General features: G+C 50.7%; 2 protein-coding genes across 6 annotated transcripts; one reads left to right on the top strand and one right to left on the bottom strand.

Annotated features, from left to right (window-relative positions):
- Positions 1 to 18,380: 18,380 nt before the first annotated feature.
- On the top strand, positions 18,381 to 62,764 carry LOC133384058 (cGMP-dependent protein kinase 1-like). Of its 5 annotated transcripts, XM_061625946.1 has the most exons (23): positions 18,381 to 18,609; positions 19,420 to 19,601; positions 19,782 to 19,910; positions 21,610 to 21,735; positions 23,263 to 23,422; positions 23,548 to 23,714; positions 25,859 to 25,972; positions 27,488 to 27,593; positions 28,060 to 28,123; positions 29,093 to 29,170; positions 29,649 to 29,737; positions 30,780 to 30,845; positions 31,250 to 31,288; positions 32,446 to 32,490; positions 33,633 to 33,762; positions 34,268 to 34,410; positions 36,906 to 36,995; positions 37,525 to 37,666; positions 59,217 to 59,380; positions 60,845 to 60,961; positions 61,107 to 61,169; positions 62,033 to 62,108; positions 62,223 to 62,392. In XM_061625946.1, exons 2-23 carry the CDS (start codon positions 19,574 to 19,576, stop codon positions 62,307 to 62,309), a joined length of 2,223 nt encoding a protein of 740 aa, XP_061481930.1. In that variant the 5' UTR covers positions 18,381 to 18,609; positions 19,420 to 19,573; the 3' UTR covers positions 62,310 to 62,392. The 5 variants fall into 5 exon arrangements, with proteins under 5 accessions (XP_061481930.1, XP_061481927.1, XP_061481931.1 ...); XM_061625943.1 differs by lacking the exon at positions 62,033 to 62,108 and having other exon boundaries at positions 62,223 to 62,764; XM_061625945.1 differs by lacking the exons at positions 18,381 to 18,609; positions 62,033 to 62,108 and adding an exon at positions 18,702 to 18,898 and having other exon boundaries at positions 62,223 to 62,764.
- A 4,259-nt stretch (positions 62,765 to 67,023) lies between these two features.
- Positions 67,024 to 82,418, bottom strand: EMILIN1 (elastin microfibril interfacer 1). Its single transcript, XM_061625942.1, has 8 exons — positions 81,919 to 82,418; positions 77,954 to 78,079; positions 77,068 to 77,267; positions 73,604 to 75,580; positions 73,383 to 73,490; positions 72,762 to 72,779; positions 71,495 to 71,629; positions 67,024 to 68,205 (listed from the first exon to the last, which is right to left on the bottom strand). The coding sequence occupies exons 1-8, from the start codon at positions 82,095 to 82,097 to the stop codon at positions 67,871 to 67,873; spliced, it is 3,078 nt and encodes a 1,025-aa protein (XP_061481926.1). The 5' UTR covers positions 82,098 to 82,418; the 3' UTR covers positions 67,024 to 67,870.
- Positions 82,419 to 108,454: the final 26,036 nt, after the last annotated feature.

Raw genomic sequence — 108,454 nt, 5'->3', positions numbered from 1 at the left:
GGGCAACTTAGCATGAAACCTTTTTAGGGTTTCTGGGCACAAAAAAATAAGCCCAGCAGCCAGTAAAAGAAAACAGTCCAATTGCTTCCCACAATTAGTTTTCAATCACTTATTTATTTGTTTGTTTGTTTGTTTGTTTGTTTGTTTGTTTGTTATACTTGTATACCGCCCCATAGCCGAAGCTCTCTGGGTGGTTTACAGTAACTAAAAACAAATACGATTTAAAATACATCTTTTAAAAAACAATTTAAAACACAATTAAAAAATGTAAAACAATATAAAACACGCTAAAATGCCTGGGAGAAGAGGAAAGTCTTGACCTGGCGCTGAAGAGATAACAGTGTTGGCGCCAGGCACACCTCGTCAGACAGATCATTCCATAATTTGGGGGTCACCACTGAGAAGGCCCTCTCCCTTGTTGCCAATCTCCGAGCTTCCCTCGGAGTAGGCACCCAGAGGAGGGCCTTTGATCTTGAACGTAGTGTATGGGTGGGTTCATATCGGGAGAGGCGTTCCATCAGGTATTGTGGTCCCAAGCCATGGAAGGCTGTATAGGTCAAAACCAGCACCTTGAATCGAGCTCGGAAACATAAAGGCAACCAGTGCAAGCGGGCCAGAATCGGTTTTATATGTTCGGACTGTCTTGTCCCTGTTACCAATCTGGCCACTGCATTTTGCACAAGCTGCAGTTTCCAAACCATCTTCAAAGGCAGCCCCACGTAGAGTGCATTGCAGTAATTTAATTTAGAGGTTACCAGAGCATGGACAACTGAAGCCAGGTTATCCCTGTCCAGATAGGGATGTAGTTGGGCCACCAACCGAAGTTGGTAGAAGGCACTCCGTGCCACCGAGGCTACCTGAGCCTCAAGTGACAGAGATGATTCTAGGAGAACCCCCAAGCTACGAACCTACTCCTTCAGAGGGAGTGCAACCCCATCCAGAACAAGTTGGACATCCACCATCTGGTCAGAAGAACCACCCACTAGCAGCATCTCAGTCTTGTCCGGATTGAGCCTAAGTTTATTAGCCCTCATCCAGTCCATTGTTGCAACCAGGCACCGGTTCAGCACATTGACAGCCTCACCTGAAGAAGATGAAAAGGAGAAATAGAGCTGCGTGTCATCAGCATACTGATGGCAATGCACTCCAAAGCTCCGGATGACCGCACCCAATGGTTTCATGTAGATATGGAACAGCATGGGGGACAGAACTGACCCCTGTGGAACCCCATACTGGAGAGTCCAGAGTGCCGAGCAATATTCTCCAAGCACCACCTTCTGGACCTTGCCTAGGAATGGAACAATGTTAATCCTTTACATAGCAACCAGTTAAATAGTTTCCCCTTGATTGTCCATCAGAAAGGAAAATCTAAAGGTCAGGAACACAACTAGAAGAAGGGATCTTCAAGGAGGAATTGACACCTTTTGGTATCCTTGTTCACTGTATCCTTAACAACCTTTTTGCTTATGAAACAAAAAATATGCCAGTCATTTAATTCCTGCTTGGTGTTCATACTAAATTTCCTGTTAAGTAGACCTTTACATAGCTCATTATGTAAGTTAACACACTCTCTGCATTGAGGAGAAGTGAGGGGGAAGGGCACTGCTTTTCCCTTCCCTTGGCCTGACATCCTCTCCAGCAGTGGAGGGGGGGGACTGGGTGACGCTATGCACCTCCCCTACCTAACAAGTAAGGCTGGTTACAGGACTGCTTGGAAAGTCCCATCTCCTGGAGCTTTGATGCAACTTTCCAACTGTATGTGCCATTGCATCATCATGGCAGGGAGGTGCGGCGGGGGAGGGAGCTTGGATGACAAGGAAGGCCTCTCCCCCACCCTGACTCAAAACAGTGGGCACCCTTCTGCATCGCTCCTTCCTTCCTTGTATGTACATTAGAAGAACCAGGACCAGGAGGTGCTCCTAATTTCATGTGGCCCCAAACACTCTGGCACCAAGGAAGGTAGAGACAACCCCCCTCCCCCAAATGGTGCCCGTCATCTGGTAAGAATGATCATTCTGGGCACAAGAGCAACTAGGCTAGATACAGGATAGTAGCAAAGTTGGCAAATCCTGTCCCTCCATCCCTGCCACCCAGAGCATCCTGGACTCAGTTAGGACCCAGTTAGTTCCTGCAGTGGATCACTGTAACTCTCTACCCACCTCCAACAAGGTCCTATGATCCTGTAATATACGCCTTGACTAGATAAGGAAGGATCCACCCACACAAAGGGAACAATAACACTATCTCTCTCACACACAGAGAAGCGAACCACCAGCAACCAGCTTCATGGCCTGAAAAGATTGTGAGATCCAGTGGGGATGGCTTGGGATATGCAAAGTGGGGGGGTAAATTACTTGGAAAAGCCTGGGGGAGGGACTCAGCATGGATGATTGTCCTTCATGGCTAGCATCCTAGGAAACATCCACACCAGCCTTGAACCTGCCTCTGTGATTTCCAGCCAAGGACACACCTGGAACACTTGTATTTTTTACAGTTGCATTTAAATAAGTGCTAATGTGCAAATTAAATTATTATTATTATTATTATTATTAAATTTTATTTATACCCCGCCTTTCGGCCAAAGGCCCTCAAGGCGGCTTACAAGAAAAATAAACACAGATATAAAAATACAATAATACACAATATAAACAATACAATATACAAAAATTAAATTAAATAGAAGCAACATTATCATGGAAAGAAGGAGTTTTGGAGAGGACTATTTGGAGTGGAAAAATGGGGTCACCTCCACGGCATACACTTAAAGCATACGACTTCTCCCAAAGAATCCTGAACACTGTAGTTTGTTAAGGGTGCTAGGAATTGTAGCCCTGTGGGGGTAAACTACATTTCCCAGGATTCTTTGGGGAAAGCCACACGTCCAAAATATATGGTGTTCATGGGACTTTGCTCTCGGGCAGGGTTAAGCATCTTTTCCTTCTCTTCTCTAAAGTCATCCCTTTCTGAAATTGGTATTTTTTTAAAAGATCAGAAAAATATTTTTTAAATGGATGCTCATGTAAATTGTACTTTCCCCTCCCCACCAACAGGGCTATAGGCTTCTTCACACACTACACACTACACTGAACCCAGGTACAAACTGTCTCTATGTATGTACAAGTGTTTGTGTGAAAGAGTGTCTATACATTAATTGAACATTACTTATAAATAGTGTATAAGTTTACAGTTGAACTGCTGGCATATACAGGTGCCCAGATTGCACCCTCATAGAATGTAACATGTGCCATTCTCACTAGTGATGGAACAGTGAGATGTGTATGCAGAAAAAGTGTAACGCCCCTGACAGTGCAGGGAGTCAATTGCAAAACTTTGTAGCTTACAGCAGTAAAGCAACAGTTGGGTAGCTTAGGAGCTGTCCACCTGGAAGCACCCAGTTTCACACCTCTAGGAGCTGGCATAAGATGCCATTTAAAAAATATATAATAAATACTCAAGGTATAAACATAAAATTGTTAAATACAGCATTCTGAATATTCAGTATATAAATAACTTACATAACCTGCTTATTTACCTATTGTTCATTTATCACATATTTAAAGTTACACTATTCCCACGCATTCAAACGAACATATATATGTGAGCGTGCAGAAGATCTGCATGTATATTAACAATTTGTTATATACATACATGTATCACTATATATTGGTTTTATTGAGAGTATATATGGCATCTGTATTTGTTGTTATGTGCCTTCAAGTCGATTACTACTTATTTATTTATTTATTACATTTGTATACCACCCCATAGCCGAAGCTCTGTGGGTGGTTTGCATCAATTAAAACCTAAAAACAAATATACACATTTAAAAACACATATTTAAAAGCCAATTAAAACACATGCTAAAATGTCTGGGAGAAGAGGAGGAGAGTCTTATGGCGACCCTATGAATCAGCGACCCCTAAGAGCATCTGTTGTAAACCACCCTGTTCAGATCTTGTAAGTTCAGGTCTGTGGCTTCCTTTATGGAATCAATCCTCTCCTTTGGCCTTCCTCTTTTTCTACTCCCTTCTGTTTTTCCCATCATTATTGTCTTTTCTAATGAATCCTGTCTTCTCATGATGTGTCCGAAGTAGGATAACCTCAGTTTCATCATTTTAGCTTCTAGTAATAGTTCTGGTTTTATTTGTTCTGTTGTTGTTGTTATGTGCCTTCAAGTCGATTACGACTTATGGCGACCCTATGAATCAGCAACCTCCAAGAGCATCTGTCGTGAACCACCCTGTTCAGATCTTGTAAGTTCAGGTCTATGGCTTCCTTTATGGAAACAATCCATCTCTTGTTTGACCTTCCTCTTTTTCTACTCCCTTCTGTTTTTCACAGCATTATTGTCTTTTCTAGTGAATCATGTCTTCTCACGATGTGTCCAAAGCATGATAACCTCAGGTTCATCCTTATAGCTTCTGGTTTAATTTGTTCTAACTCCCAATTATTTGTCTTTTTCGCAGTCCATGGTATGTGCAAAACTCTCCTCCAACACCACATTTCAAATGAGTTGATTTTTCTCATATCCACTTTTTTCAACTGTCCAACTTTCACATCCATGCTTAGAGATCAGGAATACCATGGTCTGAATGATCCTGACTTTGGTGTTCAGTGATACATCTTTGCATTTGAGGACCTTTTCTAGTTCTCTCATAGCTGCCCTCCCCAGTCCTAGCCTTCTTCTGATTTCTTGACTATTGTCTCCATTTTGGTTAATGGCTGTGCCGAGGTATTGATAATCTTTGACAAGTTCAATGTCCTCATTGTCAACTGTAAAGTTACATAAATCTTCCGTTGTCATTACTTTAGTCTTCTTGACATTCAGCTGTAGTCCTGCTTTTGTGCTTTCCCTTTTAACTTTCATCAGCATTCATTTCAAATCAATACTAGTTTCTGCTAGTAGTATCGTATCGTCCGCATATCTTAAATTATTGATGTTTCTCCCTCCAGTTTTCACATCTCCTTCATCTTGGTCCAATCCCACTGTTTGATATGTTCTGCGTATAGATTAAATAAATAGGGTGATAAAATACACCCCTGTCTCACACCCTTTCCGATGGGGAACCAATCGGTTTCTCCATATTCTGTCCTAACAGTAGCCTCTTGTCCAGAGTATAGGTTGCGCATCAGGACAATCAGATGCTGTGGCACCCCCATTTCTTTTAAAGCATTCCATTGTTTTTCATGATCTACACAGTCAAAGGCTTTGCTGTAGTCTATAAAGCACAGGGTGATTTTCTTCTGAAATTCCTTGGTCCGTTCCATTGTCCAACGTATGTTTGCGATATGATCTCTGGTGCCTCTTCCCTTTCTAAATCCAGCTTGGATGTCTGGCATTTCTCACTCCATATATGGTAAGAGCCTTTGTTGTAGAATGTTGAGAATTACTTTACTTCCATGGGATATTAAGGCAATAGTTCGGTAATTACTGCATTCTCTGGGATCCCCTTTCTTTGGAAGTGGGATATATATTCCAGTCTGTGGGCCATTGTTTAGTTTTTCTTGACAGAGTTTGGTCAAAATTTGGACTGATTCAGTCCCAGTAGCTTGTAGCAACTCTATTGGTATGCTGTCTATTCCTGGTGATTTGTTTCTTCCAAGAATTTTAAGAGCAGCTTTCACCTCACATTCTAAAATTTCTGGTTCTTCATCATATGGTTCCTCCATGAATGAATCTGTCATCCTGTCATCTCCTTTACAGAGTTCTTCAGTGTGTTGCTTCCATCTTCCTTTTATTTCATCTCGGTCAGTCAGTGTGTTCCCCTGTTGATTATTCAACTTCCCTACTCTTGGTTTAAATTTCCCTTTCATTTCTCTAATCTTTTGGAATAGGGCTCTTGTTCTTCCCATTTTGTTATCCTTTTCTAGTTCTATACAATAACTATTGTAATAGTTTTCTTTGTCCCTACGTACTAGTCATTGTAGTTGCATTTAGGGTTCTGACCGTGTTTCTATCTCCTTTTGCTTTTGCTTTCCTTCTCTCTTTAACCATTTGAAGAGTTTCTTCAGTCATCCATTGAGGTCTTTCTCTCTTTTTAACAAGAGGTATCATCTTTTTGCATTCTTCCCTGATAATGTCCCTGACTTCAGTCCATAGTTCTTCTGGTTCTCTGTCAACTAAGTTCAAAGCCTCAAACCTGTTCCTTATTTGATCTTTATATTCTTCTGGGATATTATTTAAATTGTATTTTGGCATTATGATTGCTTTGTTGTTCTTCTTTAGCTTTACTCTGATTTTCGATACGATCAGTTCATAATCTGTACCGCAGTGTGCTCCTGGTCTTGTTTTTGCAGAAAGTATGGAACTTCTCCATCTTCTGTTTCCATGGGGCTTAGGTGACAGAAACGAAGCAGGAGAAAGACTTATTGAATTCTGTGAAGCCAATGATTTGTTTCTTGCCAACACATTTTTTGAGCAACCAAAAAGATGACTGTACACGTGGACATCACCAGATTGTCAATATAGGAATTATTTGTTCTAACACCCAATTATTTGTCTTTTTCGTGGTCCATGGTATCTGCAAAGCTCTCCTCCAACACCACATTTCAAAGGAGTTGATTTTTCTCTTATTCACTTTTTTCACTGTCCAACTTTCACATCCATACATAGAGATTGGGAATACCATGGTCTGAATGATCCTGACTTTGGTGTTCAGTGATACATCTTTGCATTTGAGGACCTTTTCTAGTTCTCTCACAGCTGCCCTCCCCAGTCCTAGACTCCTTCTGATTTCTTAACTATTGTCTCCATTTTGGTTAATGACTATGCCGAGGTATTGTTAATCCTTGCCAAGTTCAATGTCCTCGTTGTCAACTTTAAAGTTACATAAACCTTCTGTTGTCATTACTTTAGTCTTCTTGATGTTCAGCTGTAATCCTGCTTTTGTGCTTTCTATATATATAAAATCTATATCTATATCTGTAATGCCATTTCACCTGCTTTGCAACTGTTATCTTTTTGGGAACAGCAGCCATGATCCTTTGAACATTAGAAAAAGCAAATTCAGAATACTGGAAAAACCAACTGTTTCCTGTTATGGGCGACAACGACTTCAAGTGACCTTCTTGTCAGAAAAGTCCCTTGCAGATTCTTTTTGCCTCCATCCTCTTCTTCCTTTGAATTTCAGCAGCACTTCTTCACTGAGCCAATGAAGTGTCTCCAATTGGATTTCATTTGGGATCCAGTCTCTTCCCCACTTGGTTCCTGTCTCATCCATCATGTCCTTAAAAGTGTGGAGAGTTGAGGAGGTATCTATCTATCTATCTATCTATCTATCTATCTATCTATCTATCTATCTATCTATCTATCTATCTATCTATCTATCTATCTATCTATCTATCTATCAAATGTATATCTGGCCCTTCCTCCCAGGGCAACAAAATATCTTTAAAACAAAACATCTTAAAAACATATTTTAAAAAATAACTTTAAAATTTTTAAAAAAGCAATTCCAGCACAAATGCAGACTGGGATAAGGTATCTACGTAAAAGGCTTGTTGAAAGGGAAAGGTCTTCAGTGGGTTCCCAAACGTGGCTGCTCCACGAGCTAGAGGGAGCCCCAGCTGATGAAGCGTCAAGGCCCCAGCTGACAAAGCGTCAAGGCGAGTTAAGCAGCAGAGCGAGTTCGGCAGCAGGGCGAGGAGGCCAGGGCCCCCCACTCTGCCCGTGTGTTCCCTGACCTCAACTAAACCGCAGTCTCCAACCCATTGACGTAATAAACCTTAAACAAAACTATGCAGGTAAGAAGCCAGCAGGGGTGTGGGGGCTTTCCAGTGTTTTGCACCACCTGCAGCATGTACGACTATCTGCCTGTTGGACAGAAGTCGTGGGTGTGCTCTCGGTGCAATGAGCTCCTGGCTCTCCGGGAACGACTTCATTTCCTTGAGGCCAAGGTGGCGGACCTGGAAAAGCTGAGAGAGGCAGAGAGGTGTGTGGAGGAGGCCTTCAGGGACGTTATAGCTGTGTCCCACTCCAACGATGATAGCTCTCCTGCTATCATGGAGAACGATGGTCTCGGGGAAGGAGAGCATCCAGCTGAGGAAGTGGGAAACGATCCCTTAGAAGGGACCCATTCCTTGGGGGATGAGCAGCTATCCTCTCGTGCCGAGGATATATCTCCAGGGGCTGGAGGGATCCTTGTAGTGGGTGATTCGATCATTAGGAACATAGACAGTGGGGTGTGTGATGGGCGTGTAGACCGCAAGGTGTTTTGCCTGCCTGGTGCGAAGGTTGCGGATATCGCCCATCGTTTAGATAGTTTGGTAGACAGTGCTGGGAAGGAGTCAGTGGTCGTGGTGCACGTTGGCACCAACGACATGGGGAAATGCAGCCGTGAGGTCCTGGAAGCAAAATTTAGGTTGCTAGGTAGGATGCTGAAAGCCAGGACCTCCAAGGTGGCTTTCTCTGAAATGCTACCGGTTCCACGCGCAGGCCCAGCCAGACAGGCCCAGCTTTGCAGTCTCAATGCGTGGATGAGACGATGGTGTCGGGTGGAAGGGTTTGGATTTGTTAGGCACTGGGGAACATTTTGGGACAAGCCGGGCCTGTACAAAAGGGATGGGCTCCACTTGAACCAGAATGGAACCAGACTGCTGGCACTTAAAATTAAAAAGGTGGCAGAGTAGCTTTTAAACTGACTGAGGGGGGAAACCCGACAGGAGCTGAGAAAGGTCTGGTTCGGAATAAACCTCCCCCCTGGGATAAAAACCAAAGAAATGATGAAATTTTAAAAGGGGTAGGCCTAGAAGTAGGCATTGTGAGAGCAGGGGCACAGGATATAAATTCAGAAGAGCAAAATTCCCACAGGCCTAACCACAAGTGCCAAAGACACTTGAAGAGAGACACTGCTTACAAGTGCCTGTACGCTAATGCTAGGAGCCTCCGAACCAAGATGGGAGAACTGGAGTGCTTGGTCTTAGAGGAGAGCATTGATATAGTGAGCATAACGGAGACCTGGTGGAATGGAGAAAACCAGTGGGATACGGTTATCCCTGGATATAAACTATATCGGAAGGACAGGGAAGGACGTATTGGTGGCGGAGTCGCTCTATACGTGAAAGAAGGCATTGAATCCAGCAAGCTCGAAACCCAAAAAGAGGCAGACTCCTCCACAGAATCGTTGTGGGTGGTGATACCGTGCCCCAGGAGGGACTTAATACTGGGAATGATCTATCGTCCCCCTGATCAAAATGCTCAGGGAGACCTGGAGATGAGATATGAAATTGAGGAAGCATCCAAACTAGGAAATGTGGTAGTAATGGGTGACTTCAACTACCCGGACATAGACTGGCTGCATATGTGTTCCAGTCATGGCAAAGAAGCAAAGTTTCTAGATATTCTAAATGACTATTCCCTAGACCAGTTGGTCATGGAACCGACCAGAGGGACGGCAACCCTGGACTTAATCCTCAGTGGGGACCGGGACCTGGTGCGAGATGTAAGTGTTGTTGAACCGATTGGGAGCAGTGACCACAGTGCTATTAAATTAAACATACATGTAACTGGCCAATTGCCAAGAAAATCCAACACGGTCACATTTGACTTCAAAAGAGGAAACTTCACAAAAATGAGGGGATTGGTAAAAAGAAAGCTGAAAAACAAAGTCCAGAGGGTCACATCACTCAAAAATGCTTGGAAGTTGTTTAAAAACACTCTATTAGAAGCTCAACTGGAGTGCATACCGCAGATCAGAAAAGGTACCGCCAGGGCCAAGAAGATGCCAGCATGGTTAACGAGCAAAGTCAAGGAAGCTCTTAGAGGCAAAAAGTCTTCCTTCAAAAAATGGAAGTCTTGTCCAAATGAAGAAAATAAAAAAGAACACAAACTCTAGCAAAAGAAATGCAAGAAGACAATAAGGGATGCTAAAAAAGAATTTGAGGAGCACATTGCTAAGAACATAAAAACCAACAACAAAAAATTCTATAAATACATTCAAAGCAGGAGACCATCTAGGGAGACAATTGGACCCTTGGATGATAAGGGAGTCAAAGGTGTACTAAAGAACGATAAGGAGATTGCAGAGAAGCTAAATGAATTCTTTGCATCTGTCTCCACAGTGGTAGATATAGGGCAGATCCCTGAACCTGAAGTAACATTTGCAGGAAGGGATTCTGAGGAACTGAGACAAATAGTGGTAACGAGAGAGGAAGTTCTAAGCTTAATGGACAATATAAAAACTGACAAATCACCGGGCCCGGATGGCATCCACCCGAGAGTTCTCAAAGAACTCAAATGTGAAATTGCTGATCTGCTAACTAAAATATGTAACTTGTCCCTTGGGTCCTCCTCCGTGCCTGAGGACTGGAAAGTGGCAAATGTAACGCCAATCTTCAAAAAGGGATCCAGAGGGGATCCCGGAAATTACAGGCCAGTTAGCTTAACTTCTGTCCCTGGAAAACTGGTAGAAAGTATTATTAAAGCTAGATTAACGAAGCACATAGAAGAACAAGCCTTGCTGAAGCAGAGCCAGCATGGCTTCTGCAAGGGAAAGTCCTGTCTCAGTAACCTATTAGAATTCTTTGAGAGTGGCAACAAGCATATAGATAGAGGTGATCCAGTGGACATAGTGTACTTAGACTTTCAAAAAGCGTTTGACAAGGTACCTCACCAAAGACTTCTGAGGAAGCTTAGCAGTCATGGAATAAGAGGAGAGGTCCTCTTGTGGATAAGAAATTGGTTAAGAAGCAGAAAGCAGAGAGTAGGAATAAACGGACAGTTCTCCCAATGGAGGGCTGTAGAAAGTGGAGTCCCTCAAGGATCGGTATTGGGACCTGTACTTTTCAACTTGTTCATTAATGACCTAGAATTAGGAGTGAGCAGTGAAGTGGCCAAGTTTGCTGATGACACTAAATTGTTCAGGGTTGTTAAAACAAAAAGGGATTGCGAAGAGCTCCAAAAAGACCTCTCCAAACTGAGTGAATGGGCGGAAAAATGGCAAATGCAATTCAATATAAACAAGTGTAAAATTATGCATATTGGAGCAAAAAATCTTAATTTCACATGTACGCTCATGGGGTCTGAACTGGCGGTGACCGACCAGGAGAGAGACCTCGGGGTTGTAGTGGACAGCACGATGAAAATGTCGACCCAGTGTGCGGCAGCTGTGAAAAAGGCAAATTCCATGCTAGCGATAATTAGGAAAGGTATTGAAAATAAAACAGCCGATATCATAATGCCGTTGTATAAATCTATGGTGCGGCCGCATTTGGAATACTGTGTACAGTTCTGGTCGCCTCATCTCAAAAAGGATATTATAGAGTTGGAAAAGGTTCAGAAGAGGGCAACCAGAATGATCAAGGGGATGGAGCGACTCCCTTACGAGGAAAGGTTGCAGCATTTGGGGCTTTTTAGTTTAAAGAAAAGGCGGGTCAGAGGAGACATGATAGAAGTGTATAAAATTATGCATGGCATTGAGAAAGTGGATAGAGAAAAGTTCTTCTCCCTCTCTCATAATACTAGAACTCGTGGACATTCAAAGAAGCTGAATGTTGGAAGATTCAGGACAGACAAAAGGAAGTACTTCTTTACTCAGCGCATAGTTAAACTATGGAATTTGCTCCCACAAGATGCAGTAATGGCCACCAGCTTGGACGGCTTTAAAAGAAGATTAGACAAATTCATGGAGGACAGGGCTATCAATGGTTACTAGCCATGATGGCTGTGCTCTGCCACCCTAGTCAGAGGCAGCATGCTTCTGAAAACCAGTTGCCGGAAGCCTCAGGAGGGGAGAGTGTTCTTGCACTCGGGTCCTGCTTGCGGGCTTCCCCCAGGCACCTGGTTGGCCACTGTGAGAACAGGATGCTGGACTAGATGGGCCACTGGCCTGATCCAGCAGGCTCTTCTTATGTTCTTATATTCTTATGACAACAGAGATGGTGCCTGTCTAATATTTAAGGGGAAGGAATTCCAAAGTGTCGGTGCCACCACACTAAAGATCCCCTTCTTCCTATGTTGTGCAGAATGGACCTCTGTTGGGTTATATTTGATGTAGTGCTCAGTCAAACTACCCTTCTCCCAAAGACTCTCCTAGCTGCCCTGGTGGAGAGCTACTCTTGACCGTCCCGTGCAGTTCCTGACTGAAGCTCTAATTGTATTGTAGGTTGCTTTGAGCAATGGTTCTTAAAGAGCAGAGATGGCTGACCTGCAGCCTGTCGGATGTGTTTGGATTCAACTCACCTTGCTGGTGGATTTGCCTGGGGAAGGACACTAGAGAACCGCCCTGCTTCCTGGAATGTCTTTTTGACCTAGCCTGTGCTGGTGATAGATTGATATTTTTAGGGTTGCTAACCTCATTTTTTGATTTGTCCCTTCTTCTTTGACCCACCTTGGGAGAGGAGACATCTTTCCTTTAGTCTCTCTCTTCGGCAGAGAACAAAGCAAGCTTGGCTCCCTTGCATCTCCAACTGAGTTAGCTAGAACTAGGAACTCTTTTCTATCCAAGTATGTGTTTCCTATAATAAACTAAGCTTTCTTATTTTCTGTAAGAAAAGTCTCTGTGTGATTGCAACCAAAGGGAAGTCTGCTCATACAGCATTCAACATACAGCCACCTTCTAAACTGTGTGTTATCTTGTCATCCCCTTTGTGTTTGCTTGGGGGAGGGAGGCAGATGTTCTTTTATGATAAGGTCAGATAAGCAATAAAGTTTGACACAAGCTGTGCTACTTAATAAAGTTTTATTCAGCTAACAGATTACTTGAGCATTACAGATAATACCCTATCACACAGCTATGAGGGAGGCCCGCTTCCCCTACAATATTGCAGGGAAGGGGGCCTTCTGTTTGTCAGTTCAACAGCCCTCCCTAGGTCTCCACAGAGTCTGTACCATTGATGTTTGATGGTTGATGTCTGCTGTGCTGTGCTGTGCTCTGAGCTGCTCTTTATAGCAGGCAGAGAAATGACTTTCATGAGTGATTTCTAGTACTGTAAGTGGTCAATAGGTGTCAATGCCACCACAAAGAATACTCTCTAGTTGTTTACTATCCTGTTCCCATGGCTTCTCATGAGCTCACTGCTATAGCCAAAGCAGGTGATAAGGTACCTGTTGTTTTGTACTGTTACTTAGCTCATCCACTTCAAAGGAGTCAGCACAGATAGATGATTCATCTCCTGCTAGTCTGGTGTGAATGATCTAATACAGAAGGAATGTTTGACCTCCTGTTACTCTCTCCCAAGCTGTCAACTTCCATGAAAGCTCACAGCTCATGGTCTGAAGCTAACAAATACATTTCTACACAGCTGTGCTTAAACAAGTGCTTTAGGCTCAGATAAGGCATCAAAGGGACAATTGCTCCAGTCCAGACAACAACACATTACATGTATGCTAAGTTACTTAAACCTGCTCCTCCACAGCTTACTATCAGAGGCAGAATGCCTTTGAATGCCGGTTGCTGGGAATCACAGATAGGGAGAGGAGTGCTCTTGCACTCAGGTCCTGCTTGCAGGCTTCCCATAGATATCTGGTAGGCCACTTTGAGAACAGGATTCTGGACCGTGGGCCCCCTTTGGCCTGATCCAGCGGCTAGGCTCTTTTTCTTATATTCTCCAGATATTGGACTACAACTCCCATCACCCCTGACCATTGGCCATGCTGTCTGCGGCTGACAGGAGTCAAGAGTCCAGCAACATCTGGAGGGCCACAGATTAGCCACCCCTGCTATTGAGCTGTGCAGGTGAGTGACGGCTACGCACTCAGCCCCTGAACATCTCTTTGGAAAGGCATGCAAAGTAATCACTGTCTGCCTGCTGGAATCCAGATAATACAAAACTACACACAAGTGCAATTGGTGGGGACATGAGATAGGGCCTTCTCGGTGGCTGCCCGCAGGTTCTGGAACTCTCTTCCTAGGGAAGCACGAATGGCCCCTTCCTTGCTATCCTTCCGTCGGCAGGCAAAGACTTTTTTATTCCGACAGGCTTTTGGACTAGAAGCTGTTTAAGATAGGGCCTCATAAGGTCTGTTGTATTGTTCTATGGTCCTATTCTTAATGTTTTAAATTGTCTTAGTATCTTAAGTGTATGTTTCATGGTTTTAATGTCACGAATAGTTTAATTCTATTTTAACTGTATATTTTTGTATGTTTTTTACCTATGAGTAGTTTTTATTTGTAAGCCGCCCTGAGTTCCAGTTTTGGAAAAAGGGCGGGGTAAAAATAAAGATTCATTCATTCATTCATACACACCGTATGAAGAGTGATCCACTCAGAAGTGAGATTGTGGAGGCGTCCTGCCCTGCGGTTGCTGCAAGAGAGGAGCCGTGGAGCCTGCAAAGGCTGGTGCTGTTCTGTGACATTCAAACTGGGATCTGCTTGAAGAGCATCGTTCATCAAAGACAGAAGCTGCCTAGTCAGCTTCCTTCCAAAGGGTCTTTGGCCCTTTGGCATTTTTGTATTGTGTATTTATGATAGATTCTGCTCCATCAGTTCACAATGGGCCTTATAACAGGCAAAATAGGCAGGTCCCTGCCCCAAGGAGCTTGCAATACAGTGATGAAAAGAAGAGAGGGAAATGAGCAAATGCTGTTACTTAATCATTTGGTCCCAGCTGGGAATGAGGGTTAATGCATACACTGATCTTGTTGGGTATCAAATCTCACTTTGCTGTTTTCTTTTTCACTCCAGACAATGTCAAGAGGGGTCTGTATTTTAACTGGCTCTTCTGTAGTGGATCTTCTGCAAATCTGATGACCAGGCACCCTCCGCTCTGCCTTCATCCCTTCTGCAAGACTGAGGAGGACCTTGTTCCTATCCAAAGGGCACCCGGAATAATTTCTCTTCCTTCCCAGTCCGTTGCCAGGTCCGGCAGCCTGAGAGAGGAGGCTCAGGCAAGACATGAGTAAATTCTCTGCCTCTGTTCCCCATCTAAATCTAGAGCAGGAGTGGGGACCTTTGGCCCCCCAGATGGTGCTGAACTCCAACTCCCATCAGCCCCAGCAAGCATGGCCAGAGGCCAGAGATGATGGGAGTTGTAGTTCAGTGACCACTGGAGGGCCCCAGGTTCCCTACACCTGATCTCAAGGATAGCCCCTCCCTCATACAGAGCTGTCATAAGGGAAACAATAGAATAGAATTTTGTATTAAAATGTGCAGCTGTTTGGTATCAATGCTAATGATAGCTGTTTCCTGATCTTGCTAATCCTGGTGTCACCAAATTGTGTTTGACAGCAAAAGGGAACTTAGCAGAGCCCCTGATGCAGCATACAGGAAACAAAGCAAGACAAAATCCTAGCTGTGTGGACAAACCCTTGCAAAAAAAGTGGTTGTTAAGATGCAGGAATGAGTCTCTACTTCAGAATCAGCAACTCAGAAAGGATCAGAACTGAAATGGCTGCTAAAGCCAAAGACTAAATCAGCTTTATGATACTGGCAGCTCAACAGATCACAGTGAACAATGAGCAGACGACTGACTGCTTAACCCTGGGCTCATTGCTAACAGGAATTATGACTGAAAAAACTGGCACACAAGATTCATTTGGGCAAGAGAGATGTCTGTGCTGTATGGCATGACTTCACAACCTGCACAAATGAAAAGGCGAACTATTAAGCTCCCATTACAGTCCTGAAGAGCATCTGCCTGTCTGTGCACTGCAGACATGAACTGTATGGCGGTGATGGCAGAGATTCAGCTTGCTGAAGGAGGAACACACGACAATAGCGACCATAAAACTGTTGCTAAAGACATTACTGTGAAAGTTTGTAAGCAATTGCTTGTGCCTGTCTCTGTTTCGAGTTTATGTTAATTTTGATGTAGTGTTCATTATTTGATAATAAAAAATGATTTTTAAAAAAGAACTGTGCACCATTGGCCAAACACAGGAACAAATTCACCAGTCCCCCCACAGTCCCAGACCACATCATGCTAGGGCCCCCAAGATGTCCCCCTGCCCCAGTTTACACGGGGACCAATCCATAGGAAACAAGCAAGCCCTGTTCCAGTTAATCAGACGTGCAGGAGAGTCAGATGCCCAGAGTCTCATTCAGCAGCTGATGGGAAAGTTTACCTATCAAAAGTTGCTCCACATGTTACATCCCATTTTATGTGGTCTGAGGAACAGGCCCATCCCCTGTGTGAGTGAATGTGCATGCTTGCTTAGACACATAGATCGGCCACAGACATTTCTGTGCCTGAGGCAAAGCATCCAAATGCTTGCACAGCTGCCACTTGTTTCAAGGTACCTGTGCGCTTTAGAGGACGGAATGGATGACAAAAGTATCTCTGTCTTGTTACAACAACGGTCGACGTACCGGAGTGGCTTTACCCAACAGATAAGAGAGGGAAGGTTGGAAACGGAACAACTTGGGAGTTCAGCGTAGCCTTTTATGATTCATATGAAGCAGCAGAATCATCCATAATTTTTGTATGCTTTCTTGCACTGAGATGAATAACGCAAGAAACACAGACTTTTGAATGCTGGAATATTAGAAAATATACATGAAGATAAATGTAACAACAGAAATAATAATAATAGTTTGTATTATGATAAGTGATCAAAATTAATCGACTAGCTAGGATTTTTTGAGGATAATATATATTAATTTATATTTGACATGCAGATATATGTGTGTTTTATAGACTATATGCACTCTTTGTTTTGATAATTTCTATACTACCCTTGGCACAAGCCAAAAGATGGTGTGTAACAGCCAAATAAATAAATATAAAAACCATGAAATAGCAAATCCTTAAAAACACAAAAGTCACTGAAGAACAATTGATAATAGCAGCAGCAGCAATCAGGCCTCTCCTCCTCCAAATGCCTGCTGAAGCAGCTGCCTAAAACTGCAAAAGGATGAAGTCAGACGCACCTCATTAGGGAAAGAGTTCCACATTCGAGGTGCCATTACTGAAAAGGCCCTTTCCCAGGCCCCCACAACACATACCTAATACTGAGGAGGGACTCCCAGGGGAGCCTCACTTTGTAATAAAAAAAAGATAAAGGGACCTGCTGTGTAAGAGAACTTGCTGGAGGATTGTGGCGCTTAGGCTGGAGTTGCCTGCCTCTCTCTCTGCCTCTAAATGGCTGTGTGAGAAAGAGGGAGGCAGAGCTAGGCAGAGCCATTATCCCCACAAACACAGCTCTGTGCATTTCCAGTGTACAACATTTAAAAAAAATCAATGCAAAGAATCATTTTTAAGTGTGTGTTTTTGAGTGTCCAAAGTGCTTTTCAATTTTTTTGTTCTTTTGTCATAAGAACATAAGAACATAAGAAGAGCCTGCTGGATCAGGCCAGTGGCCCATCTAGTCCAGCATCCTGTTCTCACAGTGGCCAACCAGGTGCCTGGGGGAAGCCCGCAAGCAGGACCCGAGTGCAAGAACACTCTCCCCTCCTGAGGCTTCCGGCAACTGGTTTTCAGAAGCATGCTGCCTCTGACTAGGGTGGCAGAGCACAGCCATCATGGCTAGTAGCCATTGATAGCCCTGTCCTCCATGAATTTGTCTAATCTTCTTTTAAAGCCGTCCAAGCTGGTGGCCATTACTGCATCTTGTGGGAGCAAATTTCATAGTTTAACTATGCGCTGAGTAAAGAAGTACTTCCTTTTGTCTGTCCTGAATCTTCCAACATTCAGCTTCTTTGAATGTCCACAAGTTCTAGTATTATGAGAGAGGGAGAAGAACTTTTCTCTATCCACTTTCTCAATGCCATGCATAATTTTATACACTTCTATCACGTCTCCTCTGACCCGCCTTTTCTCTAAACTAAAAAGCCCGAAATGCTGCAACCTTTCCTCGTAAGGGAGTCGCTCCATCCCCTTGATCATTCTGGTTGCCCTCTTCTGAACCTTTTCCAACTCTATAATATCCTTTTTGAGATGAGGCGACCAGAACTGTACACAGTATTCCAAATGCGGCCGCACCATAGATTTATACAACGGCATTATGATATCGGCTGTTTTATTTTCAATACCTTTCCTAATTATCGCTAGCATGGAATTTGCCTTTTTCACAGCTGCCGCACACTGGGTCGACATTTTCATCGTGCTGTCCACTACAACCCCGAGGTCTCTCTCCTGGTCGGTCACCGCCAGTTCAGACCCCATGAGCGTATATGTGAAATTCAGATTTTTTGCTCCAATATGCATAATTTTACACTTGTTTATATTGAATTGCATTTGCCATTTTTCTGCCCATTCATGTCCGAACAGCAGCAAGAATATACTTATCCAAGAGCACCCAGCCAGGATTTGAACTTGGGCTATGTGTTTCCAAGTTTTATTTATTTGTTTATATATTATTTGATTTATATCCCCTCCTTCCTCCCAGCAGCTCAGGGCGGCTTGTTATTGAGGTAACTGTCAACAAGTGACTAGTTCGAACGTGACGGTCTTGTGATTCGCACATCTGCTGTCCTCTCCGTCTGTTGGCAGCGGAGGGAACTGCACTCTTCACAACTTCTATGGCAGGCGGTGGAGATGCAGAAGCTTTGGGCTTTGGAAGAGCAGGCCGTCCCTTGGGCGGGATCAGACCTTTCTCCAGGGTCCAAGCCCTGTTGTCCAGCCCATCCGATTCTGCCCCTGTCAGAGGCCTTTTCCCCTCTCTTCCCTCTCCCCTGTCCTGGAAGCTGTAAAGAACCCACTGTCATGCCTTGGACTTTACGGCACAGGGCAAAGGTGCTCTTGCGCTGGGTGGGTCGGTGAGGGGTGAGGGTGTAGCTTTGGGGCAGGCGCTCCAGTTGTACTTGATCTCCTTCCCACATCCCTGGAGTCAGGAGGGAGCGGGGATCCCTCCCTTCCCAGCTCGCGCCCCCACGGCTGTGCCTGGATTTCCGCATCCAGCCATGCAGCTCCTTTCTGGTTCCGGCAGGGGTCTGGCAGGAGGAGCTCTGAAGGGCCCCCGTTACGCCCAGGCTCTCCTTTCCTTGCTGTCAGTGGGGGCAGCTCCAGGCCCCTTACTGGAGAGGTGGGGGAAGAGAGCTCCCGGATTAATGTGTAACTCCCAGCAGGGTGTGGCTGGCCAGGAGGTTGAGGCCACTTGGAGGCTTCCAGAGCTGAAGGGAACCTTAGGAGGTTTGCTGAAGACAGGAACGGAGGGGGGTGGGTGGGTGGGATGAGAGGAGAATGGGATGAGGAGCAGGGCCTCTGGTGAGATGGGTGGGCATGGGGGGTGAAGGACCCATGCCAGTGCAGAGTGCCCTTGACTTCGGATGCAGGGATCAGGAGGGAGAGAGGCCCAGGCCGGCTGCTGTGAGAACAGGATGCTGGACCAAATGGGCCTCCTCGGCCCTGATCCAGCAGCTTCAGGGCTCTTCTCCATAGGCATGTCTGACCCAGGCGTTACACTAGGATTCAGGTGCATTTTGTTCCCCAGAAGTGGCTGAGGTTCCAAAACTCTTGGCGGGTGGGGCCACACAGGTTCGCCCTCCCCATCACAGACGAGCCTCTCCACAAAGGTACTGCTGTCTCTCCTGTGTTGCCTTGCAGCTGGGCGTCTGAAGCACTCGGAAGCCTTTTCGCATGCGTCCCCTGATGCATAGAAGTGCTGCATATCCATGGGTATGTGCACGGCGTGATTTGGGTGGAAAGTCTGCCAGGAACTTCCCTCTACAACTAAAACCAGGTCTTTGCTCTGGAATCCATGAACGTGGAGCAGCTTGGAGCAAGGGGTGAGTGCATTTCTGCAATCCCCACTGAGGAGTTGTAACCACACCTGGGAGGAGGGGCCAGTGACGCTTTCCCAGCAGAACTCTCTGGGCAGAGAGCGCACCTGGCAGCCTTTCAAAACGAGGAACTGGGCATCTCCTTCAATGCTGACGTGCTTTTACCCTTCCCTTCCTTGGGGTCAGGCTTGCTGCGTTTGTCCACAAGCATTCTGAGCAAGTGGGCAGGCCTGTCCCCCCAACCACGGTGTGGAAATCTCTGCTCAGTTCCAAGGCCCACAGAGGAGGCGACTCACTCATCAGCCCAGCAGGCAGGTAGTTTTGGCAGCAGCCCTGGCACAGCAGAAGCGGCGCCCTCACCACCACATTGCAAGGCACCCAGACACAGCCTGGCCATGGCATGCCCTCACTGGCAGAAAAGGGGCAGCCGGTTCCTCTGGAAGGACCCCCTGCTTGGCCGGAGAGGCCGGAGGGAGAGCTGAGCTTCTCGGGGATCCAGTTGGGCCTGATCAGGTTTTTAGGAGAGGTGCTGGGACTTGCTCAAACCCACTTGGAAAGCCACCCAGGCCCAGAAAGAGGTGCTTCTGACATGCTCAGAGGCACTCTCATCTTTTTGGCTACCTCAATAGGAAGCTGCCTTGCACTGAGCCAGATCCTTGGTCCATTGAGCTTGGGATTGTCTGCACTGACTGGCAGCAACGGCTCTGCAGGGTTCCAGGCTGGCTTCTCGCCCAGTCCTACTTGGAGGAGCCCTTGAGGATTGAACTCGGGACCTTCTGCATGCAAAGCACACACCCCCAGCCGGGGCTCCTCCTCTGGGTTGGGGGGTTGATGACCCCCCCTCAGAGCAGCATCTGCAACTATCTGGCGGTGTTATTTCCCCTCTGAATCTCTCGGAGAGTCGGAGAGTCGGCCGGCTGGGGCCATGGAGAGTGTCTGCCTCTCTGGCCTTGCCACAGCAGCCAGGTCGATGTCCTTTGCCTGGGAGGGGGGGCACCAAGCCATCAGCGGGATAGGGAGAGGCCCCCACCTGAGTGCCTCTTTCTGGGTGACGTCCGCCTGGCCTTTCTCTGTGCGCCTGTGGGTTTTAGGACAAGGGCAGAAGGGCTCAGAATTCAGGTTTGGCTTTGCTTGATCCCCGACCCCCCTCCCCACCACAAGGCTTATTTGAGAAACGCTCCTTGGAACAGGAAGATGGCGTTTCCCCTACCTGTTCCCCTTGGCTCTTCCCCCCCAGCAGTGCCCAGGGGCCAGGACAGATGTGCCCCCTCCTTCCTCCCACTCCCTCCCACTCTCCAAACACCCCCCTTTGCTTTGTAGCCCCCCCATGCATTGCTGATGCCTTCTGTGGGAAAATCCTGGAAGTGACTGAAGGGGCTGGTTGCCTGGTAACACGTTGGCATCATGCTTGGCGGAGGAGCTTGGAGGGCAGGCAGCTAGCAGCAGCCTTGCCCGAGCCTCAGCGAGGAGGTGGGCACGCCCACCTGCCCCCTCCCCCCACCCACAGAAACTGGGGTGACTCACTCCCCGGCAGCCCCTCACACCACAGCTGGAGCGGCAGCAGCGGCGGGCAGAGGGGAGCGGAGGCGCCACCGGAGACGAGGCACTTGGCAGCGCTTCAGAGCTGGGCTGCAGGTGCTGCTGCCTTGGTGAGGGTGGCATGGAGGGACTCCAGCGCAGTGGGGGATGCTCTGGGTGGAGGCATAGGGGGTGCTGTGCAAAGTCGCCGGAGGTGCACTGGGCACAGAATTCAGCTGCACCCCTAGGGAGCAGGTGCTCCCTTGCACCACACCAGGCTGGGGTGCCCTCCCCCCCCCCGCTCTTCTCTTGGCCCACGTCAAGATCTCCGGGGTGGATAACCTGCAGGGCATTGACAGTGCCACCCTGCTGGCGTCGATGCGATGGCAGTGGCAATGGTGGTGGTGATGGGCTCCCAGAACTACTGGGGACTTTTACACACACGCACACGCGTTCTCGCGCGCACACGCAAACACTCTCTCCTCTTTTCTGACAGCCCCAAGAAAAACTGATTTGCCACCTGCTGAACTGCTGAGGAAGGAAATGGACCTTCGGCTGCGTGATCTGCGCCTGCAGGAGGAAAAGGAGTTTCTGGAGAGCATGGCACTGCCCGAGGATGCAGGTAAGGGGCTGTCCTGGGGCTGTCTGTCTGTCTGTAGCTGCAGAAAAGACCCTTCCTCCTCTCTTCCCTGCAGAGGTCAGAGGAGAGATGGGTTGTTCCATTGCCTCCTGGCCCAGAAAAGGGGTCCCTCACACCCGCTGTCTGAGTTGCACTCGACCAGCAACAGGTTGAAGAGAAATCTCACCCATTGCACGTCTGTGAGATTCTCTTGGGATTCGAGGCTCGCTGGAGACATTCTGGCGCCCACGGCAGAATTCCCAGTGGCTCCTTGGCCCTTCCCGTTCATCAAAATGGGGCAGAATCCCCCAGGAAACTCTTCTGCCCAAGGGAGGGGACACAGACTCCCATTCATCTCAATGGGGCTTGAGCAAGCAGAGGGGGAGGTTGTTCCCTGTGGGTCAGATCTGTCTGTCACCCACCCTGCCAGGCTAACTGGTGTCCCAAATCTGCCACCTCCCCTTGCCTTGTGGCAAGACCGCTGCTGCCTCGATGCCCTCTGGGTACTTTGCCCAGGTGTTGATAGACTCTCGCCTGCTTTGGGCAGGGATCTTTCTGCCCTCTCTCTCAGAGGGGGCTGCTTCTCGGCACACCTGCTCATTTTTTTGCATAAGCAATAACTGACTGCCACCACCCCCCGGGGCAGTTGCTTGGGGGGGGGGAGAGACATGCTAGGGTTGCTCAGTAGCAGTGAGTTCAACAGGTATCTCACTACCCAAAGGTCTCTCAGCCACACAGCTGTCCAAGCCACAGGAGCCCCTGTGAAAAGGCGGCCAGGGCAGAACTCCTGCTAAGGGAGCGACAAGGAAAGGGCCTCGCCCTCCTGGGGCATCTTGTGGAGGGCAGATGCTCTCATCCCAGACGGGGGTCATGCACACAGGAATCTGCCTTACACTGAGTCAAACCCATCAGTCCACCTGGGTCAGTACTGTCTTCACTGACTGGCAGCAGCAGCTGCCCCCCAGGGCTTCAGGCCAGGGTGTTTCCCCAGCCCGACCAGGAGATGCCCTTGGGGTTTGAACCCGGGCCCTTCCACGTGCAAGGCAGGCGCTCTGCCACGGAGCTGCCATGGCCCTTCCAGCGCCGCCCTTCAAGGGCTCAGAGTGATGTACATAGCCATTGGCCAGATAGGCGGCCTATAAATTAAAGTTTATTATTATTGTTGTTTCCCCCCACACCAGTTTCATCAGCCCTGTGAGGTAGGTTAGGCTGAGAGACAGTGAATGGCCCAAGAGCACCTAGTGATCTTAATGACGGCACGGGGAGATTTGAACCTGGCTGTCCCCCCAGGCCTAGCTTGGCATGGCCAGCTCTGAAATTCTGCTTTTGGGGTGTGATGTTCTTAAAGGCAATCCTGGGGGGGGGCAGGGATGGGGGAGGTCTCTGACCACTATTGGGACATCTGGTTATAAAATGATGAGGGTTGGAAAGGACACTGGCATCTCCTTGTGGGTGAGCAAATGAGGGATCTGGGGTGGGGTGGGTGTTGTGGTGCCAAGCTAGTCTCCCTCCCTCCTTCTTTGGCTGCAGCTGAGACTCCAGAGCACGGCAGGGTCCCCGCAGGTGAGAATGCTCTGGAACAGTCCCCAGTGGAGGATGCCCGGAGGGGCAGCCGAGGCCAAGCCATAGTCCCTGAGCCCCTGAATGCTGATGGCAACTGGCAGATGCCTCTCGTCCCGAAGTCCCCCAGGTAACGGTGCCAGTGACTGGCCAGGTGGGGCACCTCTACCCCTGCTTGTGATCCTGGGATACCCGGGTGGGACGCAGGGGTGCAGCAGCTGTAACCAACTCTGGCCTCTTTGTTCCCTTGCCCAGGGATGCCAGCTTAATCCTAGAAGCGGTGAAACGCAATGAATTCCTGCGGTGCCTGGGCGATGGGCAGAGCCAGCCGCTGGTGGAGAGCTTCACCCCAGAGCAGCACCAACCTGGCGACACCGTTGTGGCGGAGGGGGCCGAGGGGCAGACCTTGTACATTGTGGCTGGTGAGGGGCAAGGGGCAAAGGGTCGCAAAGGACCGCAGCTCCTTGGCTTGGAGGCAGAGAATCAGGCTACCAACCACAGAGGCTCCAGACCCCCAGGCACCCCCCCAGCATGCACATGCACGCACTCTCTGTGTGGAAACATGTGCTGTCCCTCCCTCCCATCCAGGTCCAATGAGATTGTCCAGTCTGCCTCATGTCGGTCACAGTTGCCTTTCCCTTTGAAGGGCAGTTCCTGGCTGGCAGGAGATGCTTTTCTGGAGGTTCCTTGTGTTGGGAATCTCCTGATTCCTCCCCTGGGAAACTGAGGCAGCCACAGCGCAGCAGGCCTGATCCCTCGACCTTCTCTGACCCTTCTGCATGAGCTGGGGGATCATGGGACATAATGTCAAAGGAGAGAGTGCCACTGAGTGGAACTTTTAGTGGCCAAGGCCGAAAACGCCATCCCTTCTGTAGCTGCTGCTCAGTGCTCTGGGTCCTGAGCCATTTCCCACCCTGGTGATAAGAGGGAGGGGTCCCACAGCCACTTCCTGCATCAGGCAGCTTCATGTTTAGGAGCCACCCCCTCCCACCACATTCGAGGGTTTTGGCTGTTCACCACTCAGGTCTCCAGGGTCCTATATCTTTGCTGTGGCTTTTACACAGGGGAGCAAGACGATGGGGGGGGGCAGAGCCCTCTCTAAGGTTGGGCCAGGGCGAGGAAACACAACTGGGCAAAACCAAACTGTTATTTGACAGGACGGCTGAGAGCAGAGCTTAGAGGTGAGCTGAGCGCTGATGGATGAGGAGGGAGGCAGAGTGAAGAGGGATGAGAGTGAAGAGGCTTGTAGTTCTTTATTGTTCATTATTTTATTTCAGCCACAGTTCTGAAATACTTGTGACTCTCAAGGGCACTTGAGATCCTTCTTAAATTTAATTTGTAATTTAATACTGGACTGCCCTGAGCACACATAATATCCCCCTGCCGGTCGCTCAAAGCACTTCTGGGGTCCCTGCTCTTCCTAGACCTTGATGCATTTTTTCATCCCCCAATGTGGAATTCATTGCCACCCATCCAGGCAAGCCCAGAGCTTGTGAAACCAGCACCCATGGGCTTCTGCTTGCCCCTTCTGAGTGCCAGGACTCTTGACTCCATCTGTGTCAAGAGACAGGCAAGCTGTGGTCTGACCTTGGCCAGCCTGGCCTTTACTCCTGGGGGAGCACAACAGTGCTGGCCACAACCCAGGAGCCCATAGGACTATGGCTCCAGGCTATGGTCTGAAGGCTCATATGGCCAGCTCCCTCCTGAAGCTAAGCAGGGTCAGGTGTGGTCAGTGCCTGGATGGGAGACCGCCTGGGAACCATACGTAAGCCGCCTTGGGTTTCTATCACGGAAAGAAAGGCAGGGTATAAATGAAATAAATAAATAAATAGTAAATAGGACAGGAAGGCCACCTGCGTAGAGAGGGAGGGCCAGAGCCCCTCCCTGCAGAACACTTTCTGTCCTTGCCTAGTCAGAGTGCATCAAGGGCGTGGCTTGAGGGTCAGGGATGTGGGGCAAGAGATGCCTTGTGAAAGCCCAGAGAGTGTGCTTTGGCGCCTGCTGGCATGGTGCTGGGCTCTCCCCTCAGCACTAATGCTGCCTGGCTCAGGAGACTCCAGAGGTCAGGCACAGGGGTCTCCCCACCTGACCCGTGCTTTGGCGAACCCCTTCAGAGCTTTGCCCATCCTCCAGTGGGCTGCCCCGCCCAGGTCTGCCGGGCTCTGTGCGTGGCTCCAGGCTGTCAGGCTGGCCCAGCCCCATCTTTGCAGCTCAGGTCACTCCTGTGTGAGGCCCACAGCGTTAGGTGAAGCCCTGCACGCACGGCTCTTCTGAACAGGCCTTTGCTGCAAGACTCGGCCAACAGGCTGGCCGGCAGGTGCCTCACCAGCACCAGGGAGGCCAGGGTTAATAGCCTATCGCAGAGGGCCACCTCCTTCTTCAGGACTCCCTTCTCTGGCTCCCTTCCCAGCAGACATCTTATTTTTACTTTTAACATCATTCCTCCCCCTCCTTTTGGCCCTCCCAACCGTCTTGTGCCAGGGAGCTAATTCCACACGTGATGAGGTTTTGAGTGGCAAAATGGCAGGTGCGCATGTGTGAACCGGCCCTTATTCTCCTGTTGCAGAGGGGGAGCTGAACGTGACACAGAAAGGACGCCAACTGCGCCTCCTGCTCCCAGGGGATGTGTTTGGGGAGCTGGCTGTACTATACAACTGCCAGCGAACTGCCACGGTCACAGGTAAGGCACTGTGTGTAGACACGCACGTGTGGGTGTGTCCGTGGGACCCTCCCCAGTTCCTTCTGCTGCCAGGGCCAGCTCCGCCCCTGCTGTATGGAATGGGGCAGGCCATCCCTTGTGCTCTGCCTGCCCCCACCCTGAGCTCCCTCCAACTCCCCCCCCCGCCCATACCTACCCACACACCCTCCACATGCGATGCCTGCCCCCTCCAGCACAAGGTGTGGTTCTCTGAGTGGAGGCAGATGGGGTGGGGGAGCCAGCTGAAGGGGGGAGGAACAGAGGGGAGTAAGGGGCAGCTCTTCTTGCCTTCAAAGGTTTGTGTATGCCTAAGAAAATAATAACGAAAACACAACACAACAGGACAGTCCCGTGACACTTGAAATGAACAAATGAAACTAGCAGATATATTGAGGCAGAAGCTTTTATGCCCACAGTACTAGTCAAGTTGTTAATGTCTCTCGGAGGGTTTTGCTACAAAATGCTAACATGGAATTTTATGTCATAACTTGATTGTAGCTACTCATAAAATTGAATGGCTAGAGAAACACTTCCACCCATCTAAAATAATTACTCTGAGAACTGGCAGAGAATCTGGTGTTGCGTAAGGCTTGACCCACTTAGCCTCCCCCAAAAGGTGTATCTCCGCCCTGGGTCCTGAACACTGCCCACATGTGGCAGGGATGCATGTATGTCTCTTGGGCCCAGGAGGCTGGGAAGGTTGAGGCCTACACGGCAGCTGAGCCGCCTCGTTCCCCAGTGCGCCTGGCGTGCGGGCCGGGCCGTGGTGGGTCCTCCCTTTGCAAGCTGGGCTGGCTGGGGCATCCTTGGTTCTGTTGCTATGGCGATGGGACAATTGCATCCTCTCTGACTCGCTCTACCTATTGAATAGAGAGGCGGCAGCGTTTGCGTCTTCCTTTTGTTTCTTTTTCCCATTGTGTGTGAGGCCAGTTGCCGGGGTTGCATTGACTGGAGCATTTTGACTCCTCTAAGCTTTGGCTCTTTGCTTTCCTACCAGAACAATTACTTTGGCACCACATTTGTTGAGTCCTGAAATCCTGAAATGCTGCAGGATTTTGTGCTGTGGTGCGTCAGCCAAGATGTACATGAGTGTTTCAGAAAGTTGATGGTAACCAAGCTGCCCACGCTGCATGTTGGAAATTGCAGCTCCATTCTGAAACTCCCTCGTTTGCATTTATGACATTGAAATGTGACAGTTGGGCTTTGTGAGATGGAAGGGGAATGCACAGTTTGAAACAAACCTTTCCAGACAGCATTCTTGAGCAAGGGATGCCACCAGCGCCACGGCAGGCAGGCTGCCTCTTCCTCACAGGGGCTGCTGCTCGCTGAGGTGCCACAAATGCCTGTTCAGCTGGACATTTGTTTAAGGTGCTGCACGCCACATCCTCGCTATCAAATTCTGGAAGGCGCAGTTGCATGGCAGGACAGAGGTGGGGCTTAGGAGGGGGTGGGGTATGTCCCTGTCTCCTTGATTAAACCCAGCCCCCATCTCCCCAGCACTCACCCCGGTGCAGCTGTGGGCCATCGACCGGCAAACGTACCGGACCATCATCACTGAGAATGCCAAGCGGAAGCGGGCTGAGGTGCTCGCAGGCCTGCGAAGGTGAGAGTGGCAAACTGGGGGGGGGGGACAAGGAACCCTCCTCAGGAGTCTGGACATTTCCCTCCCCAACTCACACACCTTCTGTTTCATGTGGGAATCTGATGTTCCCTTCTCAGCCCACAACTCTGGGCAGAGGGGTAGGGGAGGAATGCCTGGGGACCTGTTGTGAAATTAAGACACCCTCCCATGACCTCCCTCTGCAATTCCCAGAATGGTGTCTGGCTGCTTGATCCCTGAGGGTGGGCAGGTTCCCTTTGGGGCTCGAGGTCAGGGCTTGGCAAAGTGAACTGGCTGTCAAGTGTAGAGAGGGCGTCTCTCAGCATATGGCAAGTGCATTTCCCCACCACTGTTGGGCAACTCCATCCGGAATCGGGGCGTCCACTCCAGATTACTTTGTGTGGCTTGGAGGCTGCTTTGGGCCAACGGCATGTCTCTGCCTGGGATCTTTCCTCTTCCCCCACCCCAGGGTGAAGCCTCTACAAGGCCTGTCAGATGCTGCCCTTTCACAGCTGCTGGACTCTGCAGAGGAGGTAACTGGGGCCAGCCCTGCCGCCAGGCAGAATGATGTGGTTGCTTCAGGCAGCGCAGTGGGTAGGGTGGTGGGTGCAGAACAGGCAGGGCCATGCGTGCTGTGCATGGCCTGGGCTAGCCTGCTGGCATCAAAGGCACTGAGCTGTGTCCAGTAAGATTCAGCTGCTGGTCCAGCTGGCTTCTGTACGTAAAATATAGCAAATCTTGGTCTTTGCCTTGGGCAGAAAAATATCTTGGGCCAGCCCAGCCCTGGGGATTGTTGCACTGTGTGTATTTGTGTGTGCTTAATTTCATTTAAAGCATCACCACAGCGGCAGAGTAACAGCAGATGTTGAAAAGCGAGTGTGCCAGCGTGTGCGTGCGTTTACCTAAGAAAGCAGGCTTTTAACCTGCATCAGCATCACTGAGACTGGAGACTTAGTAAAACAAGAAAAGCTACTTTATTTATAGAAATACATAGTAGACAGAAAAGGCATACCTAGTTCTAGCTAACTAAGTTGGAGGCCCAGGTGCGGAGTTAGCCCCATGCTTGGAGAGAGAGCAGAGACAAAGGGATGTCTCCTCTCTCCTGGACAGTCGGAGAAGGAAGAAGTGGAAAGGGCAGAAGGAGGAGGGGCAGGTAAGCTTCCCTAAAGTCGTCACAGTCTAGCGACAGAAGGAAGTCAGTCAGAGCATCACAGGTAAAGATAATCAAGCCTATCCATCTGGAGGACCCTAACTCTATCTCCCTTCTGGAGCATAGACAAAAGAACAAAACAGGAGTTGCCCTTGCCCCACTTCCAACAGGGATAAGCACATGCGCCCCTCCCCTCTGGCACAGAGCCGGTGTGGGAGACCAGTGCCCCCTGTGCAGCTTGCAAGCGTGGGGAGGGGGAGTCAGGTGTGGAGACAAGGCAGTTGTGGAGTGAACACAGGCTCTTCCCTGTGCGAGCATGTTTGAGCATCTGCTTCTCTGTGCATTCCTGCAGCGCACCTTCGCCAACAGTGAAGTCATCATCCAGGAAGGAGATGAGGGCAGAACCTTTTTCTTCATCCTCAGTGGGCAGGTAAGTCCCAGCTAGTCCCTTGCCCATCCCCAAATTTGTGAAGGGAAAGTGTAGAGTCTCTGAGAATGTGCAGAGTTTTAACGACACACACCCCCAGAGCCCTTTACAGGTGTGGGATCAGGGGTCTCCAGGTCGGAGGACATGGCTGCCAGCCAGGGTTCAGCAGCCCCAGCTCTTGTCCTCTGCACATGTGGTCTGGCAAGGCACAGAGTTCCTCTGTCAGCTGGGAGCTGTTGGCTGGAGAGCGCCTGCCTCCCTGCTTCTTGCAGCCGCTTCGGGTCACCAGCTGCCCCCTCCCGAGGTCCCAGGAGCCCCCTGCCCTCCTGCCCAGGCTCCCAAGGGCGGCAGCAGCAGGAGGCAACCCCTGAGGGCCTGGTGCAGGCGCCCAGGGGGCAGTTGGCTGAGGGCCTCTCTTGGGGGGGGGGAGGTCAGCCTCCCTGCCAGCCCCCCAGCTGTCACTTCCTCCTGGCCTCCGCAGGTGGAGGTGACCAGGAGTGTGGAGGGGCAGGAGGAGCACATCCGAGTGCTGAAGGCCGGGGACCACTTTGGGGAGCTCTCCCTCATCCGGTAAGTGTGGGGCTCCCTTAGTGGGTGCAGCCAAGCCGGGCTTTGAGGCCTTCCCTTTGGGTAAGATTGCATCTGGGCTGGACCCGCCCTTGGGAGGAAGCTGGCAAGGAAACCGCAAGCGGGGAGGGGAGGGCTGGGGTGCTGCGGATGGTGGTGCCTTATCTAGAATCAGCCCCGGAGGCCATGCCCCCCTCCCCCTGGGCTGGAAATGGGCCCTTTGCTCTGCCGCTGGGCACTCCTAAATGGAGTGGAAAGGACTCCTCCTGCCAAGTCCTGCCCGCCTTCAGGGCAGTCACTGGGCAGGGGCTCTCAGAGGCTCAGAGGGAGGCCCAACTGGAGATGGCTGGGACTGAATGGGGACTCCCCCCATACAGAACATCAGTGCCACCACTGACCCCCCATCCACACTAGACATTAGAGAAGTACGATTCTGCTGTAAACAGTCATGGTGTCTCCCAAAGAATCCTGGGAACTGTAGTTTGTGAGGGGGGCTGAGAGACCCCTTATTCCCCTCAAAGAGCTACAATTCTCAGTGGTTTAACATCCAGTCCCTCTTCGCAGGGAACGCTGGGACTTGCAGCTCTGGGAGGGGAAAAGGGGTCTCTTCAAAACTCTCAGGGTTCTCCCTCCTCCTTTTTCCCTCTTTTGCTGGGTTCAAGCTTTCTTTCTTTTTTCTTTAACGAAATTGCAATTAAAAAAATAAAATTAAAACGAAAAATCCTGGACATACACAGTGGCTTCTTCCAATTTCTCTGTGTCGACATGGAGCCCTCCTTTCGCCATCCCTTGCCATGGACTTCACGTATGCATCCCAGGGAGCCTCTGCCATGGACACTGGCCCAAGTCAGCACCCTCAGAGATGGGATTCATGTGCTGCTGGATTAGGCCGGCTGCTGGAGCATGCACAGGCACTCTCTGGGCCACTTCTCTGCTTTGGGGGCTGTGGCTGAGTTGCTCGGAGGGGACGGGGGTCCTGCGAAGCCTTAATCCTTCATTTCCCCCCTGCCTGCCCGCTCATCTCCCTGCTTCTCCACGCCTGCAGAAACATCCGCCGGACAGCCAGTTGCCGGGCCCTGGAAGAGGTCACCTGCGTTGCAGTAGCCAAGGAGTAAGTGAGGACCGGGGGGGGGGGATCTCCACCATCCAGTGTGGCAGGGGAGGGGTCCAGGGGAGCTGTCTCATGGGCATTTGCTCTGACATTCAAATATTGGGTCCCCATTTCATGAGGGTCCCCCAATCAGGCCAACCATGTCTCCCCCACACACTTTGTTTTGAACCCGAAATTCAGCTGTAGCATGGGCCGCAATGGCATGATGCCCAGGATTTGCATGAGTGTCTGAAACCCAGCGCCCTCAGAAAACTTTAAGGTCTTCAAGCTTCTGTGCAAACAAGGAACTGGGAACTGGGAGCCATCCACAGCATTGGCCTGAATGGTGGTAGGCATGAGATTGAGCCCAAGGGGTGCTCCATGCTGGATCTCACACTCTAAGGGCTTCTGACTTCCCCCCACAGAGACTTCCAGGAACTGAGCCCAATGTGTACCCACGAGCCGTAAGTATTTGCCTGCCTGTTTGGGGGGGAGGGTTATTGCAGAGTAGCAAAATTAGAGAGCATCTGAGTGAGCTCTGTGTGTTTGAATCTTTGCTAAAGATTACACCTTCCCTGGAATTAGACTGAGACTTTAAGCTTTAAAATAAGAAATAACTACTTTATTCTGGAAGTACATACTTGATAGGAAAGAGTTCTACATCTAGCTAACTAGCTAAGTTGGAGACGCAAACACTAAGCCTAGTGTTTCCCTCATGCTGTGAGGAGAGGGAGAGACAAAGAGAAGATGTCTGCTCTCCCTCTCGAGAGAAAGACGAAGAAGGGAGGAGATGTGGTTAACATCCTCTGCATATCAGTCTAGCAGGAAGGGAGAGTCAGCAGGAGATCAAAGGACAGGTATAGCCTAGCCATCAGGAGGTCTCTCTGGCTACCCTTTTAACCCCATGCAGCCTCAACCCACAAGTTGGAGTTGAACCACATATTCCAACAGGGCTTCCATGCCAGGATAATTGGGGCAGCACCAGCTGCATCCCTGTCCTCTCCCCCCCCCCGCACACCAGGCACACTCCTCACCGAAATCTGGGGCCCCAGCCCTGTGCGGAGAGAAGCCACTGTATGACACCCCCCCCAACCCGGGACTTGGCAAGACTTTGCAGGATGAGCTCTCTGGTGCAACATCATTTCTTGCCTGCATGCTCTTGCACACAAGGAGAAGTGGGGAAGGGGTGTTTCTGAACCCCTACCTGTCTCCTCTCCCCTCCCCTTCTGTCCTGTGGAGGGCCAGGGAGCAGGGAAGGGGGCATTGCCTGCCTGCCTGCCTGCAGGGTTGCACTGGGGACTTCCTTTTCCTTGATAAACCAAGGATACACCCAAAGCCCCAACCCAAGAGCCTTCCATTCCCCTTGGGCTGCTGGGGCATCCTGCAGCGGGTGAATCCTGAAGCTTTCTGTGAATGTTGGCAGTCTGAGGAATGTTGCAGGTACCTGAGAACCAACCTGGGAAGAGGCTGTGGGAATAGATTCACCAATATTTAGGAAATACGGTTTGGGTTCTTCTGGCAATGGGCTCCATTGGCCCTGGAGGTGGTTGGGTGTGTGTGTGTGTAGAGCCTGGGCAGAAGGGCTGTTCTGCTCATAGTGTCTCTCTTCCCCTCCCTGCAGGGAAGTGATGGCACAGGAGGCTTCCCCTCTCTCTGAGCCGAGACGGTCAGTGCTGAATCTCCTGCCAGTGGGGCATCGGTTGGGGCTCCCTGTGGTGGTCCTCCTGGCTGCCCATAGATGGGGGGTGTCTGGTGGCAGGGGCTACAGCTAGGTTCTATGCCCTCTGCCTAGGTCAGGAGCGCCAGGGCTGTCTTAATCCCGCCTGGCCAATTTCTGTGTGGGCACCTTAGCCTGGGTGGGCGCCAAGCCTTGCCTGGCTAGTGGCCCACACTTCATGGCTGCCTCTTTTGAAGTGAAAGGTGTCCCCCACACACCTCCTGGCCAGGAGAAGGGTGGTGAATGGCAGCGCAGTCAGGTTGGGCAGGTGAGGGGCCCTTCCAAGCCACTGGGGCCCTGGACTAGTGCTGGTGCCAGGCCTACCCTGACTGCCTTCAGGGATTTGTGGGTGCTCTGGAGGTTGCCCCAGGTGACTTATTTATAAGAAAGGGCTGAGCCAGCAGTGCCTTTAGGGTCCCACAGCTCAGCAGGGCCTTGGGGAGGTTTGAAGCCTAGCTGATGAGAAGGGGTACAGGCAGTTGAATGAATCTCATTGCCCCAAAGATTTCCCCAGATGGTTCCGGATGCTGTCCTGAGGGAGGCTCAGCTGCTCACCACAAATCATCCACAATCAGCCTGTGGGAAGGGCCAGAGTTCAGTGGCCGAGCACCTGCCTTCATGTAAAAGGTCCAAGTTCAGCCCCCAGCAGCATCTCTAGGTAGGGCTGGGAGACTCTCCCTGCCTGAAAGCCTGGAGAGGCGCTGCTGCCAGTCACTGGACACGACTGAGCTAGCTGGACCAAGGCTCTGACTCGGCATAAGGCAGCCTTTTACACCCCAGCTCAGACGGCAACAGGTGGCCAGCTAAGAGAAGCAGAGCCAGTGGTCAAGAGAGGCTTTCACAGCCCAGTCCCTCACCTGTGACCCATTCAGTCGCCCCACCCCAGCTAGCTTTAATAAGCCAGGGTGGCGAAGGCGCTAAGGAGCAGATGGCCTGAAGGGGGCAGCAGTTCCCCTTAGCCCTTTCCCACCTGTGAGGTTGGACCCCAGAGCTTTGCTGCCTGATTTAGCTCCAAGCGGAAAGGACTGCAGCAAGGTCTCCTGCCTGCTGGCCATTGACGTGCTCTCTGGCTCTTTCCTCTCTCTCCTCAGGGTGTTGTTCCTCGAGGGGGCCCCAACCCCACTGCAGCTCCAGGATCTTCTGCCTGTTTTCTATGAGGACGGGGAGCAGCGAGGGAAGCCAGTGGTTCTGGGCACTGGTGGCTTTGGCACTGTGGAGCTGGTAAGGACTGCGGGGGGGGGGGGAAGGGGGCACATGGCATGGGGTGAGGTGGAACTGGGGCACCTGACTGTGACCCCTCCAGACGCTCAGCTGCCAACTGAGCTGGGAAAGGCTGGCTTAAAGGGTTCACAAGCCCCCTGCCTGGGTCCTGCCTCCTTTTCTGTTCTTGATAGAGCCTCCCTTGGTTCTTTAGCCCAGCAGTGCCCAGAACCAGGGGCATGCTTCCCCCCGCCTTTGTTCCCTCTTTCTTTTCAACTTCCAATGCTGAGATCTCCCTGCACTGCTGGGAATGATGGGAACGGTGGTTTCCCCCTTACCAAGCAACAAATGCCTAGCACCCTTAAAAAACTATACTTCCCATGATTCTTTGGGGGAGGTCACATGCTTTAAATGTGTATTGGATGCGTTTTAAATGTATGGTGTGGTCTTGCTCTTCTCCACCTCTCTGGCTGGAGGAATGAGCCTCTTTGTGCCCACCTTCTCTCCCTCTTCCACCCCCCTACAGGTCCGCTGTGTGGACGAGGGCCAGGACCACTTCTTTGCCCTCAAGCGGCTGCGGAAGGACCACGTGGTGCAGAAGCGCCAGCAGGAACACGTCCTGATGGAGAAGAAGGTCCTCCGGCAGAGCCGCAGCCCCTTCATCGTCAGGTGGGTCAAGAGGAGTGGGGAGGAGGTCTTGTGTTTCCAGGTTGGGATGGGGTGGGGAGTGAACTGTGTCCCGGAGGCCACAGCAGTGGACAGAAGGAGAGCCCTGCAACTGGATGAGGCCAGAGGGGCCCATCCTGTCCTCACAGTGGCCAACCAGATGCCTGCATGAAAAGCAAGACCTGAGCGCTCTCCTCACTGGTGATCCCCCACAACTGGCATTCAGAGGCAAAGTGGCTAGTATTTATTTATTATTTATTTATTAACTTTATTTATACCCCACCGTTTTTCCAAATTGGAACTCACGGCGGCTTCCAGATAAAAAACAGATACAATTAAAACCTACCAAAGTTAAAAGCATATAATACATAAGTAAATAAATATAGACATATAATTAAAAAATGAACTCTGATTTAAAATAGCATTAAACTGTTTCTGATAATTAAAAACTATACTCATAAAATCAGAATAATTAAAAAATAAACAAGCAAGAGCAATACGACCTCCTTTGGGGCCTATCCTTAGCCGCCTTCGGAATCAAAGGCTTGCTGAAATAAGAAAGTTTTTACCTGTCGACGAAAGGACTGCAGGGAAGAGGCCATTAGGGAGGGAATTCCAAAGCCTAGGGGCAGCCACCAAGAAGGCCCTATCTCGTATCCTCACTAGTTGTACTAGTAGTAGCCATTCATACCCTTATCCTCCACCATAGATTTGTCTAAACCTCTTTTAAAACCGATGCAAGTTGGTGGTGAGGGCGGCCAGAGGTGCAAACAACTGACTTGAGCTCTTGGCGTGCTGCTACAACCCCAAAGGCTAATGCTATTATAAGCAGCAGTATGGTGAACTGCAGCCAGGAGCGAGCTTATCTAGTGTCTAGAGTTAGGGATGAGCAGTGAGGTGGCCAGAGTTCATAGACTCATAGATTAATGGAAGAGCCCTATAAGGCCATTTGAGTCCAACCCCCTGCTCCATGCAGGAATCCAACTTAAAGCATACCTGACAGGTGGCTGTCCAGCTGCCAGATTTTAACTGAACATCAGGAAAAACTTCCTAACTGTTAGAGTGGTATGAGAATGGAGCCAAAGACCTAGGGAGGTGGTGGGCTCTCCAACACTGGAAGCCTTCAAGTGGCAGCTGGACAGCCAAAGTTTGGGGATGCTTTAAGTTGGATTCTCTACTGAGCAGGGGGTTGGACTTTATGGCCTTATAGGCCACTTCCGACTCTACGATTCTATGATTCTATGATATCATAATGCAGTTATAAAAATATGGTGTGGCTACACTGGGAATACTGTGTACAGTTCTAGTTGCCTCACCTCAAAAAAGATATAGAGCTGGAAAAGGTCAGAAAAGGGCAACCAAAATTATCTAGGGGATGGAGCGACTCACTTATGAGAAAATGTTTCCGCATTTAGGGCTTTTTAGTTTAGAAAAAAGGCAAGTAAAAGGTGACATCACAGAAGTGTATAAAATTACGCATGGCATGGAGAAAGTGGACAGAGAAAAGCTTTTATTTATTTATTTATTCTTTGCTTTATATCTTGCCCTTCCTCCCAGCAGGAGCCCAGGGAGGCGGCTTTTCTCCCTCTCTCATGATGCTAGAGTTCCAGTGAAGCTGAATGTTGGGAGATTCAGGGCAGGGAAAATAAAGTCCTTCATGCAGCGCATAGTTAAATTGTGGCAGTGAGGGCTTTAAGAGAGGATTTAAAGGAGCCGAGGAGGGGACAGTGCTCTCCTGCTGAGGTCTTGCTTGCGGGCTTCCCATAATGAGCATTTTGTTGGCCACATGAGAACAGGATATGCGGGACATGACGGCCCTGTCCGCCTGATCCAGCAGGCTCTTTTTATACTCTTCAGTTGGGGAGGTGCTGCAGGGTGCCGCATCCAGATTTTGAAGGATGGCGATGCAAGCATGGAGGGGTGCATGAAGATGGGGAGTGGAGGGCATCTCCGATCTTCCCGGGAAATGAGAATTTGGGGCCAAGTGGAGCTGCCCTGGCTTCATAGGGAGGGGGCTGCCCTGGGTGCCTGCGGAGGAGAGTGGGGGAGGGTCTGGCTGGCCACACTGGAAACGAGGGGCAGCCACGTGGGGCCCCTGTGGTGTGATCCGGCTGCCTCAAGGCTTGCCTGATGCCCTTGCAAAGGCAGCTTGAGGAGTTCTGCAGGAGACCTGGTGGGCTTAAGGCGGAGGAAGAGGGGGGAGGTTGGGGGCTCCTTCTCCGCCTTCTCTTCCTCCCGTCCTCCCCATCATCACCATCATCACAGCGCTTCTAGCTTGCCCCCTTTAGGGCCTGGTTTCACCTCCACTCGCCAGGTGATAGACTGCCTAACCCCGAGCAATCATGTTGTGGGCAGCAGCAGAAGGAAGGAAGGAAAGTCCCTTTTGGGGGGCCTTGTAGAAGCAAGGAGTGCTGGTTGCTGGGCCCCACTTTGCTGGGGTTCACGAAAGCCCCCCTTCCCCCTTCCCAGACTCATCCCTTCCATCTCTTCCCCTGCAGGCTCTTTGCCACCTTCCGGGACAGCCGCCACGTCTACCTGCTGCTGGAGTTCTGCCAAGGGGGCGAGCTCTGGGCCAAGCTGCGCGAGGTGTAAGGAGAGACAGCCAGCTCTGAGGAGGGGAGAGCTGGAAATGTGGTTGTGTGTGGTTTGTCTGGGGGGAAGGGGGCTGGCATGGAGCACCTGGTTGAGCTTTGGGACAAACGTTGGTCCTGGGCACTAGCCCCGCCTCCTGGCCAGTGGAAGCTCTGCCCCAAAGTAGAAGACCACACCCCTCAAACTTTCCCAGTGTGCCTGGAGGTTGTGGAGATTAGATCTGGGATCTTCTCCTTGCCAAGGAAGCATTCTGCCGGTCCCCTAAACATAAAGCAAGGTTCTAGTCCTCCTGGTTTTGAGCAAAGGCACGATTTAAATACAGACATAGGAGGCTGCCCTATACTGAATGAGACTCTTGGTCCATCTGGCTCAGTATTGCCTACACTGACTGGCAGCAGCTCTGCAGGTTTTCAGGCAGGGGACATTCCCAGCCCTGCCAGAAGCTTCTGGGGACTGGCCTGGGCACCTCTGCCTGCCCAGCGGGTGCCCTGCGCTGAGCCTGGTCTGCTCCTGCTCCTCCTTCAGCCGCTGCTTCTCGGAGCCTGTGGCCATCTTCTGCTCCGCTTGTGTGGTCGAGGCCCTGGACTACCTGCACGCCCAGGGGATCGTCTACCGTGACCTGAAGCCTGAGAACCTGATGCTGGACGCCCAGGGCTACGTCAAGCTGGTAATGGGGAGGGGAGGGCGGGTGGGTTGCTGCCAATCCCTGGGCAGGGGTGGCGCTGAGCTTTCAGCCCACCTTGAACGCAGGTTGCCTGGATTCCAGGGTGGGGAGCCTTTGTCAGACTGAGGACCATGCTCCCTTCTGGACAGCCTGCTGAGGGCCACATGCCAGTGGTGGGCGGGGCCAGAAGCAGAAGTGGGTGGAGCAATTTATGCAATTTATCTTTGTACAGTAGGCTGGTTTCTGCACACGCTCCCACCCACCGCGCTGTACCTTCCACCCAGACAAGCAAGTGGCATGATTAGGGTTCAGGGACACAGCCAGCCAGGCAAAACCACGTGGGTGGGTGTGTGACACAGGGCCGGTGAGGGGTGTGGCCTGGGGAGATTTCTCAGGGCCAGACAGACACCTGGAGGAATGACCCCAAACCCTAATCCCAGTGTGGACAGATGGACTGTCGGCAGTGGCAAGTGTGAATGGATTCTGAACATGCTCAGAGGTGCTTTTCATTAGTCAAATGTCCCACACTTGAAGCCCTGTGGGAAGAAGAACCTAGAGACCACTCTGCTGGCATATAGGGGTGGGCCGGATCTGTTATGTCAATTTGTATGAATGAGCAGAGATCGTCAACCGTCTGAGCTGCGTGTGTGCCCGTGTGTGCGTTTACCCAGAGCTTGGAAAAGTTACTTTTTTGAACTACAACTCCCATCAGCCCCAGCCAGCACATGCTGGCTGGGGCTGATGGGAGTTGTAGTTCAAAAAAGTAACTTTTCCAAGCTCTGCGTTTACGTAAGTGGCAGGCGTTTACCCTGTATTGAGATCACTGAAGACTTAGTAAAATAAGAAAAGCTACTTTATTTATAGAAATACATAGTAGATAGGAAAGGCATACCTAGTTCTAAGTAAGTTGGAGGCGCAATGCCCAGGTTTGGGAGTTGCCCTCATGGCTCAGGAGGGAGAGAGCAGAGACAAAGTATCATCGGCAACCTTGGCCACGTGCTGCTCTCCCCCAACTCTCTAGCTCATTTATGAACAAGTTAAAAAGTGCAGGTCCCAATACCGATCCTTGGAGGACTCCACTTTCTACAGCTCTCCATTGGGAGGACTGCCCGTTTATTCCCAGGTCTGGTGGCTCCCCAGGATCACTGACAGCATGGAGATCAGCTGGAGGGTCCAGCTTCCCTTGTTCCTCCTCTGAGGAGGCCTTGGGTTCCAGGTCTGGGCAGAGCTGAATCCAGAGAGAGGGAAGAGCAGAGTGCAGGGAGGGAAAGAAATGTTGCTTTCCATACTCCTCGGCTTTTTTCCTAAGTGGGAGCTGCTGCCCTGGCAAAAGTGATAGGTGGGGGTGACTCTGGGCCTGCCCTGGAAAAGTGGTGGGTGGTCTACCCTGCAATTAACCCCCTGACTGCAGCCTGAAGATTGGAGGGGAGCAAGCTAGGGCCCAACCCACAGCCACACAGAGGCAGGGTGCTGGGGACAGAAAAGCAAAGCAAGCAAGCACTCCCCACACACACACCAGGAGCCAGTCATGTCAGAAGCCAAACTCTGCCAGGAAGGTGCCTCTGAGGGCAGAGCAGGACTGGGTCTGAGCCCAACACGGAAACAGACCCACAGCCTGCTCCCCCTGACCACTTTCCAAAAGGTTAGTCCTGTCCCCCTCCCCTGCAGCACACATCACCAGCAAAGGGTGGTGCTGACCGTATCCTATGAGGATTTCCAATTCACAACATGTGGAGACTTTATTAAGCATGTATGGGGGGGCAAAGGGGGCTCCTCTCTTTTTGCCTTTGGTAGAACCCAGCTGAGGTGCTGATGATGCAAATTAAAGGTGAGGATTGCTGCTGGTCCTTGTGAGTGAGGGGAGGACTCTTGGTTTTTCTCTCCATTCCTCCCCCCCCCCAAAAAATGTGTTTTTCAAAGAGGGATCATGTAAAAATATATGTGCTGCTTTTCAAAAGCATTGGAACGTCTTTACCCAAATGCACTTCCTTCGGTTCATTCTGTTGCCACGTGTGATCCACTTGACAGCTTTTATCAAAGCACATGATTTGCTTTGCAAATGAAAAGAGCTCCCTTGCAGTAAATGTGGCCCAGGAGAGGGAGGGGAGGGTGCCCCCCAAGTGCCATCCTGACAGCTTCCCCACCCCTTCTTCCTCCTTTAACAAGTGCCTTGTGTGGGATGGGGGGGAGTCCCAGCAGGCTGTGGCAGAGGCTGAAGATGCTAGGAAGGGCGATGAGGTGGGGGGGTGGCAGTCGCAGCCTAGGTAGGAGTTAGGGTGGGTCAGCTCTGGGGGTGTCTGCAGGGAGGTTGACCCCAAGTGAAAGGGCCATGGAGGGGAGCAATGGAAATCCTGCACACTGCCACTGTGAGGTATTGCTTGGATACCCCCCCGCCCCACGGCAAGAGGCCATGCTCCAGCTGGGGAAGGACACGGCTCGCTTGTGGGCTCCCCATTGCAGCCCCTGGCTGGCCACTGTGAAGAGCCGGAGGGTGACTGACGCTCCTCCTTGATCTGACTTGGCTGCAGGGCCAGCTCTTCCTGGGGAGGTTTGTCAAGAGGGCCCTGCCGGCACCTGCCAGCACCACCTGAGGCTGCCTGTTGTCACCATTCCAAGAATCTTCCCTGCCGAGGGAGGGAGGGAGGGGCCCCGGGGTTGACTGTCTGGCTCCGGGAATCCAGTCACTGGGGGAAGCACCTGGGGAACTGCCCTGCCTGTGTTGTGCATTGGGGAAAGGTTAGGGCAGACACACTCCCTTGTGCCTGCTGCCCTTTCACCTCCGCTTCCTTCCCTGGGAAGGGTGAGCCCTGTTATGTCAATTTGTATAAATGAGCAGAGATCGTCAACCATCTGAGATGCTTGTGTGCCAGTGTGTGCGTTTACCTAAGTGGCAGGTGTTTACTCTGCATTAGGATCACTGAGACTTAAAACTTAGTAAAATAAGAAAATGTACTTTATTTATAGGAATACATAGTAGATAGGAAAGGCATACCTAGTTCTAACTAAGTTGGAAGAGCAATGCCCAGACGTGGGTATTGCCCTCATGGCTCAGGAGAGAGAGCAAAGACAAAGGTCTCTTTCTCTCTCTCTCCCTCTCTCTCTGAGACAGTGGAAGAAGAGAAGAAGGTAAGGGTGGAAGGAGGAGGGGAGATAAGCTTCCCTGAGCATATCAGTTTACAAGAAAGGAAGTTAGTCAGAGCACAGCACAGGTAAAGGTAGGCAAGCCTAGCCATCTGGAGGACCCTCCCTCACTCTATCTCCCTTCTGGAACATAGACAAAAGAACAAAACAGGAGTTGCTCTTCCCCACTTCTAACACCCCTTCTCAACTAGTGTTTGGTTCAGCCCACGAGGTTCATCTTGTCTCGTAGCTTGCAATGTCTTGACTTTGCCCAACACCTTCATGAGAGTGTCTGCGGTCATGTCTTCTGTTGGACAATACTCCGTCTTGAGTAGTCCTCTGCGGTATGTATCTCTAATGAAATGGTGCTTCACGTCTATGGGCTTGGTGCGTGAACTCACCCCTTCTGACTCCAAGAGTCTGATGCATCCTTGGTTGTCCTCATGCATCACAACAGGCCCAGGAATAGAGATGCCTAAATCTTTGAACAGTTCAAGCAGCCACATCAATTGTCTGCTTGCTTCAGAAGCTGACACATACTCTGCTTCTGTGGAAGAGAGTGCTACAGTCTCTTGTTTCTTACTTGCCCAGCCTTCTTGGTTGGCGAGCTGGTTTTTCGGCACAGGTATCCCACTTCTACCGCCACATCTGGCCTGGTAACAGTGATGATATTCAGAAGTTTTCTGATGGCTTGCCCTGTATCTTGCAACTTTTCTTTCAGCGTCTGGCTTTTTCTTAAATTTCCTCTTGCAGCCTGCAGTTTTCCTTTCTTGAGGAAGCTTGGTCACTGTCCAAGTTTTACTTTGGTGTAGAGCTTCCAGCTCTTCCTTGGCTGCCTGCCTCCACCTCTCAGCTTCAGCTTTGAGTAAGGCTTCAATCTCTTTCCAGGTCTCTGGCTCTGGAAGTTCATCTCTCACAAGGTAAGCAAGTCTCTCTGGTGGTACACCTTTGTTGGTGCGTTCAGAGCTTCTGGGTGCTGGCGCTGCGGCTGCCCCTTCTGGCTCTGATGCCCCTTCTGGCTCAGACTCCTCACCTTCCTCTGCTTGTGTATCACTGTGATCCCTTCTGTGGTGGAAGAATAGCTCAGTTTCTTCTTCCATTTCGCTGTCACCTGTTTGGTGTGGCACCCCTTCTGGTCGGTGTGCACACTTTCCCTCATCAAGGTGGACAGCTTTGTACATTCCAACTTCGCCAGTCTTGGGATCTATTACTCTGTATCCCTTTTGTGTTGAAGAATATCCTATGAATATTACTTCCTTGGCAGTGTTGTCAAATTTTGACCTCTTTTGTTTTGGGATCTGTACAAAGGCCTTGCTCTCGAATACATGAAGGTGAGACACGCCTGGTGTCCTATCATGCCATAGTTCAAATGGCGTTTTGTTGGCCACAGGTGCAGGTAGTTGATTCTGCAGGTAGGTGGCAGTAATCGCTGCTTCTCCCCAGTACTTTTGTGGAAACTGTGCATTCGTTCCAACAAGGAACGAATCATCTGTCCGAGAGTCCAGTTCATGTGTCCTGTAACCCCATTTTGTTCTGGACTGTAAACAACTGTAGTCTGGTGCTCTATGCCTTCCTCACGGAGAAACTCTTCCATAGCTCTGGACACATATTCTCCTCCATTGTCAGATCGTATGATCTGTGGCTTTCTGCCAAATTTGTTGGACGCAATTCTGACATAGTCCTTCAATTTTTGAAGTACTTGACTTTTCTCTCTTAGCAGATACATTGTACTATACCAGCCTTTCCCAACCAGTGTGCCTCCAGATGTTGTTGACCCACAACTCCCATCAGCCTCAGCCAGCATTGCCAATGGTCAGGAAGATGGGAGTTGTGGTCCAGCAACATCTGGAGGCACACTGGTTGGGAAAGGCTGTATTATACATTGAGAAGTCATCTATAAAGTCAGCATGTATAAATTTCCACCTTGAGATGGCAATCGCATTGGCCCACAAAGGTCAGTGTGAATTAATTCTAGAGACCTTTTGGTTTTCCTCTCACTTTTCTTAGGAAATTTAGCTTGCACAATTTTTGTCTTTATGCAGCATTCACATGTTTTTGTGCATTTGTGTTTATTTATTTATTTATTATTGTTGTCCTATTTTAATGCCTCTAGCCAAATTCTCTTTCTTAGAGCAGTTACTCTGGCTAAGCTGGCATGTCCCGTTCTTCTATGCCAAAGATGCAAACATCCAGAATCACACCTTTCTTTGGCTATATTTGCATGCATAGCTTCACGGTATTCTAAATGTAAAAGTCCATTTTTCAATTTTGCAGTGCAACAGATTTCTCCTTCATCTAGAACAGGCAAAATTCTCCACTCATATAAAGTTCGCCCCCATGCCACATTATCCTAGCTGCATTTATTAAGTTATCTTTAAAATCTAGAACATATTGGCAGTCTTTAAGTTCTACCAGGGACATGGTAGAACCATGTGAGGCCCGCTGTAATGAATTTGCTAGGCACTTCCAGGATAAAATCTTTAGCATCCGCCAGGACTCACACTCCAGTGTTATAGCAGGTGAATCAAGCGAGGTATCCAGAGCACAGCCTTGTCCCGATTTCTTGGATGAGTTTCAGTTGGTGCAGCTTGAGGACGTTGACAAGGTGCTTGGACAGGTTTGTGCAACCACTTCTGGGCTGGATCCTTGCCCTTCTTGGCTAATAAAAGCTAGCAGGGATGGAACAGCCGGCTGGGCCAGGGAGGTGATTAATGCCTCTCTGCGAGAGGGGGTGGTCCCTGGCTGCCTGAAAGAGGCGGTAGTGAGACCACTCCTGAAGAAACCCTCCCTGGACCCAGAAAATCTTTTTTTTTTTTTTTACAATAATTTTTATTCAAATTTTCATAAAACATAGAAAACAAAATCATAAAACATTCAAAGACAAAAAACAAAACAAAACAAAAATGATTAAACAAAAAAATAAAATAAAATAAAATGTTGACTTCCCATTTGTCACATATCAAATCAGTTATAGGTCTACAATATATAACAATCCTGTCTCTTAAATCATATTATAAAATCACTTTCCTCCAGTAGTTATCTTAATTAATCATCAAATCTCATAAACATTACTTTATTCTTTCCACAAAAAGTCAAAGAGAGGTTTCAATTCTTTAAGAAATATATCTATCAATTTTTCTCCAAATAAACATGTCAATTAATCCATCTCGTTAATAATTATAATAATCTTATTGTCATAACCATAGTCCAAATAAACATTTCGATTAATCCATCTCATCAGAATCTGTTAGGTCCAATAATTTCAATAGCCATTATTCCATTATCCCTATTAGTTCCATCTTCCATCTTCAATAGTCCTGTTAAGTCCAGTAATTTCAGTGTCCAATCTTCCATTATCAGTATTCCATAATAATCTTGCTGTTGTAGCCATAGTCATATAATAAGAGTCTGATGGGAATTTCCTCTATCCCAAATATTTTCTTGCCATCCATTCTGAATAAGTTGCTGAAATACTGTTGTAAAGTCATATCTGTGTTCTTCTTTTTTACAAAATGCACTGGCTCATCTCTTAAGAGTTTTTCCATTGTCACATGGCTGCAGTTAATTCCATAGATTTTCTCTATATCAAGCTCCATCACATTATTCCAGTCCAGAAGATTATCCAAGCCATTGATAACTTTATCTCTAATATCTTCATTAATTTCTTCAGAGATAACGTTAAATTCCAAACAGTAGATTTTATTTCTAAAATCCATAAACTCCAGATCTTTTTCCAATTCCACATTTGTTCCAATCTCCAGGGCTTGTATCTTCCCTTTATTTTTTCTTTTCTCATCTCTGATCTCATTCTCCTCTCTCACAGGGTCCCCTATTTCTTTAAGCTCCTGCGTCATTTTGCTCAGTTCAATTTTCAGCTCCTTACTACCCTGTCGCAGGGTTTGTTTCGTTATCTCAATCTCATCCATTATTTTCTGAAACATAATTACTTCCAGATTCTCAGCCACTTTCTTGATTGCCATTTTTAAAACCACGAAAACAAAGCAAAACAAAAATAAAGAAGAACCACTTCTTATTTCAGCAACAATTGGGTTAATATTCCAGGCTTGATGACATCACAGTATAAACAGAGCAACCTGCCTTATCTCTCTTGTGCAAGAATGCAAAACAAATTTAGTTCCCAGCATCAAAACAGTTAGTGGCGTCGTGAAGAAGCAGATTCGTCAAAATAAAATAGACCAAAAAAAGAATAGTCCCAGACAATATAATATTCCTCGGAATAGAAATCAGGAATAGAAATCCCTCTTCTGTTTATTATCTTTAGAATGCACTTCCAGGACAGCTTTTTGTGACAGAAACAGAGATAAGCTGTTAATTTCGTGAATAACAGAGAAGAGCTATATCTCACCCAGAAGTTGTCCAAAGCCGATCAATCTGACAAATCTCCTTTTGCTGCAACAATCTAAACCAAGTAAAAAAAATAATAGAAAGAAGGGTGCTTGCCTGTTAGTCCGTTCTCTCTTTGAAGAAAAGATAAACGTATCGCTTAAGCAGATAGAGCTTGTTAGAAAGTCCGTCCGGCATTGTTGGCTGGACCTTATCTCATAAATTAATGAAATCAAGTCATCCAAACAAAAACAGGCTTTGAGGTTGATCTCTACGTTTCTCCCTGCCCGGGAGAAATTTCATCAGTCAAAAAAAAAAATGTTCTGACTGATTTATATCTGAATAAGCTTCTTTTGAGGCGGGAGCCCGTCCCAAAAGCAGGCACAAGCGAAGTCACCCTTCCCGGAAGTCCCTGGACCCAGAAAATCTTAATAACTATAGGCCGGTAGCAAATGTTCCATTCCTGGGCAAGGTCCTGGAACGAGTGGTTGCGGGCCAGCTCCAGACACTCTTGGATGAGACCAATTATCTGGATCCATTTCAGTCGGGTTTCAGGCCTGGTTTTGGCACAGAAACAGCCTTGGTCGCCCTGTATGATGACCTTTGTCGGGAGAGAGACAGGGGGAGTGTGACTCTGTTGATTCTCCTTGATCTCTCAGCGGCTTTCGATACCATCGACCATGGTATCCTTCTGGGAAGACTGGCTGAGTTGGGAGTGGGAGGGACTGCATGGCAGTGGTTCCGCTCCTACTTGGCGGGTCGCCTCCAGAAGGTGGTGCTTGGGGAGCATTGCTCGGCACTCTGGACTCTCCAGTATGGGGTTCCGCAGGGGTCAGTTCTGTCCCCCATGCTGTTCAACATCTACATGAAACCGTTGGGTGTGGTCATCCGGAGCTTTGGAGTGCGTTGCCATCAGTATGCTGATGACACGCAGCTCTATTTCTCCTTTTCATCTTCTTCAGGTGAGGCTGTCAATGTGCTGAACCGGTGCCTGACTGCGACAATGGACTGGATGAGGGCTAATAAACTTAGGCTCAATCCAGACAAGACTGAGATGCTGCTAGTGGGTGGTTCTTCTGACTGGATGGTGGATGTCCAACCTGTCCTGGATGGTGTTGCACTCCCCCTGAAGGAGCAGGTTCGTAGTTTGGGGGTTCTCCTAGAATAATCTCTGCCACTTGAGGTTCAGTGGCATGGAGTGCCTTCTACCAACTTTGGTTGGTGGCCCAACTACGTCCCTATCTGGACAGGGATAATCTGCCTTCGGTTGTCCATGCTCTGGTAACCTCTAAATTAGATTACTGCAATACACTCTATGTGGGGCTGCCTTTGAAGATGGTTCGGAAACTGCAGCTTGTGCAAAATGCAGTGGTCAGATTGGTAACAGGGACCAGACAGTCTGAACATATAAAACCGATTCTGGCCCGCTTGCACTGGCTCCCTTTATGTTTCTGAGCTTGATTCAAGGTGCTGGTTTTAACCTATAAAGCCTTCCACGGCTTGGGACCACAATACCTGACGGAACGCCTCTCCCGATACGAACCCACCTGTACACTACGTTCAAGATCAAAGGCCCTCCTCCGGGTGCCTACTCCAAGGGAAGCTCGGAGAATGGCAACAAAGGAGAGGGCCTTCTCAGTGGTGGCCCCGAAATTATGGAATGATCTCTGTGACAAGGTGTGCCTGACGCCAACACTGTTATCTTTTCAGCGCCAGGTCAAGACTTCCCTCTTCTCCCAGGCATTTTAGCATGTGTTTTATATTGTTTTTAATTTTTTCATTGTGTTTTAAATTGTTTTTTAAAAGATGTATTTTAAATCGTATTTAAGAACATAAGAACATAAGAAGAGCCTGCTGGATCAGGCCAGTGGCCCATCTAGTCCAGCATCCTGTTCTCACAGTGGCCTACCAGGTGCCTGGGGGAAGCCCGCAAGCAGGACCCGAGTGCAAGAACACTCTCCCCTCCTGAGGCTTCCGGCAACTGGTTTTCAGAAGCATGCTGCCTCTGACTAGGGTGGCAGAGCACAGCCATCATGGCTAGTAGCCATTGATAGCCCTGTCCTCCATGAATTTGTCTAATCTTCTTTTAAAGCCGTCCAAGCTGGTGGCCATTACTGCATCTTGTGGGAGCAAATTCCATAGTTTAACTATGCGCTGAGTAAAGAAGTACTTCCTTTTGTCTGTCCTGAATCTTCCAACATTCAGCTTCTTTGAATGTCCACGAGTTCTAGTATTATGAGAGAGGGAGAAGAACTTTTCTCTATCCACTTTCTCAATGCCATGCATAATTTTATACACTTCTATCATGTCTCCTCTGACCCGCCTTTTCTCTAAACTAAAAAGCCCCAAATGCTGCAACCTTTCCTCGTAAGGGAGTCGCTCCATCCCCTTGATCATTCTGGTTGCCCTCTTCTGAACCTTTTCCAACTCTATAATATCCTTTCTGAGATGAGGCGACCAGAACTGTACACAGTATTCCAAATGCGGCTGCACCATAGATTTATACAATGGCATTATGATATCGGCTGTTTTATTTTCAATACCTTTCCTAATTATCGCTAGCATGGAATTTGCCTTTTTCACAGCTGCCGCACACTGGGTCGACATTTTCATCGTGCTGTCCACTACAACCCCGAGGTCTCTCTCCTGGTCGGTCACCGCCAGTTCAGACCCCATGAGCGTATATGTGAAATTAAGATTTTTTGCTCCAATATGCATAATTTTACACTTGTTTATATTGAATTGCATTTGCCATTTTTCCGCCCATTCACTCAGTTTGGAGAGATCTTTTTGGAGCTCTTCGCAATCCCTTTTTGTTTTAACCTGAACAATTTAGTGTCGTCAGCAAACTTGGCCACTTCACTGCTCACTCCTAATTCTAGGTCATTAATGAACAAGTTGAAAAGTACAGGTCCCAATACCGATCCTTGAGGGACTCCACTTTCTACAGCCCTCCATTGGGAGAACTGTCCATTTATTCCTACTCTCTGCTTTCTGCTTCTTAACGAATTCCTTATCCACAAGAGGACCTCTCCTCTTATTCCATGACTGCTAAGCTTCCTCAGAAGCCTTTGGTGAGGTACCTTGTCAAACGCTTTTTGAAAGTCTAAGTACACTATGTCCACTGGATCACCTCTATCTATATGCTTGTTGACACTCTCAAAGAATTCTAATAGGTTACTGAGACAGGACTTTCCCTTGCAGAAGCCATGCTGGCTCTGCTTCAGCAAGGCTTGTTCTTCTATGTGCTTAGTTAATCTAGCTTTAATCATACTTTCTACCAGTTTTCCAGGGACAGAAGTTAAGCTAACTGGCCTGTAATTTCCGGGATCCCCTCTGGATCCCTTTTTGAAGATTGGCGTTACATTTGCCACTTTCCAGTCCTCAGGCACGGAGGAGGACCCGAGGGACAAGTTACATATTTTAGTTAGCAGATCAGCAATTTCACCTTTGAGTTCTTTGAGAACTCTCGGGTGGATGCCATCCGGGCCCGGTGATTTGTCAGTTTTTATATTCTCCATTAAGCTTAGAACTTCCTCTCTCGTTACCACTATTTGTCTTAGTTCCTCAGAATCCCTTCCTGCAAATGTTAGTTCAGGTTCAGGGATCTGCCCTATATCTTCCACTGTGAAGACAGATGCAAAGAATTCATTTAGCTTCTCTGCAATCTCCTTATCGTTCTTTAGTACACCTTTGACTCCCTTATCATCCAAGGGTCCAATTGTCTCCCTAGATGGTCTCCTGCTTTGAATGTATTTATAGAATTTTTTGTTGTTGGTTTTTATGTTCTTAGCAATGTGCTCCTCAAATTCTTTTTTAGCATCCCTTATTGTCTTCTTGCATTTCTTTTGCCAGAGTTTGTGTTCTTTTTTATTTTCTTCATTTGGACAAGACTTCCATTTTCTGAAGGAAGACTTTTTGCCTCTAAGAGCTTCCTTGACTTTGCTCGTTAACCATGCTGGCATCTTCTTGGCCCTGGCGGTACCTTTTCTGATCTGCGGTATGCACTCCAGTTGAGCTTCTAATATAGTGTTTTTAAACAACTTCCAAGCATTTTCGAGTGATGTGACCCTCTGGACTTTGTTTTTCAGCTTTCTTTTTACCAATCCCCTCATTTTTGTGAAGTTTCCTCTTTTGAAGTCAAATGTGACCGTGTTGGATTTTTGTGGCAATTGGCCAGTTACATGTATGTTTAATTTAATAGCACTGTGGTCACTGCTCCCAATCGGTTCAACAACACTTACATCTCGCACCAGGTCCCGGTCCCCACTGAGGATTAAGTCCAGGGTTGCCGTCCCTCTGGTCGGTTCCATGACCAACTGATCTAGGGCATAGTCATTTAGAATATCTAGAAACGTTGCTTCTTTGTCATGACTGGAACACATATGCAGCCAGTCTATGTCTGGGTAGTTGAAGTCACCCATTACTTCCACCTTTCCTAGTTTGGATGCTTCCTCAATTTCATATCTCATCTCAAGGTCTCCCTGAGCATTTTGATCAGGGGGACGATAGATCGTTCCCAGTATTAAGTCCCTCCTGGGGCACGGTATCACCACCCACAACGATTCTGTGGAGGAGTCTGCCTCTTTTGGGGTTTCGAGCTTGCTGGATTCAATGCCTTCTTTCACGTATAGAGCGACTCCGCCACCAATACGTCCTTCCCTGTCCTTCCGATATAGTTTATATCCAGGGATAACCGTATCCCACTGGTTTTCTCCATTCCACCAGGTCTCGGTTATGCTCACTATATCAATGCTCTTCTCTAAGACCAAGCACTCCAGTTCTCCCATCTTGGTTCGGAGGCTCCTAGCATTAGCGTACAGGCACTTGTAAGCAGTGTCTCTCTTCAAGTGTCTTTGGCACTTGTGGTTAGGCCTGTGGTAATTTTGCTCTTCTGAATTTATATCCTGTGCCCCTGCTCTCACAATGCCTACTTCTAGGCCTACCCCTTTTAAAATTTCATCATTTCTTTGGTTTTTATCCCAGGGGGGAGGTTTATTCCGAACCGGACCTTTCTCAGCTCCTGTCGGGTTTCCCCCCTCAGTCAGTTTAAAAGCTGCTCTGCTACCTTTTTAATTTTAAGTGCCAGCAGTCTGGTTCCATTCTGGTTCAAGTGGAGCCCGTCCCTTTTGTACAGGCCCGGCTTGTCCCAAAATGTTCCCCAGTGCCTAACAAATCCGAACCCTTCCACCCGACACCATCGTCTCATCCACGCATTGAGACTGCGAAGCTGGGCCTGTCTGGCTGGGCCTGCGCGTGGAACCGGTAGCATTTCAGAGAAAGCCACCTTGGAGGTCCTGGCTTTCAGCATCCTACCTAGCAACCTAAATTTTGCTTCCAGGACCTCACGGCTGCATTTCCCCATGTCGTTAGTGCCAACGTGCACCACGACCACTGACTCCTTCCCAGCACTGTCTACCAAACTATCTAAACGACGGGCGATATCCGCAACCTTTGCACCAGGCAGGCAAAACACCTTGCGGTCTACACGCCCATCACACACCCCACTGTCTATGTTCCTAATGATCGAATCACCCACTACAAGGATCCCTCCAGCCCCTGGAGATATATCCTCGGCACGAGAGGATAGCTGCTCATCCCCCAAGGAATGGGTCCCTTCTAAGGGATCGTTTCCCTCTTCCTCAGCTGGATGCTCTCCTTCCCCGAGACCATCGTTCTCCATGATAGCAGAGTTATCATCGTTGGAGTGGGACACAGCTATAACGTCCCTGAAGGCCTCCTCCACACACCTCTCTGCCTCTCTCAGCTTTTCCAGGTCCGCCACCTTGGCCTCAAGGAAATGAAGTCGTTCCCGGAGAGCCAGGAGCTCATTGCACCGAGAGCACACCCACGACTTCTGTCCAACAGGCAGATAGTCGTACATGCTGCAGGCGGTGCAAAACACTGGAAAGCCCCCACACCCCTGCTGGCTTCTTACCTGCATAGTTTTGTTTAAGGTTTATTACATCAATGGGTTGGAGACTGCGGTTTAGTTGAGGTCAGGGAACAGACGGGCAGAGTGGGGGGCCCTGGCCTCCTCGCCCTGCTGCCGAACTCGCTCTGCTGCTTAACTCGCCTTGACGCTTTGTCAGCTGGGGCCTTGACGCTTCATCAGCTGGGGCTCCCTCTAGCTCGTGGAGCAGGCTCCCTCGCTAGGGTGCTCTGACTTTATATGTGTGGCTGGTTCCTCCCAGCTACTGCTGCCAGCCAATGATGTGTTACTTGAGGCTGATGGCTATCAGCTGGGCTTAACTCTTTAGTATTCTCTCAGGCTTCCTTCCTTCCTGAGCGAGGGGCGGGGCTGTTTAAGCTTTTGGCTGCTTTTAATCTAATCAAGGGGCTGCGCCTTCCAGGCAAGTCTTTTGTGTTTGTTGTTTTCCCACCTAGAACAGCCTGACCTTTCTTTAACCTAGGGAAACAGAGCTTGTGGTTGTGTTTCAGGAAGGCTGAAGCTGCCCTTTTTAGCAAGGACTGAGCTGACTCTCTCCCTGTATGTGTCGGTGGAGTTTCCTTTTCCCCCTTCTCTCCGACTGGAATTTAGCCTTGTTTACAGTGTCCCCTGAAGCTTTCCTGCTAGGGTGGTGTTGAAAACTAGCTTTCTCTGGGCTTCCTTCTCCTAGGATCTGTCTCCTAAGATATAGGTTCTTTCAGGATTTGGCTCCTAGCTCAGGGTGACCTTGGGCTGCCCTTATTACTTATTGCTCTGCGCTGTTTTACTTCAATTAAATAATGGAATAAATGGGAGCTACTTACCCTCTTTTCGCTCTGCTGCTTAACTCGCCTTGACGCTTTGTCAGCTAGGGCCTTGATGCTTCATCAGCTGGGGCTCCCTCTAGCTCGTGGAGCTGTTTGTTTTTAGTTACTGTAAACCGCCCAGAGAGCTTCGGCTATAGGGTGGTATACAAGTATAATAAATAAATAAATAAATAAATAAATAAATTAAAGCCATCTCTCTCCTTCTGGCATTTTGCACAGCAGTTGCACCGTGCCTATTCCTTGAGAACTAAATGTGTCCCAGAGTCAATTAACACATTCTGTGTATGGCTTTTAAAACTTTTAAACAATTTTTTATCAGATATTAGGTGGGTGGTGCAGCCTCTATCAATTAAAAATCTGTTTTTATAATCATCATTCCTTTCATCAGACACATGGTAACTAGTATCCTTCATCTTTGTCTGGCTAGTGGTTTTTCTCCTTTCAGTTTGCCTTTGTTTAAAGTCAGTTTTTTCTCCTGTCTGCTTTTTATCACAATCTCTTTGAAGGTGATTAGGAGATTTGCATTTATAAGACAACTTCCCCTGTTTGTCTGTGCCCTCCTGTGGTTTGAGGTGATGAGTCATCTCTCTGTCCTTTCTTCATTTGTTGTTTCTGCCCACAGTGAAATTTGCTTTCTCAGACATAGTCTGTTCCTGTCTCTCTTTAAAATCCTGGTCCTTCAAATATGTCATAATCTGACTCATATCCTGGTCTGTCTGTTCTAGCACACAAGCAATTAATTTATGGTGTTCGTGGAGAGAGCTCAGGAGGAGAACTTTTTGCATAACATCTTCCAGCTCCCTCCCACATCTTTGTAATTCTTGGAGCAGACTTGTAAATTTCTCTAGATGTGTATTCAGATTGTCTGTCTCCCTCAGAGTAAACAACTCCTTGCAGAGGAACATTACATGATGTTTAGACTTTCTGTCTTATATTTCTTTTAGCTTCTGTCACATTTCCTTCACATTCTTACATCCTATGCAAACATTTAGTGCCTCATCTGATAATAAGAAGAAATAAGAAGGGATTTCACTTTTGCATTCTTACATTTCCAGGATGCCATAGCAGTTTCATCCTCTGCTGAGGGTTCAGGATCAGTCAGGATTTCATACAGATCCACTCCTTCCAGGAGTGCAGTCATTCAAAGACTCCAAACCGCATAATTGTTCTTCTCCAGCCTCGGGACGTTAGTCTTTAGTGTTGATTCTCCTGCCATGGCTTTCCTATCTTTTGTTCTGCTTTTCTTTCTCTAACCTAGTCTCCTTTTTCAATCTCTTTGTAAATCACACACAGTATTCAGCCTTTTTAGCTTTCAGGCACAACTTGCAATTCAACTTAGCTTACTCGGCCACCATAACCCTTTGTTATGCAATTTTTTTATAAATGAGCAGAGATCGTCAACGGTCTGAGATGCGTGTGTGCCAGTGTGTGTATTTACCTCAGAGCTTGGAAAAGTTACTTTTTTAAACTACAACTTCCATCAGCCCCAGCCAGCATGGCCACTGGATTGGGCTGATGGGAGTTGTAGTTCAAAAAAGTAACTTTTCCAAGCTCTGGTTTACCTAAGTAGCAGGCTTTTTCCCTGCATTGAGTTCACTGAGACTTAAGGCTTAGTAAAATAAGAAAAGCTACTTTACTTATAGAAATACATTGTTGTTGTTGTTATGTGCCTTCAAGTTGATTAAGACTTATGGCGACCCTATGAATCAGCGACCTCCAAGAGCATCTGTCATGAACCACCCTGTTCAGATCTTGTAAGTTCAGGTCTAAGATGCATCCAAACTCAGAGGAAGGCAATGGTAAACCACCTCTGAATACCTCTTACCACAAAAACCCGATGAACAGAGTATAGAAATACATAGTAGATAGGAAAGGCATACCTAGTTCTAACTAAGTTGGAGTCTCAATGCCCAGACATGGGAGTTGCCTTCATGGCTCAGGAGAGAGAGCAAAGACAAAGGGATGTCTCATCTCAGACAGTCAAAGAAGAGAGAAAGGAAAGGGCGGAAGGAGGAGGGGCAGATAAGCATCCCTGAGCATATCAGTCTGCGATGGAAGGAAGTCAGTCAGAGCATCACAGGTAAAGGTAGTTAAGACTAGCCAGCTGGAGGACCCTAACTCTATCTTCCTTCTGGAACATAAACCAAAGAACAAAACAAGAGTTGCTCTTGCCCCACTTCCAACAGGATCCACCTTAGCACAGGGGTTCTTAATCTGTGGCATGGACCCCTGGGGGGGGGTCCATGGATGGGCTTCAGGGGGTCTATGAACTGGGCACACACAGGCACAAATCAATTTCCAATGCAATAAAATTAATTGTATTTATTTATGTATTTCTTGGGGTCCATTGCTTTCATAGTTTCATGAAAATGAGGTTATCATACTTTGGACACATCATGAGAAGACAGGATTCACTAGAAAAGACAGTAATGCTGGGAAAAACAGAAGGGAGTAGAAAAAGAGGAAGGCCAAACAAGAGATGGATTGATTCCATAAAGGAAGCCACAGACCTGAACTTACAAGATCTGAACAGGGTGGTTCACGACAGATGCTCTTGGAGGTCGCTGATTCATAGGGTCGCCATAAGTCGTAAGAGACTTGAAGGCACATAACAACAACAATAGCTTTCATCAGCGTCTCAAAGGGTCTGTGACCCAAATAAGGTTAAGAACCACTGCATTAGCACTCTGATGGGCACAACAATGGTCTTTCTTTCTAGGTCAGGTGTGGGCAACCTTTGGCCCTCTAGATGTTGCTGAACTACAGCTCCTATCATCCCCAGTAAGCATGTCCAACGCCGGGAGTTGTAGTTCAGCAATAGCTGGAGGGCCAAAAGTTCCCCACCCCTGCTCTAGGCAGGAGGAAGAGAACATCAGAAGTGCCCTTCAGCAGCTGGATCAGACCAAGGGGGGCCCACCTAGCCCAGCAGCCTCTTCTGCGCAGTAGGCAATCAGATGCCCCAATGGGAAGCCTACACGCAGCCCACGATGGCAGGCGCCTTTTCCCATGCTTCCTGAGAGGCAATGCTGCTGCCTCTGATCCTTGGAGGTGGCACGTGGCCATCATGAGTAGCAACAGAGACCCAGGCAGCCACCCTGCAGGGAGTCAGGCCTTTGTTCATAAGAACATAAGAAGAGCCTGCTGGATCAGGCCAGTGGCCCATCTAGTCCAGCATCCTGTTCTCACAGTGGCCAACCAGGTGCCTGGGGGAAGCCCGCAAGCAGGACCCGAGTGCAAGAACACTCTCCCCTCCTGAGGCTTCCGGCAACTGGTTTTCAGAAGCATGCTGCCTCTGACTAGGGTGGCAGAGCACAGCCATCATGGCTAGTAGCCATTGATAGCCCTGTCCTCCATGAATTTGTCTAATCTTCTTTTAAAGCCGTCCAAGCTGGTGGCCATTACTGCATCTTGTGGGAGCAAATTCCATAGTTTAACTATGCGCTGAGTAAAGAAGTACTTCCTTTTGTCTGTCCTGAATCTTCCAACATTCAGCTTCTTTGAATGTCCACGAGTTCTAGTATTATGAGAGAGGGAGAAGAACTTTTCTCTATTCCTTTCTGAATGCCATGCATAATTTTATACACTTCTATCATGTCTCCTCTGACCCGCCTTTTCTCTAAACTAAAAAGCCCGAAATGCTGCAACCTTTCCTCGTAAGGGAGTCGCTCCATCCCCTTGATCATTCTGGTTGCACTCTTCTGAACCTTTTCCAACTCTATAATATCCTTTTTGAGATGAGGCGACCAGAACTGTACACAGTATTCCAAATGCGGCCGCACCATAGATTTATACAACGGCATTATGATATCGGCTGTTTTATTTTCAATACCTTTCCTAATTATCGCTAGCATGGAATTTGCCTTTTTCACAGCTGCCGCACACTGGGTCGACATTTTCATCGTGCTGTCCACTACAACCCCGAGGTCTCTCTCCTGGTCGGTCACCGCCAGTTCAGACCCCATGAGCGTATATGTGAAATTCAGATTTTTTGCTCCAATATGCATAATTTTACACTTGTTTATATTGAATTGCATTTGCCATTTTTCCGCCCATTCACTCAGTTTGGAGAGGTCTTTTTGGAGCTCTTCGCAATCCCTTTTTGTTTTAACAACCCTGAACAATTTAGTGTCATCAGCAAACTTGGCCACTTCACTGCTCACTCCTAATTCTAGGTCATTAATGAACAAGTTGAAAAGTACAGGTCCCAATACCGATCCTTGAGGGACACCACTTTCTACAGCCCTCCATTGGGAGAACTGTCCGTTTATTCCTACTCTCTGCTTTCTGCTTCTTAACCAATTTCTTATCCACAAGAGGACCTCTCCTCTTATTCCATGACTGCTAAGCTTCCTCAGAAGCCTTTGGTGAGGTACCTTGTCAAAAGCTTTTTGAAAGTCTAAGTACACTATGTCCACTGGATCACCTCTATCTATATGCTTGTTGCCACTCTCAAAGAATTCTAATAGGTTACTGAGACAGGACTTTCCCTTGCAGAAGCCATGCTGGCTCTGCTTCAGCAAGGTTTGTTCTTCTATGTGCTTAGTTAATCTAGCTTTAATAATACTTTCTACCAGTTTTCCAGGGACAGAAGTTAAGCTAACTGGCCTGTAATTTCTGGGATCCCCTCTGGATCCCTTTTTGAAGATTGGCGTTACATTTGCCACTTTCCAGTCCTCAGGCACGGAGGAGGACCCAAGGGACAAGTTACATATTTTAGTTAGCAGATCAGCAATTTCACATTTGAGTTCTTTGAGAACTCTCGGGTGGATGCCATCCGGGCCCGGTGATTTGTCAGTTTTTAAATTGTCCATTAAGTCTAGAACTTCCTCTCTCGTTACCACTATTTGTCTCAGTTCCTCAGAATCCCTTCCTGCAAATGTTAGTTCAGGTTCAGGGATCTGCCCTATATCTTCCACTGTGAAGACAGATGCAAAGAATTCATTTAGCTTCTCTGCAATCTCCTTATCGTTCTTTAGTACACCTTGGACTCCCTTATCATCCAAGGGTCCAATCGCCTCCCTAGATGGTCTCCTGCTTTGAATGTATTTATAGAATTTTTTGTTGTTGGTTTTTATGTTCTTAGCAATGTGCTCCTCAAATCCTTTTTTAGCATCCCTTATTGTCTTCTTGCATTTCTTTTGCCAGAGTTTGTGTTCTTTTTTATTTTCTTCATTCGGACAAGACTTCCATTTTTTGAAGGAAGACTTTTTGCCTCTAAGAGCTTCCTTGACTTTGCTCGTTAACCATGCTGGCATCTTCTTGGCCCTGGCGGTACCTTTTCTGATCTGCGGTATGCACTCCAGTTGAGCTAATATAGTGTTTTTAAACAACTTCCAAGCATTTTCGAGTGATGTGACCCTCTGGACTTTGTTTTTCAGCTTTCTTTTTACCAATCCCCTCATTTTTGTGAAGTTTCCTCTTTTGAAGTCAAATGTGACCGTGTTGGATTTTCTTGGCAATTGGCCAGTTACATGTATGTTTAATTTAATAGCACTGTGGTCACTGCTCCCAGTCGGTTCAACAACACTTACATCTCGCACCAGGTCCCAGTCCCCACTGAGGATTAAGTCCAGGGTTGCCATCCCTCTGGTTGGTTCCATGACCAACTGGTCTAGGGAATAGTCATTTAGAATATCTAGAAACTTTGCTTCTTTGTCATGACTGGAACACATATGCAGCCAGTCTATGTCCGGGTAGTTGAAGTCACCCATTACTACCACATTTCCTAGTTTGGATGCTTCCTCAATTTCATATCTCATCTCAAGGTCTCCCTGAGCATTTTGATCAGGGGGACGATAGATCGTTCCCAGTATTAAGTCCCTCCTGGGGCATGGTATCACCACCCACAAGGATTCTGTGGAGGAGTCTGCCTCTTTTGGGGTTTCGAGCTTGCTGGATTCAATGCCTTCTTTCACGTATAGAGCGACTCCGCCACCAATACGTCCTTCCCTGTCCTTCCGATATAGTTTATATCCAGGGATAACCGTATCCCACTGGTTTTCTCCATTCCACCAGGTCTCGGTTATGCTCACTATATCAATGCTCTTCTCTAAGACCAAGCACTCCAGTTCTCCCATCTTGGTTCGGAGGCTCCTAGCATTAGCGTACAGGCACTTGTAAGCAGTGTCTCTCTTCAAGTGTCTTTGGCACTTGCGGTTAGGCCTGTGGTAATTTTGCTCTTCTGAATTTATATCCTGTGCCCCTGCTCTCACAATGCCTACTTCTAGGCCTACCCCTTTTAAAATTTCATCATTTCTTTGGTTTTTATCCCAGGGGGGAGGTTTATTCCGAACCGGACCTTTCTCAGCTCCTGTCGGGTTTCCCCCCTCAGTCAGTTTAAAAGCTGCTCTGCTACCTTTTTAATTTTAAGTGCCAGCAGTCTGGTTCCATTCTGGTTCAAGTGGAGCCCATCCCTTTTGTACAGGCCCGGCTTGTCCCAAAATGTTCCCCAGTGCCTAACAAATCCGAACCCTTCCACCCGACACTATCGTCTCATCCACGCATTGAGACTGCGAAGCTGGGCCTGTCTGGCTGGGCCTGCGCGTGGAACCGGTAGCATTTCAGAGAAAGCCACCTTGGAGGTCCTGGCTTTCAGCATCCTACCTAGCAACCTAAATTTTGCTTCCAGGACCTCACGGCTGCATTTCCCCATGTCGTTAGTGCCAACGTGCACCACGACCACTGACTCCTTCCCAGCACTGTCTACCAAACTATCTAAACGACGGGCGATATCCGCAACCTTCGCACCAGGCAGGCAAAACACCTTGCGGTCTACACGCCCATCACACACCCCACTGTCTATGTTCCTAATGATCGAATCACCCACTACAAGGATCCCTCCACCCCCTGGAGATATATCCTCGGCACAAGAGGATGGCTGCTCATCCCCCAAGGAATGGGTCCCTTCTAAGGGATTGTTTCCCTCTTCCATCTAGCTCAGTATTGTCTGCACTGACTGGCAAGCACCTGTCCTTGGTTTCAGGCAGGGATCTCTCCCAGTCATACCTGGAGATGCTGCCATTGGGGATTGAACCGGGAACCTTTTTCAGGCAAAGCAGCGGCTCTGCTACTGAGCTTGCAGCCCTTTGTCACTGGTCGCCTTACCCCTGGATGCATCTAGCCCTCCTGTAAAGGCATCTGAGTTGGCGGCTCTTCCACTTATGACCTGGGTGCTGGGTGAAGAAGTAAAGGGTGCTGTGTCCTCCGGCCTCACGCCTGTGGGGTTTTGTGTTTGCTGGTGTGTGTGAGTGTGGCGGGGAGGTCTAAAGTGGGAGGCATCAAGTGTTCTCCTCTCCTCTCCCCGCTGCAACCCCCAACCGCTGCTTCCTTGCAGGTCGACTTTGGTTTTGCCAAGGCCTTGAGGCGTGGGGAGAAGACCTACTCCTTCTGTGGGACCCCCGAGTACTTGGCTCCCGAGATCCTGCGCCATGAAGGACACGACTTTGCTGTGGACTTTTGGACGCTTGGTGTGCTCGTCTTCGAGATGCTTGTAGGACGGTAAGGCCCTCTCCCACATCTCTTCCCTCCCCCTCCAGAAGCTCACAACGTGACAGTGGGGCAGGCTCTCCCCTGAGCTGCATGTTCCTCACTTCCAGCCACAGTTGCAGAGGAGTGGGGGAATTGGGGTGGGGAGACTCTGCAGGCACCAGAGAAGGGGGAGGGGAGAAAGCATGGGGCATGCCCCACAGCCCCCAACTGGGTCTGCCTGGAGCCTGGAAGTGGGCTACAGTAGCTGCTGCAGGGGGCACTCCTGATCACCCCAGGAGATGCTGTTGCACCCCTTTCTTCACCTACTGGCAAGAGCAGAGGGATACCTCATTCTGCAAAGAAGGAGGGGATCAGGTTGCATGGAAGAGGGATCCTGGGACTAAGGGGGGTGGCAAGGCTGTGCCTGCCCCCCCAAGTGATACTTACTCCTTGTATCCCCAGTCAATCACTGCGCTCTGCCAGTGAGGGCCTCCTGCAGATACTATCTTATCTGTTACGCACAACATAGGAAGCAGACCTTAGTGTAGTGGCACTGACCCTTTGGAACTCCCTCCCCTTAAATATTAGACAGGGGCCATCTCTGTTGTCTTTTCAGTGCCTGTTGAAGACCTTCCTCGTTCAACAAGCCCTTTAAGCAGAGACCTTATTCCCGTCTGCATCTGTGTTGGAATTGCTTTTAAAGATGTTTTTAAGATGCTTTGTTTTTAAGCAGTAGTCATCCAGGGCCTTGGGGGTGTCTTAGACCCTTTACTTTTTTGGAAGCAGGGTCCCAGCAGGGTTCCCGTGTCTCCAGCATCCTGTGAGCCAGTCTGCATGAAAGGGGAGTGTAATAGCCACTGAGTAGAGTCTTCTAACCTGCTACCTTGTCCTTTCCTGCAGATTGTAACCAGTCAGTGTGAAAGGAGGTGAATCGGCCACTGAGAAGGCTGTTTCCAGCAATTAACACTCTCCTCTTTCTTGCTGATTGGCTCTTAGGGATGTCTGTTGTTGTGGGAGAAGGCATTAACAAGGACCTCATTCTCAACTCAGCAGCAAAAAAGGGGGAGGTGTGACTGTGACTAACCCGAAGAGACCCTGCATTTCTGAACGGTTGCTAAAGTTGGGACTGCTGGGAACTGCACTACTAATGCCAAATTTTACTATTTTTAAATTGGTTTTGATTCCTTTTTATCTAGCAGTATGATTGGTTTTAATATTGGATGTAGTTTAATTTCATTTTAATGTAGATTCTGTATGCTTTAATTATATGTGCTTTTATCTGGAAGCCTCCGTGAGTTCCAGTATTGGAAGGATGGCGGGATATAAAGAAAGAATAACTAACTAACTTGCCACTACCCTACTGTTTTTAGGATGATTTACTGTATATATGTTTTTAGTGTTTTATCGCCTGTTTGCCTCCTTGGGCTCCTTTTGGGAGGAAGGGTGGGATAGACATTTAAGTAATAAATACTAAGACCTCCTCCCCATTCCCAGACCCCCGTTCCACAGTGCTGAACCTCAGAAGATTTACAGCAGGATTATGGACGGCGTCTTCTCTTTCCCGGTCTTTGTGAGCGAGGCGGCCTGCTCCCTTGTGGCCAAGCTTTGCAGGTATGTCTCTCCACCAGGCCGCCACGAGGGTAGGCAGGGCTGTGGTGTGCGCAGACTCTCCTCTTACCCCATGATAAGCGCATGTGCATTGTGAAACTGACCCTCTTTCTCCCCCCCCCCGTCCCTGGCCCCATCTTTGTGGCAGGCGCCGACCAGGGCAGCGACTGGGCAACACCAGCAGTGGTTTCCGTGGCATCCGGAAACACAGGTATGTCCACAGAGAGGAAGCCGCAGGGCGAAATGTACAGTGCCGGTCTCTGCCAGGAGGAGGCGCAGGAGTAGCAAACAGTGTCTCTTCCGTACAGTCTGGTGGCTTCCAGCTGTTTTAGACTAGAGTTACCCATCAGCCCCAGCCAGCACAGGGCGGGGCTAGATAGGAAGAGGTTCAAAGTGTGGTCTGTAAGTGGCCAGAGTGCTTCTTGCACTGCAAGGATTGCTCTGTGTGTGAGGCACCTCCTGCCTGGGGTTGTAGAGTCAACACAGTGGCGGAGAGTGCTTGTGTGTGTAAGATTGTGAGGATCTAAGAGCTGCCTTGCCGGATCAGACCTGAAAAGGCCACCGAGAGCAACAGCAGCGGCCACTGCCACCACCAGACAGCTGCTGCTGGGATCAAACAAGGATAACTTCAAAGCCACGTCCTCTCCCACCCCAGCAGCAGATGTTCCCAGACAGGCGGCCTCTGAACGTGGAGACCTTGTCCAGGCCCATCTCCCATTAACGGCCTTGGCCCTTTATAAAGTCATCTCAGCCAGTGGACATCCCTGCCTTTTCTAGGGCAGCCTCCTCCCTTGGAGACCGGCACTGGTAGAGCAGATGATCTCTTGTGGTCCCTCCAGCCCTGAGAGTGGAGGTTTGCTTATCACAGCCTTCTTTTGCATGGCACCAAAGGGCTCCTGCAGAGAAAAGGTGCCAGGGGAAAGTTCTTGGCTGGACATTTGAGCCGCCACATCCCACCCCCCTTCGCAACAGACCCCGAGGGCTTAAGCACGTGCATTATTAACAGTTGCAGCAGAGCTTAAGAGTTTGGGGTTCCGATGGGGGACCCCCTGATGCCCTCCCTCCTGCCCGCAGGTGGTTCAGCTCCCTGTCCTGGAAGAAGCTGGCACTCCGTCAGGTGGAGGCCCCCACCACAGAGCTGCTCAAGCAGGTACGGCTGATGCCACACGGAGGACTCTCCCTCCGCTCCCCACATGCTCCTGGCTTCCCAGGCGCTGCTGCTGCTGCCGCCCTGCCCATCTCCCGGTTGTTTCTCCCCCTGCAGGGCCCCCCCTACGTCAACTTCAGGCGGTTCTCTGTTTCATGGCTGCTGCCCGAGGAGGAGTTTTCCGGCTGGGATGAAGACTTCTGAACCCCTGGAACTTGGCAGGGTGGGGTGGGGAGGGGAGGGCAGGGTGGCCTGCCTGCGATCTGCTCCCAACCTACGCCAAGGACTGGAACCAGAACTGAGAGACCGCAGGAGCCCCGGCAGCCCCTCCCTTCCCCAACCAGAAGCTCCTTAGGAGGGGGGGTGCAGCCTGGTTGCTCCTCTGCCTCTCCCCTCCCCCTCCACTGCCCCCTCCTCTGCCCCACCCCGGCCGGCCTTCTCTGGGAGCTGACAGTCGCTGTGGGTAAATTCACTGTGAAAGGGGGAAGTCCCCCAGTCCTGTGTTGTGCTGCTCAATGTGGGGAATAAACTGACTTCAGGGGATGGCATGGGCCTCCTTCCTCTGTGGTTTGGCCATGGGGTGGTGGTGGCGGTGGCGGCTGGAGTTCCTGCTTCCCCCTGACTCTCCATCTAAGGCCCAGACCCTCTGGCCTTCCAGCTGTTGTTGGACTCCAACTCCCAGCAGCCTGCAAGCCCGGTAGTCAGGGAGGAGGATGGGAGTTGGAGTCCAGCAATGTCTGGGGAGCACCAGGTTGCCCATCCCTGGTTTGAGGTGTTCACTTAGGCTGTGGGCACACTAGTCCCTTCACAAGCAGCGGGAATGGTTTTTCTGGCTGCGTTTTGAAGCAACTCTGCCCTCGGCTGGACACACCGCCCTTCCCCACTGCTGACTTCAGGCCTTTCAGGACCATCCACAGCAAAGCATTGCACCAATCACTGCCTCTGCCTGGGCCTACAGCAAAGTGTTTCCATTGGCCACACCTGGAGCGGCAACAGGTTGATTTACCAGTCAGTGGAGAAATCTCTCTGAAGCTGAATTTTTTAAAAACCTGCACTGAAGCTGATCTGACCAGGATTTAGAGGGGAAAAGGGGCGGGGTTTGACTAGCGTTGTCTGCCCCCGCTTTCAGAAAAGAAAGGTGGAGGCACACTGGAATGGCACAACCACAAGTGTGTCTCTGCCCCAAGACTCAAAGGCCTTTCAGTGTGTCTCCAGGCTCTGTGTGGTCCATAAGTTCTTAAGAGAGCCCCCTCTTTTTTCTGGAACAATTAACCCTGATCCTCTTACAATAATCATCTTCATAAATAGCAACATGGCTTATGCTGCAAAAGAGGGGGGGACTGAAAGGGGACTGAAAGCTTCTCTCAAGTGCAACTTGACAGCTGAGCCCTTCCAGAACCCAGAAAAAATAGCTTTACTGAGGTGAAATTGCCACAGAGAACAAACAACGCATATTTCGCCTACTCTGAATGAGAGGACAAGTGTTTTGGTGCCGCTGAAAAGAGATTGTCTCTTGTCAGTCCTTGTTTCTAAGGTACACTGTGATTCATCTCTGCTTGGCCTGCAGGGCCCTCTGCACGCCTCTCAGGAAAGCCTTTCTGCAGCTCCCCAGGCCTGTGCCTCGCTGGCAGTCCCAAGACCACCTCACCACCACCACCACCTTTTCAGCTACTTGGTAAAGAGCCTCCATCAGGACCCCCTCCCCCCGCCATTGTTGCCCCTCCCTGCTCTGCCGTCCCGGCCCCCTCCCACCTCCATCCTGGCCCCTTGTGGCCAAGTGTGGACCCAGCAAGGCTCTTTGCCTCCCTCAGATGGAGGGTGTGCCCCACCATTCTGTAGATTTTTCTCCGGGGTGTGTGTGCTTCACACTGACATCCTCCGGGGGGGGGGGGGGCATTGCATTGCTTGCCAGTGGAAACCAACAACATGAGACATGGCAGCTGAAAATTAACTCTTTGTTGGGCATAAAGTACCTAAATCAGGTGGGGGGAGCCATTGGCCTGCCAGATGTTGCTGAATCACAACTCCCATCAGCCCCAGCAAGCCTGGCCAATGGCACGGGATGATGGGACTTATAGTTTAACATCATCTAGAGGTTGCCCACATCTGGGCCAAGTGCCAATGACCAATCTCTTCTGTGCTTTGGCCTTCCTTTTCCAGAAGATAGGAAAGGAAAGCCAGCTCTGGGTATTCAATGAGCAAAAATATTGAAATGCCCCTTCTTTTCCCATAGCCTGCATGCATGTTGATGGTGCCTGACAGACCCTGTCCTGGAACATAAAGCTAACATACTAAGGACCCTGTTTGCGTCTCCCCCCCAAACCCAGAGGGGGGTGAGCCATAAACATTTGCTTCCTCAACCTGTGAGGAGGGGCCAGTGAGCAACTGAGTGTGTCTACACTCATAATGCTGGTGAGGTGACCCACCCACTGGCCTGCCCAGTGGTGCCCAGAGGGGGGCGAGCCACAAGCCACTTGCTCCTACCATGAGAGGAAGGGGGGCTCAACATGCCCTAGGCTGCAGTGGGGGTGGAGAAGGGAATCAGAGCCAGCCCCATGTTGCTGGCAAGCCCAGTGAGGTTCCCCACTGATAGATGTCAAGCTGAGACATCCCACTCCCGAGTTAAGGAGTTGCTTTCCATGCTAATCCTACTCAGAACAAACCCACTGAAGTTTATAGACATGGCTAGCTTAATTTCAGTGGGTCCTTTCTGGGTAGGTCTTAGTTGCATACAACCAAAGGAGTCTGTACTAAATGCAACTCTTGCACCTGCCAACATGAAACCCAGGAAAAGAGAGATGCATGCCCGCTGCTTCCAATGCATGCTGCCCTACGAGTGTGCCATTCCCTTCTGTTTTTGTATTTTGGGAGCTGGTACACCCACAAGAACCCCACCGTGCCAGCCGTGAAACCAGCACACCAGTGACCACTCCAGTAAACACGATCCCCTGGACACTTCCTTTGAGGCCCCACAGCCAGAGGCTGTGATCAGTGGAGATGACAGAGCAACATCTTGGTCACCTGCTTCGTACCCAGAGGAGACGCAGCGGCCACTTTGGCTCCTATTGCAGCCTCCATCCAGTAGGTCCAGCAGGACACCTGTGGCTGGGACCTGATTGGCCAGAGAACAGTCCTAGGCTGAGCTCTCTTGTGAGCACAGCTGGATCCATGGACCTGCCGCTCCTCTGCTCTGGAAAGGAGTTGCATGCCCTCCTGTTGTTAATGTTGCCTTCCAAAAGGTAACATTAACTGGTGTCTGGACGGGGATAGCCCGATTTCTGTTATCTATGCCCCGGTAACCTCTAAGCCAGATTACTGCACTGTGTTATATGTGGGGCTGCCTTTGAAGACAGTTTGCAAACAGCAGCTGGTGCAGAATTCAGCAGCCAGATTGCTCACTGGGGCAAGACAGTCTGAGCACGGAACACCAATTCTGGTACAACTACACTGGCTACCAATTAGCTTCTAGGCTCAATTCAAACTGCTGGTTTTGACCTATAAAGCCTTATACGGCTCAGGATCCCAATACCCCATATGAAAGAGCCTGGATCCTGCATTTGGATTTGAGGGCCTTCTTCCTGTGCCACTTCCAAGGGAGGTGCAGAGGGTGGTGACACAAGAACAGGCCTTCCCAGTGGTGCCCCCCCGTTTATGGAACACTCTCCCCAGGGCGACACTCCTGGCCCCATCATTATATATATTTTAAGTAGCAGGCACAAACACTTCTCCCAGGCACTCGACTCTTAATTTTGGAGGGTTTGGGGATGGCATGTGATATCGTAGCCTCTTTTTAAGGCTACAATTCAATTTCAATTAATACAGTGTAGCTTTCTCCTCCCCTTTTAATCTGTTTTAGTTTTTTATATTGGTTTTAATCTTTTTATTGATTGTCACTGTGGGTTCACTGTTGTGAAGAAAAACGGTTAATAAATTTAATAAATAAAAAAATCTTACTCATGCAACTGGATCCACGTTCCTGCCTGCCTGCTGTCTGAGCTTCTATCTTCAAACACTGCCTAATGCAAAGATTGGTCTGCAAATAAAGAGACAACTAAGACAGAGTAAATAGAGATGGGAACTCAGAGATGGGTTAGGGTGACTAGCGAGTTCTGCTTTTGTCTTGAAATTCCAGACTGGTAAGCCTCTGGTAACTACCCTTAACCCAGAGGTTCCCTCCTCTGCTTACTCTGTCCTTACCTAATCCACCTGAACATTCGAAGAACGGCCTGTGCCACTGTGAGAACAGGTGGGCAGGCAGGCAGTGGCTTCAGTCCTACTTCCAATAGATGCTCATAACTTCTGCAACTGCACATTTTTGAGCTAATTTGGAGTTTTGAGACAAAAGTGGTGCATAGGGGAGAGTGGATGTTTATCTTGTCTTGAGGATTAGAAACATATTTTTCTTTCTTTCTTTGAAGCCATTAGGGTCAGGATGCTGAACTATGCCCCAGGATTCTGATCTGAGCTTCAAAGGGACAGGAGTTGGGAGGGGGGGGGTTCTTCATGTGCTCAAGAATCTTTTCTGTGACCTGCAGTGCCCAGAATTCCTGGCCTGCTCTACACCATTATTTATGACATAATCCTCTTTGCCTGACCCACCCACTGCAACAGGAAGAAGCACAACGCAGCCAAAGCTGCTTACACTATTTGACCATTTCCTCTTGCTGCTGGTCTGAGAGAGCAACATGAGGTGAAACTAAGGAGTATTTTCTGCATGCTTGCTGTGGAATCCATGTGGCTCATGGACGCAAGTTTTTCAAATCAGGGCAGGGACCTGATTTTTGCTGATGTTACTCCGTCAAACACACTGTGTGGCCCTGATGATAGAAGATGGGGGTGGCGGCTGAAGAAAGTGGGCCCCTTCTGAGGTGCAAGGGAGACACACCCCCATTTCCCAAACGGTGGAGCAAGGACAGGATTTTTTAAAAAAAGTCGTGTTTCTTTATTCAATCATTATATCGATAGCTGAGCGGGGCCTCTACACAGCATATACACAAGGGGTGCACCACACAGGAGATGGCGCTTGAAGAAAGCACCTTCCTCCTCCAGCCTCTATCACTTTCTCACTGCTTGCATCTCTGCCAACAGTGCTGCAAAGGAGCATCTCCCCCCCTCCTCTCACATAATCGGCGGTGTTGTCTCAAGGGGGGGCAGAATTCCTGTGACTGGCACATCCATGGTGAGCATGGCCTAGCATGGATTTTGAGCAGCTCTGCAGTGGAGATGGCTAGAAGAGGCAGCCCCAGCTGTGATAAGCTGTGATGAAGAGCAAGGCAGAAAGCCGGCTGGTGGTGCAGCGAGGCGGTTGCTGCTGCTGGTGGTGGCTGCACGAGGGAGGGAGGGAGGGGTCATTTCTCTGGGGAACGACAGACGCAGATAAATAACAAAAAGGGCTCTTCCGTTCCTACCAGCTCATGGATGGATGGTCTCTAGGTGGTGTTTAGTGCTGGTGGCAGCAGCAGCCCCCCCCCCAGGCCTGGAGGGTTGACAGGGTGGAGGGCAGGGCACCCCCTTGGGTGCACCCAGCTTGCAGTGCCTTGGGAAGAGAGAGTCTCTGCACACCTCCTGCCCAGCAGCTGGTGCCAGCAGGGGGCCATAGTAGGCGGTTGGAGAGTCTAGTGGCTGCAGGAACATCTTCCCTGAGGTGTTGGCCAACATGCTGGGGTGGCCCCAGAAGTGGGAGGAGGGGAGGCTTGGCTGGGACTGCAGGGGGGGCTCCTTGGCATGCTGCTTCAGCCTGTGCCCTTCCCTTGCCCACAATCAACCTAGACCCCAAGGTCCTCCTCATAGAGCAAGGCTGCGCTGAAGACGGTCAGTGGCTCATCCGGAGAGCTGGCCAGCCGGCCAGACACCAGGTCCACACAAAGAGTCTCCTCAGCCTCCATGGGCACAATGAGGGTGAAGACCGCTAAGGCACCGGCACTCGGCTGGTGCTCAGCCACGGGTTTGTTCTCCAAACCTTCTGGCTGGTATCCGGCCGAGTCGCTGCGGGCGATGGCCTGGTTGGAGCGCGAAAGCACTGCCTCAATCTTCTCCCCCCTGTGGCCAGTCAGGACGGCGCTGACCAGGTAGCGCCCAGAAACTGGAGCTGTGAAGATCCCTGTGGAGAGAAGAGTTATGGCAGTGAGTCCGCAAGGCGAGGAAGGTGTCCGCCTTGGGCCTTCTCCTCTGGCTTGCACACTCTTCCCCAGCACCATGCACACACGCACGCACGGCCTTGAAGCCCAGAGTCACTCAGCCTCCAAAGCAGAGCCTTCAAATGCTACCAGGGGAACACTCAGACCTGCTCAGAACCACACTCCAGCCTGTGTGCAAGAGAGCCTTCTGTGGTGCAAGGCTTATGGCCCAGCACCCTCTGCCATGTTGCCAAGGATCCTGAAGCATCTCCCAGGCTCGACAGAGCAATTCCTGCAGTGGAAAATTGCCCCCTCTGTCATAAGAAGAGCCTGGCTTTGGGGTCAGGGCAAAGGTGCCCATCATCTACCTTGCATATCCTGTTTTCACAATGGCCACCCAGATGTCCCAAGGCAGGGCGCAAGAGCAGCAGCACTTGCACCCCACTTGTGATTCCCAGCGGCTGCCATTCAGAGAGAAGGCACAGAATTTGTTGCCTTGGGTTGATGGTCACCAGCTGAAAAGACTTGAAAAAGAGGATTAGGACATTCATGGAGAACAAAGAGGAGAACGCTATCCAAGGGCTGCTACATGCGGAGGCTGTGGGGTCCTCCTTCTAAGTAGAGGTCACTGGGGAACAGTGAGAGAGGGAGAAAGGGGGGCTGTGGTGCCCAGGCCTTGCTTGGAGAATCCGCTTTGGGGCATCTAAGAACACCAGAAGAGCCCTGTGGCTGGATCCGGCCCATGGCCCATCTAGTCCAGCCTCCTGTGCTCACAGTGGCCAACCAGATGCCCATTGCGGGAAGCCCATAAACAAGCAGAACCTGAGTGCAAGAGCAGCAACTCTCCCCTCCTGCGGCAACTGGTTTTCAGAAGCATGCTGCCTCTGACTGGGGAGGCAAGGGCACGGCCATGATGGCTAGTAGCCACTGAGAGCCTTTTCCTCCATGAACTGGTCTAATCCTCTTTTAAAGCCATCCAAGCTGGTGGCCATTACTGCATCTTGTGGAAGCAAATTTCGTAGATTAACAATGCGACGTGTGAAGAAGGCCGTTCTTTTGTCTGTCCTGAATCTTCCAACATTCAGCTTAATTGGATGTCCACGAGTTCTAGTGTTATGAGAGAGGGAGCAAAGCTTTTCTCTCTCCACTTTTATGCACTTCTATCATGTCACCTCTGACTCTCCTTTTCTCTAAACTAAAAAGCCTACAATGCTGCAACTTTTCCTCATAGGGGAGTCACTCCACCCCCTTGATCTTTCTGGTTGCCCTTTCCTGAACCTTTTCCAACTCTACAATAGCCTTTTGGAAGTGAGGCTTTGTTGTTGTTATGTACCTCCAAGTTGACTACGACTTATGGCGACTCTATGAATCAGTGACCTCCAAGAGCATCTGTTGTGAACCACGCTGTTCAGAGCTTGTAAGTTCAGGTCTGTGGCTTCCTTGATGGAATCAATCCATCTCTTGTTTGGCCTTCCTCTTTTTCTACTCCCTTCTGTTTTTCCCATCATTATTGTCTTTTCTAATGAATCCTGTCTTCTCATGATGTGTCCGAAGTAGGATAACCTCAGTTTCATCATTTTAGCTTCTAGTGAGAGTTCTGGTTTAATTTGTTCTAACACCCAATCTTTGGTCTTTTTTTGCAGTCCATGGTATGCGCAAAGCTCTCCTCCAACACCACATTTCAAATGAGTTTATTTTTCTCTTATCTGCTTTTTTCACTGTCCAACTTTCACATTCATACATAGAGATAGGAAATACCATGGTCTGAATGATCCTGACTTTAGCGTTCAGTGATACATCTTTACATTTGAGGACCTTTTCTAGTTCTCTCACAGCTGCCCTCCCCAGTCCTAGCCTTCTTCTGATTTCTTGACTGTTGTCTCCATTTCGGTTAATGACTGTGCCAAGATATTGATAATCCTTGACAAGTTCAATGTCCTCATTGTCAACGGTAAAGTTGCATAAATCTTCTGTTGTCATTAGTCTTCTTGACGTTCAGCTGTAGTCCTGCTACCAGAACTGTATACTGTATTCCAAATGCGGCCGCACCATAGCTTTTTATAATGGCATTATGATATGCTAATGATCCCTATGATGGAATTTGCCTTTTTCAAAGCTGCTGCACACTGGGTCAGCATCTTCATCAAGCTATCCACTATGACCTCAAGGTCATGTTCCTGGTCAGTCACTGCCAGTTCAGACTCCATGAGCATATATGGGAAATGAAGATGTTTTACTCCAATATGCATAACTTTACACTGAATTTCATTTGCCATTTTACTGCCCATTTGCTTAGTTTGGAGAGGTCCATTTCAGTTCTTTGAGAACTCTTGAGTAGATGCCATGCAGACCTGGAGATTTGTCAGTTTTTATTTTGCCTATTAAGCCTAGAACTTATTTATTTTTTATTTATTTATTAGATTTATATCCCACCCATTCTCTCAGTAGGAGCCATCGGCAGCAGCTTCATTTCTCATCACCACTATTTGCCTCAGTTCCTCAGACTCCTTTGCTGCAAATGTTAGTTCTGGTTCACGGATCTGCCCTATATCTTCCACCATGAAGACAGATGCAAAAGATCAGTTTAGCTTCTCTGCAATCGCCTTATCCTGCTTCAGCACACCTTTGACTCCCTTGTCATCCAAGGGTCCAATTGCTTCCCTAGACAGTCTCCTGCTTTGAATGTATTTAAAGAATTTTTTGCTGTTAGTTTTTATGTTCAATGTGTTCCTCAAATTCTTTTTTAGCATCTTGCATTTGTTTTGCCAGAGTTTGTGTTCCTTTTTGTTCTCCTCATTTGGACAAGACTTCTGTTGTTTGAAGGAAGCCTTCTTGCCTCTAATAGCGTCTTTGACTCTGCTTGTTTTAACCATGCTGGCATCCTCTTTCCTGATCTCCAGTTGAGCTTCTATTAACAGCTCCCAACCATTTTGGAGTGATTTGACCCTCTGGACTCTGTATTTCAACTTTCTTTTTACCAATCCCCTCATTTCCTCTTTTGAAGTTCCCTCTTTTGAAGTCAAATGTGACCATGTTGGATATTCTTGGCAATTGGCCAGTGACAGTATGCTGAACTTAACAGCACTTTAGTAACTGCTTCCTGTAGCTGCAGCAACACATCTTGGTCCAGGTCCAGGGTGGTCATTGTGGGCAAAAGGCTGCTGAAGAGGCCTTTGGCCCAATCCAGCCACCAAGCTTATCTTATGTTGTTCTGTGGACCCCCCCCCCACAGCTCTGTCCTCCCCTCTACCCATTTCCCAGCCACTCACGGACCTGATTCTGGGTCATAGGAGTTGCCATCGTTCACTAGCACCTGGTCGAAGGCAATGGTCCCCGTCTGCACGTGCCGGGCGGTCAGTGCTGCTGTGAAGGAGACTTTCGGCATTGTCCCAGCTGGGCCAGGTAGGCCTGCAAGCAGAGGGGGTGGGTTAAGGGATGACTTTCGGGAACGGTCCCCCTTCCTCCTCTCTCTGCACTGGCCATTCCCGCTAGCCAGCCATGTGCTCTGTGGAACTTGTGATTCCCACCCTGGCACCTCAAACGACATAAGAGATCAAGCGTGTGCTTTGCCTGTAAAAAGTGGCCCGGCTGGAGTTCAGCGGCAGAGCACCAGCTTTGCATGCAGAAGGCACCGGGTTCAAGCCCCACTGGTGGCATCTGCAAGTAGGGCTGGGAGAGACTCCCTGCCTGTCACCCTGGAGAGCCACTGCTGTGGACAATGCTAGGCTTAGATGAACCAACGGCCTGACTGGGTATAAGTCAGTTTCCACCCCTCCCTCAGACTCTGCAAGGATGCTGGCAGTCTGTGCAGAGGAGCCTTCCCCAACCTGTGCGACTCCTCCCTCCAGCTCTCCTTTGCCCCAGACAGTGCAGCCAATAGCCAGGGACGACGGGAGCTCCCCCTGCTCTGAAGGGCCTGACCTTCACTTACGCTGACGCAGCCCATCCCTAGGGAAATCTGCAGAGGCCGCGGCAGAAAGAAGCGCCCTCAGAGGCGTCTGTTTATTATCATATTCCGTGTGCTGTGGGAGCAACACAGACTCTTCCGGGTGCTCTGAGTCTGAACATTGGTCCGCCTTGCTCAGCGTCACATACAAGAGCCTTCCCTGAGGCTGGGACCCCCCCAGGCTGGCTGGGGCTGCTGGGAGTTGCCATCCCAAGCACCTGGAGGGCGCCAGGTTGGGGAAGGCTGGCCTGTAGACAATGCTGAACCAGATGGAAGGACGGTTGGACGTGCTAAAAAGGCAGCTCCATCATGGTTCATTAGCAGCTTCGAGCGGAGGGACCCCATTTGGAGCTCAACATGAGGCACCTTCTGATGTTCTGAGGCTCTGGTCTCCCCTCCCAAGAGGCCGCTTTTCATACAGCTTCCCAAAGAGCAGGGAGGAGGGACTGGTGGCCCCCCCAGTCATTACTGGACTACTGGCCATGCTGGCTGGGGCTGATGGGCGTTGGAGCCCAACAGCACCCCTGGAGGGCACCAGGTTCTCCATCCCCATGACAGAGGACAGTAGTGACACCTCTCCCCCGCCCTCCTTACCTTGTTCTCCAGGGAGACCTGCAAGACCAAAGACAGTCTGATGAGCACAGGGATCACACACTACACATGGCAGTTATTGCATGCCCCTGCCCCCCCCCCGAGATGGGACTGGAATTGCCACGGTGGACAAAGGCTGCAGGCCAGGTCAGGTGTTTTCCAGAATGGAAGCTCCCCACTGGGAGATTATTGCGCGTCAACCTGGCAAGCATGCACACCTGAGGGGGTTGAGGAGGCCTCTGGTGGAGAGGGGGCTGGCAGCTGCCACTTGTGCAACTGCAATCTCACACAGGGCAGAGCAACCCACTATGTGTATGTAGGAGGGACACCGCAGTGTACGTCCACCTCCTTCCAGCAGAGGGCGCCTGTCGAGTGCAAGAGTTGGGCCTGATGCAGCTGATTATTCTCTGCACGTGGAGAGTTAATTATCGGGGGGGGGGGGGGTCTGGAGACCTTTCCAAGTCCCTTGTCCCTGGCACTCACTGGGTGGGGAAAGGGGGGGTGCTGGGACAAAACAGCTCTGAGCAGCAAAGCCCCTTCCAGGTGGGAAGGCGGCTACCCGGAAGAGCCAATTGGTGCTGAAGGATACAGGAAAACCCCAACAGAAGCTGGACAGCTCCTCACCTGGAGGCCCCACAGAGCCGGCCCTTCCGTCTTTGCCAGGGGGCCCCAGTGGGCCTGGGGGACCCCGCCCCCCCACGGGGCCTTCTGGTCCGGGGAGCCCTGGAGGCCCTGAAAATGTGGAAGAAAGTTAAAATCCTAGCCAGGACTGAAGGGTGAGGCCAAGACCCCTGCCTGCCCAGGTGCCTGCAGGTCCCACACCTCCCACTCCTTGCCAGGGGTACCTGTGAAGTCCTGCAAGGTGAGACCATGCAGCTGGCCCTGAAGCGTCTGCAGGGACCCGTTCAGGGTGCTGAGGCGGCGGTGGATGGTGCCCAGCTGGCTGCCGTGGATCTTGTCCAGCAGGGCCCCGTGGTCGCGCAGGGTCCCGTTCACCTCGTGGAGGCAGCCCCACAGGGCTGAGACGTGCCTGTCCAGGCCCTCCTTGATCTTGCGCAGGCTCCCAGAGACATCGTCCAGCCGTTCGCAGGCCCCCTCCAGCTTGGCCAGCCGCTCGGCCAGGCCCCCAGAGGCCCTCCGGCAGTCTGAAGCCTCCACCCGCAACAGGCTCCCGAAGTGGTGGATCTCACGGCCCAGGCCCTGGAAGCGCTCCTCGCTCTCGCCCACGTGCTCCGTCACCTCCTGCTGCACCCGGTTGATCTCGGCAATGATGTGGTCCTTGGTGGTGCCCAGTTCGTGGATGTCTGTCTGGTGCTTCTCCACCGTGGCCTGCAGCCCTGCTAGGCTCTCGTTGAGGGTGCTGAAGCCCAAGATCACCTCCGACAGCTCACCCTGCAGGGACTGGAGATGGATGCTGGAGCTGCCCCCAATCACACTGAAGCCATCCAGGGGCCGGGAGGCATCCACCACTGGCTCCTTGCCCAGATCCGGCTGCCTCCCCGTCGGCTGGCAGGCGGCTTGGCAGGTCTCCGCCTCTGCCCTGAGCTGCCCCACCTCCTCCCGCAGCTCCACGCACTCCCGGCTGCAGGGATGCTGCGCCAGCCCCTGGACCTCCCGCTCCAGCTTCTCCAAGCGCTGGTAGGTGCGGTTGGTGTGCAGCACCAGATCAGGCGGTCCGGCACTCACGGAGACCAGCAGCCTGTTCTCCAGCTCACCAATCTCTCCAGCGAGCCTGCTCAGGCCTTCGCTGTTGGATCCCACCAGGCCTTGCAGGTTCCGCAGCTTGCCAGAGACGTCCAGCTGGTGGAGGCTGGTGCCCAGCAGCCGCAACTGTCCCTCGTTGTCCAGCACCCGCCGCTCCAGGTCGCTCAGGATGGTGCTGATCTGGGAGTCCTGGTTACCTGGTGGGGTGCAGATCTGGGTGCAGGCGTACACGGCCCCACGCACCCGCTCCAGGGCACCCTGCTGTTGCAGGCCGCTGTCCTTCAGTGCCCCGACGTCCCGCGACAGGTTGGCCAGAGCCTGGTTGACGTGGCTCTGGAAGTCATTCAGGCGGGAGAAGACAAAGTCCAGCTGCCCCTCAGCCCTGCGCAGCCGCTCGTCCGCTCCTTCCAGCATGACCTGCAGGTCTGCAAAGTGCTCCTCCAGGCTGCGCTGGGTGGTATTGACGCGGCTCTCCATCTCAGACATCCGCCTGTCCACACTCCAGGGAGGAGGCGGAAGAGGCCTTTGCCTTCCCACATGCTCATTGAGCACGGCAAAGGCCTCCGAGATGGCCTCCAGGCGGCGCTCCAGCCCACCCACCCGGCCCTCCAGCTGGGGGCAGCAGTCCTTGGGCAGCTGGGCAGCCAGGCGGCCAACATGCTGCCGGACAGTGTCCACGGCTTCACGGTTCCGCTGGTCCACGGAGGTGACCAGCTTCTCCAGTGTCCGCATGCGGTCGTGGTCTTCTGCCTGCTGCCTCTGGAGCCCCTCCACACCAGTCAGGCAGGATGAGCACGACTCCTGCAAGCGCCGTTCTACCTCCCGTAGGACCTCACCACGGACATCCGTCTCCCCACCACCCGCCGTGCCCTGGCCATTCTCGTGGCTGGAGATGCGGTTGTCAAGGCGCTGCAGGTGGCGCTGGATCTCATTGAGGGTCTCCTTCATCTCCGGGTGTGCAGCTGCGTCTGCCGGCTGCTTACCATTCAAGGAGGTCTCGACTGCCCGGCGCACGTCTTCTGTGAGCTGGGTGTTGCTGGCTTGCAGATCCTGCAGTTGCTTGCTGAGAGTCTGCACTTTCTCTTCAAGCTGCTGAACCTTCTCTGAATCCCTTTGTTCTGGGACAGGAGAAAGAGATGGACAGACAAAGACAGAGAGAGGCCACATCAGGGCACTTCCTCTCAGACCTGACAGTTTGGCTAATGGCATGGACCTGGCCCCGTTGCAAGTGAACTATGATACACTGTGCTGAGCCTGATCTGCTGGAGAGCTCCAGTCTAAGGTCTTGCAAGGAGGCTTTGTAACCCCTTAGTTCATTTGCCTGAAAGTGAGTGGGAACACCTGGATTAGAGTAATGGAATGGAATGGACTGCCTTCAAGTCAATTCCGACTTATGGCAACCCTACAAATAGGGTTTTCATGGTCAGCGGTATTCAGAGGTGTTTTTACCATTGCCTTTCTCTGAGACTGAGAGGCAGTGACTGGCCCAAGGTCACCCAGTGAGCTTCATGGCTGGGTGGGGATTCAAACCCTGGTCTCCCAGGTCCTAGTCCAACACTCTAACCACTATACCGCACTGGCTCTCGGATTAGAATAAAACAGACTTAAAATGGGCTCAGCCTGTGGTGAACAGCAATGGATACCCCTCAGCTTCAGAATTCACCAAACCTCTTTTAAAACTATCATTCAATGTTGGGGTTATGGGCCTAAATCTCCCAAGAGTTGGTAGGTCCAGGTTCTACCCATGCATCAGCCTCTTCTGAGGATGGCTGGATGCAAGAGAGGCTGTGGGACAGGGAGGGGCTCTTGCACCTGTAATAGTTCTGCAGAAGAGGGAATTCTGGCAAGCGCAGCTTTTCATGCAGGGTGAGGAAAGCAGCCCCAGCCAACCCTCCCCACTTCTGTGCAGCTATAGAGGCTACAGGGTCCCCCCACCCGCCCACTCTCCTCCTTTGCCTCTCCTCACCCAGCTTCAGGCAGGCTCTGCAGGGCTGCAAAGCTATGGGACTCTGTTGCAGCCTGGCAGGTTTGGGGTGAGAGGAGGTGGGAGGCGGCTTGTGAGTGGCAAACTGGGCAGGCTGGGAATCAGCCGGTGACATGGCACTGTGCAGTGGGCTGCCCCCCCCCCGAGGGGGCACAGTAGCCACCAGAGACTTAAACTCCACAGAAGCAGAGCCCTGGCATCTCTGCTCCTCTGCCCAGTGGCCACTCTGCACTCAGCGCAGCCGCCCTGCCAGGAGCAGGAGGGCTCCTGATGTGCCTGCCTGGGCCACGAGGGGCTCTGCCGGGTCCCTCTGTGGCAGGAGGGGGAGGGGCAGAGCACAACAGGCCGTGGGGCCCAAGGGGGGGCTCCCCAGCCACTTTCAGCAAGCCATGCCCACCTGCCCTACCCCTCACGCCATATAAGGTGTCAGGTGTGGACAGGTAAGGGGGTTTGCAGGCACCACAGGCTTGCCCACGTGGCTGGGTTTAAACCACATGGCCACCCGATGTCACCTAACTGACAGGGTGGTGACCTCCTCCACCCTTCAGGCTTGGGCTGCAGGAGAGCAATCCTGAGTGGGGGCAGCGCATGGCTCCCTGACAACCCCCCTTTCCAGGGTACCTTCTCCTCCAAGGCCGCTGAGCGTGTTGCTGAAGCCGGAGAGGTTGGGCCGGCCGGGGGCAGGTCGTGGCCGGGGGGTGGTGAGGGGCGCCCCTCCTTCGGCACAGTCGTCGCCCGAGTAGCCCGGGCAGCAGCGCCACTCCATGTCCGAGACGGTCTTGTAGGCCACCTTGTAGCGGGGGCGCACAAAGCTCCGGTACCTGCCGGTTTGGAGAACGGGAAGCAGCGGGCATTGGGGCCGCCTGGGGGTGGATGGGGCGGGGGCCTTGGCACTAGCCTCTTGGTGCTGGCCAGGCAGGCAGGCGGGCGGGCGGGCGGGCGGGTGCGGGAGCCTTGGCTTGCACTTCATTTTGCCTGCCTGGCCCTAAGGGCGACGCAGGTCTCCTCGCTGTAGGGCAGCCCCTCCTCCGACTGCATCTGCCCCCCCACTGCACCTCCCCCCTTAATTTGGACCCGCCTAACTTTTGGGAAGGTCCCGCAACCCTGCCAGGCAGCTCAAGAAGAGCGGCTTCTCCAGCGCTAGGGCCGGCCGCAGTGAAGAGAAGTGGCGGGACCGGCGCAGCTTCAGCCGGCGGCGAAAGCCAGAAGCTCCGTCTCCAGCTGGCCCCGCCGCCCAGTGCAGTCCTGAGGATGCCCACCAGGGGGCAGTCCCTGCCGGCGCCTTTCTCCGACGTGCTGGGCACGCGCCAGGCAGCAGCCCCAGGCATCCGGCCGCTGCCCCGCTTCTGCCCGCGGAGGAGGCCGTGACCCGGCCACACCCCAGCCAGCCAGCCAGCCAGCCGCAGCCCCTCGCCTGGCAGCACCAGCTCCCTCCGCGGATCAATCCCTCCGCCTGGTGACTCCCAGCCGCGGCCCGCTGTGCCCTCCCCCCGCGTCCCACACTCACGTGATGACGCGGGGACATTGGAGCTGACCCCAGACGCAGGGCTGGTAATCTGGCTTCACGTAGGTGTCCACGCCGTCCTCCACCACGCAGCTCACGCTCCGCGACAGCACGTAGGCGCACCAGTTCCTGCGGCGGGGCAGAGGGTAGGCGTGGCTGGATCAGGCCCGCAGGGGGCGCAGGGTTGGAGTTGCACCCCTGTCCCGCCTGCACAAGCCTCCTCGCTCCAGAGAGGCCTGCACTCCAGGCGGAGGGCAGCAAACACTCCCGAGGCCGGGATGAAAAGAGCCTGGGCTCCAGAAGCTGTCGGTGTAGTGCCAAGGCTTTGACCTCAAAGAGGGCCTCTGAGCACGTGCAGAGTGTGCTCTACTGTCAGCCTCCGTCCACCCAAATAGCCACAGAGAAGGTAACCCTAACCCTCTGGGGCTCGAGAACTGGGGTGCTTCTGAGGAGGCCCCGCGGCAGGACGGAGAGCCACCAATTCTTGGAAAAGTGAGAGCCCCGCAGCTCCGTCGGGCGGTCAGCCTGGGGCAGATGCATCTGTGAGGCTATCCAGGACCACGCGGGGGCGATGCCGATACACGTCTGGCTCCTCCGCGTGCCTGCGCCCCGCTCACCCCCACATCTGTAGTTACCCGTCTGGCGGTGCCCTGACCGTGCAGACGGCCGGGAGGCGAGCTCGCCTGCGTCCCGTTCCCCGCCGTGGCCGGCCAGAGGCCCCGTGGGAGGCCGCCAAGCGGGGCCGCAGCGCAACAGCGGCAACTGGCCCCCAGCGCCGTCATACGCCGATCCCAGAGCGCATCCCGGTATGTGTAGCCCCCGGAGACGAGGGCCAGGCCAGGCGGGGCTGTGCACGGTGGGCGGCCCCACTGTGCTCCAGAACAGCCTGGTGGTCTCCTGGTCTCCGGCGCGGCTGGGCTCGACGGGTTGGAAGTGGGCCCCTTCCTGCCTTCCTCGCTCTCCAGGCATTTCGGGGCGTCTCAGCCTCGACACCAGACGCAGTGGCTTCCTCGGGGCCAATTAAGCTAATTGCTGTGGGTCTTCCTGCGGGGGGGGAGGAGGCCTTTCTGGGGAATTGTCACCCTCCCTTGAAGGAAAGATGACGTCACAGGGAATGGGGGGGCTGAAGTGACGAAAAAAGCCAAAGAAGGACGGGTCCTATAGAGGGGATGCGCGGAAGGGGCAAGGCAGGCTCTGGGGGCTCTGACAAATGGCTTCCACTCAGCCGCTCCGCGTCCCTTTACCGCCATCCGTCGCCCCAGTGGATGCGAGCCCTGTTTGCTTCACTGGCTGTTCAGCGCAAGCCGCGCAATGACTTCCAGTATATCAATTCACAGCGTTGGTGCGCAGAAGGTTGCCAACAGGGATTTTACAGAGAGCTTGAAAGGGGCGTGTTGCTTGTGGTGCGGAGCCGCGTCCCACTTTTATCTCTGGCCAAATAGCTCTGAAAGGTCCTTGTCTTGACCACATGCGACACGGAGGGGCAAAATAAATATGTGGCGCGTCTCAGAAGTGGGGACACCCCCACCCACCCCCTGCTTGTTGCAGCAAAACAGCAGAGAGTGAGTGTCCCGCACCTCCAGGACCGACAGATTTGCTGTGGCAGCTCTCAGGGGTCCCACTCCATGCCAGGCCAGCCACAATAGTCTGCTATAGTCTGCTAGCCCCGAATGTGCCGCGAGTCCCCTTTGAAAAGTGTCGTGCGCGGCAAGGGAAGTCGCTCGGCCTCTTGGCCGCCTCTTTCAGCTGCCTCCACTCAAGCCTGACCTGAAGACCTGGGAAGCCACCAGCTTTTGGGGGTAAAATGTGCATCTTGGCACCTTGGCAGCCCCTGTGAGCGTTTGTAGTAGCAGTGCACTCTACAAAGGGAGGGGATTCCTCCGCAGTCACCCCCTTGCCCCCAACCCCAAACGCAATAGCAGAAGCTGTTGGTGGCAGAAGGGGGCATTTCCTATCTGCCCCTCTTGGCCTCATGGGGTCCAGGGACCTTCGATAAAGGTGACCTGCTTGGGGGGGGGCACAGCTGGGAACAGGGCAACCCAAAGGCCAGCCGCCTTCAGAATGCCCCCAGCCATTCCTGGCTGATCTGAGCCAGCAGTAAAGTTCCCTGCAGCTGGTTAATCATTGCTGAGTTCACCTTCTCACCTTCCCCACAGAGTCACAGAGGAAGTCCCCCCCCCGCCGGGTTTCTCACGTGGGCGGGACTCTGAGCCAGAATGGTTGGCATGTGAAACGATAATAGCATGCCCCTCTGAGCATGTGCAGAGTGACATTCCTGCACCGAGATCACAAGGGGAAGGTTTTAATTTAGCGGATGGGACAGTTCTGTGGTTCGCCATGCGCTGAATTCGCGAGAGATCCAGAGGCCGGCCTCTGCTCCAGTGGGACTTTGGGGGGAGGGATGCTTAAAACTCATTGATTTTGAGAGCTGAGATGATGTTTTATTTCTGTCTAGCTGCTGATTTAGTTCGAAGTTTGTGCTCCGCTTCATCGCAGCGGCGGGATGATTTTAACTACTGTTTAAGGCGGCGCGGAGGGCTGGAGGGCGAATAGCTGCCTGCAGTTCTCATTAGGAATGAACAAATAATTTAGAAAACCCGAAAACCAGCCCATCAGGAGGGGCCTGGCGAGGACAAATCTGGGGCACCCCCACCCTGACTCCTATGTTGCTTTGGGGGAACTCCTGGAGTGCTAAGAGTGGGTGGGGAGTGGAGGGGTCATACATGGATGAGCCGAACTTTGGCGCGGCTAGCTATTTCTCCCCAGCGCCCCCCCCCGCGCCAAGGGCCACCCCATGTTGCTTTCTTCTCTGCCCCACTTCGCCCCACAGGCAAGACAGCTACCGCCTCCCACTCTGGCCTGATGCAGCTGGAGTCAGACTTGCAATGTGCCCCCCCCGGTTAATTGCCAGGCCGCCCCCCTTTCCCCAAGCCTGGTATCCATCCTAACCATGCTGCCTTCATTTACGGAAGAACCTCCATCTCCGCAGATCTGTGCCCAGCCCGACAGCCCCGCCCCACTCCACACAGGCACACCCAGCTCAGCACCCTCCCCCCGCCTGACAACCGTATGCCCTCAGCCGCCCAGCTAGACAAAGACACCCCCCCACAAAACCAGAAGGTGCTGACTGAAGGAAGGGCCGGCGGGCCGACCAAGGATTCTGGCTCAGGCGTGGCATGAGGGCAGGGGGCCGGCCTCCCCGCCCGCCCCAATCCTCCCAGGCTGAGACGGGGTGGGGGGCCCTTCCCACCATCTCTCCACAGGGAGGGGCCCGAAGCCCCTGCTGCGCCCCTGTGTCAAGAGGCAACGGCAGGCGGGGGCGGGGCAGGTGAGGCCAGCCCTCTGGTCCAAGGGCCGTGGCGGCAGCACCAAGCAACTTGTGGCTGGACGTCAGCGTGCAGAGGCCGCCCTGATCATCCGCGAAGGGCAGGAAAGCAACGGGCGAACCGGCCAAGGGGCCCGACTCGGTTCCTCCTCCTGCCCCAGCTGGTCGTTGGCTCCTGCCCCCCTCCGTTTCCGCCGGGCCCGAGGAATACAGGCAGCTGCGTCTCACCAGGGCAGCCCACGGCTCCACCCCCGCCCAGCCTTGCCAGAGAATCACTGAAGGGCCGAGGCTGGAGGGGCCTCGAAGGCCATCGAGTCCAGCCTCCTGCTCCGTGAGACCGAAGGGCCTGTCAGCCTCCCCGGCGGAACCCCCTCCCCAACTCCTGGCCTACACCCTCCCCATGGTCCCGCTTCCCCGGGAGCCCGTGACCCGGCGGCAGAGCCTGCTTGGCTTGGTCACGCCCCAACAGCATCTCCAGGTAGGGCCTGGAAAGACCCCGGCCTGAAATCCCGGGGAGCTGCTGCCGGCCAGAGTGGACAATGCTGAGCCTCTGCTGCTCCTCCGGTTCCAGGTCAAGCCCCGACATCGCCCGCCTGCTTTCCCGGCCGTGATGCGCGCCCGCTCCTGCGCCGCTGGCACTTACCTGTGGCGGCTGGCCACCCGTGCGCCTTGAGGCGCCTGCAGCGTGCCTTGGAGCTGTGCGAGCGGCAGGCCGGCCCCCGTATACAGGCTGTACCTGGGCGGGTAGTTCATGGCCCAGGCCTGCCTGGCCAGCAGGCCCCACCAGAGACAGAGCCAAGCGGTGGTCCTGGGGCCGGCCATCCCGGCGCCTCCTCGTCTGCTGTCCGGGCCTGGTCAGATGCGCATGGCGTGGGCCCCGTGCCCGGCGGCGGGGCGAGCTGCCCCCGCCCCGCTTCTCGCCCTGCTCTTGGCCCGCTCCCCAAAGAGGTACGGAGGGCGACGCTCAGCCGCGGGCCGCTCGCTCCTCCTCGCGCACTGACAGCTTTGCAAACTTCCCAGCGCTGGCTCGCCCGCTCACTCCCCCCCGACTTCCTGCCCGGCAGCTCTGGGCCCCAGCGCCCTGCTCCGTCCTCCCGCCTGCGGCCCCCATCCTGGGCTGCCCGCCGCTGGCTCCCGCGCTCGCCCCTGGCCGGCCTTGGCCCTCTCCACGCCCCCCCTCCAGCTGGCCACGACAAGACGGGGATTTTCTGCAGCTTCAGTCCCTGCCTTGCCGCCCCCCTCCCTTCCGCCCCCCTCGCCGGGCTTGGGCTGTGGACATCTGGTTCTCGTTAGAGTCGGGACGGGAACAGCCAAGGGGGGAGGAATGGGAAAGAGGGAGGAGGGGCTGGGCCCACGGGAGTCCGCACGACGCGGCTACTGGGCGAGGCCCTGCCCGGGCAGCGGGACACATACCCACCGGGCGTGGACCCCAGGTCTTGCCATGCCAGGGTGGGGTTGTCCCAGGGCTGGGGGAGCAGTCTTCTGCCCCGCAAGCGGGGGATTCCTGGGCCGCAGTTGCTGCCCCCCCCCGCTCCATTTTCCCACGTCACTACCCAGGAGAGTTGCCAGCCAGCGGTCTGTCTGGCCGGTCCCGGGAGGGGGAAGTGTGTGTGCCTGTGGGACGCGTCTCCGACAGGGCAGCCTTTGTTTCGGAGACGGGGAGGGGGCGCCTTCGCCTCCTTGTTTCTGGAGGCCAAGATCTCTTTCGTGATCTCTTTCATCCAAGTGGATGCCCCGCGTTAGTCTCGCCCCTGTACTTCTGAGCACAGTTTGGCATCCCACGCCTGTTCAGCTCAGCCTATCTCCCCAAGGACCCCGGGCCGGCCAGGCCTCCGTGCGAAGACCACGCGGAGAAGGCGATGGGAAGCAGGGCAGGCATCATCCCTGCAGGGGACCTCAGAGGACTGGGCGGGGGAGGACCCTGGTCTACTGGGAGCCTCTCCGTGCGGCTGCTACTGCCTCCCGCCCGCCGGTCTTCGGCTGATTCTGGGGACGGGCCAGGGTCACTAATGGCTCCATACTCCTGCGAGGGACAGAGCGCGTCTCTTCCGACTGCGCTGTACTGATCCTCCGACTGTGAGCAGACGAGTTGCCTCCATTGGCCACACCTGGAAGGGGAACGGGTTGATCTGCCAATCAGCTGCAAAATCTCTTTGAAGCTGAAGTTTTAGAAACAGCACTGGCGCCGCTCCCGCCCGGTTTCACAATGAAAAGGGGCCGGGTTGGCCATGTGCCCCCGTTTTCAGAAGAGAGAGTTGGAGACGCACTGGAACCGACACAAGAGTGCGGAGGAGTGGTTAGCTGTGATTACTCAGTGGCCGCAGGCCCTCCACACATACTCTGATGCATTGTGATCTATTTTCACTTCATATGCACCAGGGTTGAAAATCAGGTTTGTGTCCCATAACTGGGGCACAATAATACTTTCACTCCCGCTGCCGCCATCGCTGGTCTGCTGGTTTTTGTTCCTTGGCTCTGCCCCAGACCTGCTCTAGGCTCTGCCCCCAAGTCCCAGCCAGGAGGGAGAGTGTTTTCGTCAGCCCCTCTAGCGGGAGTAGATCAAGAACCCATTGGCTGGAGGGAGGGACAGTCAAGGGGTAACTTGGGGGGGGCATTCTGTGCCGTTCTGTAGGGGTATCCACGCCGTTGGTAGCCAGGGCCAATCTTGGGGGGTTATTTTGAGCGGAGACCCGCAGGGGCTGACTGATTCAGCCTTCCCTCTCTCTGGCTCGGGGATGGGGGGGCTCTTTTCCTCGCCTGCGACAGCCCCCGCCTTGCTCTTTTGCTCATCCCTTTTCCCAGCCGGCCTCTTTCGCTGCAAAAGCCGTCAGCGGCATAGGGAGAGCCAGGCAAAGCCAGCGGCCCCCCTTCCTCCGGCCTCTGGAGCTGGAGGGAAGTGGGGGGGGAGGCCCTGCAGGCCAGAGGCGCCCCACACGCTCTGCTCCGCCAGCTGGGATTTGCCAGGGGACGCAGCTGACTCCTTTCACTTTTATCGTGGTGGCGAAATGATGTTGGGCCTGAAGGGGGAATGTGGGGGAGAGCGAGCCCCCGCCGGCACTCGGGTTATTAGTGCATGTGGAGCAGGCCTTATAGTACGGGTGGGGCAGGGGGGGTTAACACAAGCTACCTTGCTATATGATTTGAGACAGGCCCATTATTATTATTGTTGTTGTTGTTGATGTTAGTATTTAGCTACTGTCTTTAGAAGATGGGGCGGGAGGGGTGATCTGAAATGAAGAGGAGCTGAGGGTGAGGCTTGTGGAATTCATTAATAGCCCCCCTACCTCCCATAATTTGGGCATTGTGCTTGAATTGCGGGGGGGGTTATTTCCGAAATGAAAAGTGGGTGGGGTTAAAGCCTACCTCATCAAGCTCCACACTCTGTCTGGGAACACAGCCCTGCCTCTTTCCCCCGGGGGGGGGGGTCTCCAGCGTCAACATATGAATGCCAGCAGGATGTTCAGAAGGGTTGCTTTTCCATCAACGCGTCTCCATGTCAGGGAGCTGCACCTTTTGAATTTCCACCCTGTCATGCAGCTAATAACGGACAAGAGGCTTGCAATACTGTCCAAAGAGGCACGCCTCTGATTTCCCCTTAATCTCAGATGAATGAGAGAGAGGATGGAGAAATAATACTCTTTACATTAATATTTACTCTCAGATAGGAACCAGCGGGTGACAGTTAATGTGGCAAGATTCTGTGCTTCAGCTGTTACCTGTAGGAGAGTGATGACGCCAAATAACAATAATAGATAATCTGGGGGGGGGGGGCTATTGCCTATTGATGTATTTATTCAGCACCATTAGTGCCATATTATCTCAGGCTGCTGCTGTTTGTTTCCTTCTCTGTATAATATTGATATGTTTTATCGTTTTAATATTTCATAGTGCTGGTCATCGACCGTAATAATAAATGATTGATTGATTGATACTCTTTACATGCTCAGATGCATCATTTCAGTACGTGGCATCGAGCACAGTGGCGTTCTGGAAGCCAGCCCTACCATCCCTCGTGCTCTGGAGCAGAGCCAGCCCTGAGCTCAGAGGATCCGGGTCTCCTGACGCCAAGCAAGGAGAGACACCCCCCCACACACCCAGACCTTCTTCCTGCACTACCGCCAAGAGTGGGGCTGGGGGGGCTCCCTTTGAAGCCCCTTCGGTCACCTGCTTTACATTATCTCCAAAACTCACAGTGCCCCCCTCCTCCCCACGTCTCCCCTGGGCTCCCGTCAGGGAGCTCATTTGTTTGCATGATATGCGGGGGGGGGGGAGAGAGAAATCAGAGTTCCCTGAGAGGGAAAGGAAGGGAGGCAAGCGGGGCGTAGTGACTTTGCGGGGGTGTGGCGTGGGAAAGGGCAGTGGGCACCCTCCGGCCTGGGTCAGGCAACAGTCTCTCCACCCCAGGAACTTCACGGGCCAACTCTGGCCCCAGATCGCCCCTCCCCTCCCTCCGTGGAGAAGGGTCACTTCGTGTGGGCCTGATCGTTCCCAGTCCCCACGCTGGGGAACAAAGAATACGCTGCGTAGCGCACGCGCACGCCCCCTGCGCCTGATGACCCCCGGCTGTCTTACATGGACTCCGTGGCTGGGGCTGAGCGGGTAAGCCCCCCCTCCTGCCCACCCCAGAGGGCCGTCTCCTTCACTCCAGCCTGTGCCTGCTAGTGATGCCCTCCTACCCCCCCAGGGGGAGAAGATAGAAGATAGCCTCATCATATAGGATTCTGGGCGCGGGGAACAGGCGTCATCAACGGCTCCTTGGTGACGTCACTTGTGCCTCAACTCACGCCTGCAGATGATGATGTCCTCATCGAGCAAAGAAGAATGATGTCACTGAATGGATGTTCAGCCAGCCTCATGACTCTTTATCAGGGACTCTGCTGAATGCCACAATTTGGGATGACATCATGGGAGGGGCGGAGGGGGCCACTGGGGACCTTCCTCGATACCGTTGCCATTTGGACTACTTGCTAGGCAGGGTGTGCGTGTGTGGGTGTGTTGCGACCCATCCAACATTTCCATAAAGAAAAACAGAACCGTTTTGAATAGGCCACGATGGAGCCGGAGGAAGCAAAGCCCGGAGGGGTGCGCAGATCACCTTGTTGACTGTGATCAGGCATTAGTTGTTTGTGTATTGCAACAGTTTCACTCTCCTTTCTAAGCGGAGTCCAGCAAGGTGACAAAAGGGAGACAGCGAAGATAAAGCCAGTTATAACTGACCATAACAGCAAAAAGCTTCCTTAAAATGCCTGGTGTGGTTTTTCGTTAAAGTCTTCCCTAGTGCCGAAGTTCGGGGCGGGGCTGTCTCGGACCTCAGTCCAGAGGGAATTCCACAGGGATGGGCCCATAGGACTCGGCTCCGGTCTGCGGGGGAGGGTGCGTGAGCTATGGGGAAGAGACCCAGGCCGCAGGGCGGAGGGGGGCAGGGGACCTTGGAATAGCGATTTATTTATAAAAGTAGTTCTATATTGCCATACCATAAAATATCACAGTGTTACAACATTTACAAAATAAAAACGAAGCAATGGAACAATTCATCCCCCCCCCCGTGGTTTCCTGAAACAAGGCCTTTCGGACAGCCTTCGCCAGCCTGGTGCCCTGCAGACGGTTCGGACTACAACTCCCATCAGCCCCAGCCAGCATTGGGCACCAGATTGACGAATGCAGAGCGAAGGCGCCATCGCAAAAGGACGGGGGCCACCTCGCCCCCTTGGAAAAATGGACTGCCTTCAAGTCGATTCCGACTTATGGGCGACGCTATGAATAGGGTTTTCATGGTAAGCGGCATTCAGAGGGGGTTTCCCATTGCCTCCCTCTAAGGCTGAGAGGCAGTGACTGGCCCGAGGTCACCCAGGGATCTTCATAGCTGGGTGGGGATTCAAACCCTGGACTGCCAGGTCCTAGTCCAACACCTGAACCAGGGCTATCTAGGCCAGCACTTCCTTCTCAGACTGGCAGCAGCTTTGCAGGGGCTGGGGAGGCTTCCCAGGCGCCTGGTGCCTGACACACACGTGAGGGGCTTGGGACTGACCCCACACACAAGGCCCCACTGACGGACCCACAGGCGTTTTTCCATAGCAGCTGCGAGGCTTTCCCAGAGCTCGGTCGACCCCCTCCCCTCCCCCCGCCGCTCTGCATTTTGTCTGCCGCCTCTTGACAGAGCAGCCCTCCGGGGGGGGGGCGCCTGGCCTTGCTCGCAGCCTGAGCCCTATATTGGATGTGGCGGGGGGAGGGCTCACAGTGGGGGGCAGTGCAAGGCCCTGGCAACAGTCCGCTGCTGTTGACAGGAGATGGGGGGGACGGCTCATCTTCTGCCCTTTGGGGGCATGGAGGCGTTGGCAGCCGGGGAAAAAACCCCTCCGCGCTGACTTTGGATGTCAAGAAAGCTCGAGTTGCCCCCGCCAGGACGTTGCGCCCCCCGTCCCCCCCCCACTTTCCTAAAGGCAAAGGCGCTGCTGAAACAAGCCGTGGGATCCAGCGAGCTGGAGAGGGGACACTGCCAGGTAGACCAGCCCAGAGACGGAAAGAGAACCCCGCCTGTCCCCTCCCCCCCCGCTATTTTTAGCTGCCTCCAAATAACTTGTTTTGGGCCTGGAAATGGACGCACCCAGATGCCCCCCCACCAAGAATGGGGGATGCCCGCGGCACCCATAGGGGAATCTGCTCTGTGGGGGAGGAGCGTTTTCTTGGCGGGCGGGGGAGGCGCGGCCCCGGTGGACCGAAGCTAGAGAGAAACGGGGCATTTCTCGCCCGGGGCAGAGGAGACGGCGGGGGGTGGGGTCCGGCAGCATTTATTCTGGCAGCCCTGGCGTCCCCCGCCCGTGGCTCCCTTAACGCGCCGTGCGCCGGCACAGACCGCGGGGCCTCGAACGGAGGGTCCCCCAAGGGGGCACCGCCTGAAGCCCCCGATGCTGAGCCTGCCGCCCCGGCCCGCCGCGTTCCAGCGCTGCCCCCCGGGCTTGCACGCCCCACCCTTGCACACACGCTCGCACTTCAGGCAGCCCGCGGCATCGGGGAGCTGGAGCTCAAGGGGGGAGGGGGAGAGAGGGTCAGGCAGGCTCCTGGCTCTGATCCGGGAGCAACGCACCCCCAAAGGCACGAAGCCCCCCCGTTTGCCGTCCTCCCCGCGCCGCCTGGTGGTCCCAGGCAGGAAGGGCAGGCTCCTCCGGAGGCGGCTTTCCACATTGGGGCCTCTGTGCTCCCAGATTCCTTGCTCGCTGCACCCCAAGAATGTCAGGCCGGGATGCCTCTTAGCTCCCGCTCCGGGCCGGGTAGGCGGCTGCCGGTTTGTGTCCGGCAGCCCAAGCCTGGCCGGGACTGGCGGGGAAGGCAGAGGCGCGGGGCACGCCTACCGAGGGCGCCCGTCCTCTTCTCTGGGACCCACAGTTAGGGCCTCCCGCCAGGTGGCCGGGGACGGTTCAGGGGAGGTATGGGGGGGCTTGGGTGCTGCCCGTTAACGCCCCCCCGCCTGTGACGTTGCCTTTTTTCCCCTATTGGGCCCCCCCTGCCGGTCCTTGCAAGCGTAGGCTCCCGGTTCGCGCGTGTCCCCGCCCCGACTGGCGGCTCCTTCCCCATCAAGACACTTTCCCTTTTATGGGAAAAGCATCTGGAAGGCGGTTGTGGAGGGAGGGGGGAGCGGCCACTTCCCGCCACAATGCAGCCCAGTGGCGCTTTCCTGGCAGAGCCCCCGAGAGAGGCCTGGGCAGGGGGGCGGGCGGAGGCCTCTTCCTGCAGGACAGCCCCACCCCACCTCGCAAGCCCAGGTGTGCGCGCCCTCCCCGAAAAAGACATCGTCGTGGCTTGGTCTCACAGTCCTGCCTTGGCAAACCCTCCCCTGCCCGAAGCCCCTCTGCCCTCCGCCCCCCCACCTGGCCCAAGAGACCCACTCAGGCGTTGGGCCTGGGGGAGTCCTAATCCCCCCTTCCCCAAAAGCTCCTCTTGTTGCATGCAATGGTGGAGGGGCTGTTTCTCTCCCCTCCTTTCCTCCCAAAGGTGCTTCCCCTTAGTGCCTGTGGTTCGCCCCTTTGAGGGCCGGGAGGCTGGACTAGAGGCAGGCCTTCGGGGCAGAAGTTGAGGCCCCCCACTCAGCAGGATGAGTCGGAGGGCCCCCAAACACAGGCAGTGTACATACCATAAATTTAAAGCACCCCCTTGCAAAATATACTGTGAACTGTAAGCTGTTTAAGGGATTTGTAGCTGTAACTGGTAAACTACAGTTCCCAGGATTCTTTGGGGGAAGCCATGAGCTTTAAATGTGCGTCACATGTACCACATGTATGTAGCCACAGTGGGGTTGCCTGGCCCCTTTTGAAGGAAGTGAAGTGACATACATCAGCACCACCATCCAGAGCCTAAAATTATCTGCGTGCATCAGCTCTCATTGCTGAGGCACTCTGGATGTGCTCAGCTACCCGAAGGCCTCTTGCCCTCCTGAAGGCCTCTGCCCAGCTGTTCTTGGCTGTGTAAGGAGGTGTGTCTTCAGCATTCGCTCCAGGGTGCCAGATGCATCTCTGCAGGGGCCGCTGTCACAGAGAACGGTGTCTCCCGGGCACCATCCCCGGAGCTCAGCTGAATATGGGGTGCAGAGCTGTTCAGTGTTCAGCTTATTCCAGCTGCATCTACTCACCTGAAGTGCCTGGCCGCAGCAATTCTGAGGAGGAGCCTTGCAGCACCTGGATCATCTCATCCAGGGGCCAACCAGATGCCTCTTCTGGGAAGCCCACAAGCAAGACCCGAGTGCAACCGCTGTGCTCTTCCCACCTGTGATTCCCGTGACTGGTATTCTGAGGCATAACACCTCAAACAGTGGAGGCAGAGCATAACCATTGTGGCCAGTAGCCATTGATCCCTGGTCTGATAACATCCAGGTTAGACTACTCTCAAGCATGATACGTGGGGCTGCCTTCAAAAGACAGCTCAGAAACCGCAAGAAGTTCCTTCAGACACAGGGGCTGTAAACTGGGGCCTGACCGTTTAATCACTTCTCACCCATTTATCTATTTATTTATTTATTATACTTGTGAACGATGAAATTCACTCCCTGATGAGGTACGCCTGGCGCCAACGTTACTATCCTTTTGGCGTCAGGTAAAAACCTTCCTCTTCTCCCAGGCATTTTAACATTTTAACATCTTAACATGCTAACAGTTTAATATTTTACATTTAATATACAACATTTTAACATCTTAATATATTAATCAGTTTAATACTTTTTTAACAGTTTATATTTTAGTATGAAGTTTTGTATTTGTTTATGTATTTAATTATGTCTTGGTTTTTGGTATTTCATTTCATTTTTAGTTGTTTAATAATGTTTTAATTGTATTGGATGTTTATATGTTGTGCACCGCCCAGAGAGCTTCGGCTATGGGGCGGTATAATGAATAAATAATAATAAATATTGTATACCGCCCTATAGTCGAAGCTCTCTGGGCGGTTTACAGTAACTAAAAAAAAAAAAAACCGATTTAAAATACATCTTTTAAAAAACAATTTAAAACACAATGAAAAAATTTAAAACAATATAAAACACATGCTAAAATGCCTGGGAGAAGAGGGAAGTCTTGACCTGGTGCCGAAAAGATAACAGTGTCGGCATCAGGCGCACCTTGTCACAGAGATCATTCCATAATTTCGGGGCCACCACTGAGAAGGCCCTCTCCTTTGTTGCCATTCTCCGAGCTTCCCTTGGAGTAGGCACCCGGAGGAGGGCCTTTGATCTTGAACGTAGTGTACAGGTGGGTTCGTATCGGGAGAGGCGTTCCATCAGGTATTGTGGTCCCAAGCCGTGGAAGGCTTTATAGGTTAAAACCAGCACCTTGAATCAAGCTCAGAAACATAAAGGGAGCCAGTGCAAGCGGGCCAGAATCGGTTTTATATGTTCAGACTGTCTGGTCCCTGTTACCAATCTGACCACTGCATTTTGCACAAGCTGCAGTTTCCGAACCATCTTCAAAGGCAGCCCCACATAGAGTGTATTGCAGTAATCTAATTTAGAGGTTACCAGAGCATGGACAACCGAAGCCAGATTATCCCTGTCCAGATAGGGACGTAGTTGGGCCACCAACCAAAGTTGGTAGAAGGCACTCCATGCCACTGAACCTCAAGTGGCAGAGATTATTCTAGGAGAACCCCCAAACTACGAACCTGCTCCTTCAGGGGGAGTGCAACACCATCCAGGACAGGTTGGACATCCACCATCCGGTCAGAAGAACCACCCACTAGCAGCATCTCAGTCTTGTCTGGATTGAGCCTAAGTTTATTAGCCCTCATCCAGTCCATTGTCGCAGCCAGGCACCGGTTCAGCACATTGACAGCCTCACCTGAAGAAGATGAAAAGGAGAAATAGAGCTGCGTGTCATCAGCATACTGATGGCAACGCACTCCAAAGCTCCGGATGACCACACCCAACAGTTTCATGTAGATGTTGAACAGCATGGGGGACAGAACTGACCCCTGCGGAACCCCATACTGGAGAGTCCAGAGTGCCAAGCAATGCTCCCCAAGCACCACCTTCTGGAGGCGACCCGCCAAGTAGGAGCGGAACCACTGCCATGCAGTCCCTCCCACTCCCAACTCAGCCAGTCTTCCCAGAAGGATACCATGGTCGATGGTATCGAAAGCCGCTGAGAGATCAAGGAGAATCAACAGAGTCACACTCCCCCTGTCTCTCTCCCGACAAAGGTCATCATACAGGGCGACCAAGGCTGTTTCTGTGCCAAAACCAGGCCTGAAACCCGACTGAAATGGATCCAGATAATTGGTCTCATCCAAGAGTGTCTGGAGCTGGCCCGCAACCACTCGTTCCAGGACCTTGCCCAGGAATGGAACATTTGCTACCGGCCTATAGTTATTAAGATTTTCTGGGTCCAGGGAGGGTTTCTTCAGGAGTGGTCTCACTACCGCCTCTTTCAGGCAGCCAGGGACCACCCCCTCTCGCAGAGAGGCATTAATCACCACCCTGGCCCAGCCGGCTGTTCCATCCCTGCTAGCTTTTATTAGCCAAGAAGGGCAAGGATCCAGCCCAGAAGTGGTTGCACAAACCTGTCCAAGCACCTTGTCAACGTCCTCAAGCTGCACCAACTGAAACTCATCCAAGAAATCGGGACAAGGCTGTGCTCTGGATACCTCGCTTGATTCACCTGCTATAACACTGGAGTGTGAGTCCTGGCGGATGCTAAAGATTTTATCCTGGAAGTGCCTAGCAAATTCATTACAGCGGGCCTCACATGGTTCTACCATGTCCCTGGTAGAACTTAAAGACTGCCAATATGTTCTAGATTTTAAAGATAACTTAATAAATGCAGCTAGGATAATGTGGCATGGGGGCGAACTTTATATGAGTGGAGAATTTTGCCTGTTCTAGATGAAGGAGAAATCTGTTGCACTGCAAAATTGAAAAATGGACTTTTACATTTAGAATACCGTGAAGCTATGCATGCAAATATAGCCAAAGAAAGGTGTGATTCTGGATGTTTGCATCTTTGGCATAGAAGAACGGGACATGCCAGCTTAGCCAGAGTAACTGCTCTAAGAAAGAGAATTTGGCTAGAGGCATTAAAATAGGACAACAATAATAAATAAATAAATAAACACAAATGCACAAAAACATGTGAATGCTGCATAAAGACAAAAATTGTGCAAGCTAAATTTCCTAAGAAAAGTGAGAGGAAAACCAAAAGGCCTCTAGAATTAATTCACACTGACCTTTGTGGGCCAATGCGATTGCCATCTCAAGGTGGAAATTTATGCATGCTGACTTTATAGATGATTACTCAATGTATAATACAGCCTTTCCCAACCAGTGTGCCTCCAGATGTTGCTGGACCACAACTCCCATCTTCCTGACCATTGGCAATGCTGGCTGAGGCTGATGGGAGTTGTGGGTCAACAACATCTGGAGGCACACTGGTTGGGAAAGGCTGGTATAGTACAATGTATCTGCTAAGAGAGAAAAGTCAAGTACTTCAAAAATTGAAGGACTATGTCAGAATTGTGTCCAACAAATTTGGCAGAAAGCCACAGATCATACGATCTGACAATGGAGGAGAATATGTGTCCAGAGCTATGGAAGAGTTTCTCCGTGAGGAAGGCATAGAGCACCAGACTACAGTTGTTTACAGTCCAGAACAAAATGGGGTTACAGGACACATGAACTGGACTCTCGGACAGATGATTCGTTCCTTGTTGGAACGAATGCACAGTTTCCACAAAAGTACTGGGGAGAAGCAGCGATTACTGCCACCTACCTGCAGAATCAACTACCTGCACCTGTGGCCAACAAAACGCCATTTGAACTATGGCATGATAGGACACCAGGCGTGTCTCACCTTCATGTATTCGAGAGCAAGGCCTTTGTACAGATCCCAAAACAAAAGAGGTCAAAATTTGACAACACTGCCAAGGAAGTAATATTCATAGGATATTCTTCAACACAAAAGGGATACAGAGTAATAGATCCCAAGACTGGCGAAGTTGGAATGTACAAAGCTGTCCACCTTGATGAGGGAAAGTGTGCACACCGACCAGAAGGGGTGCCACACCAAACAGGTGACAGCGAAATGGAAGAAGAAACTGAGCTATTCTTCCACCACAGAAGGGATCACAGTGATACACAAGCAGAGGAAGGTGAGGAGTCTGAGCCAGAAGGGGCATCAGAGCCAGAAGGGGCAGCCGCAGCGCCAGCACCCAGAAGCTCTGAACGCACCAACAAAGGTGTACCACCAGAGAGACTTGCTTACCTTGTGAGAGATGAACTTCCAGAGCCAGAGACCTGGAAAGAGATTGAAGCCTTACTCAAAGCTGAAGCTGAGAGGTGGAGGCAGGCAGCCAAGGAAGAGCTGGAAGCTCTACACCAAAGTAAAACTTGGACAGTGACCAAGCTTCCTCAAGAAAGGAAAACTGCAGGCTGCAAGAGGAAATTTAAGAAAAAGCCAGACGCTGAAAGAAAAGTTGCAAGATACAGGGCAAGCCATCAGAAAACTTCTGAATATCATCACTGTTACCAGGCCAGATGTGGCGGTAGAAGTGGGATACCTGTGCCGAAAAACCAGCTCGCCAACCAAGAAGGCTGGGCAAGTAAGAAACAAGAGACTGTAGCACTCTCTTCCACAGAAGCAGAGTATGTGTCAGCTTCTGAAGCAAGCAGACAATTGATGTGGCTGCTTGAACTGTTCAAAGATTTAGGCATCTCTATTCCTGGGCCTGTTGTGATGCATGAGGACAACCAAGGATGCATCAGACTCTTGGAGTCAGAAGGGGTGAGTTCACGCACCAAGCCCATAGACGTGAAGCACCATTTCATTAGAGATACATACCGCAGAGGACTACTCAAGACGGAGTATTGTCCAACAGAAGACATGACCGCAGACACTCTCATGAAGGTGTTGGGCAAAGTCAAGACATTGCAAGCTACGAGACAAGATGAACCTCGTGGGCTGAACCAAACACTAGTTGAGAAGGGGTGTTAGAAGTGGGGAAGAGCAACTCCTGTTTTGTTCTTTTGTCTATGTTCCAGAAGGGAGATAGAGTGAGGGAGGGTCCTCCAGATGGCTAGGCTTGCCTACCTTTACCTGTGCTGTGCTCTGACTAACTTCCTTTCTTGTAAACTGATATGCTCAGGGAAGCTTATCTCCCCTCCTCCTTCCACCCTTACCTTCTTCTCTTCTTCCACTGTCTCAGAGAGAGAGGGAGAGAGAGAGAAAGAGACCTTTGTCTTTGCTCTCTCTCCTGAGCCATGAGGGCAATACCCACGTCTGGGCATTGCTCTTCCAACTTAGTTAGAACTAGGTATGCCTTTCCTATCTACTATGTATTCCTATAAATAAAGTACATTTTCTTATTTTATTAAGTTTTAAGTCTCAGTGATCCTAATGCAGAGTAAACACCTGCCACTTAGGTAAACGCACACACTGGCACACAAGCATCTCAGATGGTTGACGATCTCTGCTCATTTATACAAATTGACATAACAGGGCTCACCCTTCCCAGGGAAGGAAGCGGAGGTGAAAGGGCAGCAGGCACAAGGGAGTGTGTCTGCCCTAACCTTTCCCCAATGCACAACACAGGCAGGGCAGTTCCCCAGGTGCTTCCCCCAGTGACTGGATTCCCGGAGCCAGACAGTCAACCCCGGGGCCCCTCCCTCCCTCCCTCGGCAGGGAAGATTCTTGGAATGGTGACAACAGGCAGCCTCAGGTGGTGCTGGCAGGTGCCGGCAGGGCCCTCTTGACAAACCTCCCCAGGAAGAGCTGGCCCTGCAGCCAAGTCAGATCAAGGAGGAGCGTCAGTCACCCTCCGGCTCTTCACAGTGGCCAGCCAGGGGCTGCAATGGGGAGCCCACAAGCGAGCCGTGTCCTTCCCCAGCTGGAGCATGGCCTCTTGCCGTGGGGCGGGGGGGTATCCAAGCAATACCTCACAGTGGCAGTGTGCAGGATTTCCATTGCTCCCCTCCATGGCCCTTTCACTTGGGGTCAAACTCCCTGCAGACACCCCCAGAGCTGACCCACCCTAACTCCTACCTAGGCTGCGACTGCCACCCCCCCACCTCATCGCCCTTCCTAGCATCTTCAGCCTCTGCCACAGCCTGCTGGGACTCCCCCCCCCATCCCACACAAGGCACTTGTTAAAGGAGGAAGAAGGGGTGGGGAAGCTGTCAGGATGGCACTTGGGGGGCACCCTCCCCTCCCTCTCCTGGGCCACATTTACTGCAAGGGAGCTCTTTTCATTTGCAAAGCAAATCATGTGCTTTGATAAAAGCTGTCAAGTGGATCACACGTGGCAACAGAATGAACCGAAGGAAGTGCATTTGGGTAAAGACGTTCCAATGCTTTTGAAAAGCAGCACATATATTTTTACATGATCCCTCTTTGAAAAACACATTTTTGGGGGGGGGGAGGAATGGAGAGAAAAACCAAGAGTCCTCCCCTCACTCACAAGGACCAGCAGCAATCCTCACCTTTAATTTGCATCATCAGCACCTCAGCTGGGTTCTACCAAAGGCAAAAAGAGAGGAGCCCCCTTTGCCCCCCCATACATGCTTAATAAAGTCTCCACATGTTGTGAATTGGAAATCCTCATAGGATACGGTCAGCACCACCCTTTGCTGGTGATGTGTGCTGCAGGGGAGGGGGACAGGACTAACCTTTTGGAAAGTGGTCAGGGGGAGCAGGCTGTGGGTCTGTTTCCGTGTTGGGCTCAGACCCAGTCCTGCTCTGCCCTCAGAGGCACCTTCCTGGCAGAGTTTGGCTTCTGACATGACTGGCTCCTGGTGTGTGTGTGGGGAGTGCTTGCTTGCTTTGCTTTTCTGTCCCCAGCACCCTGCCTCTGTGTGGCTGTGGGTTGGGCCCTAGCTTGCTCCCCTCCAATCTTCAGGCTGCAGTCAGGGGGTTAATTGCAGGGTAGACCACCCACCACTTTTCCAGGGCAGGCCCAGAGTCACCCCCACCTATCACTTTTGCCAGGGCAGCAGCTCCCACTTAGGAAAAAAGCCGAGGAGTATGGAAAGCAACATTTCTTTCCCTCCCTGCACTCTGCTCTTCCCTCTCTCTGGATTCAGCTCTGCCCAGACCTGGAACCCGAGGCCTCCTCAGAGGAGGAACAAGGGAAGCTGGACCCTCCAGCTGATCTCCATGCTGTCAGTGATCCTGGGGAGCCACCAGACCTGGGAATAAACGGGCAGTCCTCCCAATGGAGAGCTGTAGAAAGTGGAGTCCTCCAAGGATCGGTATTGGGACCTGCACTTTTTAACTTGTTCATAAATGAGCTAGAGAGTTGGGGGAGAGCAGCACGTGGCCAAGTTTGCTGATGACACTAAATTGTTCAGGATTGTTAAAACAAAAAGAGATTGTGAAGAGCTCCAAAAGGACCTCTCCAAACTGAGTGAATGGGCGGAAAAATGGCAGTTCAATGTAAACAAGTATAACATTATGTGTATTTGTTTGAGGAAAAAATCTTTAATTTCACATACGCACTCATAGGGTCTGAAATGGCAGTGACTGACCAGGAACAAACCTTGTGGTCATAATGGGCAGCTCAATTAAGATGTCAACCCCGCGTGAGGCAGCTGTGAAAAAGGCAAATTCCCTGGTGTTCTTCTTACTTTGCTTCTTTCCTGTGTTACTAATGTTTCTACAGAAATAAAATAATAATTAAATTTTATTTGTGAGTCACTATCTGGCCGAATTAACGGCCACTCCAGGCGACTCACAACAACACAGTAAAGTACAATATACAAATCAAAAAACCACAATCAGTAGTTTATCTAAAACCAGCCTTCAATTAATACATCATAAAACTAAACCCCCCAGCAATCCTGTAGGCCTGCCTGAATAGCCGGGTCTTTAAGGCTCGCGAAAACCCATCAGGGAGGAGGCATGTCGGAGGTCAAAAGGAAGGGAATTCATCCTAGAAATCTGTGTCAAATGTATTTTTATTAATTTCAAAGCCTTTTCATTGGTCATTGTCATGTGATGGTGAAGACAGCCTTTTGTGTTTCAAATTGGAGGTTATGTTCTATTTCTATTTTGGGCACATTAACAGTTGAATCTGAAACTGCAGTTTGATGTAAAATCAGACGGATCACAATATGTTGCTACTTCAGCAATGACTCTAGCTGTTGGAAAAAAGAGGATGCATGTTTTCAGCCTGCTATGTTTAAACCACTTTATTTAAGGCAAGGTGTTCACGATCATTTAAAAACATAGAGCACATCCAGAATTTTGCTAGAATATATTTCACCTTCCACTGTCTTATGTTGTGCAAATTGAAATACTTCTGAGGTCCACTGGAGACTATTTTGCAGAAGCCAGTGCCATTATTCCACAATTATGTTTGGAGTTTTTTTAGTATATATTTTGCAAAGTGTTGCTGTACTTCACATATTCATAGAAACAAAAGCAAAAGAAAATGATTTCCTATAGGAAACTTCACTAAAATTGCAAAGTAAATCAGACATATTTAAAGTGACCATCTCAACTACATCAACTGTCTTAATAATGTTGCTTCCTCCCGGCTAAAACAAGATCAGCACAGGACATATCTTCTTTCTATTATTTGGGCTGATTACAGGTGTTGCCACCACTCACCATATGCTCAGAGGCACATTACGAAATTCTTCCAAGCTACACAGCAAGCGGATTGGATTGTGAAAGAGCAACCCAAATTGTGTTTGCATTTTGACAGCTTTGTAGGGCAGTACAATATCTCAGAGAGGAGTTCAGGTCTCCTGCTCCCCTGGTGCATTCACTATAGCTCCCCAATTTCCCTGCTTTTTAAAGTTTGGTAGAAATATCTGTGGGCTATAGGTACATTCTTAAACAGCAAGGTTTTTTGCATATTAGTGAATTTCCCTGCTTTTTAATCCGGGAGGTAAGAAATGGGATCCTGCGCAAGTTTGCTGAGAATGGATTGATCATTTGCATGCTTACTAAGTGGGATTTTTACACACACACACATACGCACGCACGCACGCACGCATGCACGCGCGGCAATCATGCTTAGGTTAGATGAAACTGACCACAGGGAATGGGGAAGGGAGGAGAGGAAGGAGGGAGGGGTGGAAAGGCAGAAGGGAGGACTGGGATGGGAGCAGGCAGGAGGGGGGGGAGGACAGATGTGGTCATTTCCATGTTTATTGAGTTCAGTGGGATTTACCCCCGTGCAATCATGCTTAGGATAGGTAAAACTGACTGGGGGGGAAGGGATGGAGGGCTGGAGTGGGCAGGGAAGGCGGAAGAAGGAAGAGGGGAGGAGAAAGGGAGAGGAAAGGGGAAGGAGGGAAAAGGCAGGTCTGATCATTTGTATGATTATTGAGTTGAATCGGATATACTCCTATGCAATCATGATTAGGATAGGTAAAACTGACCAGGCTGGGCCTGGCAACCAAGATGTCTTCTGTATCTTTCAAAGTTGGGCAGGGGGAAGGGAGAATTCTACCTTGTGGTTTTTCCCATTACAATGTTGCAAGAACACCGGCACTTGGCTGACTTTCTCTTCTCCTAAAGATACGGGATCAGTCTCAGGCCCTGAACCTGGCAACCCTACCTCCCACCCAAATTTAAAACAAAGCTGTCCCTGGCCACATCCACACCAGGCCTCTATTACACTTTGGACAATCATTATTTATTTATCTGTTTATTTAGTGTATTTATATACCGCCCCATAGCCGAAGCTCCCTGGGCGGTTTACAATAACTAAAAACATTAAAAACAAATATACAAATTTAAAAACACATCTTTTAAAAACAATTTAAAAGAATTTATCATGGCTTCTCTCAAAGCCATGGCTCAAAGCCAATCATGGCTTCTCTCAAAGAATCCTGGGAAGTGTAGTTAGTGAAGGGTGCTGAGAGTTGCTGGGAGACGCTCTGTTCCTCTCACAGACCTTCAATCAGAGTGGCTGACTGTTAACCATTCTCTCAGGGGAATAGGAGTCTCCTCTCAGCACCCTTCACAAACTACACTTCCCAGGATTCTTTGAGGGAAGCCATGACTGTCTCAAGTGAAATCAAGTCTGGTGTGGGTGTGGCCCTCTGATTAGCCAAGCCCAGCAACTGTGAGGCTTTTAGAACACTGACAGTTGGTCCTTACTGAGCATGCCCCGCGTTATAACAGGCTTCCAGCCAAAATTTCTTAAATTAATTAAAAATCAGTCAGGCTTTTTTTTAACTTTAAAACTGCAGTAGATGAAGTTCAGAGTATGGGGCAAGGTCAGTATTAGGATTACAGGTACTCTGTGAACATGGCTGATTTTTAATGAATTTCAACAGATTATGAGAACTCGCAGAAAAAAGTCCAAAAGGGCTCTGAAGTTTTTTTCTCTCTTTTTAGACTTTGAACTCTCGATTCTCTCTGACTGTTTTGTGTATCGCCATGAAAATTGACAGGGTTGTTAAGCAAGCGTTTCTGAGTTCAGAACTATAAGTTTTGTAAGGTTTTGTTTTGAAATGAGCTTATGGGAAGCATCAGAATGGCATGCGGGGGTATTTTCCATTTAACATTGTGGAATGTGAAAAATCCATGCTGGCTATAGTATGCAGCCGCTCTCGTGGCTGTATAATTTCTTCAAGCAGCACAGAGTGAAACAATGGAATTCTCTCCTGCAGGAGACACTGATGGGCAACAATCTGGAGGGCTTTAAAAGAGGATCAGACAAATTCATGGAAGAAAAGGCTATCAATGGCTATGTTCTCCCTCCATAGTCAGAGGTAGCATGCTTCCGTTCTGAATACCAGTTGCTAGAAACCACAGGAGGGGAGGACACTCTAGCTCTCAGGTCCTGCTTGTGGGCTTCCCATAATGAGCATCTGGTTGGCCATCCAGCAGGCTCTTCTTACGTTCTTATCTCTCCAAGGATCATAGGAGTGGAGGCGATGGCCATGAAAGAAGGTAAAAAATAGCAAAAGCATATGGACAGCTGCTGAAAGACTTGAGAGCTTTTGGTCCGGTAATATGTCCTGTGACCAAAGATCCTCCTGGCCCATCTTCTCCACCTTAATGGGAGTGGAATGCTGTTCAGGGGCTTCGGTGATTTCAGTGCTCCAGGTGGAGAGAGGAGACTGCAACCTGGTGCAATTCAGTGCCACACACGCTATCACTGAGCCAGAAACCAGCTCTTCCCTTGGAATGCCTCTTAGGAATTAAAGTGCATGGATCTTCAACAGAGCAATTCAACCCCGACCTTTATGTCACCTCCTGGCTCCTTGCCATGCTGCACTTGACAGGCAAGCAAAGTCTGGAGGCGGCATGGAACCCACGTGGCTAGGTCAGATTTTGGACATCAAGATGGAGAGTTGGCACCCTGGGGTGCTCAGCTATTCATTTGTTTGCAATATTTATCACATATATGTTCTTTGGAACGGTTTACAGTTTTCCCCTAACAGACCTTTTCTATCCATTTAAACTTTGTTTACTGGTATTGTAATTCTTTCCTATTCTTATAAAGCAAAAAGACCCTATGTGATATATGATGTGCTGATTATCTGATACATTATTTGAGTACGAACGTGATAGGGATGTTCCCTGCCAACACTTCAGTAAAAATAAAATAATAATATTCAATAAAAAGAGAGCTTTTACATTTAAACTTCATTTTGAAAAGTGGAGAAAGCAGTCACTGCTTCTTATATCAAATCTCAGATACTTAACTTGACAGCATCTGTGGCACCTGACAGGGACTTTGCTCAGCCTGCAAGCTCCATCTTGGAATGAAACCTGCAAGCTGATCTCATGGCTGCAACAACAGCCTGATTTTTCTTCTCTTTTGCTTTTGCTCTTTATGTTACCTGTTCCCTTCCCTCACCCCTGCTTTTTGTAAGCTGATGAAGTCTTGCCTGATGAAGACTTCTGGAGAACTCAAAGGCTTGCCACACTTTTGTGACATTTTGGTTGGTCCCAACTGTGCACTTTGGAATTTTGCAAACTGTCAAACTGTTCCATCCAGTGAGCTGTAAATTCAGATTCAGCTATACCACATTTCATAGAATCATAGAATAGTAGAGTTGGAAGGGGCCTATAAGGCCATCAAGTCCAACCCCCCTGCTCAATGCAGGAATCCAAATCAAAGCATTCCCGACAGATAGCTGTCCAGCTGCCTCTTGAAGGCCTCCAGAGCCCACTATCTCTCTAGGTCATTGGTTCCATTGTCGTATGGCTCTAACAGTTGGGAAGTTTTTCCTGACGTCCAGTCGAAACCTGGCTTCCCGCAACTTGAGCCCATTATTCCGTGTCCTGCACTCTGGGACGATCGAGAAGAGATCCCGGCCCTCCTCTGTGTGGCAACCTTTCATGTACTTGAAGAGTGCTATCATATCTCCCCTCAGTCTTCTCTTCTCCAGGCTAAACATGCCCAGTTCTTTCAGTCTCTCCTCATAGGGCTTTGTTTCCAGTCCCCTGATCATCTTCGTTGCCCTCCTCTGAACCTGTTCCAGTTTGTCTGCATCCTTCTTGAAGTGCGGAGACCAGAACTGGATGCAGGACTCAAGATGAGGCTTAACCAGTCCTGAATAGAGGGGAACTAATACTTCACGTGATTTGGAAACTATACTTCTGTTAATGCAGCCTAAAATAGCATTTGCCTTTTTTGCATTCACATCACACTGTTGGCTCATATTCAGCTTGTGATCAACAACAATCCCAAGATCCCTCTCACATGTCATATTGCTGAGCCAAGTATCCCCCATCATATAATTGTGCATTTGGTTTCTTTTTCCTAGGTGTAGAACTTTGCATTTATCCCTGTTGAATTTCATTCTGTTGTTTTCAGCCCAATGCTCCAGCCTATCAAGGTCCCTTTGAATTTTGTTTCTGTCTTCCACGGTATTAGCTATGCACCCCAATTTTGTATCATCTGCACATTTGATAAGCATGCTCTATACCTCCTCATTCAAGTCGTTAATAAAAATGTTGTAGAGCACTGGGCCCAGGTACCCCACTCATTACTTCCACCCAGTTTGAGAAGGAACCACTGATAAGCACTCTTTGAGTACGATTCTGGAGCCAACTGTGGATCCACCTGATAGTTGTTCCATCCAGCCCACAACGAGATATATTATGTTCACAGCATTCCCACAGTCTACATGGGAGGTTACCCAATCAAAAAATGAGATAAGATTAGTTTGGCAGGATTTGTTCTTCATAAATCCATGTTGGCTCCTAGTAATCACTGCATTGTTTTCAAGGTGCTTACAGACTGACTGCTTTATAATCTGCCCCAGAGTTTTTCCAGGGATTGATGTTAGGCTGACTGGTCTTTCCTACCATTGGAGACTTCCAGTCCCTCTCCCCAGCCCAAGAAACCTGTTCTATACCATCCACAGGTAGATACATTTAAGGAGCCCTCACGAGCTGAGGCCCTCACAGCCATTTATTTAATTAGCCTCTGCATGCTTACCGGGGAGTAAGAGCACTGAAGACAGGGTCATTCTTCAATAAGCCCACTCTCTTCCAAAGGGCGAGGGCAGACTTAAATGGGTCCAATATTAAATTAAAAATTAAAACCAAAAGGGATTGTACTGAAATGATGCAGTTCATGAACAAGAAAGAACAGCAGAAGCCCATTGTTCAGGGCTTGTCCTCGTCGCTCTCGACCTCTGCTCTGGCCAGCTCTCATGCTACACACACATAGAGAGAGGTAGCTCAGCTCCTCCTCCCACAGCACAGCTGTTTGTAGGGCACCGTAAGAGGGTATAGTCTGTTGTTGGATCTTAGAAAACAGGCGGCACCTCTCCCCCTCTGATCAATCACCCCTGGGTGGGGGCTCAGCCCTCCAGCCAATCTGGGGATATACTCTTGTACCCCTGACCATAATGCCCAGGGTGATCTTGAGTTGGAGAACAAAATCTTGCCCGGTTGGAGAACTGGACCAAAATTAACCAAATGAATTTAAACCAAGAGAAATGTAAAGTTATGCATTGAGGGGTGAAGGACCAGGTGCAGAAATGCAGGATGTGTGAATGCTTGGCATGTCACTCATTCATTTACTGGCGATCTCTCATAGCCGAGTAAGATTGTCTTCCAAGATAAGGTCTTTAACGGTGGGTCTGTAAGTGACTGTGGAGGCCAATTCTGGATCCACACAGCCTCCCACAGTGAGGACATCCATTTCCAGATGGAAGATGGTCACGATGAGGATTTGTTTGATGTTTGTCATTTGTCCCTTTCACCCTGTACTCATGCTTCTTCAAAGTCCATAGCACCTTTGATAATGGCCGACCAATTGGGACGCTCATGGGCCAAGGCTTCCCAGTTGGCGATGCGCATGTTACATTTTTTTAGATTCGCTTGAAGAACATCTTTAAACCTCTTTTGCTGTCCACTGATATTCTGTTTTCCATCCTTAAGTTGGGAGTAAAGTAGCTGCTTTGGAAGTTGGTGATTAGGCATTCGAACAACATGGCTGGTCCAGCGAAGTTGATGTTGAAGGATCATTGTTTCAACACTGGTGGTCTTTGCTTCTTCCAAAACGCTAACATTAGTCCGCCTATACTCCCAAGTAATTTGCAGAATTTTCCGGAGGCAGCATTGGTGGAATCTTTCAAGAAGTTGGCAGTGGCATTTATAGATGGTCCATGTTTCACAGGTGTACAGTCAGGTTGGTAGTACAATGGCTTTGTAAATAAGCATTTTGGTCTTCCTGTGAATATATCGATCCTCGAGCACTCTACGTTTCATTCGGAAGAATGCGGCACTCGCAGAGCTCAGACGATGCTGAATTTCAGCATCAATGTCAGCTTTTACAGAGAGATGGTTGCCGAGATAGGGGTTTGAGTACACCACAAGCTAAACATGAGCTAGTGGTGTGATGTGGCAGCTATGAAGGCTAATGTGACTGAAGTTGCATCAGCAGACGTACAGCGTCCAAACTGTGAGACATAATAGTACTACCATTCCATTCTGGTTTGGTGAGACCTCAACTGGACTGCTCAGTCCACCTCTGAGGACCATAGTTTAAGAAGAAGATTGACAAACTGGCATGTATTGAGAAGACGACAATGAAGACGGTGCCGGGCCAAATCTTTGAGGAAAGGCTGAAGGAGTTGGGTGTGGTGTAGCTTGGAAAAGGGACCATTAAAGAGTTAACATGACAGCCATCTTCAAATATCTGAAGGGTTGTCACATATAGAGGAGAGAGAGAATTCCTTTTCCACTGCTACAGAGAGGATAGAAGCTGAACCAATGGGTCCAAATTACAAGAAAGGAGATTTCAGCTAAACATTGGGAAGAACATCCTGCCAGTGCAAGCAGTTTGGCAGTGGAAGAGGCTGTCTTGGAGAGGCATGGAACGCCTCGTGGTTAAGCAGAGGCCGAATCGCCCTCTGGCAAAGATGCCTGTGGCCACGGATTTCCTGCGTCAGGGCCTATGATCATAATTTGTTTATTTAGTACTATTAATTAATTTATGAATCACGTTTCACACGTCTCAAGGTGATTTACAAACATACCATAAACTACCTAAAAATAGTTTTGAAAACAGTACAAAAAAAGAAGTAACGTTGGGTTTGACTGAGGCAGCCAGGCTAGCCCCGACATTTGGCTGCATCACAAGGGGCAAGGAAGGGTGTCTAGGATCCTTTCCTATGTTGCCAAGGATGCTGGGCTACAAGCATCTGACCCAAGAGTTGTACCTCAGCATCCATGGAGCCGCCACAGCCCTCAGTTGGAACAGGCTTCAGGGAATTGTGATACTGAGATGCAAAACACTGCAGGAAAAAGGTTGGATGTCTTTTTAAGACAAGGTCTTCAATTCTGAGTTTCTTTCCTGGACATTTTGTTTTCTTAATAATGTTATTTGTTGTTTAATTTTTGTAAATTGTATTGCTTTCATTGATATATTTTGTGTTTATTTTTCTTTGTAAGCCACCTTGAGGGCCTTTGGCCGAAAGGCGGGGTATAAATAAATTTAATCATCATCATCATCATCTTCCGTACCATTGCAAAGGATCCCAGGGAAAGAGCAATTAACCATTAGCAGTGAAAACAACCAAACAGGGCAACCAATTTCTATGGGAAATATCTGCCTTTCCAAGCTGTCGCCCTGGTCCCTCGGGACCTTTGCTACCTCAGATGAGATTTGTATCCAGGATCTCTCATAAAGGCATCATTTCAAAGGAACCAACCATTTTCCCAGATAGGCAGACACATCTGAGTGGCCACAGATCAAAACCACAAGATGTGACTCCAGCACTAGAGACCGTTGAGGCTTTCAAGTTGCTTTTAAACTCTGAATGAGTTGGCTTGGGCCAGAAATTCTGAAGTCTTCGAGTGAAAGGAGAGTTGCTTCCACACAAGTGCTTTCCTCTGGAATTGTCATCTTTTGTTCACTCACTTCCCTGCCCCCAGAGTTCAGATGTCATTGAGAAATCTCCACTGTTTAGTTCATTAGCTTTTATTTCCCCCTAGAAAAGAAAGAAAAATAATGGAAGGAAGACATTCATTAAGCTTCACTTTCCGGGGAATAGAAGCTGCCATCATCCTTAATCTTCCCTACGGAAGCAATAAAAGGAGCAGAACCTGTAAGAAGGAAGTTACTAATTAACTGGGTAGAGAATCTTTGATGAACGGGTCTAACTTCTGAGTCTATGGCAGAAGGAGCATTTGAACTCAGGGGCCCTGGAACCCAGAACAGAGGACCACCATGCACTGGATCGGCTTCCTGCAGTCTGAATGAGTTGGCTTGGGCCAGAAATTCTGAAGTCTTCGAGTGAAAGGAGAGTTGCTTCCACACAAGTGCTTTCCTCTGGAATTGTCAGGGGTGCTACTATGCTGTGGAGATTTCCTGTGTATGTGTATAATCTGTAAGCAGTTTGCAACATATCTTAAAACATCAAAGATCAAATACAATGGACCTTTGCTGGGAGAGAGGTGGAGGGAGATGGCTTGCCTTACGACAGTCCAAGCAGACAACACCAATTCTGGAGTGAAGACATTGACTGCCGATTGATTTCTGGGCTCAGTTTCAAGTGCTGGTTTTGACCTCTGAAAAACAGGACTGGGGAACTGAATCAGCCAGCAGGGTGTATCAAGAACTCCCCTACTCCTGCGGGCCAGTTTGACCGGTGGGCTTGGATTCAAGTTGTGGCTGCAAAGGAAGATCCTTTGCACCCCGGCTTCAGTTCAACCAAGGACTGCAAAGATGCGGTTCAAAGCAGGCACTTTTTGAATTTGGCACCTTTTTGTGTCGCTGTGTAGGGGAACAGAAAAAGGCACCAAACTGAAAAAGCACCTGCTCTGGGCTTCAAAAGAAGAATCAGGGACACTCTTGTTCCTGCACTCCCAATTCTTGCTTTTTTAGCTATGGCTTGAACTTTCCCACCCCGACATCATTTATGAAGTCAGGCCAGAGACAGGTGAAAGTTAGCTCAAAATGACTTGGCACTGGGGCCTTGCAACCCCCGCCCCCTGCAAGGAAGCCTTATAAGGCTCAGGATTTCAGCACCTCCAGGATGGCCTCTCCCCATGCCAACCTACCTAGACCTTTCAGTCACCATCTGAAGCTTTCTTTGCATGCCTCCTCTGAGGAAATTATGGAGGATGGCAATGAGAGAACAGGTCTTTTCAGTGGTGGCCCCTTGGCTCTAGAATGCTCTATCCTGGGAGGCTTGCCTGGTGCACCAAGCGAAAACATTCTCTTAGGCAATAGGACTCTGACATGGCATGATCTTTTTGTTGGGTGGAAAAGGATATTTTCCTTGTACATTGTTTATGGAAGAACTCTTTAGTATTATGCATGCTTTTACTGTTTTGACTATTTGGGCATTTTTAATTTGTTGTAAGTCATTGAGATTTTTTTTTTGTAAAAAGTGATGAAACAATTAATAATCAAAAGACACTTGAGATGTGTTGGGAGCAGATCCTCATATTTGGGTACAAACTCAGTGGAGGTGGCTGCCTCCAAACCCCCCAAGTTAGGGCCACGCTAGACATGATGTCAGTTGCATGAATGCAGTTAACGTGTGCGCGCATATTTGTTGTATAAATAAATACCATTGAGAAACCTGAGCAGGATCAGAACTGTAAAAGGATGAGAGGGAATCAGGCTTGTCCCTCAGTGGAGCCTCTTCCTCAGTGAGATAGGAGTTCTGTGGAGGCCACCTCGCAAAGGCCTTTTTAGCACACTTCTGACATCTGCAGGGCGAATGAGCAGCGGAAGCCAAGCCAGAGGCATGCTCCTTTTCCTCTGAGAACTGTGTAAAATGATACTCATCTGCCTTGCACGACTGAATCAGCATTACTGAGCGAATGTACACTTGAAGCCTGCCATATACAATGCTAATGACCCGGCACAGGGCTGGAAGGTCATCATTTCCTGGCACTGGAGATGCTTTGTAGAGCCCCCTCCAGAGGTGCCCAGCATGAGGGTCCATGGTGGTGCGCTCATTTTTCTCTCTTGAACTGGCATAGTAGGTGTCTTCAGCTGGCTATTTCAGACATAGCCATGTTGTCCAGGTAACATGACTGTTGTTTTATCTCGTGGCAGACAAGAGACGTCTAGGTCTCCCCTACCAATGGCGCATTGGGGAGGGGGGCTCCGGTGGGTTCCTATCTGTGCCCTAAGAACTCCACAGGGATGAGGCACCATGGCTGGGAAGATGCTTCCACCCTCTGTTGCTTCATCTGGGAGCATCTGATAGAAAAGTCCTCGCACCTGCCATTGGCAATGGAACGGATGGATCCTGGTTTGCGTACCCA

The sequence above is a fragment of the Rhineura floridana genome, chromosome 4 (genome assembly GCF_030035675.1).
Source record: "Rhineura floridana isolate rRhiFlo1 chromosome 4, rRhiFlo1.hap2, whole genome shotgun sequence".
NCBI lineage: Eukaryota > Metazoa > Chordata > Lepidosauria > Squamata > Rhineuridae > Rhineura > Rhineura floridana.
Note: the sequence above shows the minus strand (reverse complement) of the source record. Positions and strands in the feature narration are given on the sequence as shown.

Coding starts and splice junctions, on each gene's coding strand:
- LOC133384058 (XM_061625943.1), top strand. CDS start 19,574: ATGAACGTGGAGCAGCTTGGAGCAAGGG. Junction 19,602..19,781: donor GGAGCAGCTTGGAGCAAGGG/GTGAGTGCATTT, acceptor CCTTGGGGTCAG/GCTTGCTGCGTTTGTCCACA. Junction 34,411..36,905: donor CGCAGCCCCTTCATCGTCAG/GTGGGTCAAGAG, acceptor CTTCCCCTGCAG/GCTCTTTGCCACCTTCCGGG.
- EMILIN1 (XM_061625942.1), bottom strand. CDS start 82,097: ATGGCCGGCCCCAGGACCACCGCTTGGCTCTGTCTCTGGTGGGGCCTG. Junction 75,581..77,067: donor CAGCGGCCTTGGAGGAGAAG/GTACCCTGGAAA, acceptor CTCCTGTCCCAG/AACAAAGGGATTCAGAGAAG. Junction 68,206..71,494: donor CTCCTATGACCCAGAATCAG/GTCCGTGAGTGG, acceptor TTCTCTCCACAG/GGATCTTCACAGCTCCAGTT.